Source organism: Zootoca vivipara, chromosome 3 (assembly GCF_965207765.1).
Source record: "Zootoca vivipara chromosome 3, rZooViv2.hap1.1, whole genome shotgun sequence".
Lineage (NCBI taxonomy): Eukaryota > Metazoa > Chordata > Lepidosauria > Squamata > Lacertidae > Zootoca > Zootoca vivipara.
The window spans coordinates 51,910,817-52,054,995 of record NC_142586.1 but is presented as its reverse complement, the minus strand read 5'-3'; the positions used below and the strand labels follow the sequence as shown (position 1 = coordinate 52,054,995).

The 144,179-nt window shown below is 41.8% G+C and overlaps 3 protein-coding genes across 9 annotated transcripts; 2 read left to right on the top strand and 1 right to left on the bottom strand.

Annotated features, from left to right (window-relative positions):
* Positions 1–35,395: 35,395 nt before the first annotated feature.
* On the top strand, positions 35,396–103,924 carry FAM184A (family with sequence similarity 184 member A). 6 transcript variants are annotated; one of them, XR_009557336.2, is made up of 19 exons: positions 35,396–36,385; positions 57,740–58,594; positions 66,168–66,303; positions 67,964–68,145; positions 68,642–68,839; positions 70,794–70,916; positions 74,903–75,064; positions 75,823–75,948; positions 76,099–76,245; positions 88,743–88,955; positions 89,462–89,615; positions 91,106–91,233; positions 91,934–92,118; positions 92,630–92,776; positions 96,290–96,407; positions 97,632–97,736; positions 100,489–100,688; positions 101,496–101,589; positions 102,215–103,924. XR_009557336.2 is itself a non-coding variant. In XM_060272652.2 (18 exons), the coding sequence occupies exons 1-18, from the start codon at positions 36,215–36,217 to the stop codon at positions 102,294–102,296; spliced, it is 3,432 nt and encodes a 1,143-aa protein (XP_060128635.1). In that variant the 5' UTR covers positions 35,396–36,214; the 3' UTR covers positions 102,297–103,924. The 6 variants fall into 6 exon arrangements, 4 of the variants coding, with proteins under 4 accessions (XP_060128635.1, XP_060128636.1, XP_060128637.1 ...); XR_015948949.1 differs by lacking the exon at positions 92,630–92,776; XM_060272652.2 differs by lacking the exon at positions 101,496–101,589.
* Positions 103,925–108,223: 4,299 nt separating this feature from the next.
* Positions 108,224–141,151, top strand: MCM9 (minichromosome maintenance 9 homologous recombination repair factor). Of its 2 annotated transcripts, none has more exons than XM_088666054.1 (13): positions 108,224–108,299; positions 110,760–111,076; positions 114,620–114,936; positions 116,182–116,263; positions 119,116–119,316; positions 121,924–122,049; positions 124,305–124,424; positions 134,327–134,501; positions 136,497–136,699; positions 136,903–137,106; positions 137,711–137,793; positions 138,298–138,443; positions 138,777–141,151. In XM_088666054.1, the coding sequence occupies exons 2-13, from the start codon at positions 110,767–110,769 to the stop codon at positions 140,152–140,154; spliced, it is 3,345 nt and encodes a 1,114-aa protein (XP_088522180.1). In that variant the 5' UTR covers positions 108,224–108,299; positions 110,760–110,766; the 3' UTR covers positions 140,155–141,151. The 2 variants fall into 2 exon arrangements, with proteins under 2 accessions (XP_088522180.1, XP_034965068.1); XM_035109177.3 differs by having other exon boundaries at positions 108,247–108,464.
* Positions 126,927–131,388, bottom strand: ASF1A (anti-silencing function 1A histone chaperone). The gene is made up of 4 exons (XM_060272651.2): positions 130,994–131,388; positions 129,555–129,674; positions 127,544–127,716; positions 126,927–127,356 (listed from the first exon to the last, which is right to left on the bottom strand). Exons 1-4 carry the CDS (start codon positions 131,100–131,102, stop codon positions 127,144–127,146), a joined length of 615 nt encoding a protein of 204 aa, XP_060128634.1. The 5' UTR covers positions 131,103–131,388; the 3' UTR covers positions 126,927–127,143.
* Positions 141,152–144,179: the final 3,028 nt, after the last annotated feature.

The following is a 144,179-nucleotide window of genomic DNA, read 5'->3' as shown; positions in this document are numbered from 1 at the left end:
TGGTTTTTAAGCAGAGATTGGATGGCATCTGTCATGGATGCTTTAGTTGAAATTCCTGCATTGCAGGGGGTTGGACTAGAAGGCCCTTGGCAGCCCTTTGAACTCTACAATTCTATTCAACCCCTTCTCCCCAAGGCACAGCACCATTCTTACAAGATTTGGTGACATGATTGGAAGGTCTTAGGCTTAGAAAATGGGAAGAAGCAATATGACATTATTCGTACTAGAATCCTAGGGAAAAAAGAGGTGCTGTTAGCTCAATCGGCCTCTAATGGAGCAATCTCAGCTCAGGTCATCCCAACATTCATGTGAGCTTGGGAATCTTGATGAACATGACAGTACCTCCATTTAATAATTTCGCAAAAAGAGTCTCCTACTTAGGATTCCTACAACAGCCATTCTACCTTTCAGGCATAAGAAACCAATGAGCTAAGGATATGGTTTTTAACAACAACAAAAAACTTGCATTTGTGACTTCTGGACAAAAGGTAAGATCAATAAATCCCCTGAAATCCTTTGAGATATTCTGTAGTGTGTAACTGAGCAGCACATGTTTACAAAAGAAGCTCCTTGTGTGATTCTTTCAGTTCAACCCAAGCATTCTAGTTAGTTGGCTCATCTCCCAATGAGTTACATATAAATCAGTGGGTCTACTCTAAGTATGGCTAACTGAATCAAATGGGATCAAGAAAGGGCTTATCTGTCACCAACCTCCTCCAAATCAAGATAGGCTGAGTCACAAGACTAAATGGATACATTAGTTTCACCAACAGGTACTGCAAGGGAGATCTTTAAAAACTTCCACCAGCCTCATGTAAAGGTCACATTTGCATCAGAGATGGGAATCAGTTGCCCTCCAAATGTTGTTGGGCTACAGCTCTCACCATCCAGGACAATTGGTAGTGCTGGCTGGAGCTGATGATACAAACTCATTCAAATTCAGATGTGGGCCATATGGACCTTAAAGTTGCAAAGCACACTTTCTGCTACTGCTTAAAGAAAATACTTTGCATAATAGTGAGGAACAGCGGTTGGAGAGATCAGGTAGTCTCTCTTGTGAGAGACGCCACCACACCACTGCCCTGCTGTTGAAAAGGCTGCTTAGGTGTTCCTACAGGAATGATGCAGAAAGCAAAGAAAGAGCAATGCCAGTGTGTGGGTCAATGTTGTTTTTGCTGTTCATGCTTGCCTAGAAAGATATGCTCCAGAATTTAAAAGCAAACACACTACAGAATCTCATCACTGTTTGTTGATTGCTTCTTTATATCAGTCTCAATAGATGTTTAGGGCTGTTGTGAAATGACAAGAATTGTTTTGAAGGAGCTTGACTCGCCTTGAAATGAGTTTACAATTGTATTAGAGGTCAACTGAAGTCACAGCCTTGTGTTAAATTTAAGTCTTGGATGAAAATACCCTTAAGCTACACACACATCCACCCCTAGAAGGAAACTGAGCACAGTCAACAATGACCTCTGAAATACCTTGCATAGGACTGAACTATGAAACTGGTAACATTCCTTTTTCTTGTTAGCATTTGCATTGTTATGTTTCCTCCAATTCTGATTCCGAAGTTGCTAAACCTCTGACTCACAGTGAGCAAAGAATTCTTCTTAAGACTCTGACTAATACCAGATTTATCTAGATTCATGAATTCTTTTTTGCTCTCAGATCTGAAAACACAGGGTTTCTTAAGAATCTCATGATTGTGTGACAAAGTTACCATCTCTTGTGCAAAGGTGTTCCACTAGGGATTTCACCAAAGTATACTGCTGAGTGACTTTAAGTTAGCACTATGTAGAATACATCCCACTCCCTTGTGCATTGTGGATTTTTAAGGGAAGGGCACTGCAACTTTAAATAGTTGCCTTAGAAGGTACTGGCCGACACACTAGTGAGCCCCTGACCTACAAGACGGGAAAGGCAAAACTCTGAAAAACCCAAGGGTGGAAATAACCTAGATGCATACCGCAAAGTACGCAACGACATGCCTTTTGAACATATGACATCCAGTGCAGAAGGTATAAACAATTTGTGCAAATGTGATTGTTCAAGAGCTGCAGGGATGCTTCACAATATTATGATGATTTCTGCACCTCTCTCCAATGGGCCCATTTCAAGAGTTCTCGGTGAGCGGAACCAAAGTCATCTCCACTATTAAGCTCAATACTGTGCTGGTTTCTCAAATGTTAGCACAGTGAAATGACACTGAGACTCACCCCCAAGCTACATCCAGACAAATGTTGCAACAAAGAAAACCAGCAAAGAAAAAAGAACAGAAAGTGAGAAGTAATGAATTAACATTTCAAAAACCAAACAGAACCTGAGTCTGCACATTTTACAGATCCAACAATGAAGGGAGATGAAAGAGATCTCAGTCCTCAAAAGCTAAATTCGGCGGGGGGGGGGGGGGCAAATGAAAGCCACAGTATGTAAGTTTCAGTCACGGCAAGGGCTACAACCCTGCAGCTGTTTAAAACCTTGCCCCACTGGAAGGAGCAGGAAAGGTGAAAAATCATTAATAACGGTTCAATGCCTGTATTTAGCCTGTGTATCAAAAAAAGACCTCCTGTTCCAAATACGGAGTGCCACATCCATCCATCCCACTAAACTTAGGGGAATGGAGCTTCTCAGAAGCAAACAGTGAAATTATGTGAAGCCTGCAGCACCTCAGGTTTTTTGGATTCCAGCCCTCATCATCCCTGAGCATTGTTGTTGTTCACCAACTTTCATTCTGGTCTACCTCACAGGGCTGTTGTGAGGATAAAGGGGGCAGAGAAGGACCTTTGGGTTTGTTAGCTGTTCTGAGAGCGCTTGTGCTGAAGGATGGGATGGGAAATGTTTAAATAAAGCAAGTAATTGCTTTATTGCAAGTAATTGCTCTGAACACTCTTGGACACTTTAGGAATCCTAATAATGATTATTATTATTAATTTTCCAAGCTGTAGCACACTCCTGGCATCTCCCGCTGTTTCCTAATCCTTGGACAGCTGTTATGGACATACACACACACACACACACACTGTATATTCCTGCCTATAAGACTACTTTTTAACCCAGGAAAATCTTCTCAAAAGTCGGGGGTCGTCTTATACGCTGGGTCGTATTTGTTATACGGCGAGTATATCCCAAACTATATTTTAAATGGAAAAGTTGAGGGTCATCTTATATGCCCAGTTGTCTTATACGCCGGAATATATGGTATATGGGGGGGGGGGGGAGAGAGAGGTTTTCTTACTACCGTACTTTCCTTTCATGGAGCAATTTCAAAATAAAATAAAAAGCTTGAGCTCTCTCTGGGGAACAAAAACTTCGTGGACTTTGATTTTTACACTTTCCCAGCCAAAAAGGAATTAAAGAAATTATTAAAGATGCCGTCCCTTTCAGCTGTTGACTAGAAAGGCTGAGTTTAATCAAGAATCTGGAGCAGCCCAGAGATGCTGTTAGTATTTCAAAAGAACATCGCTCAGGGGAGCCACATGGGAATCGGAGGACAGCTACAGGGCTCTCTCCTACCAGCTGGTCCGCAGAGCTGCTTTTATTTCTCAGGGTTTGGAATCAAGGAAGGTGTCATGGGGACAGATGCTGAAAGGACAGGAAAGAAGGCTGGGGCTCCATAAGAATAATGGAATTAATTTAAAAATGCAAATTGAACAAATAGAGGAGCAGATGTGAAGGGAGACAGAGCTCCTCGTTGGGTTATATCCCCCAACATTCTCACATTCACATTCGGTTGCAAATGCCACTTTATTTATATGGCTAAAATGTTTTTAATCAAGCAATAAAATACTGTAGGAGCTTTCAAAACATGCACATTTATTTGCACAGTGAGAGTGTTTGTGTAACTTAGGATGGTGTCACTTTAAGTCCCCTCCCCTGGAAGTACAGTATGATCTTAAGAAGTCATGCTTCATATTCAGCAATGTAGTGGTAATAATCTCTGAAGGGCAGAATCTTTTCATGACACACCATTCTAAGATTGTATTGCAAAAATAAGGTTTTGAACACTGCAGACCCCCTGGCTTCAATGCCAAACCGATTCCCCACCCCTTATACCTCCAACCCTTTTGCTTACCATCCAATCTGGATGAACTCAAATGCTTATTCACTATTTTGTGACTGTTCTGGTTGGTCATAATAAAAGAATTCCGGCACCATCCTAAGGTAGCAGTTTAATCCTTAGCCATGAATGTGAATGTAACCTCCCTCTTCCTCAGCTTACCTTTTTTTGGTGGATGGCTCTTTGAGAAAAGCTTAGCTATTTGGCATTCAGACGATTGGCAAATAGTGCCCAAAAGATGACACCATTGGCCCTGCTGTCAAATAAGTGGTTCGCCCCTGCTCCAGAACAAAACAGTTCACATTTCTATAAAACAAAACCATATAGGAGAGAAGGAAGCCGTGGGGGCTGGTGCCTATGGGACTGATGGGACAGAAATCGGGCAGCCAGAGCAAATGAGAAGGGGCTCCCAACCACTTCTAGTTGTATCTCCATCCTCCTCCTCACTGAGTTCCACAATGGCAGCACTGAGACCAAGGGCGGGGGGAACGTGGACACTCAGGAATAGCCCTGGACAAGTTGTAAGTATGGGGCCAGATGAGGACCGGCTGACTGTAGACTGAGGTTGGTGGGGCAGTCCTGATGGACCAGCCTCCACTGAAAGAAAGATGAACCTTACAGAACCTTGAGCAACCAAATGGCAAAGGAGAAACACTTTGTGCTGTGTTGCAGTTCGCAAATGTGACTATTCCTTGGTTCCAGCTACACCATGGCCAGTTTATTGGTTCTAAACACCAAGGGTTTAGTAATAACAGATAGCTGAGCAATTTTATGGTGTGCAAAATCAATCTCTTTCTCCTTGTTCATAATTACCAGATGATCCCTTTTGCTAATAAGGCTATTTTACCACATCAGTCCCTTCACTGCTGTCAGTAGGACATTCCCTATTAAACACAGGGGTCAATGGGGCCTAACCTTTTCCCCAACCCACAGAGGTTCCACTTGCTACTTTTCATGAAGTTTCATCTTAAAGCAGGCTATTCCTAAACATTTGTCTCCTTGACATCTTTAGAATTGGCCTGCATTGTAAAATAACTACCGCCACATTTCAACCTGGACTTCAGGATAAGCAATATATTTTCAGTATTAACATGATCTATCAGAGGAAGCTATGATAGCAGTAGTAATAGTAGTAGTATACTACTAGGGAAGCACTGTGGCCTATTGTAAGAGCAACTGCCTTGCATGCAGAAGGTCCCAGGTTCAATCCCAGGCATCTCCAGGTTGGGCTGGACTGAAAAGGCCTCCTGCCTAAGACCCTGAAGAGCCACTGCAAGTCAGAGCAGACAATACTAAGCAAGATGGACCAATGGTATGATTTGTTATATGGCAGCATCCTATGTTGCTATGGGTAATCCTTGGAAAACAGGGATAGAAACTCTCAAAAGAATAGTTTCACTGAATCTCTCCTTGCCTGAAGCAATTTTTTTTTGTGGCACAGCCTATCAGGATTACAACACAGGACTGGTTACAAATATTTAATTACAGAAGAAGAGGGGGACAGATGAAACACTGCAGAGGAAGAGAGAAAAACTGTGCTCATTTAGGAGTAAACAAAGCTGAACGATTACCAGACAGGAAAAGTAGAAATTTAAATTGAGGCAGACTTCCAAACACTTGCAGGAAAATATTGATCTGATCTAATTTCTGAGGACTCAGAAATCTGAAATTATAATCAGGCTTTGTTTTAAAACACCAAAAGGAATTGGAAGCATTTAGATTAATCTTGTTAGAGTGTTTGATTAGGAGAAAAATAATGTCATGGCATGAAATTTCTCTTCAGTCTCCTGAGGAATCAGACGGCACAGTCCTTCCTCCAACTTGGCCTGCCTCAGCAAGCATCTAGCTCACGTCTTCAATAGCAGCAACAGAGGCTCAAGCTACGACAAAAGCAGAAAGGCAAGCCTAGTTCTTGCGAACTAACAACAGATGGAGAGATAAACAGATTGTGGGAAGGTTGTGATATAGGAATCTGCAAAAAGTGATTGTTCATTTATTACCTTTAGATCTCCCCTTCTCCTTCCAGGAGCTAAGGGTAGTATACATGGCTCACCTCTCCATTTAATCCTCAAAACAATCCTGTGAGGTAGGCTAGGCTGAAAGACAGCGGCTGGGGCCAAGGCCATGCAGTGAGCCCTCAAGCACACAAACTGAAACATAGATCTCCTTTGGAAATGGAAAACATGGACTTTCCAGTTGCAAGACAAGGAGGATATATCCGGGAAAGTATGGAGTTCCTTCCCGGGCAATGCTGACAGGCACTCCTCCACATGAAAAAGAGCAGTCATCATTCAGACTTGTCAAAATTGGGAGTAGGGTGGCTACATGCAGATCATTATAATAGAAAGAATGCTTCAAAAAAGAGGGCAGAAGAAGGTTGATTTCACATAACATTTGAATATGCTAATGTATGTTAAAAAAATTTAAAAAACAAGATTTACTATAATTTAAACAAATAGTATATCCCACTACAGTGGGGAAGCCTGTAATCAGTCCTGGTGCTAACTGTTGATGGGCAACTTCAAGGTCCCTTCTGCTCTCCCTTCCTACGGTGCTTTATCTGTAAAGCAGACTTGGACTGGACAGTGCTTCAAGGAGAAGAGTCATGTTGTCCTCTATAACGCAGAACACATGGGTACCCTAACTTGGAAGGAGGTTTATAACTCTTCATGAAGAACAGATTATTGACCATTCTCCTGAATTAGAACTGTGAACATTAAAAGCAAGGAAGATGACACAATCTAGCCAAAGGGAAGACCCATTAAGTACAACTGGTGAGAGAGTGAAGCACGTGATAATGAAATCAATGGGACGTAAGCGCAGGCTTCGTTGGGGTTGGCTTGTCCTTCAAGTCGGGGAGGTGGGGGCCCCAGCATGTACAGTAACTTGATTATATAATTGTAATTGTTGTCATCGTTACTGATCTTTGGTGTTACGACTGGATCAGATTGCTCAGTTTAAATAAGTGCCATATATATGTTGGGATGTGAATTTGGCACTTCATAACGCAATTCAGCTCAAGCCAATACAGAGGCTGCTCAATTCGACCCAGGGGTCCAAGTCCACTTGATTCCCTTCCACTGCCATTCTCAATGGGGAAATCAAACAATGGCCATAACCTTTCCCAAGCTTTTGACAGAAGTTGATTAAATTTGCAAGCATCATAGACCCTCCAAAGTGGATATAATGTTTCGTGGGCAATTGGTCTGAAAATTGAAGGCACAAGAGAGGTCCCCGGAGCAAGAAACCTGCCAAATTGCTGACAAGTGGTCCAGAGGACTTTTGTACTAGACATCTTTAAAGTTGGATGTGGGATAGCAAGAATGAAAAGAAACTCCACCGGGGGTAAAAATCGTTCTCTCCAGTTACAAGCTGGACTTGTCAGTCATGAAAGAACCATCTCTCCTTGCTTCACATTATGATGTTGTCCCTAAGCTTAATGACAAAGGTTTTCCTCTTGCAAAACTGCTCCTTCCACTCAAAGCCCAGGGATTGGTGAATAGAAGTAAAGAATCTCCTTCCATTACAAGCTGGACCCATCAATCACAATGGACCTTTTCCTCTGTGCCCTGTCCTCACTGTGATGCTTATTCATCCTTCTCCCATCTTCCTATCCTGGGTGTTATGGTAAGCTTAGAGTTCCTGGGTGGTATTTCCTGGGTGGATTTCCACTTACACAACAGGATTTGTCCCACCTCTCCTCCTCTTTCCTACATGCCCCACACCCTTCCCTAATCTGCTCTCTAAAACAGATTTAGGGGGAAGTCCCATTGCACAAATGGAAATACTTGCACTGATGGGACCTTGACTTAGTGGTGCTTTGGATACAACCCAGTGCTGCATTTTTTTTAAAATGTATGGATCACCAAGGTGCCACAAAATGCTTCAGGAGTCATTGCTCCAGCTCATAACCACCTTGCAGAGATGCCACTTTGCTGTGGAAAAGTCCTAAATATCTCCAAGGTATCCCCCTTTACCTCAAGATTCAGGGTTTAGCTCAGGCATAGGCAAATTCGGCCTGACCACTGGTCCTGTTAGCTAGGGATGATGGGAGTTGTAGCTCCAAAACATCTGGAGAGCCGAGTTTGCCGAGTGAAAAAGCAATCAAATTTTTTTTTAAATTTGTTCTTTTGTTTTACTTAATAAAGCAAATTGCAAAAAAAAAAGAGGCCAAGGTAGTTTCAGACATGTACGCCAACTTGAAAATGCTAGAACTATCTTTGAGAATAAGAGAATGGCATGTTATTTAGGTAGCTAGAGGAAAGACAGCCATGGTCATTTGCATGACACAAAGTTCTTAAGAATTTTTATTCTAATCACCAAAAGTAAACTAGGTTATGATTAGGTATTTTATCCCATTGTGAAACAAGACTAAATATAGCTACACTAATCAGAACTACATACTGGGAAGGGAGGGGCTGACACCCACGTTTCCTGTTGTGAGTAATCTATTATTCGCTGAAGGCATTTGATGTGCGTATGTCCTGCGGTGCCTTTTTCCTGGACAGAAATTGTCGTTCATATTAACTTTGCTTGGGAGGGGGCGAATCTTGTGGATATTCGCAAACAATATATTGCTGTGATGTGGGAACTAGCACATGAATCCTGCAAGCTCTTATGGTTGCAAAGAGACTTAAACTTGAAGGCTGGAAGGATAAACACCCATCATCCATGACTCAGTGGTTTGAAGCTCTCACTGCCCTTTCTACATTTGAACAGATATTTTATCATCATAAATCTCATTTGGAGATCAAAACTGCTTATATTAATATATATGTTTCAGCCAGAATTGATGGCTTGTTTTTTTTATTGCTAATGTGAGCTGACAGTTTTTCTTCTATTTCCTTTTTCTTTTTGCTCTTTGCAATATGAACATTTTTTTAAAAAAATAAACTAGGCAAAGAGATAGAATTATGCTGCCACCTTCTGGTTTTCTTTCCAAAATACTCAAGGCTTTGGTTTTACATAATTCTGATTGTAAATTAACTCATGTCAGCATCTCTTAAGTTCTTAACATCTGTTAGGATACAAATCCATTTAATACAATGAATGAATTTCAAAATTTGTTCTTCCCCTAATTTTACTCGTATGGTAAAGGTACTGTATTATGGAAAACCAATTCCCAAAGAGTGATTCCCTTACCACCCCAATATGTTTTCACAGAATGCTTGGGAATTCAAACATAATATATGTGCTGCCAGTAGTCTGGCCAAATCCAATACCACCCTTCACTAGGTGAGTTTTCAATAAGCAAAACTTATGGTCAATCAAGAAAGCTGGAAAGAGTTATTGATGGAACAAATCTCCCCAACGCACTCGCATAGTACGATAGAAAAAGGAAGCAGGAATTCCTCCTACTCTTGGCACATGTACTTTATAAAGACACCCTACATAAATAACATCGAGGGGAAAGCTTTGTGGCAGGTGGAGTGGGAGACCAGAGGGGAATGAAAATAGGTACAGTGGTACCTCTACTTACGGATTTAATGCATTCCGAACACACATTTGTAAGTCGAAAAAAAATTGTAAGTCGAATCCCATAGGAATGCATTGGGAGAAAAAAATCGTAAGTCGAAGCAACCCTATCTAAAAATTCGTAAGTAGAAAAAATCCTATCTAAACCGCATCCAAGATGGCGGACGGAGCTCCATTTGTAAGTAGAAAAATTCGTAAGTAGAGTTATTTGTAAGTAGAGGTACCACTGTACAATGTTGAAGATTTATAATGGTAAAATGTCAACCAGCTACTCTTACAGATCTTTTGTGATCAGTGACTAGCACATGGGTGGCCAGGATTCAGGCTAGTGGAAACTACTTCATTATTATTATTATAATTATTATTATTATTATTATTATTTTACAGAATCCCAAGATCCACCAACAAGAGCCTGTTGCGAAAGACTGAGAATGAGCCCAGGTATTTGTTTTGAGTATCGGAATTGAACTGCGCTTCCACACAAAAAGCCACCTTGAGCTTTCTCCATATGGTCAATTGGGTACATGCAGGGTGAGATGATCTATCAGCCATTCTGATCCCAAGCTATATACGGTTCATACACCAAAACTGGCACCTTGAACATAGCCCGGTAGCAAACTGGAAGCCAGATTTTAAAAAGTGAGAGCCAACACTCCTTGCCAATCTACTGCAAATTAGCCAGAGAGCTACCAGTAGGTCAAGATCTACCTTCTAGGCCTTAATCCAAATACATACTGAGGACTTCTCAAGAGACTTTTTTCTAGCCAGTAGCAGCAAATGTATTTTTTGAAATGATTTCACGTTGCATGGGTCAAAGCAACAATGTGCTTCATTATGTCTCAGGCACATTACAAATACCTTAAGGCTTAAGAGTGCATTTAGAAATATCATTTAATTTTTATAAAAAAAATACCTTGCAGCTGTAAATGGAGTCCAGGAATCATTGTGAGCCATCCAGAATGTGTTTCTCTCTCTTTTTGTACATCTCACCACCATCACTTTTCTGCCTTGTGATCTGTCTATTTTTATTTGAGAGGGGGTTGGTTGGTTGGTTGGTTGGTTGGTTGGTTCTAATTTGCCTTGCTTCCACATAGCGCTTATTTTTGCCTTATGATGTTTGTAAGTCTAAAGTGCCCTTTTGCACTCATTAAGCTCTCAGCAGAAAATTGCTGTAAGTATAAAATGACTCATACTGTCAAAGAGTCTGGTGCAAGAGAAGAAAACATTGCAGAAGTGCTAAGTGCAAGGAAAACAGGGGAGGATGTGCTGGCCTTTCTGTGGCGGGGCTGAGAGAGTGTTAATAAGGGGACTAAAGGGCACCGCCAAATGCTAATGCATGATTGCCCTCAGCCAATTCTTTGGCTCGTCATCAGGGGAAATGAAAAGAGCACCAATTCTCCAAGCTTCTCTGCTCAAGCTATGTCAATTGTGTGGGTGGGGAATATTCCATTTTGAATTTTTGAAGGCCACTTGCACAAATGGATCTGGCTTGTCGGTAGTGCAACAATGTACTGCTGCATTCCAGTGCTTGCCTACTCAGAAGTAATCCACTGAGTACAGTGTAGCTTACTCCCAGGAAAGTGGGTAAATGATGGCATCCTTAGGCTGTTTCCGAGCAGTGTGCCTCCTAGTTAGCAATGGGGCAAATCTGTCCATTTCAGTTTCTCTCAGTTTCTCATTATTCAATTCCATTTCCACATCTATGTGTGATTTAAAAAAAACAAGACCTCATAAAAATTCAGCAGTGTTTTGGTGTGCATTTCTCCTTAGATGCACAGCTTTGTGCTTCATATACACATTTTTGCAAAGTGTTTTTTCTTTACATAATGCATTTCTGTGTGCTGTTTTCACCAAGCTGGATGGGTTGTTCTCCCTTGGAAGGGTCAGCTTGGGGGGTGTTTCTGGATTCAACACAGTCACTGGAGGCTCAGGTGGCCTCAGTGGCTACAAGTGCCTTTTTCCAGCTGCACCTGACAACTACAGCCCCCTTTGGACAGAGAGGACTGGGCTATTGCAATGCACTCTTTGTGGGGCTACCCATGGAGATGACGCAGAACCTTCCATCTATGCAAAATGCAATGGCTGAGGTTCCATGTGGGGGAATGCAGATGTTACAGAGAAAGGGAGCCTCAAAACTCTTAATGACTGCTCTCAGGGTTTTAATGACTGCTCTTTGGCTTTTTTAATGTGTTTGTGGTTTCTTTTTGTTTTATTATTATTATTTTTGTTTTTGTTTTTGCATTCTCTGATGTGAACCACCCTGGGATGAAGGGAATTATACAATTATTATTAATGTTAAACAGCACCAGAGACAGTATGCAACCATGTGACACCATACAACTACCATGCCCCTCCCAAGTAACCATCCAATGCTATTCTCTGAAAGGGACCTCAAAGATAGGAGTGGAGCAACTGTACAGTAGTACCCCCAAGACACATCTTGCCAAGGATACCTTCAGTGCTCTTTTTCTAGAAAAAGAGGTGCTGGAACTCACCATGAACACCTCCCTTGTTCTTTTATAATGGCAATGCCGCCTACCTGAGAGGTGCCAGAAATGCGTTCCGGCTGGGAAAAAAGCCCTTGGCCTTGACCTGGACAGAAATGGGTCAAGAAATAGAGAATGTTCCATGCCTGAAATCCTGGAGAACGGCTGTCAGCCAGTGTTGGATAGACCAACGGTCTGGCTCAGTATAAGGCAGCTTCCTGCGTCCCCAAGAAAACCAGTTTCATCAGAGAATGCTTGCAATTGTCCCAGCATGGCCCTCATGATCACCTTACCTAACAGGGTACCTGCGACCGAAAGTGAGGTACCGGTAGTTGTTGCCCAGTTATTTCTCCACCTGCTGCACCTTAAAAGGACTTTGGCATTATTAACAGGGCACACGTCAATGCTTTCAAGAAGTTAAAGAACAGATCACAGAAAGCAGAAGGAAATGATGATTGATGCAGGGCGATTTGATTTTGCATAGTCCAGCACATCATTGGCCACTAATAATCACCCCCTTGAATCAGATCCGGATTTCCCTGGCAATTGGATTAACGCAATCACTTGAGACTATGGGGGCTTGGGAGGAGCTGGGAGGGAGTCATTATATTTAAAGTATTTTCATCGGCCTGTTTGATTCCATTAGGGATTCAAGGGAAAATACATGATTGTCTTTGCCACTTTTTGGTACGTCGGGTCCTGTGGTTTTTATCTGCACTTCTTCGTTGTTCCAGCCTGTATACTTGGTTGGCTTTGGTCAATGCATTTTAAAACCATTTTAGTTGCTGAACAACTCAGTTCTGTCACAGTACACCAGTGACAAAGAAATAGAAGAGAGGGGATTTATTTTTATTATAATTGGTACAAAAATGCACAGCGTTATGAGAGGCAGAAGAGCCTGTGGTTAGCTGAAAGACCACAGAGTGAGCTACTAAGCACCATAGAGAAACCCTTCTGGATCAAACCAGAGAACCATCTAGTCCAGGACCCAATTTTCACAGTGGCCAACCAGATGCCTGCGAGCAGGACACGAGCACAATAGCTCACCTTGCTACAGACACAGAAGGCTGTAGTCCAACAACATCTGGGAATCTAAGGTTGAAGAACACTGACCTGGATTACAGCCCAACTACTTGGCATATAGCTCCCCAGGCCTTAAAGGCAGCAACTGAAAATAAAGCCTGGTCCTATTTGCATAGGCCCCACCCCTTCATCTACATAGTCCCATCCCAGGTTTCATTTATTGGCCTTGCTAAGAAACATGGACTTCAGTATACTGTAGCTATAGAATGACAATTTGATTGAATGGGACTTGCTTTTCAGATTGCTAACAGTTTCTTTTAGTGCTTTGTCAGACCAAAGCCAGAGCCATAAAAAGACAGCAGGGCAGTAGAAGGATTGGATGCTGTGTGTCTATGGCTTACACGCCACTTTGACTGTGCTGCGTGAGACCCTTTCAGGACATGAAGAAAGCTCTCGTGCCTTTGATGCCTTCTCATAAAAATGAAAAATAAAAATCCACAGCAACCACCTGCAATGTGTCACAAAGAAACCACCGTCTTTACACGAAGAAAGAGGCAAGGACAAATCTTGCACCCTAGTAACAAATAGCTTATTTCAGCACAGCCGTTTCCAGACGTTTTACAGAATCCGAATCACTTCATTTCAGCTTTAAGCTCATAGACATAATAAAACAAGAACAGAAACGCGCACAATTTGATCTACAATTGAAAGGTAAAATAGCTTAAAGGATATACAGAATTAGATAAGGATATAATAAAAGAATTTCAAGTTGTATATAACAATCCATTCCGTCTCTTATATGTCAAAACAGAAGTTAAAATTTTTGCCATTTGTAGAGTTACAAAGTTATGTTTTACAGATGGAATGCTGTCTTTGTTCAGAACTGCCACACACTGCTACAGACCTTCAAGGTGAGGGTTGTAACCTGGCTTCAATCCAAGTGTTTTGACTGGTTTACACATGTGCATTCCTCATGAGTTGCATTATGTGGCCATTTATGTGCGACATTTTCCCTCGGTTCACACACTCAGTCATCAAGGGCAGAGAAATAAGTGCTAGAAAATCAAATGATCTACCTGCTTGTGTGAACTAGTCCTTGATCTGTAAATCTGTTAGTGCCCCATCTCTTCCCTTCATCCATTCCCACACAAGCTCTACCTTTCTCTCCCAGCACCTAGGCAAATACTTATAAAGCCTCGGTAACTTTGTAGGACTGTTATACAAGTTCCATTTGTTTATCTCCGCAAACTTCTTCCACAGCCAAGGTGGCCAGGGAGGTGTCAGCATGACTTTGCCATCATCCCTGCCTCACCCCTGATTGGAGCAGCTATGCCATCTTATGGGTCTGGTGGATGTGGAACAGAATCCAGAAGGATAAACAACCAGCAGCAGTAGCGACACGCCATCCTAGCGGTGGTCAGTGTGGCCAGGGGAGCACTATGCTAGAACTTCTGTAGACCCAGAAGAAGAAGTCATTCTTCTGGCATTCCAGTACCACAAGGGGCAGAGTCTTGCAGCTTGGCTCACCTTCCAAGTATATACTAACTATCCTGCTTTAGCTTCAACGGGCACAAACCTCTACAATGGTTCAGGTAAAATAGATGAATGAATCCCCATGATTCTGTTAATGAGTCTGGCTAGTGGACGCCTGTACAAGGATTTCCACTAGCACTTCCTCCCCTCTCCTCCATCTGTGTGCTCCCTATGCCCGCCAAATTGGCTTGGGATATCCCCAGAACAGCACCATGGGGTGGGAGAAGAGGGCAATTGTTTCATCTGACAAGCTGAAATGCTTGCACAGTCAGAACATTCATAATAGTGGAACATTGTATTCCTCCCAGAGAATGTAAGAGTTGGCAGGACCTTGAAGATCACATATAGTCCAACATCCTACTCAATGAAGGATCTTAAGTGCAGGATGCAGCTATGGCAATAAGACATCCCCGACACACACCATCACAATGAGAGTCAACAATAAGTACCGGCATTATCAAACCAGGCTAGCCTAAGGGTGGTTTGGTTTGTTTGTTTTTTACAGTAACATTTGGCTTGGCACCTGATAGAAGGCAATGTTGAAGGCTTCCAAATCTCTCTGCAGAGGGTGTTTTATAAAGTCATTGCCACCAACAAAAAGGCCCTGCTCCTGGCAGCCATCCACTTTGCGTCATTTGGCAGCTGGACCTGGAGCAGGGCCCCTGACGATTTTTGCACTTCTCTCAAACAGCTTTTCCTAACCAGGTGTCAACCAGATATATTTAAACTCCACTTGGCTCCTCTGTCAAGGTCAAGGATGATGGGAATGATAGTCAGCACATCTGGGTGGCACCAGGTTGGGGAAGGCTGCTGTAAACATTTGGAGGGGGTGGATGTAAGAATGAAGCATAATTCCCATTTTAATTCATGAAATGTATTTTTTTTTCCTATCCAAAGTTTGGGAAACTCCAGCTTTACAAGTTTGACCTGTACTCATGAAACAAGGCCACCTAAGTGGATCACTAGTTCCATCCTTCACCTTACAAACCGAAGTAGTTCTTTAAAGTTTATGAAAATTATGTTCTCAATTGCTCTCACAACTTTTTTCTACCTCTTCTCCTTCTTCCCAGCTACGCCATTTCAGCTTGTTGCAGTCACTCACCCGTTGATCTGTCTACCACATCTCTGGAAAGGTCAAGTACCACATGGGATCTCTGTAGTGCTCTTTAAAAACACTCCATCCTTGGCAGAAAGGACGATAACTCTCTCAGGTGACAGGCTAATTAATTCAGCCTTTTCAGACAGGCTGATCTGTGTGGCATTTATAATTTATTCTCAAAAGGAAAATATAAACATGATTCAGCCCCTTCTTTAAAAAAAAAGAAAAGAACAAAAACCACTTCTCAAAACTGTACCTCACAACCGTCTATTCAGCTTGAACGTCAAATACCGTTGTTGGGTTATCACTGGAGGACTATTCATGTTCTACGTCTGCCAATCAAATGGTGAGCTTACTTGCTCACTCCAGAAATTCCCAGAGACAACAACCATAAATGATGTAGTTACCCCTCACCACCACCACCCATAGCTGCCAAGTACTCTGTTTTCCCCGGGAAACCCCTCTTTTTTCATACCGTTTCCTGGTGGTCCCCCGTATCACCTCGTCTGCCGTTATTCTCCCTTATATTCTCCTGCCAGCGGCCATTTTTTTCTGCTTTGCCCATCTATGGGCACCGAAAATGGCCGGCGCCGAAAGTCACGTCTACGCATGTCCGGAAGTGCATAGACGCGACTTCCGTTGCTGCCGCCGGCCATTTTTTGTGCCCATAGATGGGCAAAGCGACACCAGAAGTCTATGCAACTTCCGGTGTCACGCGGCTGCCGGTCCCGGATTCTGCAGTCCAGGACTTGGCAGGTATGCCACACACACACACCCCACATACGATAGGGATGGCTAAGGCAGCAAGTCACACTTTTATGTCACAAAGGAGCAGCGCAAGCCCCGAGAAACTCTGGTTAGTTTAAACTAGAGATGGGAAACCCGGATCAGTACAGCTCTTGCCATTCCTGATACTGAAACCAGGCAGAGGGCCTTCTTGGTAGTGGTACCCTCTCTGTGGAACACCCTCCCTTCAGATGTGAAGGAGATAAAGAACTACACAACTTTTAGAAGACATCTGAAGGCAGCCCTGTATCAGGAAGTTTTTAACGCTTGATGCTTTACTATGTTTTTATATATGCTATAAGCTGCCCAGAGTGGCTGGGGAAACCCAGTCAGATGGATGGGGTATAAATATTTATTATTATTATTATTATTATTATTATTATTATTATTATTATTATTCTGGCTGGTGCTGATGCCCTGGTTTAAAAGTGAAAGCTACACAAGAGGTGAGCACATTACTGCTAGTCACAGGATGGTGCCTGAAAATGATAGAAAAGCAGCTTTGAAAATCAGAAACCTTTAAAATCAAACATGAGAAAATGGCTTTCAGTCCACTGTATTTGGATTTCTAGAGACAAGGTGCATTCAGGATGACGGATTCAGAAGCCAGCTGCCCTGACACCAATAAGAAGTTGTTTTTGTTTGGATGGCAACCCAAGACAGGCTGTAATTTCAGATCCACCTGCAGGAAGACGGTTGTGTAATATTGTGTTTTAATTTGCATTGTAAGCTGCCTCGAGAATTTTATGCTAAGTGGAAAGGTGGGATAGAAATACTATTATGAGAATAACTAAATCCCTGCTATCTGCAGACCTAAAACTCTTACAGATATCTGAAACAGACACGAGTGGCTGAAATATTAACTATTAATAGGAAGTGTTGGAAGAGAAGAGAAATCTTCTACTTCAGATTCCATCTGTTCCTGCTAAGAAATTCTCTCTGCAGACAGACCTGTCTGTCCCTTGCCAGATATAAAAAAACAGAGCAATTCTTCAACTGAAGAATGACCCAGATGGATGGTTTTCCCTTAGGCTAAAACCGGATGTACCTTTCATCCATTTGCTATGTGACTTGTCACGCCAGAAGACCAGGCCAGCAATAACAATCCCAGTGCACAAAGCTAATGGCTCTGTACCTCTTTCAAGGACATTCCTGTTTCTTCTGTCCAATGCCTTTTTCGGTGCCCTCTGAAAAATCCGGGAACCTGGATATTATATCACTGAGCAGCAACTGCAAGGCACAAATGCCAAATCTCACCTTTCCCTCATAATTTGTTGCTCTGTGGGAACCCTCATTCTGGACTTACAGCTACCAAGTGGATTCGAACCTCCGTTCCAAATATTATTATGCTGTGAAATCTTTCTCCAGGTTTAAATTCAGAGCAGTTATTAATGGGTATTAAAGGGTAACTGATCAGTGTTGCAATCAGTGATGACAACACAGAACTAGCTGGACCCATGGTCTGATACAGTGCAAGTAGTGGTTTTTTTTAAAATGCAGGCTCTCACTGCTATGAAATACCTCCTCTGCTTTTTATTGCTGCCCATGGCAGCCATTTTGATTGTGCTGACACCCACACCACTTTTATCAAGAAATGTGTACTGGCAGCTCATAACATTGAGTATAAGGAAGCTTCCCATGTTACTTACTTCAGGTAAATAAATAAATAAATAAATAAATAAATAAATAAATAAATTTAAAATAGCAAAATGTACAGGGACCCCCCAAAGTAGGTATCCTGCTTTTAAAATCTGCTTTGTTCTTGACTCAAGTTTGCTGTCATCATTCACAATATCAGTAAAGAAGAAAAATCCTTTTATCTGACTCCACTATTCTTTCCAACTGCCAGCCTAAAATTTAACGGTCACTTTGTTATGTGTACCCATATAATCTGTTGTGAGGAATTTCCTTCCTTCAGCTGTATACCGACTTCTGTGAGCCTGCTTTTGGGCCACTGGGCATATATCACTTGATTGTAGTAAAACTTCTAAGCAGTTTTCTGGAAATATTAAAATTATCAATGAAAACTGTTAAAAACAATTAAAAACAGCTAAAGATCATTAAAAGGTAATTAAAAATGATTTAAACTTGCCAACATCACATTTCTGGATTGGCTTTCCTAAACAAACATGTTTTAAGCAAGCACCGAAAAGAGCACAGCAAAGGTGCTTCCCTGACGTCAGGCAGGAAGTTCCAAATTGTAGGTGCCATCACGCTAAAAAATCAATTTCTTACAACTACAGAATGAGTATTGTGTGCGACGTGTAAGAGTGCCAGTTCCACAGATTGAAGCAGTCGAGTGAGCACAATTAATGGTTGGGAGCCCTGTACAAACCTCATTTTTTTCCAGCAGGTTTTCTAACTTTTTCCTTGTAGGGAAGTTATCTCAACCGTTACAGCATTAAGACAAAAGGGCATGCTTTAAAGAGCTTGGAAAGTCATTGATGCAGGGTTGTATTTGAATGGCTGAGAAGCTAATAAACCATTTCAGCTGCAGAGGGCAGCAAATACTCAAGAATTAAAAATAGATTCATCAGCCCACACTGTCCAGCTTGATTCAGGTAGGCGTAAGATAGCATTGTTGAAACATCTACAATAAACAAACTCAAGTGATGGGGAAATGTCCCCCCCCCCAAAAAAAGATAAATATGTAGCATTGCAAAATTCCATTTTTCTAAAAAATTAAAACTGGACATCACAACTTCAGTTGATCTACAGTTGATCTACCTTTGATAATAGAAACCAACATGGCCCCCGTCTGCTCAACGGCTGAAGCTTTTAAGCCCTCTACCACTCTGCCCACGTGGATCTCTCACAAGTTCCTGCATCCTCCTTCAGAAGCTTGAAAGAGCTGGCTGCTTGGCCACACAAACGGGACCCCACTCAAGTGTATATGGCATGATGGCTTGTCTTCACGAAGCCCAAAGTCATAGCACAACTGACTGCAAAACTAGATCTTAAAAATTCTGGTTGTCAGCATGTCTCTCTTCCTAGAGCATTAATTCAGTGAAAGATCTCGCCTATCAAAGCTGACGGGCCATTAACACTATTTGAACAATCAGAAATGGAAATGAAGTGAAGAAACTCATGAAAGAAAATGTTCCTTGCGTATAAACAAATTCAAGTGACAAAGAACAGGGTGATGAAAATGCCAGGGTGTCATAAGAAACTGAAACTGAATGTTGTGCTAAGAATATCACCCACAAAAGAAAGAAACATAACACACTACTGTACCTTCCCAGGGCTACTTAACACACACGTTTTTTATATCCCAGGCAGGCAACAAAACAGCACAATCCTAACCATATCTACTCAGAAGTAAGTCCTACTAAACTCAGTGATGCTTATATCCCTGGTAAGATGGAAGCCCTTTTTAGAAAGCTTATTAAGCACCCAGTGAGTTGTCACAGACCCTCCAAGTGTCCCTATTTTCCAGAGAGGTCTCTGATTTGGAGAAGCTATCCCAGTTTCTGATTTGATCCCACTTTTCCTTAGGATGTCCCTATTTTCATTGAAGAGTAAGGCGTTATCAGATCCTCAAGCCATCTGAAGGCAATCCTGTGTAGGGAAGTTTTTTAAAAAATGTTTAATATTTTATTACGTTTTTATATATGTTGGAAGTTGCTTAAAGTGGCTGGGGCAACCCAGTAAGATGTGTGGGGTATAAATAGTAAAATTAGCAGTATGGAATGGGGTATCCCTATTTTCATCGAAGAAATGTTGGAGGGTATGTTGTCATAGATGGCTGGTGGACTTCGCTTCATGTGTCTTGTATGGATTGTACACCCTGGGCTAAGACATGCAGAAAGGAAAACCTATCTCAAAAGAGAGAGGAGCATGAGTACCGTAGAAGGCCACAGAGATGCCAACAAGAGTTCATGGCTCTAAAATGCTATACAGTGGTACCTTGACTTAGGAAGGCGATCCGTTCCATGGCGCTCTTCGGATGTCGAATCCTTCGTAAGTTGAAGTGTCCATTTTGCGCATGTGCAGGACACACACACGGCGAAAATACTTCCGGGTTTGCGGACTTCGTAAGTCGAAACCTTTGGAAGTAGAAGCATTCGTAAGTCGAGGTACCACTGTATATGGATTGGGGCCCCTGCACCATCAGTACCCATTGGCAAGAACTGCTGCTGCTTATGTATATATTTTTACTTACTTTACCCTATCTCACAGGGCTGTTGTAAAGATAAACAGGGGGAGTATAATTATACCACCAACAGGTACAAAAGCTAGGTACAAATATATAATGTCACTCACAGACCAAATAAAGAAATAAACATGCATAAATCCAGAAAATCACCACCACCTACCCCCCCCTCTCTCTCACACACACACACACAACTGCAATGTTTCATAGTCCTGGTATTTACAGAATGAAAAAAAGTTTGCTAGTCCTCATAAATAACAATGAGCAAAATATACTCTGAACTTTACTGCTGGATAAGTTTAGGAGGAAGAAAAGAAGCAGTAAGAGGGTTCATCGGCAGACTGTGTGATTTGCGGGATGCAAAGGCAATTGTGCTCCCTGTGACATCATGGAGAGCATGATGGGGTTCCCCACATTCAGAAATGGACTGTGGAAAAGAGCTTTTGGAAAAGAGCTGGGGGGTTGCCCCACCCCAAATTGGGAGGTTTGGAAATATTCAACATAAATGTCACCAGCATAGAAGCAGTTATTCCACACTGTGGATCATGCAGGACCTCAGCCAGCTACAAATACATTGCTGAAAATATGTTTCTGTAGGGCGCATAATCAAAATCATGCAAACTAATTGTGAGTGATATTACAGTAAGAAACTCAGCAGTTTTCTCACTGCGGCATAGTGGCGCCAACACAAGAATTTATTGGAGCAGAAGAGATTTGGGGAGGGAGAGCATTGCAAGTCACCTTATGAGTCAGAGAGAAAGGGAAATGTCCTTTGTGCTTGAGTGACACAATGGGACAGGTTCGCTCCTGGGGCAGAGATGGTAGGGATTGCTTAACACGGGTGCTTCTGACTGTATGCAGAAAGGCATTCGCCCTGCAATAGATCCTCACCTGAAAAAATAGATGGGGCTTGACATGACTGGCAGAGGCTAATAGAGGTAACTAGTCCAATGGCATTTCCTTTCTTCAGGCCTGGGAAGTTGCTAGGTGCCTTTTGCAGGTGAATGTGCTGCCTGCAGATGTTTCCCAAGCCACCTTGCCATTTTGAGAGAAGTAGTACATATGTGCAAACAGATGCCAAAGGAGCCATAAAGGGAGGGAGGGCCTTTTCAGCTGTGGCCCACCATCTGTCAAGTGCTCACCCCAGTGAGGTCTGCATGACACCTTCACAGACTTACCGGTAGTTTTGGTGTCAGGTAAATACTTGCTTCCCCCTAGCCCAGACCTTTGATGGACTAAGCTAACTTCCCCCCCTCTTGTTAGTGTGCTGCCAAAGCTTCCTGTAGCTGTTATTGGGGGGGGGGTTATGAATGTAATTATATAAGAATTGTATGGGCATGTTTTTCTATGATTTTTAAATGGAAATTTTTATTTATGTTTTCAAACATAAATCACTGGTAGACTTTAGTAAAAAGCAACTAATAATACCAGCAATACCCCTGAGATCATCAAATAAAAGTATATTCTTAAGTGTGATTGCTTTTGGACTGTTTTTAATTTAAATTGTTTTTTGAATGTTTTAACTGTTTCTAAATGTTTTCGCTTTGCTTTTGTTTTTTTAACTGTTTATCTGTTTGCTGCCCTGGACTCCTTGGGGAGGAAGAACAGGATGTAAATTTGACAAATAAATGCTACTAATGCAAGGAACAAGATAAAGAGTGGGTACCTTTTTTTCTAATTCAAACCATCGTAAGAGGACTTTGCATTCAAGGATTCCTGGTCCAAAATGATGACACGAGTCCATGAAAGCTTATGCTACGATATAAATGTCTTTAAGGTGTCACAAGACTCCGCTGCTTTCATCAGTGCAGGGTCGCAAAGCAAGTGTTTTGTTCCATTTCTCATCGCCCCCTTCACTTAGAAATATGTATATTGCTCTGCATTGTGAATAAGCTTACCACAAAAATCACCAAAACTCAGCAAGAAAACTGCAAATAAATTAAAATACCAGCATAACAGGTACAGTCAAGATCAATTTAACAGCACATGGAAACGCCGTTTACCTTCCCGCTTGGAGCGGTACGTACCTATTTATCTACTTGCACTTTGACGTGCTTTCGAACTGCTGGGTTGGCAGGAGCTGGGACTGAGCAACAGGAGCTCACCCCGTTGCAGGGATGCGAACCGCTGACCATCTGATAGGCAAGCCCTAGGCTTTAACCCACAGGATTGTGCTAAAAAGAGTGCAACTAGCATCCACTTGCGCAGATGTGCCGAGTGCAGCCAGATTTCATTCAATGGCAGATTTCTCACACAGGAGAAAATACAGGTGCAGAGGTATCAAAAAACCATCTTACTTATTAAGTACTGTATAGTGGAGATCCTTCAGTGCTTGTGCTCATATGCAGGGAATACTTGCTCATTTCAAAATCAGTGAATAGAAAACTTGCCCCCAACTACATTTTAGATTCTATGAAATAATTAAAAATACTACAACAAAAATCATCTAGTGCCCTGAACCCCTGGCCTACCTGGCAGCAAGTCAGTCCTGAAGCACAGTCCTGCAGAGATCCTGGGGCATCCAAGTTGAGGTTAATCACGATGGGCAGTTGAGCAAACACAGCACCTCAGCTCCACTTCTCTTGGTATGCTGAGTGCAGCATCGGTGCTTGATGAAGCATGTGACCCTCACCTGCTCCAGGCCTCCTCCAGCTGAAGAATCACACACTTCCTCCCAGAGTTGGTGAGCCCCACCTGGCCAGCTAATGAGCTGGGCTGTTGGTCTTTGTCTGCCTCTGCCTCCTAGAATAGAGCGCCACTCTGGCTGCTCCCTACACCTCAGTTTGCTGTGTTTGTGGAAATAGGGGCCCCTCTGGCTTTAGGTCCTGCTTGGGTTCCTATGCACTGTCCCCATTCCCTCACCCTGTGAGTACTTCCTACACCAACCTCTCCTTCCCCATCTCCAGCTTGCCCCAGTATGTCCCAGTCTCAGCTACATCCCTCACTGGATCCTCATCCTCCTCGTTGTCCTGCCAGTTCATGATATCTAGATATACTGGATAAGGTTGTTGTTGTTGTTTTAAAGATCATTTGGATAAGCATCTTTCTCAATGCATTAATGGCTTGGACATCTACTTATAATCCCCCCCACACACTGTTTCCTTGCAATGAAACATTTTTAAACTTGTGCTGCTGCATCTGTGAATGAAACCCATTCTGACTGCTTACAGTTGCTTCTAATACTCACAAATATCCAGCTACCTCATTGCCTAATCATAGCAATCTGTGTTCATCTTGCATGCCCAGACTCAACAAGAAGGAAGTGGGTGCACTGACTTAGAATGTATGTTCTAAAAACGTTGAATAAAGATATGAAATAATAATGCATTAAGGAAGTAAAGGACAGCAGTGTTTGAATAAATTTGTAACCTACATTTACCACAAGGTCAAACTTTGTGTTTTAGGCTACATATGTGCTAACTCATTTGTAGCACAAAAATGTAGTTTTTCCTCATTCCAGAATCATTTCTGCTCCTCCTCAACATGCTGGTTTCAATCTACAATTGGTCCTAGGCTATCTCCAGGCTGGGCATAGTTACTTGATATGCATTTTTTGAGAGGTGGGGGACCTTGATTAGACTATCCATGCCTTTTCTTCCCTGCTCATGCCCTAAGTGAATGAAGGAGGATGTGATTATTGCAGTCTTGGGATATGTCCATCTACATACAACATCATTGGACAGGCATGAATACATGCAGACACCTTGTTGGGTCCACCTACATCTTTCAAATGGATACACTACTGGATAATGCATAATCAATCTGCAATGAACTTTTTTCCTCGAATGAAAACCATTTCTCAAAAAGCACTTTTCAGAGGCAGAGAATAAGCAATAGATCTAGATTACATGTTGACTATGTAGGGGGGAAAAACAAGTCTCCATTGATTCTAGAATAAAATGTGTGTATGCAGCCTCAGTTAAAAAAAAATCTATTACAACAGAAACAGATTTGTTTGGCAATTTTTTCAGCTATGGAGCCATACATTTAAAACTAAACATCTAAAAATAAGATGAGTTAACATGTGGATCTCTACTGTGATACCTTGTAACCTCTATTTCACTCAGGTTTTTTTCTGACACCCTCTCTGAAGAAACAAAGATTCAGTCTGCAATCCTAGATACACTTACCTGGGAGTAGGCTTCATTGAATCAAATGAGGTTACTTCTGAGTAGACATGCACTCAGTGCACTGGGTCAGATATGAGTAGCCGCTATCCAACATCATCTGCAGTGAAAAAACTAACACTAATTCATTTAGCTTATTGGCAGTCTCCCCATCCTCATTTAGAAATCCCACCACATATATTTCAACTCTGTAAATTGGTATGTCTTCCATCTCCATAAAATCATCAGAATAATCCTAGGGCTCCCTTCATCAGTCATCTTTCCCTAGAAACAGAGGCTCCAAGCTAGTCATTATGGAGCCTGCTCACCAACCTCCCAAGGACTATTGGGTATAAAGGAGGGGTGAATTATAGCCCAAGGCACACCCAGTTCATCAGCTTTTGTTCAATGGGTTTGCTCATAATATTTAGTACCCCCCCATCATTATCTACTATGTCAGATGCAGAGTGTACCAGGCGAAACTAATGAAAGGGATTTATATTTAAAATCCACCATATTATTCATATTTCCAGGCAAATGTAGGTCACCTGAAACTGCAACTAAGACAGCTTCACAGTTCACTGCTTCTTCACCTGGACTTTCCCTCAGGGAGTCTGTGATGCTAATTCAAAAGAGTTATTATATACAAAATGCTCCACCGTTAAAGTCTTTGATCTATGTAGAAAGGAAAGCAGGGCCTGTTAAAAGAGAATTGAGCTTTAATGAAATATATTAAACCTTTGTAAAAGGTATTAAACATCTTATTCAGTTTCAAAATAAAACATAGTATTCAGTATTGTACAGTAATGTTGAAAAGTGATAGCCAACATGACACAAGTAGGCATCAGCTCAGTGAACAGGACTTCCACTTCCTCCTCTCCTGCAGCTGCCTCCCACATCTCCAGATCTGCTTGGCAGGTCCCCATACCCTCTGGAGCAGATCTGAGGATGTGAGGTGAACTGCAAGAAGGAGGAGAAGGCCCATTCCATGAAGAGAAGTCCATTCGGCCCACAGGCAGACTCAAGAGGCAGAGTTTGATCTTTCACATTTCAGCAGCAGCCTGTGAGAGGCCAAACTTTGGCACATACACACACCCATCACTTCTCACCTTCCATTCTGCTTAATTCACTACTTCACAGTTGCAATGCCCTGCAGCACCCCCTAGGCTCGGCTCCCAGTGCGGCAGAACTGGCCACACTGCCCTAAATCATGCCACTCAAAACATTTATTTCTTTGAGCAGAGGTAGCCCAAATGTTGCCCATTGGAGTGTCACTCCCATTACCCCTGCCTTTGGCCATGCTGGCTGGCTGGGGCTGTAGTCCAAGAATAACTGGAAGCTGCCCCTGGAACAGAATATGCCCTTGACCAGTGTTCCTTTGTGGATCAAGAAGACCCACCAATGGGCCTTGAGCCACTTCCAGGTGAGCATCAGCCTGCTCAGTGCCTCCTCACTTGCATACTCCTTCCCCCAGGCATGCCATAACTCGGTGCATACTGAGTAAATGAGGCTGGAAGACAGATAATTTTGGGGTGGGTCTAGGGTGCCGCTGCAGCGTTGTCTGGTCTTTATTTTGCGCTGGCTCCTCTCCGCAGCTCCACCATTCCAAAAGGTGCCGCTACGCAGTTCCGCCGTTTCGTGCTGCTTTTTCAATAGAATAGCGGGAGACCTGTACTCCCGCTTTTTTCGGGGGTGCTTTGGCGCCACTCCCCCCCCTCAAAGACAAACGCTGTTGAATTTAACGCTCCAAGTTGAGCGGAGCGTCTCAAACACAGCCTGCTTCTTGGCGCACTGTCACCGGAAGTCTATTTATTGTATTATTAATAACGTCAATAAAAATGCAAAGTGGGAATAGAAAGGAAAGTGGATAAAAGAGGAGGGCGGCGTGGATGTAGAACAGGGGTAGGCAACCTCAGGCCCGTGGGCCGGACGCGGCCCAATCGCCTTCTTAATCCGGCCCGTGGACAGTCTGGCAATCAGCGTGTTTTTATATGAGTAGAATGTGTCCTTTTATTTAAAATGCATCTCTGGGTTATTTGTGAAGCCTGCCTGGTGTTTTTACATGAGTAGAATGTATGTTTTTATTTAAAATGTATCTCTGGGTTATTTGTGGGGCATAGGAATTCGTTCTTTTTTTCTCCAGAGCCTCCAGAGCAAGTTGTCTGTATTTAGCTTAAGGAAAGCGGAACTATGGAACTCCTTGCTACAAAGAAAATTATGTGCTAAAGAATTTAGCAATTTGCCAAACATGTATTAGATATCCATTTTTAGAATGTCAGTAATTGCCAGCCGGTTATGCCCACATAATATTAATATAATTGAGTTGATTCAACCAAAAATACCCATAAACCTCAGCCACCTTGGGGGGGGGGGAAACATATCATCAAGATATCACCCATAATATCTGAAATATTTTCATAAAGGAGAGTTTAAGAGAATGATATTTGTTTGCTGAGTCATATATAAATTGGCCATGCTGGGAGCTACTGGGCTGACCACAGCTAACCTCTTTATCTGGAAGAAAAACTGGGTATCATATCAAATCTTCATACAGCTGCTGTATATGAATGTGTGATTATATATAACGGAAAAGGACTTAGCTGGAAAGTAAAGTGATCTATGATGCGGCTTAAAGGGTCAGTGGCTAAAGAGGATAAATGCTCGAGGAAAAACACAGCTTCCACTGTACTAGATTTCAAAACCACAAGGGAAATGCAGCCTACAGTTCTGACTGTGCAAATTGATATATATCAGTAACTACGTGCCCATTGACTTCAAAGGGTCGGGATTGCACGCCATGTGGATTAAATCACAAGTTAGCAAAATGCTCTCCCTAAGAAGCAAAACAAACCATAGATTCAAAAACAATAGCTAATAGGAGAGGACAAAACAATATTTTTAAGAGACATACCATTTGCATTCATGGCCTGTCCTACCATTAGGCAGTGTGAGGTGACCACCTCTGGTATCAAATGCTGGAGGCCAGCAGGGGCACCCTCCACAACTGTCTCTCCTATGCTCCCTGGTCATATGCTTTTGTTGGAGAACAGAGCTGTGTATTCCACACATAACTAGCCTGTCCTGTGGCCCCATAACTGGCTGACCTCAGGCGTAGTGGAGCACACTGTCCTATTGGCGGCACTAAGATTAAATTACCAGTCCAATTGGTTTCTGCACATGGAATGCACTGAGGGCACAATCTTGTTCTTCACCTCTGGTAGCAAAATGCCTTGGGCTGGGGCTGGCTCAATGTATCACCTTTTAAGCCCCACCAATTTATACGAGAGAGTGTGTACAGTAATTCCTCCAATTAAACAAAATGGAATTCAAGGTGCTAAACTTGAATTGGTTTGTGCCTGCAGTTGGACTGCATCCTCAAATGACTATAAGCTTGACCATACTTAATCTTTTCCAATTTGCAGTTTTCCAGTATGTAGCCATGACAGCTACAAACTGTGACCTTTAGATGAAGCTGGTTAACACTAAGAGACATTCAAGTTTCACAGTGGTTAATGTACACTAACTGCCTGAGCAAAAATAAAACGCTTTGTGCCATTGCAAGGTACGAAACACTGTTTTGCAACAGCTCAACATAAAGGTATTGATTAAATAGGACAATTCTTTGCACAAACTACAAACTGGAAAATGAAGCATAGTTCGTGCGAAAATACCAACACATCTTAGCATTAGCTGAGTTTATAGACCACAGTTTCAGAATGTTGTTTTATGATTTCAGTACCTATACAGACACAAATCTTAGCAGAAGGGATTAAGCATCAAACTGTGTAGTGCAGCATCAGCAATTAGATTTTTTTTAAAAAAACAAAAACAAAATAGGACATTGTGGGTTTATTCCAAAATACCATATTATTAAAAGATCAGGATATGCATTCAGAGTAGATGTCTTTAAATCCTACGGTTATTTTAAGGGTTCAGATTTTTCTCTTAAATAATGAAGCCCAACACAACCATACAAGCTATGGGAGACACTGTGGAAGCTTTTTTTTTTCATGGTCAGCAGAATTTTTTACTTTTATATGATTTTTATGTGGACTTCAAAAGCATTGCACAAAATAGACAAGTATGGAATTGTTACATGCCAATCAACTGAATGAAATGCCGGAAAGAGTAAGAGAAATTTCCCAAATGTTGCTAACAATACTTTCCATTATTTAGATTGCTCTAGTTTTAAAAGTCTCAGTTAAGCTATAATGTATTCCCCCACCCCCAATTTAAAAAGTTTGTTGTTGTTGTTGTTTAGTCGTTTAGTCGTGTCCGACTCTTCGTGACCCCATGGACCATAGCACGCCAGGCACTCCTGTCTTGCACTGCCTCCCGCAGTTTGGTCAAACTCATGTTCGTAGCTTCGAGAACACTGTCCAACCATCTTGTCCTCTGACGTCCCCTTCTCCTAGTGCCCTCAATCTTTCCCAACATCAGGGTCTTTTCCAAGGATTCTTCTCTTCTCATGAGGTGGCCAAAGTATTGGAGCCTCAACTTCACGATCTGTCCTTCCAGGGAGCACTCAGGGCTGATTTCCTTAAGAATGGATAGGTTTGATCTTCTAGCAGTCCATGGGACTCTCAAGAGTCTCCTCCAGCACCATAATTCAAAAGCATCAATTCTTCGGCGATCAGCCTTCTTTATGGTCCAGCTCTCACTTCCATACATCACTACTGGGAAAACCATAGCTTTAACTATACGGAACTTTGTCGGCAAGGTGATGTCTCTGCTTTTTAAGAATTTAAAAAGTAAAGCCCCACAAAGGACACATCTAGCAAAAGTTAGTCATGATTATGATTTTATGATTGTTAGATATCGGGGTGGTGGACATTGTTGCTTAGATCTTGCAAAAACTGTCTTAATCACATACAAAACTTATTTTTGCAAGGTCACCCATGATGAAACTCCCACATTCAAACAACACAATGAGTGGTATCAATCTGTGCAGGCCATTTCACACATCACCCAGAAGCAAACCCAGATTTGCTTCCAAATGTGCAGGTACGTGTTGTGGGTGGTGGTGAGAAAGCGCTACTGATTACAATGGATCCAAAGTTAAAACCAGCTCCTTTCCTTTGCAAAGCAGTCTAGGAGGAGGAGGTGCTGAAGAGAGAAATGTAGCAAAAGGACTGACTCTTAACAATAAATGCCAATCATGCAACCTCCAAATGCACTTCCCGTAAACGAGATGCTTTCAATCATGGCTCATAATGTCCTTCAAAAATTAATGAAGGAGATCCAGAAAACTGTATGCCTGGAGCTATAATTGCTGATGAACTATTAAAGAAGCCTCTAGCCAAATAAATAAATAAAAACGATTTCCCTTGTTTCTATATGATTCACATTGAGCTTGTACTAAGTACTAGAGGTCCATTTTGAAACATTTACAGCCACTCTCCAGTTTATAGAACAGTTCTACTATCTCTTGATACATACTTTCTTAAGGATGTTGTTATATTGATGTTTGTGTGGCTGCCAGCAGGTGGAACTGAGAACTACAGTGGAATGACAAATTCTGCTCTCAGAGCTGCTGGGCCATTGTGGCAGCATCCAGGAGAACAAGGAGGAGGAGGGGGAGGAGGGGGAGGAAATCATCCTGGTCATATCAACTACAGGCAATCCATAATTCATTGCTCTCTCCACAATCATGTTTGGGGCAATTAATTAGCCCCTGTGGTCTTGCAGACCACAATCACCTACCACAAATGCCCCAATGCAAAGTACAAAGTATAAAAACAACAGTACTGTATTTTGATTTGGTTGGGGGTGGTGCAGTTCAATGGAAGATTAATCTGACAACTAGGCAACAAGGCAAAGGTCTGAATGACTTTCAGAGGTGGTTAATCTAGCAAAAGTGTTTCTTCCTCTTTATCAGCGCCATTGTGGACTGACAATGTCAGATGCCAGGCAAGTGGGTACCCATTCGCATATAAAATGTATAAGGCAGTTTGGATCTTATCATTCCACTATACATATTGTACTTTTCGCATTAATCAAGCATTCTGCCAAATTGCTCTGCCAAATGGAATGCATTTAGTATAGCAATATTTTGGCGAATCTTAGACACTATTAATCACTGTAAATTCACTTTGGAACACACACACACACACACACACACACACAAACACAAAACACCTAGATCTTACTGGTTGTATTATCAGAAATATAATACAGAGGCCTCTGGCCATCCTGACAAGCAAAAAATAAAGCTGTGGGAGATGATAACCAGGAGGCATTATCACTGGGCAAGGACACATTCCATCCAGGCAGAAGCACTCAGAAGGGTACAGACCAGGCCCTGTGAGTAGTGTGGCCTAGGGAGAGTCCTGAGGGTTGGACAAGGAGGCCTGGAGGGCTGCATTTGACTCCTGGGTCTGAGGTACTCCACCTGCTGCAAAGTTTTCCATTTTAGCAGAACTACTTTTGCCGCAGTTTCCAGAGGGGTAGCTGTGTTGGTCTGTTGCAGTAAAAAGAGTCATGTGACATCTTATTTCCTTTTAAGACGTAAGCCGTTTATCATCTTATGTCAGAGTAGGGTAGACTTCAGGTTTAGGCCACCTGGTCTGGGTGTTTGGGTGTATATCCAGAGATCAGCCATTGAGAGTCAGATGCACAAGGCATACATTGGGATTGAAAAAATTCTTAACCCAGGAATTTGTTCTGGTTGAATGCCAGAAATGGACTGATCTCACAAGTCCCACCACACAAAAACCAAATTCCGGTTACTTTCTCAGGCCTCTGCCACAGCTTTATTTGTTTCAGTGATAACGTTTTGGAGGGAGAGTCATAGAATCATAGAGCTGGAAGGTACCCCCAAGGGTCATCTAGTCCAAACCCCTGCAATGCAGGAGTCATTTTATTTCACCGTACAACTAGAGTCAGAAATCCTTACCTCTTTCCTTCAGATCACCCAGAGTTCTTCCAAAACATCCTGACCTGCCTGCATTTCACTGCCTTGTGCAACCTTTTGCCACTGTTTCCCAATAAAATATCAGTGCTGATTTCTCACATTCCTTTGTTTTACTCACAAACCTTTCCTCACCTCATGTGCTCCCACTACTTTTTATTGGGTCTCAAACCAGTAGTGCTGCTTTCCTATTTCATAAATATATTCACTGTAATTTCCCAAGAAGGGCCTGCATTCATATTTAATGACCTCTTTCTTGCCAAAACTGAGGTCGCAATGAATGGCACATTTGTACATTTCCTATTATAGCAGCCCTGTTTTCTCCATTGTCTGCATCCTTTTACCACAGTATGTCTCCATTATTATGCTGGTGCTTCCTTAAGCAAAGGCACCGAAAGGGGATGCATGCTGCTCTAAAAATACAGAAGATAATCCTGCTGTATTTCTGAATTTTATTAGAAATACTAAGCTTATAGAAAGGGCTTTCGGAATCTGCAAAGTGCCAAAGCTCTGTAAGGCATAAACTTTATGTAAAAGCATTGCAGCTGAGCAAAAAACAATGAGGGGAAATGTTTCCACAACTTGCAGTTTAGTACACCAAACATCAAGTCTGACCAAACCATAGCATGTGTGTCACAAAGGCTGCAAGCAAAACAAATGGATTGCATTCATGGGAAAGCTATCTATGCACATGGGTCTGGTTGTTGTCTAGAGCAGCCTTCCCCCCAAACTTCCCCCATCTGTGTTGGCCTGGGGCTGATGGGATTTGCAGTCCAAAACATCTTGAGGGCACCAGGTTGTCTAAAGTTCATATAGAGTCAGATCTGCATTCCTGCCTTTCTCTCCTGTGCAATGCTTCTGCCTCCTTCCCAGCTGAGCAAACTGGAGTCAAAGTCCAACCAAGGCACTGAATGGTGGTGGTAGCAGCAGCAGCAGCTAGTTGCATATGCAGAACACACCAGAGCAGTGTTATAGTATTGATTACTGATCATGCGTTTATCATTATGGTTTTAACAAGAGTGCCACACGATAGGAGTCTGGAATTTAACAAAATAATATTCATATTCCTTAACAGATTGAGATTTCTCTTTAGTTTGAGAAGTTGGCAGGAGGAGCTCAGATAAAGAGTTTGGAGCCAGGGAAATAGAGATGAGTGCTGTAGCATCTTGAGATACAAGGGTTCTCTCTGGAAACATGTCAGATTAGCAGATTTGCTCTCTGCTATAGGAGTGTCAATTAACTTCTAGTAAGCTCTGCTTTTCAGTTGTAACTCAAACAAAGAATACCAAGATGCTGCAAGTTCCCTATGCACTGCCCCCAAAGGACATTAAATCCTGCAGCATTGTCCCTGAAACCTCTTCTTATCCCTTGGGATAGGAGGAACACTTAAAATGCTTTGGACTTGACTTGCTATTACTGCCATAAAGGCTATGTGTGCATTCGTAGCTTATAGTGCAGCGAGGTTATTTATCTGTTTATCTGTGGCATTTCAAGTCACATTTGCATGTTGCTGTGCACACTAGAGAAGCAGCAGGGATATTTTCAGATGGTGAGCATTACCTGTTTGGTTCCCCTGCCCCTGCAACCTCTGAACTCCTTGAAGCTGCTGTCTGTGCATGCCACACCACAGTCATAGCTGCCAAGTTCTCCCTTTTTTAAGGGAAATTCCCTTATGCTGAATAGGCTTCCTCGTGAGAAAGGGGAAAACTTGGCAGCTATGCACAGTTCCTTGGCTACTGATGAAATGAAGTTAAGGAAAGAGCAGCCAAATATCCTTGAAGCCAACCTGAAATATATGGCTTTATTTCAAAATCACACCAAGTTAAACTGTTTTAATTTATAAGGGAGTTTCATTGTTCATGTTGGTAGAATCCTGTCTCAGCTAAAACTGACAACAGATTTTATTGCAGATAAATCTTGAGGGATGTTCCTCCCTCTTGTATTGGCTTATTTAAACATAAATTAATTCCCTTTTTGCTCAGATAAATTAGCACATTATTTAGTGCCGTGTTCATTCCTGTATAATGCATACTAATCATGAATGGATTTTCATTCCTGTGCTGGTTTCCTAAGGTTAGAAAGTTGAAACTCTTACTTGAAAGGATTTTGTATTTTAGAGAACCATCATTACAATATTAGTTCAGTAGATATCATTTTTTAAAATGGTTGACGACCTTGTGGAAGGCCACATGTTCTGAAATAGACAATAAATTCTAGATATGTTCTCTGTGTGATATACAGTACATCTAAGAAGACCTAAGTATGACCTTTACTACCCTCTCCTCTTGCATATATGGAGGCTAAGTGGTTGGATTGTGTACATTTCTGATCGCCTCACCACAAAACAGATATTACAGAGTAATAAAAGTTTCAGAAAGGGGCAACCAATATGGTCAAGGGGATGGAGCAACTCCGCTATAAAGAAAGGCTGCAATGTTTGGGACTTTTTTAATTTATAAAAAAGGCAAGTAAGAGATGACATGAAAGAAGTTCATAAAATTATGCATAGAATGGAGAAAGTGGGTAGAGAATTTCCCCCCTCCCTCTCTCATAACACGAGAACTCATAGACATCCAATGAAGCTGAGTGTTAGGAGATTCAGGATGGATTTTTTTTTAAAAGTGCTTTTCCACACAACACATAATTAAACTATGGAACTCACTCCCACAGGAGGCAGTAATGGCTACTTGGGTGGCTTTAAAAGAGCATTAGACAAATTCATGGAGGAGATGGTTTCTAGCCATGATGGCTATGCTCTGCCGCCACAGATTTTCTGAATACCAGTTGCTGGAAACCACAGGAGGGGAGAGAGCTCTTGTGCTTAAACCCGGCTTACTTGCTTCCCACAGGAAGGGGCCAACTTGAATAAAATATTGGGGGAGCCCAGGTAAGCCCTGCCTCACATAACTGATTTCAAGACGTGGTGCACACATACCATTTGAATGGTGACTGATGCCCATTAACTGGGGGGGGGGGGCTCGTATATTTTATGGGGGGGCAAAGGGACTAGATGGGCCATGACTGGCCTGATCCAGCAGGCTCTCCTTATGTTCTTATTTCGTTCTTTCGCTATCATAAGTATATAAAAGGTAAAGGGACCCCTGACCATTAGCTCCAGTTGTGACCGACTCTGGGGTTGCGGCGCTCATCTTGCATTATTGGCCGAGGGAGCTGGCATACAGCTTCTAGGTCATGTGGCCAGCATGACAAAGCCGCTTCTGGAGCAGCACACGGAAACGCCGTTTACCTTCCCGCTGTAGCGGTACCTATTTATCTACCTGCACTTTGACATGCTTTCGAACTGCTAGGTTGGCAGGAGCACTATAATTTAAGAAGAATCTCTGGAGTTCTGAGCAGATGTTTCAGAGAGAGAGAAAGAAAGAAAGAGAGAGGGGGTGATTTGCAATCGCCACCCGACCTGCTCCTGGGGCCGCCCTGGCAGTTGCTGCAGCCCGCGCTCGTGACACCAGCGCGGGAGAGCAATGCTTATTATAGAGCCGTCTCCTCAGAGGCGCTTCTTGGGCGTCTTAACAACACACGGCGCTCTCTCGCGCCTCCCTCTTAGCGCGCCTGCGGCTTTTAACTCACCACCCTGGTGTGCGCATCTGCGCGTGCGCGACTTAAAATTAAGTCCCTTTCCGAGGTTCTGAAAGGGGCGGGAACTGACGGCGGGCGCGCGGGGGGGGGGAGGATGGACGCCGGAAATGACGCCACGCGCGCGGCGTAAACAGTTTTCCGAGACCCTGGTAACGGAGCGTTGGCCTCTTGTGGCCAAAGAGCGCCGAGCGGGCAGCGTCGGCTTCGGTAGCAACAGTCGGCGTCGCTCGCTTTCTCCGCTTGTCTTCGAGGCGAGCTCCGGGAGGGGAAGAGGAGCCCTCCGTGCGAGAGAAACGGCGGGGGGCGCTCCGCTCGGGCTCCCCCTTCCCTCGCGGGACCCGGGAAAGGGTCCCGCGGGGAGCGCGGCTCCCAGAACGGGAGGAGGAAAGGCGCCGCTGTGAGGGGGAGACGGGGACGGAGCGCACGAGACGCGCGATTCCCCCCCCCCGTCCTCTCGCTCGTTTATCCGTCGCCCCAGGGGGGAGGTTTTAAAAAGGAAACGGCAGCAGGAAACCTCCGAGGAGCCCGCAGGGGGCGGCTTGTGGTTACCTCAGGAGATCCTTCCCCGACAGCCCCATCCTTTCCTCCCTCACCTGGACTGAAGAGCAAGGACCGGGGAGTCTGGGGGTCCCTCACCCGCCTTCCCTCCCCACGAAGGAAAATGGTGCAGAAGGAGCCAGAGTGGCAAATAAGGCTGGGAGGGGGACGAGGGGAGACGTTGTGAGTGAGAGGAGGTAGCCGCGGGGACTGGAAGGGGGGAGGTGAAGAGGTAGTTTGACCTGCCCCCCTCTTCTTCTCTCCCCCTCACCCCCCCTCCGCCGTCCTCTTTGCCACCAGCATTAGCTGCTTTCCATCTCTATCCTTGTCTTTTTCCTCCGCCTGCAACCTCAACAACCCCCTCCTCCCCCGCCCTCTATTTTCGTGTCACCCTCGCCCTTCTCCTCCCGGCGCTTGGCAGAGCGGTTGGCAAGGTTTCTTTGCTGTGGAAGATGGCGACACCAGGGATGAGCTGGCAGCAGCACTACTACAGCGGCAGCTCCTCGGGGAGCGCTGGAAAATTCACCACCTCCACTTCCTCAGCCGCCTCCTCCCAGCTCGGCATGGAATATAATCAGGATCTCCATCTCAAAATGAGCAAGAAAATAGCGCAGCTCACCAAGGTAGGAGGGAGCCCTCCATCTAAGCATCTCTCCTCCCCTCCCAATTTGGTAGAGCGTTTGTTTGTTCTTTTCTTGCTCCCATTTTTTTAAAATAAAAAATTACAATTTTCTGAACCTTCAAAAGTGTGTGTTTAAAAGCCTTGCCTGCATTGGAGAGAGTAAAGTCTCAGTTGTGCTGTCCACTTAAATCTGACGAAATTTCTTATAAGAGAGGGCTGCATTAATTTTACAATAGCTGTTGTGTCTATTGCAGAGAGTACCTTGTATAGGTGATAAGGTTGTGTCTAGTGTTGCACTTATTTCTCTATATCCACTTAATAGAATAACCGTCCTAATAGCAATTATCATTGTCTCTCTTTAAGCATAAAAGTTACATCTGTTCATAGGGTAGCATTTGTGTGGAACAAAGGCTACAATCCTATGCACAGTCACTTGCTAGTCAACCCTATGGAACAGAATAGGATTTACTTATGAGTAAACATGCATAGGCTCAGGCTGCATGTTTTGTCTTATGTTTGGAATCCAGTTACATACCATCTTATGTGTTTAAATTGCTGTCTTGTTATAGCTCTCTGGCTTTAACATTGGTGCTTTCATTTATGCAAGTAGTAAGGTTTTTTTTAGCTCCTATTCTATAATTCTTTTTGCATAATAATTCCACAGAATGAATCACTCTAGAATAATTTTAATGGTGATTTAGATTGTTGACAACTTTCTTAAAGCCCACCTGTTTAATTTTAAGCTTTTCATTCCCCATAGCAGTTTACAAAAGGTAAAGCAATAAAATAACGTAATACAAAAGAAAGATCCAACAAAAAAGAAAAGCAGCAGTATTGTACAGCAAAAACAGTGAACACAGCAATTGTTAGATCTCAAGGGCAAACTGAAACAAAAAGTGTTTACCTCCCTTCAGAAAGCCAGCAGGGGGATGCTAATTAACTTTTCTTAGGAGAGTTCCATACTGTAGTATCAGGGCTGCTACAAAAAAGACAGGGCTCCTGGTGGAGGCTAAAATAGTCTGCATTTTAGATGGATTCCAGAGCAGGGCCTCTTTAGAAGATCCAAAGTAATGTACTAATAGCATTGGCATGTGAGATACAACTGGTGAGAGAACCAAAATTCCAGACTTCTTGTTCAAGTGCACTTTTCTGGCATATTTTAGTAAATATCTTACTAAAATCCACACCTTTCCTGCTCAAGTTGGCTGGCATAGAAGATGGGTCCACAGTCCCAATCTGGAGCTGGTGCTCCAGGCTGGAATCAGATCTGATGCTATAATATGATTCCGAGCTGATTCAGCCCCTCTACATCCCTGTAAATGCTCCGTTTGGGAGAGTTTCTGCATATTTCCACCAGCTTTTTCTGCTTGCTCATGTTTGATGTACTTGAGCTTGCTTCCTGAAATAATGTAATGTAAGGTCAGTGCCTATAAACCTTTAGCATGGAAGCATAGTAAGTTTGGGAAAGAAAAACAAAGATATAGATATTTCTTTATACATTACTCTAAAGCATAGCTGCCAAGTTTTCCCTTTTCTCGCGAGGAAGCCTATTCAGCATAAGGGAAAATCCCTTAAAAAAAGGGATAACTTGGCAGCTATGCTCTAAAGCCAGGAACAGTGTTCTTTAATCTTATTTAAGGATGGCTATTTAATGAAGTGCAAAACTTTATCTCAAGGAAAAAGAATGCTCAGGCTATCCAGCCTAAACTGGTAGATTTGGGGATGGGTTAAGGTGTATGTTTACCAGCATCTGTAAATGTATACAGTTGTAGTAATCTTTGTTCAAAACATTGTGGCAAGTTTGTTTTATGCTGATAAATCTGTGGGTGATTTGGTGGTTTTTGACAATTGTGTTTTGAAAACGTGGGAGATGGATGGTAATTTAGAGTAATAATAATATCTGTACAAAAAGGGATATGTTAAGTTTTATGTATATATGAAAGAAAGTATTTTATGCTAATGTAACAAATGCTTATATTAATTCCAATGACTGTTGGTCGCTTTGGAGTCTCTTTATATTTGTATGTGTTTTTTAAATGTATATCCTGCTTTTTACACATCTTGAATTGGCTTACAAAGACAAAAAATGCAGGAGAAATTCAATACCATACTTTTCCAGCCTTTCTGTCAACACAAACATTTTTGTTTGCCCAATGGAAAGATCTTTCCTCTCCTCCCTCTGTGTGCTATGCTGGGGGTTCTCCCAAAATTCCAGAGCCAGTTTGAAGTGCATGAGAGAGAGCAGAGGGAAGCCCCACTGCATTAGCAGAAGTCCTTGCATAGGCTTCCACTAGCGGGACCAGTTAGCTGAATCTGACCTACAATGTACATAATTTAAAACATCACAAAATAAGAACATTAGAACAGTCTCCTCATAAGAAGAAAAGGGGTCCCAGATGAGAGCAGAAAACGTACTCATTACAAAAATGCTTTGAAGAAAAGTTACTTGTTAACAGTCTGACTTTAACCTCCATTGATTTAGATTGGAGAAGTGTAATGGAGGATAGGTCTGTCAGTGACAATATTGAACATTCAAATTTGGAAGCAATATGCCTCTGAATAGCAGTTGCTATGGAACAACAGTAGGAGAGACCTATGCGTTCCAGACCTCTTTATGTATTTCCCTGAGATACGTGGTTGGCCACTGTGGGATGTTGGATATGATGAACCTTTGCATGATACAGCAGGCTCTTGTGTTAAAATACAATAAAGTGTATAGGAGGGCATTAACTTTGTAACTTCATCTCCATGCCATTTGAGGAAATTGGATGTTGTAAGTTATTAAAATGCACAATAGGGGAATTTGATGTGACCTGTGGGTATATGAAATAGTTATTTTGTATAGAGTTACAGCAAAAAGGTACTTGGGCTCTGTAGGCAGTGCCTTTCATCTTTGCTAAATGCAATGTAGTCAAGTTAGAGCTACCACAAAATGTTGTGTACTGCTGTTGTTCAGTATACGTTATTCAATTCCTCCCCCCCACCCCCCATTCAGCATTCTGTGTTTACTGAACACAGACCTCATTTGACTTTTTCTGGGGTTCTCCACCTTTTGTGGGTGTTAGTAACAATTTTTGTGTTACTAGGTCTGCTCATGCCTTTCTTTTGTATGGTTTTAGCTACAGATGTGATGGCATTCAGATGATTTAACTGAAAATAGAAGAACTGAGTGAGACTCCACAATAAAATGTTAATTATGTGTGGGATGTTGTGTCCTCTTGCTTCTTCCCCATTGAACATTTTACTACTTTGAGTTTTTGTTCCTTCAAAGATTCAACTTAGCTAGGTACCGTAGTTGCCCAGAGCAAAAACCCCTTTTGCCTGAGAATTGATGGCTAGAAGCCCTTGAAGATGCAGACTAGACTGACTGTCAGCTGATTGGATCTACACCCTTGGAAGTTCTTCCTGTCCAAGTGTGGAAGCTGCCCAGAGCAAGAAGAGCTTTCCAGCAAGCTACATTGATAGCAACATCACTTTCTAGCCTGCAGTTTGCCACCCCGCACATACAAGAACCTCCCTGCAGAGTCTGCAACTTCCTGCCTTGCAAGCCTTGGTTCCCCCTTGCTTCCCTATGCTTCCTCTGAGACAGAAGGCACAAGCACCCTGTAATATGACATCCGCGCCCCCACCCCTGAAATATTAAAACAAAGTCCTGCTTGTTTGAGGTAGCCATCAGCCACTGCTGAAACTTGCTTTTCCTCTTTGACAACCTTGTAGGCCTTCACCTTTCATTCACTCATCCCTCTCATCCATATAATTTTGAACTGATTGTATTACAAATAGTAATATTATAGTAAGAATAGCAGAGTGAACATGAATACAGTATATACACTATACAGTATATGAGGTTATTCACAAAAAATTTCAAACTGAATTGACGAAATCATAAGTGTATGACATATGCTTTCTCTCTGCTTCTTACCCCTACCTTTTGTGCAACTGCACACATAAACAGTTGTTGGTTTAAAAAAATAGGCAGCAAAAAGCATTTTGTACTTCTGCAGATCTCAGGATTCACCAGCCCTGCTGATATCTCATGTGTGGATGGTGCTGTTTTGGTTGCAGCACTCAGTATATAAGATGAAGATGTCACAAAGTCTACACTGGAATTCAGTTCCAGCAGATTTTAAGCCCGCTCACATACTAAACCTGCCCTGAATTTGGTGAGCAAAATCCTTCTTGCAAAGGTGTGGTCATTTCTTGTATGCAGTGACTCTTCACTATCAATGTGCATGTTTTAGGTCCAGTGCTTACACACTACTCTCCTAATGAGGAAACATTAGGAATGAATTCTTCTCTGGTAGCCTTTCCTCAGTCACCAGTTGTTGTAGGCAAACTATCCTGGAGGGTTTTGCAGAACTGACTTGTTTTGTTCTGCTCTGTACTCCTGGAGAGGAGAGGAATGAAAGCAGCAGTCCTCAGCTTTATTTATATATTTATTATTGTATCAAATTATAGACTGCATACTATTTGAAAGATCTCAAGGTGGGCTGAGCTTTATTCACAGTTGGTTGGATCCTACATATTGTGACTTGATTTTTACTTTTGGAATGGGCTTACCTGCTTGCTACAAAACCATACCCTCATGGATGCTCATGAGAATCAAGGAACAGCATGGGATGCTGTGGGTTGGGTGGGGAGCTGCAGTTGGATGGGCAATAAATGAGAATTAGGAACCTCCATGGGGAGAGCAGAATTACCTCTTGTTCTGCAAGCAGCCCAATCCAGTATGTTGTTGATGTTTAGTCGTTCAGTCGTGTCCGACTCTTTGTGACCCCATGGACCATAGCATGCCAAGCACTCCTGTCTTCCACTGCTTCCCGCAGTTTGGTCAAACTCATGTTCGTAGCTTTGAGAACACTGTCCAACTATCTCGTCCTCTGTCATCCCCTTCTCCTAGTGCCCTCCATCTTTCCCAACATCAGGGTCTTTTCCAGGGAGTCTTCTCTTTTCATGAGGTGGCCAAAGTATTGGAGCCTCAGCTTCAGGATCTGTCCTTCCAGTGAGCACTCAGGGCTGATTTCCTTCAGAATGGATAGGTTTGATCTTCATGCAGTCCATGGGACTCTCAAGGGTCTCCTCCAGCACCATAATTCAAAAGCATCAATTCTTCGGCGATCAGCCTTCTTTATGGTCCAGCTCTCACTTCCATACATCACTACTGGGAAAACCATAGCTTTAACTATACAGACCTTTGTAGGCAAGGTGATGTCTCTGCTTTTTAAGATGCTGTCTAGGTTTGTCATTGCTTTTCTCCCGAGAAGCAGGCGTCTTTTAATTTCGTGACTGCTGTCACCATCTGCAGTGATCAAGGAGCCCAAGAAAGTAAAATCTCTCACTGCCTCCATTTTGTCCCCTTCTATTTGCCAGGAGGTTATGGGACCAGTGGCCATGATCTTGGTTTTTTTGATGTTGAGCTTCAGACCACATTTTGTGCTCTCCTCTTTCACCCTCATTAAAAGGTTCTTTAATTCCTCCTCACTTTCTGCCATCAAGGTTGTGTCATCTGCATATCTGAGGTTGTTGATATTTCTTCCGGCAATCTTAATTCCGGCTTGGGATTCATCTAGTCCAGCCTTTCGCATGATGAATTCTGCATATAAGTTAAATAAGCAGGGAGACAATATACAGCCTTGTCGTACTCCTTTCCCAATTTTGAACCAATCAGTTGTTCCATATCCAGTTCTAACTGTAGCTTCTTGTCCCACATAGAGCTTTCTCAGGAGACAGATGAGGTAATCAGGCACTCCCACTTCTTTAAGAACTTGCCATAGTTAGCTGTGGTCGGCACAGTCAAAGACTTTTGCATAGTCAATGAAGCAGAAGTAGATGTTTTTCTGGAACTCTGCCCCTTCGAAATCCAGCTTGTACTTCTGGGAGTTCTCGGCCCACATACTGCCTAATCCTGCCTTGTAGAATTTTAAGCATAACCTTGCTAGCGTGTGAAATGAGAGCAATTGTGAGAGAGAATGAGAGTAATAGTTGGAGCATTCTTTGGTACTGCCCTTCTTTGGGATTGGGATGTAGACTGATCTTCTCCAATCCTCTGGCCATTGCTGAGTTTTCCAAACTTGCTGGCATATTGAGTGTAGCAAGTTTCCAGTATATGAACCTCATTTCTCCCACCACCTCTGTGACACATGAAATACCCATAAAAGTTTGAATAACTAATGTCAACTATTGCTGTACCAGGGCTACATGAATTAATGGTAACTTGTGCTTTAAACATAATGGATGTGTTCCCAAATATGTTAACTTCAAATACATGCATAAAGTTTATTCAGGTTTGTGTAATGTTTCTTTGTCTTTCTTGAGAGAAGAGGGGAAATAAATACTTCTTGTTGTAGAATGAATCTTTGTTCCTTTTACCAATTAATGTATTGGAGTGGAAATGATGGCAACTTGCCTGGACTGTAACAAACATTTCAGACTGACAGACTTGTCTATGTGAAAATGCTTATGATAGAGCTCCTTTCTTTTTTGTCTGTAGTAGTTAGGCTTCAATAAGTGTAGACAGTTCACCCAAATTTCAAAATAATAATTGCATTGGTCTGTAATAACAATGCAAAAAGTGTATGACATCTTGGAGACCCACTACCTCTGTATAATAGTAGGATCTTTTGTCAGGTCTGAGAAGATGGAAAGCATAGGTTTTATCCAACCAAGTCACACTCAGAGTAGAAGACACATTGAAGTGCATGGACCAAAGTTAGTGGAGTTTCTGTGGGTCTGCTGCTCTGCATATCACTAACAATGGATACATAAAATCCTACAGTTTGCTGCTGTTCATGCTCTAATACAGCATAGCATTGTTTAATTCTTTAATCTGCTGTTTGTACAAATTAGTTTTGAGGAGGAGTTCCAAAGTCAGCGAAACATTGCACTGCCGGAGTTGGGTGGACCATGTCACCTTTTCTTCTTCACTGCTTTGTCTCATCTGCTACTTGCTCACTCCTGTGGTTTAGGTTCTCAGTTTCTCACTCTGAGGAAAGTGCCCTTTCTCAGAGTGAGGTATTATGAGCAAGGTCACACAGCACCATGAGGTGCTGCTGTTTTGACACAACAGTGCCAGATTTACTTTTTAGAAGTAACTTTTTCTTCAGAGTGAGGAAAGGACTGTGCTGCCAAGTTAGTGCCAGGCAGGTAGGAGGAGGTGGCAACAATGGTGGATGGCTGGGTGTGAGCAGTGGCAGTGGTGGTCTGCTAGTCAGGGCAGACAGATGGTGAACAGGGGTGCAATCCACTGCCCCCATTCACTGTCTGAACCTCATGGCTCATAAGGCCAGGCCTGACAATCCATTGCAATTTCTGTCAATATATCTTTCACCATAAAGAGCTTGATTAAGTGTGTTTCATCAACCAGGAATACTGGCTTAAAATACACTCTGCTGTGTCAGCTTCAAACAATGGGTCATAAATTTGCCTTGTTAACTAACCATTGTTTTAAACCAGGATCACTGCTTTGTACATAATGCTAAGCCAAACTTCTTTAAAAGCAAAAACTTTTGTGGATGTTATTCTGCTGTCTGCATGGGATATGGGAGTGTGGAATGTGCAAGCTCAATGTTTCATTTGATTCATGGAGGCTCATCCACATAGTGCCAGACCAGGCATCCCCAAACTTCAGCCCTCCAGATGTTTTGGACTACAATTCCCATCTTCCCTGACCACTGGTCCTGTTAGCTAGGGATCATGGGAGTTGTAGGCCAAAACATCTGGAGGGCCACAGTTTGGGGATGCCTGTGCTAGACTGGTTTATGTGAACCATCTATGCATCCACAGTGTGTGTCCTCTGCTTGCACATTGCATATGGCATGCACACAGGTCCATCTGTCTAATTTTCATTTGTGAAAATCCATGTAGAATCCTTCATGTAATTTACAAAGGAATCCTGTGCATGTTGGCAGAACCATTGCTGCATTAGCAAGCTGGTGATCACAGTTCAATGGGTACAACAGCGATGAAGTGTGGGCAACTGGTCTCTATTCCCAAACTGGTTATTACCAACCTAATGCAAATGCAAGTACTTACAGTATGTACTGCCCACTTGTACAAGTTTCTCTGAGTCAAGCCAATTAGTATTCTGCACAGTTGTACAGTGGTGCCTCGACTTAACGAATTTAATCCATTCCAAAGGCACCTTCGTAAATCGAAAAATTCGTAAGTCGAAAAACACCATTGGAAACACAATTTCCCATAGGAATGCATTGGAAACAGAAAAATTCGTAAGTCGAAGCAACCCTATCTAAAAATTCATGAGTTGAAAAATCCCTATCTAAAACCACCGCGGTTTCCCCCCGGATGTCGAGACATTCGTAAGCGTGCGGTCATTACCCCCATTCGTAAGTCACAAAATTCGGTTGTCGAGTCATTCGAAAGTCGAGGTACCACTGTATATATGCAGAATTTTAATGAGCATGCATTTTCTTGGGTCAGCTTCTTTTAGTAATCAAGCATTCTGGAAGCCAAAACTTCTATGTTTCTATGCTAAGAAGATAAATACAAAACAAAGCAGTGTGAAAGAAGCTTCCTTGAATTTATCTACTTCTGTGCTGTGGTTGAATATCTATTGTAATCATATGGATGCTTATATCCTCAAACAATGGTAGGATTTGGGTCAGAGAGTTTCCCTAAGATATCTCTCCCCCCGCAAAAAAACCCCATCTTTACAGCATAGATTGCTTCAATGCACAAAAACCTTCCAGAAATATGTGAACAAATGTAACTTTTTATGTTCACTTTTAAGGTGTTTTGTCAGATATCATGCCATGGAGTCTCACAAGAGAACACTATCCTGGTTATAAGGCACTATTATTTGTAATGCCCCAAAACTTAGATTGAGGCACACACCTTTTGTTCCATATTCATTTATACATGTGGTGGCAAGGGGACAGTATGATTCACAGGGTTCCAGTGGCTTAGCGCAAATGAGCAAATGTGCCTGTTCCTTCAGGAAAGATTAGAGCTACAGTGCTCCTCCCACAGCCCTACTGTTTTACTAACTGTTGGGCTAAGCCATAGTAAGGCTTAGCATTTCAACCATACCCAGGTTTTTGTCTTTTCTGCCCCAGACAAACCACAAATGATAAATTAAGAACAAACCTTGGTTACAGCTAGGGGTGCATATTCTAGAGTGAAGTGTGCATAGAAATGCATATATAGTGGTACCTCTGGTTATGAACTTAATTCGTTCCAGAGGTCCGTTCTTAACCTGAGGTACCACTTTAGTTAATGGGGCCTCCCACTGCCGCTGCGCCGCCACCACACAATTTCTGTTCTCATCCTGAGGTAAAGTTCTTAACCTGAGGTACTACTTCCAGGTTAGCGGAGTCTGTAACCCAAAGTGTTTGTAACCCAAGGTACTACTGTATTTCCAAAAATAACAGGAACATGCATTATATCAGGAAAAAATGCTTTGCAAAAATAGTATATTAGGCAAAATCCTATACACAGATTTGTACATTAGGAAAAATCTAAACTAAAATGCTGATGAGTTTCCCTGAGAATGTTTTTTGAAAAATGAGAAACTGAAATTGACATATAAAAAGGAATAGAGGGGGGAATGGATTTGGGGAGTTAGCAAGGGAATAATTTATAAATTATGTTACATATGATGGGTGAGGAAGGGACTCACAACGTTGTGATGAGGGAGGCAGAATATTATTTACTGAGATGTATAAAAAATAAACCAATGCTGTCAGTCCTACACAGAGTAAACCAACTGATTGTAAGGGATATTGGCTAAGGGAGCAATCCCTATGCACAAGAAAGGGGCATAAAACAAATTGTTGTAAATTAAGATGGCGTAAATTTACACCAGATCCAAACCCCAATCACCAATGGGACAACAAAAGCTTTAGCTGTCACAAAATGCTATGGATCATCTTACTGAACTGGGCCAGAATTTACTGAGCTGTTGGAAAAACTTCAATATAGGTTTGGAGGTTTGAGATTCCCCTTCCTACCTTTTCACCTGCGTTACAGCTCAAATCTTTATACAGTATGTGCACCCAGAAGTAAGTCCCACTGAGTTAAATGGGGCTGATTCTCAGGTAGGATAGCAACCTCAGTCACTTTGCAAGTTTTACATTTACAGAAAACAGGTCTTTTGAAAGTCCTAACATGTTGGCATTATACCTCAACACTCTGGAAAGCATTTAAAAAGCAATTTGAGCCAAATATTCTGGATTGTCATCCTAGCAGATTGAGCATTCACAAAAATCATTTGAAAATTAATTATGGGAGTATATAATCTCTAAACATCCTTCATACAGTTTAGTTTTCTTTATACTGCTGCAAGTTTTACTTTTTGTTTATTATTAATGATGTTTTATATTCCATTTCACCCAACAGTTTTTCTAATATTCTATGTTGGAAAGTCTAAATAGTGTGTATTATCAAATAGTGTGAAACCCAAAGCAATCATGTTATCTTCTTGCTAAAATAAACGTTGGGAATGAAGTATCCTATATATTTAAATCTCCCCAAATATGTTTTCTTGCTACTTGGAACAATAAAAAGTATATTATTTGACATTTTTCCTACCATTTTGCAAGGGAAAAAAATCCAAACAAAAGAAGACTGTTGAGATTACATCATTAGTTTGGTAGGCATAGTGTAATTTAAGTCTCAGTTTTGTTGTTTGTCAGATTTTCTAACTCAGTGGATGAAAAAGTTATATCCTAATTGTTTAGGTACTGATGACATCAACAGTTTATTTAAAGAGAAAAATTCACTGCAGCCTTTGCCACTGTTTTATTTCCTACCATCTCTTAAAACAATAAGCATGAGCCCTGAACGTGGCATCATCTCCTTCAGTCATGTTCTACCTGTCTAGCTATGCTTTTATTTTGTGCCACAGAAGTGACAGATAACTGGAATTCAATATGATAATTTTAATATTATAATCTGATTTTTGTCATATCTCTCTTCTCACTCAAGGTAACATCTGGCTAACATTTGTTCTAGTAGCTGCTCCAATACTATTATAGCTTGAAGTTGAATGCGTGTTTATTTTTAGTTCCTGTCTTGAATGCTGCTCAGTAACATACTAATTAACAAAGTAATTGCATTTTATGATTATCTGCCAGCTACTTTTGTCTGCAATACCATGATAAGTTGCATTTTTTTCAATACAACTGAGTAGATAACCTTAGCATTCATTTATAAATATCACAAGGAAACACAAAATGTGACTTTGATGTGACAAGATCAGACATTAAGATGAGCTGTTTGCCAAATGTCTTTACAATCCATTTTTTTAAAACATAATTTTTATTGGTTTTACAAATTACAAAAAACACATTTTCCACCTTCTTCCCATCCCCCTCCATGGGTCCTCCCCTGCCACAGGAGTATCCCATGCAGGTGAACAGTCAGAGATGGTCCATTTTATAATTGGATTTCTGTCCTCCTCCCCCTCCCCTGCCCCAGAGCCCCCCCCCTGCCACCAGAGAGCTCCAGAAGATCAGGGCAGGGAGCAGGAGGGCATCCATCCAGCCATCCATTCTCATACCAAAAAGAAAAATTCTACACCCAAAAAAAGAAAAAGAAAAAAAAGACAAAGAATAAAAAAAGGAAAAAAAAGAACAAAAATAATCTTTTTCCACTCAACATTGATAAACCATTTTTTGTGGGCTTCCCCAACCTCCCCCCTTCCCCGGTTTTCATCCCTATTTTATCCTCTTTAACAGTTTCTTAATCTATAAAATAATTACCTTTATACCTCATACAATTTTAAAGCTTAACTTTTATCATTTTCACCAAATATCTTAATCACTAAAAATCGAACTCCAGTTTTTCTTCCCGTGCCTAATTTCACCCCCTCTATAGACCTCCTTAATTTAAGCTTTTTCCAAAATCAATTCTCATTTAAACTATACCCAATCTAACCTTTCTTCCCCAGTTTCCGGCTACGTCCCCCCAATCCAGCAAGTTCCGTGGTCAGCAGTCCAGTAGTAATCCTAATGATCCTGATTATCCATCCTATTAATCACAACCCCACTCTCCCTTCATCCCACCCCCTTTTTCCAGTGTTTTACCGTCCAGGCCTCCATACAACCCCCCTGAGTTTCTCCCCTTCTTTGGTTATTTTTTTCTTCTTCCCTGTGGGCATTCTGAAGTTCCTGTAAATCCAATCGTACCCTCCTCAAAAGAGGGGCACTCCACATGTCTTTTTGTAAAAAAAAAGTCATCTTTTCCTTCGTGGTGAGCTTCATTTTGTATTATATTGTCACAGTCGTCATCATCATCTTTACGTTCCAAATCACAGTCACCATCATTGTCAAAATCCTCCAAATCACTGTCACTATCGTTTTCACACTAGTCCTCCTCAGTTTCAGTAGCTTCATCCTCTAAGAAATCATATTTCGCAATCACCATCTGAAATTGTTGCCTTAACTCTTGCTGTTGTGTGTCATCTCGACATAGTCCTATTCTTACTTCCCACAGGGTTGTCAAAACAATCCGCTGGAACTCAGGCGAATACCTTTTTGTTGACATAGTTCAATCCTGTCAAGGTCAAAACTTGTCACATGGGGTGAAAGATGGTCACAGTTGTTTTCTCGACCCCATTTTAACGAACTGGCTGCATTCTCCAATTCTTAATACATAAAATCCAAACTAATATTTCAAAAACCAAAGATTCTAAAAAGTCCAAAAATGAAAATAAAATTTCGCTATAAATCCTAATCGGCTCACTGGGCTGTCTGGGCTGCCGGCTCCTGGGGGGAGGAAAGGTCTTTCTGAATCTTTACCTCTTTCTGCAGGGCGTTTATATCCACAGTCCTTCTCCCCCTTTACCCTGCATCTAGGGGAGATCTTTTTCAAACATGAGTTTGACCAAACTGCGGGAGGCAGTGCAAGACAGGAGTGCCTGGCGTGCTATGGTCCATGGGGTCACGAAGAGTCGGACACGACTAAACGACTAAACAACAACAACAAGGGAACCTTTTAAATTAAAATCTTCTGTTCGCGGCTTCGGGTTTTTGTTTACTGTTTCTTAGATTGCCGGTGGGGGGGTGGCTTCCGTTTTTTTCCCCTCTCTCCCAAATCCAAATTAATTTATAATCCAATCTTTTGGGGTTACTTACAGTCTTGTTTCCGAATCGTTTTTTCGAAAGAATCCAGCGCTCTTCGGCTCGGAGCTTCTCTCCGCCAGGTTAACGCTGTTGTTCAAAATGGCCCCCACGACTTCTACCCTCCTCGCTCCGGGGCTCTTATTAGAGCTTGCCAGAGAGTTGGGGAGTCCGGATTGGGGCTCTGCTGAACAAAATTCGCCCCCGGGACGCTCTTCCCGGGGTTCTAAGGGGCGCAGCGTCGCTCTCGCTGCCCTCCCCACTCCTAGCAGAGACGGGTCGCCTCGGAGACGAGACGAAACCCCGCCGATCGGCGCTGGCGCTGAACCGGAAGCCCGTCTTTACAATCCAAATGAAAGATACTTAGCCTTGGATCAAGAAATGTCTTGAGTGAGTGGAAAAGCCACTTGTATAAGGCAGTCCCCCACCCAACAAAATTCTTCCAATTTTCCCATTCTGCTGCAGCTCCTGGTATACCCACACCTTTCCTGCAGGGCCATTAACCTCCTCTGAGTAATTTGTAGAGGAGAGTGGAGCCAGGAAAACCTATTGTCAATCAAAATACTTTATTCGACCGATAGTCAGAAAGAAAAACATTTCTCAATACAAATATAAAAATATAAAACTGAAGGCATCAGTTCTCTTAGTCGGGAACTAAAGTGAGATAACTATGGGGTTATAAGATATTGCCTTAAATCATTATAAAAGGGACAACTCAGTAAAATGTGTTCTGTGGATTCTACCTCACCCAAGGCACAATGGCACGTTCTCTGACTGTATGGGACTCCTCCAAATCTTCCCCTCAAAACCGCCGAATCAAGAACATTCAGTCTGGCCGCAGTCAGTAATCTGTGGTATTCCACGTAGTGGATATCCGGCAGGTAACGGGCTGGTGCAGCCCGATACACCTGCTCCCCTAAAAGCATCCCAAATTTCACGCAGGCTATGTCCTCCTGTCTGGCGATATCCCCCAATCTCTGAGCGATCACCGCTATACGTCATGGACTCAATATAAAGGGAGGACAGACCGCATTTCTGCACTTCCTCTACCACTTCCCCTTCCCATGGAGATTTAAAATTATCCCTCAGAATCAGGGGGGCCAAACCCACCGGTCTGAAACATAGTTTGAGCCATAGCCATAATTTCGCTTTCAGGGCCACATACCTAAAGGCTTGGCAGCCAGTCTCCAATCTCCTGATTGCACCCGCAACAGAAGGGAGGATCCTGAGAATGGCCCTGAGGAATTGTGATTGGATAGATTCCAATTTTACAAAGTCCCGACGCGAACCCGAAAACCTATTGTGTGAGACTATAGAATCCAGTGCTCACTCAATCTTCCTTAAGTTTTGGTTCTGAGCATGCGTACTTGAACATAAGTGCTGTTTTAAAATACTAGGAATAACAGCACTCAAACAGCCAGAATCCCAAGATGTGTGATGCTTTCCATGCTCACTAGGGGGCTTTATTACATCCCCTTTCCAGTTGCAGCCCCCATCCCATAAAATTATCCCCTGAAGGTCAGCATCCTTTGGCGCAGCAGAAAGGCAATCATGAGTATAAGCCTGTTGCCTGAGTGTACGGGCTTCTCTACATTTCTCCACTCTGATTAGAGTCAGATTTTATTGAAAATATTCTATACATAATACTTAGCAATGAAAAAGACTTTAGAAGCAATGGGTATTCAACTAAGTGTTACTCAAGAGTAGACTGATTAAAATTAATGAACATTACTATATTATGTCCCTTTATTTCAGGGGGTCTATGGAAAACTTAGTTGAATGCTACCCAGTATCAAAATGTGATCTTGGTATATCAACATGCATACCATAGCTGCCAAGTTATCCCTTTTTTTAAGGGATTTTCCCTTATGCTGAATAGGCTTCCTCGTGAGAAAAGGGAAAACTTGGCAGCTATGATGCATACAGAATCTGTATATATTCAGTAACACAGTGGCAAATACCAGTTGTAAAGCTGGCACCACATAATTGGGTAAATGCCTCCAAGAACAAGCACAAATTCTTAGATTAAGTTATTTGCCATGAGACTTTCGCCCAAGCATATTGAAGCTACAGTTCTATAAGTTTGTTACATCATTTGCTTGCTAAAGATGTGTTCAGTTTTTAGACACTGACTTAATTTATAAAAACGATCTTTTAGCTTGCTATTTTAAAAGTTTGTTTAAAGAAGTGTTTTATATTGTCAATTCTTACAATATAACATGGGCGTACAGCAGTATATACAATAAAATATAGAACACCATTAAAAAAAAAGTACAAAACATATAAAAATGACTGGCTGACCAGTTAATTCAAACAGTTGTATAGGCCTGTCTGTATAAAAGTTCTTCAAGGGACACATGGTAATAAAAAATGAGAGTGCCTGCAAAATCTCTGATAGAACAATGTTCCATAGCCTGAGATCAGTAACACTAAATTCCCAATTTCTAGCGGAGGCCTATTAGGCCTCTGTAAATTGTAGGACAACTAGCAGTACTTCTCCACATGATCAAAGTTGTGATTTGCTTTTAACAAGGAATGCAAGACTAGGAAGTTCAGTATATTCAATGCCTTAACTCACAACATACATTTCTTTCCTTTTAATAGATTTCCACAGGAAAGTAATTGCAGCAATTTTACTTGCATGACATGGTTTGGAATGGAAAAAAGACTGAGCAGAAGTATATTTTCCAAAATGGCTGCTAGTCATCGTTCTGCAGGATCTATTTCATAAACTCACACCCATATACTGGAAAATTGTTTACACAGACTTGTGTCAACCTGGTCCTAATGTCTACTTTATTTTCCTTTGCAAACCTTGTCTTCCAAGTGGAAATTGCCTATGGCAATTATAAAGACAGGACTGATTGTGTTAATATATGATGCTTTGAAGCCATTGCTGAAAAAAGATTAAGAAATACCCAATAATGTGTTTTGTGGATAACAAATATGACATGACACACATGTTCATTGATACATACTATTTGTATGTACCTTGCATGACAGATACTTGTAAGCAGCTAAAAATTTTCCTTGTACACTCCCCCATCTTGTCTCGGTCTATAGCCTTCAAACTTAAAGCTGAGCCTGAGGTGAAGACTGGATTGGAAAGAAGTATGATATAAGCAGAACTGACTATGACACCTAAAGCGCTTTTACAGACCTCTTTTAAACTATCTGAGCAAGTACTGCATAAAAGTAACAGTTCAGAGACCTATTTTCTTTGACCAAAGGTTTTAAAACAAACAAAAAGCCATGCATATATGCAAAACATTCAGAATCCCTGACTGGAAGGCAAAAGTGCTGAAAATGGAGTACACAAATTTGTCATCTGCTGCCCCTACATTCCTCCCCCCCCCCAAATATCAGTACTGTATGTTGTATTTAACTCCAGAGCTTTGGAGCTTCCAGAATACCTTGAATGGAGAAAATAACACAGATCTTTGGCGTAACATATGCTATGGAATTGGACAAATTGCTACATTAATTTTGATGAAGAAATTGTACTTTTTAAAGAAGATGTGAAGAAGGGTGATATAGAAAGTATTGAGGGGACATTTTATGTCTCTTGTTAGAGGGAGATACCATATGGAAGATTGGCTGTAAGAGAAGGATAAAGTAACCTGTTCTGTACACTCCTGTATATTACTAGTTCCAGGATGTGTAAAGTTGATTATTTCTGTCTACACCCCCTTCATTATTTTGCAGAATATAGCAGTTTTGTTTGTAAATCTAAGATTCAAGGGTGGGGGAGTGATTAACATGAAAAATCAGGGATTATTCATTGGTTTTTAATGTAACTGAATCCACCTCTTGAAATTCTCCTTCAAGCAGAGTAGCTAGCATCTTGTATTTTGGATATCACTGTTAAAAATACCTAGTCTCTTTTAGATTTCATATTGAAGAGCTAGTGCATAGATTTATTTACTGTGTATGGTGACATTTAATTTTTCTAGTGCTGCACTATTTTGGTTTCTTAAAACTGAAAGGTATTTATTTTCAACTAACAGTTAAAACAATGGACTGACTTGCACAACATGCTAAGTAAACTTTGCTCCTTCCTAGGTTTTTTTCCTGTTGCACTCTAATTATGTCATCCTCTGTAGCTTGTGGTTAGTGAAGATATAGCTTAAGCATCGGTTCAGATTTGGATGACATTCTAAGCCAAACCCTGGCTTAGAGAAGTAGCAAAAGGTGGAGCAAAGAGACGGCAAACTCCTCTCTAGGAGCCACAGAGTCTCACTAAGCCAAAGTTTGTCTTAGTGTGATTTGCCAACCATGTCTATGACTGAGTGCTCTGAATGCTAAAAAAGAAAAGAAAAATGTCAAATGTGTAGGTTAAGATTTCTTCATGACTAATAGATTTAGAAAGGAAAGTTTTAATTTTAGTTGATTATGTGGGAAATATTTTATGAGTAGATATGAATAGGTATTACAGATAACACTTGTACATGCATTTCTGTGTGATAGAAAAGGAAGTATTTTAACAACTACACTAAAGCATTTGTAATGAAGTGTATAATTTTTGTAGTGCTAAGAGGAATGGATGGCATACCCTGCAGCTACAGAATATGTGTCATATGGCATTTTGAAAAAATAAGATCTAACACAATGCATACTTTGAAGAGGCACAGGGAATCAAAAAATTCTTTTGTTCAATAGCTTGTTGTATCAAAGGTTAAATAGATTGAACTCTGTGGTTGTCTGTCATTCCATTTATTATTTCAGTTGCTGCAGAAATTTTCATGTTGGGTTGTAATCTTTTTATCAAGAATGTAGCATTCTCTGTGGATTTGAATTGCAAATGACTGAAAATAGTGGAAATGAAAATACAACTTCATCTGTTTTATATCACAAGTTATGTAGATACCAGAGTGTATTGTAGGTCTCTCTCTCTCTCTCTCTCTCTCTCTCTCTCTCTCTCTCTCTCTCTCTCTCTCTGTGTGTGTGTGTGTGTGTGTGTGTTACACAAAGCCTCTGTACCACATAATGAAGTCATGTTCTAGCTGCTATTTTATTGCTCTCTGAGCACAAGAATCCTGCATTAATAGTATCCAGTATTACCAGTTATATATGCCTCAAATCTCTGTATAGAGGAGCCAGATTCTCAAGCGATTCTGTATTCAGGCTGTTGGGGCTTGAACCTACATGAAGGTCTATCCAAAGCTAGGCTGCAAGAGCTGTGGAATACCTTGGTACGTGGTGTGGTCTTGACAAGGCTATTGTACTCCAGTGCTACACAACACAATTTTAAAATTTTAAAGAAGATTTAGTTGTATTGTTAATAGTATTGACATATTTGACAACCCTGCACTTCTTTGGAGGAAAGGCAGGATTTGTTGTTGGCATCTGTCTGTGTTGAGAGACAATGGAGTGTGCCTCTGGGGGTAAAGTCAAATTGCTGGAGAATCACAGCACCTGCTGTGCCTGCAGAGACTGGTAACTTGTAACTGCTGCCTCCTGCATTGTTGTTGCTGTGTTTGCAGCACTGAAGTAACCTCTCCAGGGCACAAGCCTGGGCAGTATGTATGGAGGTCCTGGGCTTATCAGATGACAAAATCCTTCTCTTTGCCTCACTGATATGGACCAAAGGAAAGCAGAGCAAAACTTTGGCTTGGCTGCAGGAGTTGCTGGAAGGAGGTGTACAAGATACCATTCAACCATCTTAGGGACTCCATTCTGGATTGTCTCCTTAGTCTTTTCTTCCCCCAAAGATGTCATGCAAAGCAGCAGATAAAATGCCAGATAGAAATTTAATAAATAAAAAGTAGCACTATGGTAAATATTTTGGTGTGCTGTTGAGGCATAGCTGCGTTTACACTTCAGCATCTTACCTTATGGTTGGTATCAGTGCTATTTTTCTAGAAAAAGAGGTGCCAGAACTCTCAATGAACACCTCCCTCATTCTCTTAGAATGGCAATGGCGCCCGTCTGAGAGGTGCCTGAACTGAGTTCCAGTGAGTTCTGGCTGGAAAAAATCCCTGGTTGGTACTATCTAGCAGTTATAGGCAGGACAACACATAAGATTTAGTCAGGATGAAAAGAGCATAATGTTGATGAGATTGCTAGCAGCAGATAATGGCCCATCTACAGTTGATCATGCAAGAATATGCCATCTGCTCTGGAGTAAAAATTGTTTTTCTGCCAAACAAGGCGGGAGAGAGTCCTAAGGCTTTTGACTGCAATAAATGTTCAGACATCTAAACCAGTTTGTATAGACTCATCCCAAGGCATATGACAGTCTAAATCTAAAGTAGTGTGATTTGTAAATGTAAATTTATTTTATAGGTTGTGAACTCTTTGGGCAGAAGTAGTAGCATTTGGGGAAACTTAAGTTGCTTAGAGACATGGGTGGCGCTGTGATCTAAACCACAGAGCCTAGGGCTTGCCGATCGGAAGGTCGGTAGTTTGAATCCCTGCGACGGGGGTGAGCTCCCGTTGTTTGGTCCCAGTTCCTGCCCACCTAGCAGTTCAAAAGCACGTCAAGTGCAAGTAGATAAATAGGTACCGCTACGAAGGGAGGGTAAACGGTGTTTCCGTGCGCTGCTCTGGTTCGACAGAAGCGGCTTAGTCATGCTGGCCACATGACCCGAAAGCTGTCTGCAGACAAATGCCGGCTCCCTCGGCCTATAGAGCAAGATGAGCGCGCAACCCCAGAGTCGTCCACGACTGGACCTAACAGTATGGGGTACCTTTACCTTTACCTAAATTGGTCTGAGCCCCTGGGATAGAGTGGGATATGAATCCAGTAAAAGAGTAGATAACCTCTGCTAATAGTTTCTAATGTTGCACATAGTAATTCTACCTAAAGTCATGTGAGTTTATGTGCAAAATATGAATTTATACAAATAATGTTAAGCTACTGTGAAATGAACAGGACAGCTTAAAACCAATTAAAATATAGTACAAGTACTGTGCTATGTTTGTGTCTAGATTCATGCGTGGATTTTTAGCCTGCCTTTTATAGTACAACCCCTCCTAATGTTGTTCACAAAATTAAAACCTTTTAGAAGTTTTAAATACATTATAATTATATACACTAGCAACATTTCCCTCCTTTGTTTAAACTTTACATATTACTTTTCATCCTATACCTTAGCATTGAAATGTATATCTTCATGACATAATGGTCAGCCATGAATCTGACGATCATTGTACCGGTCAGCCATGGGAAATTGGAGGATTGCTACCTCTGATGTGTGTATTTGGTCACTCATTTCCCTTAAGTTTTAAGTCTCTAAGATTAATGCCTCAAAGGATGGGTAGCAAGGCAAAGCAGTGCCTGTTCAGGTTTCACACAGCTCAAAGTATATTGGTAAGAAGTTGGACTGTGGACTACTTCCAGGCCCAGTTCGGAAAGCTAGAAACTTGAAGCCACTGGCTCGTTCTGCAACCTTGGTGTTTGGTGGGAAGGCACAGTGTAGGCTTAGCAAGGAAAGGCTGTGAGGCAGGTTTTTCATAAATTAACAGTTGCATTATTTAAATAAATGTTCCAGTGCTTCTGAAATAAACCAGGGATTTCATGAAGAAAGGGCATTGAGGAGCACAGCCTCCGATAAGAAATGTCTTCCATTTTATTTCTTCTTCTTCTTCTTCTTCTTCTTCTTCTTCTTGGTAATGGCTAGACTACTCAAGGTTGTTAAATTATACAGTGCATGCTTTTATCGTTCCTTTTTGTTAGGGTTGAGGGGAAAAATACTTGGAGTATTTTCTTTCCTGCAGGCTAATGTGTAAGAACTGAAGTGAGGTGGAAAAAAGTTGCCTATCAGAAATGAAATTGTTCTTAATATCTCTTTGGGGGAGGCTTGCATCATGAGTGGCCCAGCTGTGTTTGTGTTTCTTACCATATCAAAGCAATCTTTGTCTATGTTAAAAGTCTGATATATATATAGAAAGGTCTCTCTGCTTGATATTAAGGGACAAGTAGGCTCAGAGGAAGAGAGATGTTCCATATGTGTATATTTTAGCTAAACAAAGACATATACAGTAATGAAATTTGTAAACATAATTGATAGGTATTGTTTAGTTTCAAAATGTTTTGCTAGCATTCCTGCTTACCTTTATCACAAAAAGTCAAGCCTTTTTTGCTTTTGCTAACGTAATGTACTTATTCTTTAATATTAATATATTCTTTGTACTTGCTGTCATTTGAATAGCATGTTAAAACATCACTTTTAATGACATGTGGCATTCGGTACCATGCCACAAAGTATCCTGTCAGATTATTTTGAAATTCTTTTTTCTGAGTAAGAAAGTAATCTTTTATATGTGTATTTGTGCAGGTAATATATGCTTTGAACACAAAGAATGATGAACATGAGGCTGCTATTCAAGCCCTCAAAGATGCTCATGAAGAAGAAATCCAACAAATTATTGCAGAAACCAGAGAAAAGATTCTGCAGTATAAGAGTAAAGTTTCTGAGGAAATGGATCTCAAAAGAAAAATCCAGGTTTTAGAAGAGTCATTGGAAGATCATAAAAAGATGAAGCATCAAGCTTTAACTGAGTTTGAAGCATATAAAGACAGAGTTGAGGATATGCAACTTTGTGCAGAAGCTCAGCATGTTCAGCGTGTAGTTACTATGTCACGGGAAGTAGAAGAAATTAGAAAGAAGTTTGAGGAGAGGTTGCGGAGTTTTATACAATTGCAAGTACAGTTGGAAAAGGATAAACGTTCATCTCTTGAAGAACTAAGAGCTGCGCATAGACTTGAGGTTCAGGAACTTATAAAGACCCATCAGAACCAGAATGCTACTTTAAATAAGGGACAGGAAAAGTTAGAAGAATTACACAGGCGGGATGTGGAAGAACTGAATGCCAAAGTTGAAGAGCTAAGAGTGGAAAGAAAAAAGCTAATTGAGGACTATGAAGGTAAACTCAGCAAAGCTCAATCTTTCTATGAGCATGAACTTGATACTATGAAAAGGTCGCAGCTGTTTACAGCTGAAAGCCTGAAAACCTGCAAAGAGAAGGAAATAGAACTAAGAAAGGAGTTTCAAAGCCAAGAATCTGTTTTACGAAAAAACCTGGGTAAGCTTAAGACTGAATTGCAGATGGTACAGGATGAAGCAGGTGGTCTACGAGAAAAATGTCAGAAACTTCAAGTAGCACTCAGCACAGCAGAAAACAATGTGCAGGTAAATTGAGAATTGTTACATTATTTGTTTAGAACAAAAGTAATGTAATCTGTAAGAAGTAATGATGGTTCACCATTTGTATGTTGATTATGACGTTTCAAGTCTTTGTCACTACCACTTGGCTGCTTCACATCTTTCCTATATTCATGATAAATGACTTCTTGCATACTGGATCTCAGAGACTCAGATGCTGAGCTTTTCCTCAACACAAAGTGGTTACACGTAGTGAAGAGCATTACAATGCTGCTGTGTATAGTTAAGGGATAGTGTGCTCTACTGGGTGTTCCATATATTGAATATGCAAGGAAATAATTTATGTGTGCATGAAGTTTAGCTAACAGTTTTTACTTCTTTCTACACAAAAGTATATACCGTAGATAGATAATTTGTTATGATGAGAGACCAGCATATAAAACACACTTGGGGGTACAATCCCAGAAGGAACGCAAACATTTAAAACATTGAACAACAGTTAATTTAAAATTTATAAATGCGATAAGCGTATAGACACTAAAAACTTTGAGATAAGTTACCACAGAGACATGACCCAATATCACCCGAGGGACCAAGTTTGTGGATTTTCTGGAAGAACTAGTTTGGTTCGGGGGGTGGTCTAAACCTACAGATCTGTACACAGAATCTGGCAACCATCCGGGTCATCTTTTGATCTTTGCCTAACAGGAGAAGATCGAATTTTTGCTTTTCCGGGAGGTCGGCAAGCCTCACCAGCAGGGGATCAATGGTCTCACTATGTACCTCTTCATAAAAGGGACATCTAAAAAATAAGTGCTCTGGACTTCCTATCTCCCCCAATGAACAGGCACAAATTCTCTGAGCATATGGGGCTTTTTAAAAGGATCCTTCCAGGACCGGCAAAGCCGAGCTTCTGGCGAGAGTAAAAGCCCTTCTTGCATTTTTGGATACTAGAAAGAAGAGATATGCTGCCGGTGTGGCTATATATCACCACATGCTGAGATGGGGACAGGTTGAAGCAAACAGCAGGATGACTCCTACTAAAGGAGCACCAGTTGGCCATTCCTGATATAAAGGATCCAGTCATTCTATTTTCTGCTTTGCCATATTGATGGTTTTTGAGGATGGATATTCCTTCCTCCTGCCTTTGGGACTTTAGATTGCTGAAGGGCCTGTTGCTGTGCTAGCTGCAGAGACACATTGCCTTCCTCATCTTACAGTAGATTTAGAGGGTGAAAAATTTAAAGATGGCATTTGTTCAAGTTTATATCCAAAGCTATGATACAGTTTTTCCAGGTGAAACTGCAGTAGATTTTCTTCTAACAGTGAAAGCAAATGACAACATGAAGTAATTAACAGTTAAAATTGGTGGCTTTGATCCAGGGACCCCTTGGGCAAGCAGATGGCACTTATATTGATGCAATAAATTTGGGGTTGTATCCAAAGCAGTGCCAGTGGAGTTGATGTTTCTCCTCCTCCTCCCCATGCTCCCCAAATCTTCTCTGGAGGGTCTCCTAATCCTCCAAAGCTTATTTTGAGGGTGGGGGAGTGCAGGGGAGAGGAGGAATAACAAGTTCTGTTCAACCAGCACACATCTCTTGCACTGCCGGAATGGGAGCACTGGATACCACCCCACCAATTTCCCAGCCTCAGCTTGAAGCCACCAGCTTCACTTTGGACACCATTTCAGGGGGTCCCCAGACCCAGGACTTTTTTTCAGCTTGAACTCACCAGAACTCAGTTCCAGCATCTCACAGGTGGGCGCCATTGCCATTATAAGAGAACAAAAGGGAGCAGTTGGCACTGTGGTCTAAACCACTGAGCCTCTTGGGCTTGCTGATTGGAAGGTCAGTGGTTCTAATCTGTGCGACAGAGTGAGCTCCCATTGCTCTGCCCCAGCTACTGGTAACCTAGCAGTTCAAAAGCACAACAGTGCAAGTGGATTAATAGGTACCACTGTGGCGGGAAGGTAAACGGTGTTTCTGTGCACTCTGGTTTCCAACACAGTGTTCCATTGTTTCAGAAGTGGTTTGGTCATGCTGGCCACATGACTCAGAAAGCTGTCTGTGGACCAACTCCGGCTCCCTTGGTCTGAAGGGAGATGAGCACCACAACCCCATAGTTGTCTTTGACTGGGCTTACCGTAACCATCCAGGGGTCCTTTACCTTTACCTTTTATATGAGAACAAGGGAGGTGTTCATGGATGCCAAAAGAGTTACTCTCCTGGGATGGTGTGGTTACAGTGGTACCTTGGTTTATGAACGTAATCTGTTCCAGAAGTCCGTTCTTAAACCAAAGCATTCTTAAACCAAGGCGTGCTTTCCCATAGCAGCGGGGGACTCAATTTACAAATGGAACAGACTCAACAGGAAGCGGATCATGTTCTGCTTCCAAGGCAAAGTTCACAAACCAAAACACTTACTTCTGGGTTTGCAGCGTTCTTAATCCAAGTTGTTCATAAACTAAGCTGTTCTTAAACCAAGATACCACTGTATTTTGAAGTGTAACTAAGAAGCGGATAGGGGGAGGAGAGTTATTGTTTTGTTTGAGTTTTGTTCTTGTTTTTATTATGAATATAGTGTTTTTATCTTGTGAACCAATCTATGCATGAAGGGTGGTATATAAATTTACCCTAGTGAGGAATATTAATATTAACTTTTTTGCAGTTTAACCAATTTGGTTCCAATGATGGATTATGGAACTTTGGTGGATTTTGCTGCTTGTGACTAAAAGTTACTAAAACCTCTTCTATCCTTACCTCAAAACTTAAATTTGTATTCTAGCTTTCTTATTTTCATTATATGTAGGCTGCCTCACTGAAATATCACTTCTGTGGTGTAGTCAGGAACTCTAATAGTTCTTGAACATCTTTTTCTAATTAGTTATCACTTGACAGTTCTTAGCCAATTGTCCTGCTTTTATTCTGCATTGGACTAAATACATGTGTCTTAAATGTTGATTTACTTACCTCCCCCAGCCCCGAAGACTAAGAAGTGGTTCTTCTTGCCATTCTTCCTGCAAATTTGATATATATTGTCCTAAATAATGCAGTCATTAATATTTAGTACAATGGCATTTTCAGTTTTCTGTCTCTGTGCACTTTAAGCACTTATCAATTTTCTTTGACTGTCATCTAACATAGCTTTAAGGCTTGAAAAAGGGATAAAAATTATATATTGAGTATGCATAATACATAACACTGATTTGCACTCAGTCACACATAGCTTAGTCATGCCTTTTTCCTTGTAAGCTGCTTTTTAAATTGGCATATTTTCTTTAATAAAGTTCATTTTTGTAATGAGAACTTAATATGTTACCGTGTTTCTCATATTTTAAGGCATCCCCAAAAAATAAGCCATGACAGGATTTCTAAGGGTTAGTGAAAAATAAGACATACCCCGAAAATAAGCCATGTCGTGTAGCCCCGACCGAGCGAGAGGCGAAGGCGCGGGACCCAGCAGGAGCTCCCTGCCTGCTTCCCCGAGCCGTCGCGCATCGGGGGACAGAGCCGAAGATCGGCGGGCGCTCCTTGCTGGGCTTGACAAGCCCGGGAAACAGCGCCCGCCGATCTTCGGACCTGTCCTGTGTGACAGGCGGGGGTGGGGGGGGAAGCGGAGATCATGCTCCGCTCTCCCCCCACCCCCGCCTGTCACCGAAGATCGGCGGGCGCTGTTTGCTGGGCTTGACAAGCCCGGCAAACAGCGCCCGCCGATCTTCGGACCTGTCCTGTGTGACAGGCGGGGGTGGGGGGAAGCGGAGATCGTTCTCCGCTCTCCCCCCACCCCCGCCTGTCACCAAAGATCGGCGGGCGCTGTTTGCTGGGCTTGACAAGCCCGGCAAACAGCGCCCGCCGATCTTCGGACCTGTCCTGTGTGACAGGCGGGGGGGGGAAGCGGAGATCGTTCTCCGCTCTCCCCCCACCCCCGCCTGTCACCAAAGATCGGCGGGCGCTCCTTGCTGGGCTTGACAAGCCCGGCAAACAGCGCCCGCCGATCTTCGGACCTGTCCTGTGTGACAGGCGGGGGTGGGTGGGGAAGCGGAGATCGTGCTCCGCTCTCCCCCCACCCCCGCCTGTCACCAAAGATCGGCGGGCGCTCCTTGCTGGGCTTGACAAGCCCGGCAAACAGCGCCCGCCGATCTTCGGCCCTGTGCTGTATGACGGGCGGGGGTGGGGGGAAGCGGAGATCGTGCTCCGCTCTCCCCCCACCCCCGCCTGTCACCAAAGATCGGCGGGCGCTCCTTGCTGGGCTTGACAAGCCCGGCAAACAGCGCCCGCCGATCTTCGGCCCTGTGCTGTATGACGGGCGGGGGTGGGGGGAAGCGGAGATCGTGCTCCGCTCTCCCCCCACCCCCGCCTGTCACCGAAGATCGGCGGGCGCTCCTTGCTGGGCTTGACAAGCCCGGCAAACAGCGCCCGCCGATCTTCGGACCTGTCCTGTGTGACAGGCGGGGGTGGGGGGGGAAGCGGAGATCGTGCTCCGCTCTCCCCCCACCCCCGCCTGTCACCAAAGATCGGCGGGCGCTCCTTGCTGGGCTTGACAAGCCCGGCAAACAGCGCCCGCCGATCTTCGGCCCTGTGCTGTATGACGGGCGGGGGTGGGGGGAAGCGGAGATCGTGCTCCGCTCTCCCCCCACCCCCGCCTGTCACCGAAGATCGGCGGGCGCTCCTTGCTGGGCTTGACAAGCCCGGCAAACAGCGCCCGCCGATCTTCGGACCTGTCCTGTGTGACAGGCGGGGGTGGGGGGGAAGCGGAGATCGTTCTCCGCTCTCCCCCCACCCCCGCCTGTCACCAAAGATCGGCGGGCGCTGTTTGCTGGGCTTGACAAGCCCGGCAAACAGCGCCCGCCGATCTTCGGCCCTGTGCTGTGTGACAGGCGGGGGTGGGGGAGAAGCGGAGATCGTTCTCCGCTCTCCCCCCACCCCCGCCTGTCACCGAAGATCGGCGGGCGCTCCTAGCTGGGCTTGACAAGCCCGGCAAACAGCGCCCGCCGACCTGTGCTGTGTGACAGGCGGGGGTGGGGGGGAAGCGGAGATCGTTCTCCGCTCTCCCCCCACCCCCGCCTGTCACCGAAGATCGGCGGGCGCTCCTTGCTGGGCTTGACAAGCCCGGCAAACAGCGCCCGCCGATCTTCCGACCTGTCCTGTGTGACAGGCGGGGGTGGGGGGGGGAAGCGGAGATCGTGCTCCGCTCTCCCCCCACCCCCGCCTGTCACCAAAGATCGGCGGGCGCTCCTTGCTGGGCTTGACAAGCCCGGCAAACAGCGCCCGCCGATCTTCGGCCCTGTGCTGTGTGACAGGCGGGGGTGGGGGAGAAGCGGAGATCGTTCTCCGCTCTCCCCCCATCCCCGCCTGTCACCGAAGATCGGCGGGCGCTCCTAGCTGGGCTTGACAAGCCCGGCAAACAGCGCCCGCCGACCTGTGCTGTGTGACAGGCGGGGGTGGGGGGGAAGCGGAGATCGTTCTCCGCTCTCCGCCCACCCCCGCCTGTCACCGAAGATCGGCGGGCGCTGTTTGCTGGGCTTGACAAGCCCGGCAAACAGCGCCCGCCGATCTTCGGCCCTGTGCTGTATGATGGGCGGGGTGGGGGGAAGTGGAGATCGTGCTCCGCTCTCCCCCCACCCCCGCCTGTCACCAAAGATCGGCGGGCGCTGTTTGCTGGGCTTGACAAGCCCGGCAAACAGCGCCCGCCGATCTTCGGCCCTGTGCTGTGTGACAGGCGGGGGTGGGGGAGAAGCGGAGATCGTTCTCCGCTCTCCCCCCACCCCCGCCTGTCACCAAAGATCGGCGGGCGCTCCTTGCTGGGCTTGACAAGCCCGGCAAACAGCGCCCGCCGATCTTCGGCCCTGTGCTGTGTGACAGGCGGGGGTGGGGGAGAAGCGGAGATCGTTCTCCGCTCTCCCCCCATCCCCGCCTGTCACCGAAGATCGGCGGGCGCTCCTAGCTGGGCTTGACAAGCCCGGCAAACAGCGCCCGCCGACCTTTGCTGTGTGACAGGCGGGGGTGGGGGGAAGCGGAGATCGTTCTCCGCTCTCCCCCCATCCCCGCCTGTCACCGAAGATCGGCGGGCGCTCCTAGCTGGGCTTGACAAGCCCGGCAAACAGCGCCCGCCGACCTGTGCTGTGTGACAGGCGGGGGTGGGGGGGAAGCGGAGATCGTTCTCCGCTCTCCGCCCACCCCCGCCTGTCACCGAAGATCGGCGGGCGCTGTTTGCTGGGCTTGACAAGCCCGGCAAACAGCGCCCGCGTGCACTTTATTAAAAAATAAGACATCCCTCAAAAATAAGCCATGTCGTGTTTTTTTGAAGAAAAAATTAATATAAGACATGACTTATAATATGAGAAACACGGTATTCTAATTAAGTTGCATTTTTTTCTGTCAGGGCAGAATGCCAACATGTCTATACTATTACTGGAACATTTATTCTGACTTATCTGAATGGCCATATAATTTAAAAATGCATCACCTGAGGTGTGCTTGATGGGTACTTAGAACACAGCCTTCCTGATGATGGAAGCCTGATTGGCTTCTTTCCATTCAGAAAAATATCTTCTATTTTTTATAATATCTTATTATCAACGTGATTGTCATGTTGCTGTTTTAGTATTTTTGTTTGCTTCCATATGTGTGTGTGTGCGTGTGTGTGCGCGTGTGTCTGCGTGTTGTTTTCATCATGGAGTGTGAGGCTTGTGGGCCTGTATACCCACCCAGCCACATCAAATGTAAAAGGAAAGGATTACATTTAACATTGCATTGTTTTCTGCGTTGATTGGGGTAGATCTAAATGTACCTTCTGCATAAGTCGGTAGTGGTCAGAATGTCAGACTAGGATCTGGGAGACCAGAGTTCAAAGACCCAGTCAACAATGAAGCTCACTTGGGCCAGTCACTAACGCTCAGCCTAACCCACATCACAGGGTCATTGTGAGTATAAAATGGGGAGGAGGAGAACTGTGTACACCACCTTGAGTTTGGAGGAAAGAAGGTGGGATATAAGTGCAATAAATAAATAAATAAATAAATAAATAAATAAATAAATAAATAACTTCCCATGGAGGGGCTGTTTTATACCTTGTTGTAAAGTGCTGTACAAGAAAAGTGAAACTACAGTAATATTCTTCCATTTGTGCAAGAGCTATTGCAATATTTTGGAGAAACAGAAGCATGAGAACTGCTGTAGAAAGTATCTGTTAGAGTACTTTGTGAACTCTTGAACAAGCTTTTGCAGAACAGTACTATTAGCTGTTTCTCCTTCTAGTCATGGTTCTTAGATCCAATCCGTTTTGTGGAAAGAATGCACTCACTGTTCACCAATTAATTTTCTGTTAACAGTGCTATTACTTTGAACAGTGTCCCATAAAATGTACACATTTAACTAGAACAGCTGCAAATGTTTGCCGGGGGGAATTAATTATTAGACACATTGGTACATCAATCTTGTATGCAAGAGGCTCACAGACTTATGTGACTAAAGCACTGCAAGAATGTCCAGGCAAGAAAGTTGCTAGCAGTCTTTGTTTTATAAATTGGTAAATTTCATTCATAGTTGTCCCATTTAAAAACATTACTTTGTCCTTTTAATATGATTTTCTCTTCTCTTAGGCTCTTCAAAAACAGTTGGATGATGTCAAAGATGAGGAAACGTCATTGTTAAGCAAACACAAAGAGGTTGAAAGTGAACTAGCAGCTGCTAGAGAACGCTTACAGCAACAGGCCACAGACCTAGTACTAAAAGCCAGTATGTGTGCCTATGTTTTTATGTGCTTTGTATGTCATCTACCTTAATGTTTTCAGAACGTTTTTGTTTAGTAGTTTAATGCAAAAAGCATGTTTTATACAAAGCCTTTATAACCTTTAAAGTGCAGGCTGATGAATTGAAAAGCTTATAGTATAACTCTTTTGTTGTTGCTAGACTTTTCTTAAATCAAGAGTGGTGGGAATGTAGCAGCCCAGGCCAGGCAGTTTCTCACTTCTCCCACCAACCCGCAAATCACTACAACAAGTAGGCAGGGCTGCCCAGCTATCAGTCCCCTGATATCATTATGACATTGGGTGACAACTTCAGATAAGTTATCCATCAGCACCAATCAGCTGATTGGCACTGTCAAGGAGTGCTGCTTACCAAGGAACAATTGGGAGCACACTTTAAGTTCCCAGTTGTTCTTTACAGCTTTTACCTGCCCCATACTTGATGTCACATATTATGTCAGGTGTACAGCAGATATGTGTGGTTTGGGGAAAATGGCCTCATGTGTCTAATTTGGCCTGCGGGCCAGAGCTTCCTTACCCTGCTGTCTTAAATTTTGAACTTTATAGCATATATGTGAAATACTGTGGAAAACATCAATGTTAAAGTCTTGACTATATAATGCAAACATACATACTGAGAGACTCCAAAACACTCAGTGTGAAGTCTTGTATTCTCTATTAATTATCTTATATAATTTCCAAAGGGGTACCTCTTGCAGCAAAAGCAACTGAACCTTGTGACAATTTGAAAACTTACACATTTATTATGGCATAATCTTTCATGCTACATTCAATTGGTCTTATATAGGAGTAAATGTATATAGCAGGGGTCAGCAAGGTTTATCTTGCCTGGGCTGGATCGATCCAGCGAAGATTCTTCCGTGGGCCGGATCACTCATGTGCATGAGCATGCACGTCCACAATTTTCAGCGTCTTCGCAGATGTTATTTCCAGCGTCTATGCATGTGCAGACGCGATTTCTGGAGCCACAGAAGTGAGTCCCCGTGCCACGCTGCGCCAGTTTAGCGCAGTGCACGAGCAGGCAACTCGGTTCGGGGGCGGTTTGTGGGCTGGTCAAACGGCCTCGACGGGCCACTTCTGGCCCATGGGCCTTAGGTTGGTGACCTCTGGTATATAGGATTGTGGTATAAATAACACTTAGCTGCATTTGGGCAATCATATCAGCTTAATAAAACTAGATAGGAACAAGCCTTGCACCCACACATGCAGCCCCTTCCTTCCGTCCTTCCATCCTTCTCAGTGTGTTGCAATTGATCCTTGGATGTCCATGGAAACCATAATTTGCAATTAACACCCAAACTGATAACCTGTGGTTTCCATCTTTGGTAAGGACATTCAGCCGACTCCAAACCTTGGTTTTAAGATCCTGGCTTATTCTGAACCTGGTAACCATATTTTCCCAGATGAGACATAATGGGAAACTATACTTAAAGATTTTATGAATTACCACAACATAATGAAAAAGGAACAGGGAAGCAGCAGTGCAGGTACAGAGCATGTGAACAAAAGACTCATGCTTTTTAAACCAAGATAGGATAATCTAAACCCAGCCTATGGTCAATGCCATTCTAACACAATTGTGGTTGGATGTGTGTCTGATTCTAAATTCATACTTTATTTTCTTATAGGTCATATTGGAATGCTTCAGGCTACACAAATGACCCAGGAAGTTACAATAAGGGATTTGGAATCAGAAAAATCTAGATTAAAGGAGAAACTGTCCCAGCTAGAAGATGAAAGAAATCTATTACAAAGCAAAACGCAAAGCCTAGATGAAAGACAAAGGCAACAAATTTTTGCACTGGAGAAGGTAAAAGAAGTAATGCTTTTTCAAAAAGAACAACTTCCGATTCAACAGTCCTAAAGTGGAGGGTGGGAGGGAGAAATACTGTGGTGGAGGAGCCACTTCTTAAGCTCTACTGCTCTACACTGGCCACAGAACACTGGGAATTTGAGGGAGGGGATCTTTTCTGTACCCTCTCCCTCAGTTTATCCTTTTAATAACATTTTCTATTGACACTAATGGGAGGGGAAAACATTTCTGCTCCAAGGCCAACTTACTTCTTTGGTCTTTATGAGAGGGGTGTCAAGGCCTGACCCAGAATGATTTATTTCTAGGCCCACTGTCCTTGAAACACTGCCAGTACTACAGCAAAGGTGGAGTTTTCAGCTGCCAAGAGAATATGGGTAGAATCTTGTATGGGACAGAATGGTGGTAGAGTTGCAGAATTGAAGGTCATGGGGACAAAGATTACAGTGGAAAAAAATGGATGATGTCATGATTTCAAGTTTGTTTGAATTAACAGAAAGTGAATGAAGCAAGGGAAACACAACGAGAATATTATGAGAAGGAGCTGATAAAACTGCAAGCCAGGCTGGAAGGGGAGGCTGCACAATTAAATGAGGCTCATTCTAAGACCTTGGAGGAGTTGGCATGGAAACATCATACTGCTCTTGAGGCAGCACATAGTACTGCTAACAAGGAGAAAAAGAAACTGCAAATGGTAAGAGAACTATAATATGAGGACTGTTCTTAGTTTTGCTGTATGAAAAAGATTTTGAGTTTAAAAATCCAAGTATATAGCATACCTTAGTTCCAGTTATTTTGCAGTAAGAGGCTTGTAAAAGCAAGAGGAAGAATGTAGCAAGTTTTTCAGCTACACAAATTATTTATAGCAGAAGAGACTGCATATTAATATCACTTATATAAAAATGGGCAGCCTTTCTCTCCAATTTCTCATTGGCTAATAATAGACAGGTAAGAAGATAAGAATTTGCTTTCTCAATCTTTTACAACATTGTTTAGAGACTTCTAGGTCTCTTTCTTTTGTATCTCTTTCATTGATTGAAGGTCAGGTAAATTAGCAGAAAACAATAGAAAGGGCATGTAGAGTTAAGGATTGGGAATATTCAAAAACTTCTGAACATTCCCTTCTGAACATTTTCTGCTAGTTGCAAATTATCATATTCTTGTTCATGTATAGTATATGTATCTGGTCTACCCATTAGGAATCAGTTACTTGATTCAGTTTTGTTACGTTATACAAACACTGGTGGGAGGGGAAGGGCCATAGCTTTGCATGCAGAAGATCCAGGTTCACCTCCCAGCATTTCTAGGTAAGGCTATGAGAGAACCCTGCCTGATAACCTGGAGAGTCACTGCCAGTCATTGTTGACATTGTGGACCAGCAGCCTGACTCAGTGCAGCTCCCTAGGTTACTTTGGGCTTACTTGTGTCTGTCCTCCCGACCATAGCTAAGTGTCAGTATGGTAGAGTGTGGGCGTCATATACATCCATTCATTTCTTTGAATTACCACTATGAGTTGGTTTAAATTGTGATGTTGATGTAAGCTGCTTTGAGTGTTTATACACTTAAAAAAAATAAGTGTATAAAATGCATTTTGAGGTACCGTAATAGGTGAGGACCTATTATGGGAAGTGTATACATGGAGGCAACTCCCATCATCCCTGACCACTGGTCCTGTTAGCTAGGGATGATGGGAGTTGTAGTCCCAAAACATCTGGAGGGCCGAATTTCCCTATGCCTGGTATATCTCCATACTAGACCTAGAATACCATACAGTAAAGAGAAATAGCCAGGATTAACCTAACAAATGTCATCAGCCGAAACCCTGTGCATGGAATTTTGCTTGAGCAACAGAACATGCAGCCAATGCAGGATTTAAAACCCTGTTCTCCAACCCAACCCATTAGTGATGTCAATGGGTGGATGTTGCTTTCAGGATATGGCCTCACAGGTCAAATTGTACCCTGTGGCGGGCCAAGTCTGACCTGTGGGCTAGAGGCTGTCCACCCCTTCTTTAAAGGTGGCAAGAATAGTCTCAAATTCCCCTGTAGCAACTTTGCTAGTTTTTTGAATTACTGTTTCCTAGCTAAAGATGTCCCATACTTTTTTTGAGAGAGAGATGGGGGCATGTACTGTGGGAAGTAATTGTTTTTGATTCATTGTTTTCAACAGGCCAAGTTAATATTAAACTGACAGTCCCAGTACTTTCATGAAAGTCCTCAGCTGACATCTTAAATTTTTACATTTTTTAATCCTTGTGTTTCAGTAGTTTCATTTCAGAATAACATTTTGAAATTAAATATTTTTATTAGACTAGAAGTTTCTAAAACTCTCATCAATGAAATGGCATATTTGGCTCAAACCTTTGATTGTTTAGAATTACCCTAATTTTGGACTTGTCCAGATGTTGTTACAAATTTACTAATATTCTGTCTCTTCTGCATGTTGGACTCATATTAAAATGGGAAAAATGAGAAACATTTCCAGCACTTTTATTAAATATTACTTTTGTCAACAACAGGTCTCTCTGTTTGTCTTATAAGTAATACATAGAATAACCATGAACACTAGAAAAACAGACTAATATGAGTCCTGCTTCAGTATGTAATGAACCTAAACAGGCATTTCTATTGTTTTTCATTTTCTTAAGGAGTTGGAGCAGCACTTTGAAAAAGAGAAGATACATTTTGAAGACGAGAAGAATCAGCTTCGACAGCAGTTGGAAAACCTGAGGGAAGAACTGACAACCAAGCTGACTTCATCCAATCAGGAGGCAAGAATCAGCTTAGTCATAACAGCTAACTGTCATGTGCATTAGACCACTTTTAACCAATACTGATATTTTCTTTAGTCAATGTTTTAGAGCTGTATGTTTAAGATTTGCTCTGTTCTATTTTGCTTTTTAAAGATATTTTTAAAATATATAGTTCTTATATTCATGACTTTCATGAATGGTGTAGAGAAAAGGAAGGTTGTTCTCTTCTCTGATAATGCTAGAATTTTCTGTCATGACCACTAGACTGCTTTAATCACATTTATTAAGGATAACTATATTAGTAGCAACAGCCATGGGTAGCTAAACATGAAATCTCCATATTCAAAGGCAGCAAACCTCTGAATATCAAATACTAGGGACAAACAGGGAGGAGACTGTCATCTCCATGCCCTACTTGTAAAAATCCAGAGGCATCTGGTGGCTACTGTTGAAAGCAGAATTTGCTACGTTGACCTTGCTCTAATCCAACATTTAAAAAAATGCAGATGCTTTGCTTAGTAGTTGCATATATACTCCAACCTTCTTCTAAAGAGCTCAGGTTAATTTACATAGATTCTCCTCATTTTACATTCAAAGTAATCCTACAATTTATTATAGATTAAGATAGTTAGTGTCCTGAATATCCTAAGACCACCACTAAGTAGCTGTGGGGATTTGAAACTGGATTTCCTGGCCCAAGTTCAATGGCAGCAGCTTTCCCCAATCTGGGGCCCTCCAGATGTTGGACTCACAACTCCCACAAACCCCAGCCAGCATGCCCAGCGGTAAGGGATGTTGGGAGTTGTAGTCAACAACAACTGAAGGTCAGCAGTTTGGGGATGTCTGCATTATAGCTTCTTTTTTTATATGAACAAAGGTATTCATACAGCAGAGAACCTGTTTCAGTCTGAGGACCATATTTCTTGTGAGCAACATTCTGTTAAGTATTTCTTATTTGTACTTGCATTTGTACATTCATTTTTAATATGCTATTTTACAGTCCTGAAGAGGGGTGGCTTTTTATTTTAAACAACTTGATACAGGTGGCATTACAGTATTGATTAGTAATAGGAAAATTGTATCCTGTTTATTGCATTCTTAAGTTGCTCTTTTAAAAATACTGTGATTGAACTATTGATCCTTTTCATAAAAACGTATTTATACGCTCAGCTTCAGAGTTGCAAACTAACATTTTTAAATTGTCAGCTTTACAGATAATAATGTTGCTTATAAGTTGTCACACAAATGGTTCAGTATCCAGAAAAAGCCAATTAAGCCAATTTCTCATTTAAAAACTATTTCATTAAATTATTCATTATTTCATGCAAACACTAATAAATAGCTTATAAATGGATTAGGGACTGCTGAGAATAAAAGCTGCTTACTTAATGCTGCAATCCTCTACACATCTACTGTAAGTCCTATTTATTTAACTTATGAGTAGACATTTATACGATTCTGCTCTTAGCGTCTAAACTGTTGTAGAACAAAGTGACCTCACATTTGCACTGAACAAGAAGGGAGTAGAATAGGATCCCATGGGTCACCAAAGGCAGGCTCCCCAGGAGATTTTATTTATTTATTTATTTATTTATATTTAACAACATTTACATACTGCTTTGCTGTAAATAAAACCTCTAAGGGAGAGGTGATGAATGTATGTCTAATTTTCTGTACCTTCATAAGTACAGTCACTTGGGAGCAATCTTCGAGATGCTCACAATGATGCCAAGATCAAGGTCCAAAGAGTTACTTCAGGCATGTAAATGCCTAGGGAGTTTTTGTATTCCTTTCATTTGAATTGTAAATATCCAGTCTCAAAAGCCATTTCTGATGCTGTGTGGTGTACTGCTGTGAAATACAAAATCGAAAGCCATGTCGATCATGTAAGACCAAGTGCTCAATTCTTGGTCCAAATTATACATTTTATCAAAAGTTGCCAAAGAATCAAAAGGATGCTATTTCCCTTTTCAACATCTAGGCAGAGATTCTCAGTCACAGCTGCAATTTCAGTCTTGCTGCATACCCAGGTAAAAAGCCAGGCAATTTATGTAGCTGACGGTATCTGTGTATGTCTGAGTCTGCAGACTGTCCACCTATTCAACAACTTTTCTTAGAAAATAGAATCTGAAGTTGGAGTGGTGACTGGTGGACAGTCTGGTGGTGAAGTGAATATGCAAATGTATATATACAGAGCGGAAGGCAAATAACAGTATATGAGTCATCTCTTTTCAAAGGGTGGTATTGATTACCTGTGTAACAAACAATAAGCTACCGGTAGCTTTACCAAGCTAGTTTTCAAAATACAGTGAGTAAAAGTTCAAGTTTAATTAAATTCCTTTTATGTTCAAGAACATTGATGGGTATATGAGGCCACTGGAAGAAGGGATACGGGTATGCAGAGCTTCCGTCAGGCAAAATATGAGTAGTTCTGCCTCGGAAAGTCGCATGTTAGTTACTCATTCTCTAGGTTCACTATTTGCTTTGAAGACTCTTAAGGGAGACATGTACTTCATGGCTTATTCATTTTCAAACTTGAAACTGAAGGAGAATTTTTCCTTTTTCACACAATTGATTTACATTTTCCTCACATTCAGCCTCATTGATACTGTCAGTAGTTCTGAATCGAAAGCTTAATTTTATGGTGATTTTTATGCATAAGCAAACAAATACAAAAAAAGAGAATATTAACCAAAAATATGTATACTATTCTATCTCATGCGGATATATTTGGAAGTAATCTGTATTGGATCTTCTTCATGCATTCCCAGTTGCAGGCAGCTGTTGAAGAAGGTTCACACTGCTAGCATATATAACAAAGGTCCACTATGTAGTGTTAAAAATGTATGTAGTTCTATTTGAGATAATCCTTGTAAAAGTAAAGTTATAAAAGAATTGCCTTCTACAAAATCCTGTTGCAGAAACCTTTAATATTAAGGTTGGCAACTCCTGACTGATATAATCCTTCAGCAAATGTTTCAAAATACAGGCATAGTCTCGTAAACTCAAGCTCGTCTCCTTACCAGATATTGATGGGGTGAAGGCCATGAGACTTCAAACAACAAATTGTATGTGCTTGGATGCAGTGCTGTCTACATTCTTGCAGAATACTGGTGTGCATAATGGATAAAGCATATAGGGGATATATCCTTGCAATTGCCAACAATGTTTGAAATTACAGTAGCTCTTGGCAGCCCTCTCTTATTTATAATATTGTATTTTATAACCTGTTTTTTAAAAAGACTAAATCTTAGGAAATTGTGATACTTGTGTTTGTTTGAAATGTTTGGTGTATGTTTGTTTTTTAATAGTAGTGAATAATACGAACATGAGTTTGACCAAACTGCGGGAGGCAGTGCAAGACAGGAGTGCCTGGCGTGCTATGGTCCATGGGGTCACGAAGAGTCGGACACGACTAAACGACTAAACAACAACAATAAAATTATGAGTGGGGTTGGCTTTGCCTGTATGAAGATTATACTTAAATAGGGGGAAATATGCACAAAAGTATGTCATGCTCAGTTAATCTGAAATTGTTAAACTATTGTGAGGGACAGGGGATATCGCGAAGTCCCTCCCCTCCTGAGTTCAAGCCCATCCCCGAGCACAGGGGAAAGCAGAGGGAGCTCCGATTCCAGTGAGGAAGCAGGAAGTCGTGTCCGAGGCTCAGGCAAGGTAGCGGAGCCAGGGTCCCAGGTGGGACAGGAAGGGGCAAATAAGGGGGGGAGACCCATCCCCCCAACTCCGGAATTACGGAGAAAGAGGAGGGGAAAGAGGATGGGTCTGCCAAGGCTTTTGTGTTGGGGAAAGACGCGCCAAAAGCCATTCGGAGGTTCTGCAACGTAATGACCCCATCGTTCCGTGTAAATAGCAATGACTTCAGCACTGTAAATACGCAGCACCAATAAAAGAATAAAATGCAGAGCTGCGTAGCGTCGTTACTCTGAAGTAGCCTGCTCCGGCCACTGTGACAACTATCAATACTTTTTTCTCTCCTTTTGTAGATGGGTCGATTACAAGATCTAGTAAGAAAAAGTGAACAGGGCCTTGGTACTGCAGAAGGACACATCTCCAATCTTCAGGAAACCCAGGAAATACTACAAAAAGAACTAGAGTTAACCAGGGCAAGACTGAGGGAGACCACTGATTCTCTGTATAATGTTCAGGTAACTGCAGGATACACCAGCTCCATCACTCTGATTCATGGCAACTGCTTTACACATCTGAAGCTCCCTCTCCTTACACACAGAGAGAAACTTTCCTATTTACTCTTGTGTCTACTGTAACCCCGTATATTTATCATCACTCAGATGTGCTACTGTAAACTAGATGGGTTTAGAAGGAAATTTGACAAATTCATGGAGAATGAGTCTGGTCATTATGGCTCTAACCTCAGATTCAGTGCTGGCATGTCATTGAATGCTGGCTGCTGGGAGCAACAAGAGAAGACTGTTTCCTTCATGTCCTACTTGTGAGCTTCTGAGAAGCATCCAGAGGACACCTGTGGAAAACAGGTTGCTGAACTAATAGACAATTGGTCTGATTCAGCAGGGCTCTTACGTTCTTATGCACATATCGAGCTTCCTTTGCATGTAGCTAAAAGTTATCATGGATCCTTGAGTCAGGATCTGTTTTATCTACATAACACTGATGCACTTGAAAATCCTTGTTTTTTTAATGAATAGTTAATGGGAACAAGCAACTCCATTCATACAATTAAAATATCAAAATACAAATTTTAAGGTGTCATTAAATTAATTGCATAAAAATATACAAACTAAAACATATTCTTGAGCAGCCAGTTTAAAAAATCACCAGTGCTGCTTGAGCATTCAGTAAAGGCATTAACATTGCTTCCAAGCAAAATATTGTCATGAAATCATTTTGTTGTTGCTTATCTATGTTTTGAATTTTGTGTTCCTAGGGGGAACTAGACCAGGAAAGACAGCAGCATGAAGTAATGATTGTAGCTATGAGGGAAGAGGAAAAATTCAAAGTTGACAGAATGGCCCGTGATCTAGAAATAAAATGGACAGAAAATCTTCGGCAAGTGCCCTTTTTTATTTTATGTTTTTTTCTCTTTTACAGCAAAGCATGTGTTAAATGCAGTTATGTAATACCAAACTGTGCATTTCAATAATATTTTTATAATGTTATTAAAGGCCAGAAAGTTTTAGTTCTACTTCTTTTTCTTAGGCAGGAATGTACCAAACTTCGAGAAGAGTTAAGGCTTCAGCATGAGGAAGATAAAAAGTCAGCAATGACTCAACTCCTGCAGCTAAAAGAGAGAGAAAAAAATGCTGCCAGAGATAGCTGGCAGAAGAAAGTTGAAGATCTTTTGGACCAGGTAACTGGAATGATTACTAGCATGTTTTATTACTGTTGTGAAATTACATCTGAAGAGGGATAAATTGTTGTAGAGCTAGTTGGATGATTAAGAAGGGAAATCATATGCTGAAGTCGGTGGCCATTGTGTCTGTTACAGAATTATATGAATATGCTTTGATTAGCAGTGAATTGGGGGGAATTCTGTAAGGGCTAAGCCATGGTATCTGTTCTCTCCAATGTACAACTGTGGACCTGAAGGACAGACTTTAACTGTATGATTCACATCTGAGAGGACTCTAGCTTAAAATATTGGAAAAAATGTTTTTATTCACCAGTCTGTTTATATCCCTCTCCCGCAAAAGCTCATGCTACTCAGAGCCTGGTGCATAACAATAAAATCCAAAATGAAAAACATAAACATATTAAGCATCCATGCCCAATGCAGCCCAACAGCACACAATATACAAATGAGAGGAGCTAAATCCACAACAGCCATCTGAAGTATGCACATTTTGCAAAAAGCAAAAATGTAGGTACTGTACTGAAGACTACCCAGTAATAAGTTTCTTGTTTGTTGCTGAAATATCTGTTCACATTGGAAGCCACCTGGTTTTATGTATGGAAATTCTTCATAGGAACTTCATATCTACAAATGTTACCTGAAGAAATCAAATAATTGTGATAGGCTGTATACAAAGACAAAGACTTATTTAAGGATAGAAAGTTTGAGACTTGTAAAAATTATGCAGCAGACAAAGCATAGGGATTGATGTCTGACAGGAAGAAAACAACAATTTCAGCATAGTTTCCACTGGAACGTAAATGTCTTCCATTAATGGATACTGGAAGATTTTTTGTTGCATCATATCTTCGATGGGTTTCAAATTAATGATTTCCCCTCCTGAAAGTAGTGCGTTAACTTTACTAAATATTCCTGTTCTGCAACAGAACTAAAAAGCATCATTGCAGCCATCAGCAGTGAACAGATAGAACATGGGTTTAAATCCCAAACAATGCATTCAGGAAAACACACACAAATTAAATACAATAAACTTTGGATTTTGATGTGTTCAGGAAAAAGTACATTTATAGGTTTATTTTAGAAATGTGGTAAACAGAATATGGTTCAATCCTTAAATCCTAGGACCAGCTTATCTGAGAGTAGGTCCCACTGAACTCATTGGGACTAACTTGTAAGTAGAGACCCATAAAATTTCACTGCTTGTTTATTAAAGTGTTTTTGTATCACCTTTTGGCTATAACATGGGCCACCAAGCAAGTTTGGAAGAAAAGAAAATACAGTTTAAAACAATAAGTAACACATTAAAACAAGTTACAGGTAGGTAGCTGTGTTGGTCTGACATAGTCAAAACAAAAAAAAAAATCCTTCCACAGCACCTTAGAGACCAACTAAGTTTGTCATTGGTATGAGCTTTCATGTGCATGCACACTTCTTCAGATATCTGAAGAAGTGTGCATGCACATGAAAGCTCATACCATACCAATGACAAACTTAGTTCGTCTCTAAGGTGGAAGGAATTTGTTTATTGGAAGGAATTTGTTTATTTTGTTTCAACATTAAAACAAAATACCAACTTAAAAAGCACTAAAAGCCAAACAAAATAAAAATGTTTAAAATTCAACAGGGATGAGGCCAGTCTAATGTATCTAGGAAGGGAGTTTCATAAACTGAGGTGCTGGTACAGAAAATACCCTATCTAGCATTCTCACCAATTGGATCTCTCTTGGTGGGCCATACTAAAGGGTTTAAGAAAATGATTTCTGCCTCTGGATTGGTTCATATTGGAGGAGGCAGTCTTTCAGATACCCTGCCCATAAGCTGTTTAGGGCTTTATACACCAGGAGCTTAAGTTGGGCCTGGAAACACCAAACAAGGTTGGTGTCATATGGTCTTAGAAACATACACAAGAAAGCAATCTGATTGCTGCATTGTGCACCAGCTACAGTTTCTGAGCACACTTCAAAGGCAACAGCCCCATATAGCGTATGTTGCAAAAAATCTGCTGGTAGCTTGAAGGTGACATACCGGAGCTGCCTTCTCCAGAAAAGGGTTGTAGCTGACACACCAGCCAAAACTGGGCAAAAGCATTCCTGAGATAAAGCACCTGCTTTGGCATCAAGAAGCTATGCTGGATCCAGAAGCACTGCCAAAGAGCAAAGCCTATCCTTCAAATTGAGTGCAATCCCCTCTAGAACAGACTGTACTCAGTCCTAAATTAGCTTGTCTGCTGACCAACAGCACCTCTCTCTTATCCATAGCTGCCAAGTTATCCCTTTTTTTAAGGGATTTTCCCTTATGCTGAATAGGCTTCCTCGCGAGAAAAGGGAAAACTTGGCAGCTATGCTCTTATCTGAAATTAATTTGTTGGTCCCTGTTCTGTCCTGTGTGTCCAGTTGCAGGGATTCCAAAGAAAGATGCACAAATTTCCAGAATGATCATTTGTGGTATTTTATTATAGAGATGCTGTATAGCAAGGTACTCACGTACTGCAATGCAGTGCAGGATTCCTTGCAGCTGAAGTGGCAATCACCACTTTGGCTTTGTCCATTAATTGCTAATCATATATGGTTTACTTCTACAAAAAGCAAGCTATTAAGCAGGCAACAATGGTCCAATTAACTCACCCCTGGCTTAGAGGCCCCTTCCCAGCTCTCATCCATCTCTTAGATAAGCAAGCAGCTGACAAGTAGGCAGCATGAGAAGCCTCCTCTATCCCAAAGAAGGCTTCAAACAAGCAGATAAGCATGTGTGATCTCATGTTACAGCTCACACAAATTAGTCCTGGGGTTATCTTGACTACCAAGATAGCAATCACAGGCCTTCCAGGACATTTGCACCTTTTGGTTCTACACAGTCCCCAACCAGGTTTTCACTGTATTGAGATAATGGTTCAGAATTTGGAAATTAGAGATAGAACTAAGTATCACTGACTTGAGGACACAACAGTGTATTGAGCAAAAAACCCTAGCCCTTCTGAGATTTTTCAGCTGACAAGACTGGAATCATAGTAAAACAGCACGCTAAGGCCCATATCTCAGATGTTCCAGGAAGATACCATGATGGATGGTGAATGCCTCTGAGAGGTACAGCAGAACCAACAGGGATGCACTCGTCCTGTCTAGTTCCCAGAGTAGATCATCCACCGTCTGTTTCTGCACCAAAACCAGATCTGAAACCAGATTGAAAAGGATATAGATATTAGATAATTAAAGGTAAAGGGGGCCCTGACCATCAGGTCCAGTCGTGTCCGACTCTGGGGTTGCGACGCTCATCTCGCTCTATAGGCCGAGGGAGCCAGCGTTTGTCCGCAGACAGCTTCCGGGTCATGTGGCCAGCATGTCAAAGCTGCTTCTGGCGAACCAGAGCAGCCCACGGAAACGCCGTTTACCTTCCCGCCGGAGCGGTCCCTATTTATCTACTTGCACTTTGATGTGCTTTCGAACTAGGTGGGCAGGAGCTGGGACCGAGCAACGGGAGCTCACCCCGTTGCAGGGATTTGAACCGCCGACCTCCTGATCAGCAAGCCCTAGACTCTGTGGTTTAACCCACAGCACCACCTGGGTCCCTTTTGAATTAAATACCATTAAATAATAAAATAATATATTTGCTTTCCCCATCAAGGGAAAAGAAATAGGACTGAAAAGTATTTTAGACCATGAGGTAGCTCTGATAGAGAATGTAGGTGACCCTGACTTTGTTAGTGTGTGTGTACACACACACACACACACACACACAAGCAAACAACAATTCAGGATCACATCCAGGACTTTCTCTCACACACAATTAAGTGATACTCAAAGTAGACACATTAAAGTTAATGGGCATTGCTAACTTAAGTGCATTAATTTCAGTTGGTCTACTCTATGTGGATAACAATTTCCTAGCATTAAATCAAATGAAATCCAAATAAACAAGCATAATGTCCCAAATTTCAGGTTTAAAAGATGTATTTGACATCCAATCTAAGCAAGCAAATAGTGTAGGAGCCGCTTTTCAGTGGAGTAGTTCAGAGTTTGGAATCTTAATACAGTACATCAAGCTTAGCCATGAATGTTGCCTTGCAGTTTCCTAGATCTGGGAATTAGTTTAGCTTAGGGTTTTTTGTTTTTTGCTTCACCACTAATCTGAAATAACTGGTGTCAGAATCATAAATCATGTATCCAGAAATGAAATTACTCATCATTCAATTTTTGAAATTGTATTGATCATATATGTGTTGCATCTGATGTATATGGTGATATACCACTTATACATGCTGACAGTACATCTTCAGCTTGTTAGTAAATGGTAGGGGTGTGCATGGGCTCTGTGTACCCTAAATGTGAAACAAGGAAGGCTACAGTTTGTACTGTAAACAAGGCATCTTGAGGTGGATCACAGACTCCCAAAGCTTCTGAGTTACTCTGTGGCATCTACTTTCTACCCCCACCCCGCCCTCAAAAAACAAAACAGACTGACTGGGGAAATGCCAAGAGCTTGAGAGGGGAGTGGATGGAGAAGTGAGGGAGATGTTTCATTTTGATGGAAAGGTCTTCCATGAATCAGTGTGAATTATTTTCCCAGGGTACTCAAATCACAAGTCAATGAAGAGGTCTCTTTTGTAGCCCCAAAAATCCATGGGGGGAGGCGGAAGCCCACCCTATCAATGACCCTTCGAGTAACAAGGGTCATTTCTTGGGAATCTACGCTATTTTTACATCAATGTTGCTGCTTCCCGAGAGTCTCATATTACTCACTCCGAAATAGTAGCATCTGCACTTGTAGGAGAACTATTACATGTATCATTCTGAAATTTTGCAGCCTTCGTCCTCTCTGAAGGTATGACCTATTCTGCAAACTGAATCTAATTAAGTCATAACATGAAAAAATTCTTGTTTTTAAGAAAATCAATTTGTAAAGGTGCCGCACACAAAGTTCCCTAGTTGTATCTGCTTACAATTAGGAAGGCTTAATCCACTAAGGAGGGATTCCTATGCCTGCACATTTCATCCACTTTTGTGAAAAAAGTCATAGCTGTTTTAGTTTCCCGATTATAGTGGATGGGGGGGAAAGAAAGCTTAATTTTCAATAGGTTTAATTCGATCACCAATAACGTCAAATTGGAAAGACACAGAATGGTTCTGAAGCAAATTGGACTGCTTCCCAAAGACAGATACAAATTGTGTCAATTGTGACCAGTGCACACCCCTATTAAATGTCATTATAGTATTATATGTAGAATGTAATTTTGCTATGGACTGACAATTTAAAATATATATTTTAAGGAACATCCATATCTAAATCTTTATAAAAAAGTTTCAGTTGTGTTCCAAATTATTTACAGATTGGTTTGAGGTTGGCAAAAAAATAGATGTTGATGTTTAATCATGTTGCCACCTTGCTTAAAACGATGGCAAAATGTATTTCTAAATATACCTGAACATTTGTTTAAAATGTTTGAAGGGCTTTTATTAACAAATATTAATAGTGAAATGCAACAAATACTTGGCCGTTCTTCCAGAGTATATTTACTGAAGTAGATGTGTCAATTTGGGTCAAAGGAAAAAAATATTTAATATAGGAGCATGATAAAATCCTTGAGCATACACAAATTTGCTCCCAATATTTAACTCTTATAAAAATGGGACCACAAATTGTATTTATGTGATTTTCATGTGTTCAGTGGATTTCCATAGCAAGCCATAGCAAAAATGTTCTGTGTCAATTTCGCCCAATCAATTTTCAACATATTTTTCCTTCTTAAATTAATATAATGTTCTGTGTTTTACTGTCCCTTCTTTATTCCATCTTCTTAGTTATTTCTGAATATTTCCCTTTATTCCTGTGATCTTTCCTTCATAGCGGCACTGTCTCGGTGAAGCTTTGCATAAATCTATCAGCAATGTAAGTGAGTTGCACTTACAATATGTACATGAGGGCATGCTTGCACTTCTCAGCTTGCATACTAGCCAGTGCTGCTTCAGAGCATTAGCCTTTGAAATCAATAAAGAAATGTTGTTCAAGGGAAGAGTTTACACATTAATTTCATAAAAAGCTCTGCGCTGCATTCATACATTCATTCGTATGTGTATGTGTTAATATCATTTGACATTAAACATCACACAGTCATTTTATGTGATGTAAAAGCAAGCTTGCAGGCAGTACATTTGCACTTTATAAAGCTTTTTATAAAGCATGGAAATGTGTGGTACCGTGTTACAATTTAATATAAATAATGCAACTCAGTTATGGTTTGGCTATTATATTTCATTCTGTTATTTCTACAAAGATTTAAAAAATCAATGAGTGGTATCTAAATGGTCACCAGAAGGTCATACGCTATTAAGTTTATGCACTACATACACACATGATGTAGCTTCTCTATCTTTCACTTACTGTACTTTGTCACATACATACATGGCTGAAAAGCCACTTGTGGTGGTCAGGAGACCTTCCAGAGTGGTGTGTGATGCAGTGGGCTGTGATGCAGGTAGGAATAAATCAGTTGTTCCCCTTTTTGCATATGGAAGTGCCCCTTTTCTCTCTCCATGCTGTCCCTTGCAATTGGTCGAGAAGGTGAGCTGATACACATTAGGATGTGTTGTATCCATGACATGACCATTTTTTACTCTTGCCCCATTTTTTCGCGTTGCACCAGAGGATCTTTGCTGGCAAAGCCCTTCCACTAGCAGAAACTTCCACACTAATCCAGGGGAGTTCTGTCAACAGAAGCATCATCCCATTGGCATAGAGTCATCTCTGTCAGTGGAAAAGCACTTCTGCTGGATAACATTACTGAGCTGGGAGATCTCTGCACCACTAATGGCCCAATGGTTGTGAGCTTGGATAAGATTCAGGATAAGAGTCATCACTGGATAAGATTCCAATCATGGCAAACTCCAGTTAGGCAAACTGAGGCAATTGCCTCAGGCAACAGGCACAAGCAGACCCCAAATTGGCACCACCACCACCACCCCGGTCCTGCCATTTGCTTCCACTGACTGGCTCTGCTGCTAGTGCCACTGCCTGCCAGGCAAGGCTTTCTATTTCTTCCTGTCTCACCCTTCCTGCCTCACTTATGGAAAGGGTTAGGTTAAAAAAAGTTACAGTAATGATAGTCACACAGTTGGAGAATCAGCTGCAATAGAAACTTTAAGAAAACAGACTGTATGCATGTTTCTCCACTGTCTACTCTTCGCACTGATTGGATTGCAGCAGTGGTTAATAATAAAAATAATATTTATTTAACATTATTTCTTAAGAAATAAACTGTTTAACTCAAATACATTTTGACAAAAACTTAAAATTTGTTCTTGTCCAAATGGGAAGATAAAAGAAGAGCAAAAAAGGATATTTATACTGATTAACATAATTGGATTATTTCTATTACTGTATGTTAACTTGGAGATCTACCTCATTACTAAATGTTTATATGAGTGTAAAAGATCAATGCTGGGGAAACATTAACATTCTGTGCAATTTTAATAGGGCTCTTTATATGAAGAAATATATTATGAATCATTAAAACTGCACAGTTCAAGGCTTTTTTCATAATTTCTTATCTGATTCTAGTAGGTTGGTTGTCATTGTGTCAACAATATAATGCAAGGATAGGAAATGAGACATTACAATAGATAACTAACAGAAGCAAAAGAAAAAGATTTTAAAATGTAGAAGCTTAAAATAGAATCTTTATGTACAATATTTTCATATTAAGATCTAGGAACATAGTAATCCAGTCCACTTATTTAAGGTGACCAAACTGATTTTTATCATCCTCTTCTTCTACCTCAAAATGGGATAGCAAGTTTTAAAAATTGATTTATATGCATAAAAGAAAATATTTCACGCATGCATGTATTACACATAAAAGTTTGTCCTTAATTTTGCCACCTTTAATGGAACTTCCAATAGAATATATTATTTACATACCCAATATCTGCCTTGATACGTTAAAATTGGTAATGATTAATTTAATTCATATAAGAAATACATTGCTTCCAGGTTTTATTTAGAGAATTGGACTAATGTTCAGTGATGTGGGAGCAGAAGCTGAATATACTAGGTATCGCAACCAAGAGAAATGATTAAGGAGGAACTTTAAGGAAGAACTTGCACTGCAGGAACATACAAGTCAAGGGTAGAACTCTTGCTTAAGTCCTGTATAATGTGTAGCAAGTAGAGTGGAACACAGCAACAGGAAGGGGTAGGACTACTGTAGATAGAAGTAGTGTTTAAGGGTGGACAAGAATTTTGGAAGGTTGGGGAGTGTTTGAACCTCTCTCAGTTCAGAAAACCTTAAGCCAATTCCCTTTCAGATTTTGCCTTGGCAGCTTGTAATGGCTCCTCACCAGTTCTCTGATCTGCCAGTTTCCATCTTCCCCACTTAGCATGCATCAGGAGAGGGATGTGATACATCAACTAAGGCTGCTTCTAAGCTTTATTTGCCAATGTGTAATCTGGGAAGTGCAGGCTTTTCTCCCTCTTGACTCATTCATTAATCAGGAAGGAAAACTGCAGTTTCTAGAATTAAACATTATTCTGAAATGAAGATATCTGAGCATGCTCATAGTCTGCATTGCTGACACTGGCAAGTGTAGGGTTTTTGTTTTTGTTTTTTACTCCTGAGTCCTGTTCCCACTGATAATGGAGGGTTTGTGTAATATCTGGCCCACAGGTGTCTCTATTTGACCCACTGCATGGTTTGGCCCAAACCATGCCCACCCACCATCATATAATGACAGTTGCAAGATAAGTAGAGTCCCACAGTACCAAATACAAAAGGAAGAATTGGGAGCTTCTGAAGGAGATGGGGTGGTCATGTGTCCTACTTTACAGAGGGCAGGTCATCTATCTTGTCCAAGTCTAGTTTAAAGATAGAGAACAAGAGCTGGGGTTTGAAGTTGTCCATCAACTGTTAGCATCTAGACAACAGACTGAGCAGACAGAAGCATTCTCTCTTTTTTTTGGCAGTGCATAAGTGACCACCCTAGGAGGGGACATTCTGTCCCAGAACGAGTCTTTCCATGATTTGTAAGGTTGTCAGTGAAAACTGAAGATTTTTCCTAAGAATTCCCGCAGAAGATTCAGAAAGACCCATCAAATCCTGGTGAAATAACAAAACCTTCCACTTTAATACAGGAAAAATTATCTCTCTCCACACTTATCACTTTCTCTTTGTTTAGTACATAATGTTGGAGATGTCAGCCATTTGTGATATGGAAATATGGTGCAGTTACAGTGGTACCTCAGGTTACAAACACCTCGGATTACCAACACTACTGGTTACAGACTCTGCTAACCCGGAAGTAGTACCTCGAGTTAAGAACTTTGCCCCAGGATGAGAACAGAAATCACGCGGCAGCAGGAGGCCCCATTAGCTAAAGTGGTACCTCAGGTTAAGAACGGTTTCAGGTTAAGAACGGAACTCCGGAATGAATTAAGTTCGTAACCAGAGGTACCACTGTACTTGAATAATTTGTAGTAGCAAAGTTAAGAGGCTACTCAAGTCCCTTTTGTTGTCAGGGCTCCTGCCCTAAATCTTTTGTTCAAGGTTGCTTGTTCCCACAGATACATAAAGAAAACCAAGAATGGGGGAAGGGAAATTCTGAATTAAAAATTTATCATGACTGCAAGTTAATTTTAGTGCAGGCACTAGAATTTGTTGCAGCAGTCTTTCAGCTTGCTCGTTTATATATGTAGTGTTTGTATTAGCTTTTACATAATCTTATATATATCAGCTTTTACAAAATCTGATCGGTAATTAGAATAATTGCTTTATTGTTTTACCTGTATCACACTGCAAATGTGTCTTCATTTAAAATCCTGCTATAACTTGCGAGTTCAACCTTTATATTAAATATTGCTGCATACATACCATACCACTATCCTTACTATACTGACTTTTTTTGTACTGTTTTTGGGCGACAGGGGCGGGCAGGTGTGGGGGACTCCCTGGTCCTGAATGGGGTAACTGTGCCTCTGAAGGACCAGCTGCGCAGTCTGGGAGTCATTTTGGACTCACAGCTGTCCATGGAGGCGCAGGTCAATTCTGTGTCCAGGGCAGCTGTCTACCAGCTCCATCTGGTACGCGAGATGAGACCCTACCTGCCCATGGGCTGTCTCACCAGAGTGGTGCATGCTCTAGTTATCTCCCGCTTCGACTACTGCAACACGCTCTACGTGGGGCTACCTTTGAAGGTGACCCGGAAACTGCAACTAATCCAGAATGCGGCAGCTAGACTGGTGACTGGGAGTGGCCGCCGAGACTACATAACACCAGTCTTGAAACACCTACATTGGCTCCCAGTACGTTTCTGGGCACAATTCAAAGTGTTGGTGCTGACCTTTAGAGCCCTAAATGGCCTCTGCCCAGTATACCTGAAGGAGCGTCTTCACCCCCATCGTTCAGCCTGGACACTGAGGTCCAGCACCAAGGGCCTTCTGACAGTTTCCTCACTGCAAGAAGCAAAATTATAGGGAACCAGGCAGAGGTCCTTCTCGGTAGTGGCACCTGCCCTGTGGCAACTATCTGACATTTAGAAGACATCTGAAGGCAGCCCTGACTGATGTTTTAATGTATTTTTAGTCTCTTGTTGGAAGCCGCCCAGATTGGCTGGGGAAACCCAGCCAGATGGGCGGGGTATACGTAATAAATTATTTTTGTTTTGTTTTGTTTTGTGCTATGAGCCACTTCAGACTAGTGCAGAGCACTATCAGTTAACTTGATCAATCTGGAAAACCATATGCCCTACTACTAATCTAAAAGGGCCTTCAGTCCATGATGTTGTTTCATGTGAGTTCAGTCTTGGAATGGTGTTTCTCAAATCAAAATGACCTGGTAGCACCTTTGCAGAGTGATGTCATACCCATTACCTCAGAAGCCTCTGCAGCGTAGCTTCATTTTTTGCTCGTAAGAGTGCCAGCTGGATTTGAAGTTGCACTCTCTTTTATTGCCCGATGAACTTGGCCTGGGTGGTGCTACATAACTCACTTTGTGAGAAGCATTGCCAAGACCAGGAGTAGCCTGTGTGGTTTGTACATTGCTTTCTACCCTGCTAGTACCCATGTTGCCTATTACTGGGTGTGTAGGAAATCATCCACTGAATTGAAGGCTGCCAGTGGGCCTTTAGATTGATTTCTGAAGGCATGAGCTATGCCACAAATTCATAATAATGGCATAATGTATTACAGCTGAGTTAAAGGATATGAATTTTCTTTAGAAAGTGCTGTAGAATTATTAGCATTGATTTTGGTAGTGCATATTAGGCAAAAAATAACTGATACTTAGTCTCTTGACTGCAGTGATGGAATATAACTTTTTTTAATTGATAAGTAATTTCTCAACACAATGTTATGCATGTCTACATGGAAGTAAGTTCAATTGAGATGAATGGGGCTTACTCCCACGTGTGTGTAGGATTGCAGTTACATATCTATACCCATTTTGGCTCACTTCAACCAGGCCAAGAAATGGGATGGTGACAGATTTTTCATTCCCCACCTCTGCTGTTTATTCCAATGGAAGGGACATTACTCCACCATAACCCCTCAGGGCTGATGAAGTTTCATGCCATTTTTGAAGGTGTGTTGGAGAAACAAGGGGGCTTAAAATCCCATGGATCTTTGACTGCTCTTGATACGCACACCCAAATGCCCCACTTTGGGCCCTACTACCAGTGGGACACCTTGAACTTTTCAGTGGGTGTATTGAGGTCATCCAGTGGCTTAAGCGCCATCCCACCATTAATACACTCTCTTTGCCAGTGGTGCAGCACTTGAATTAACTTTCTGTGGCCACTGAACTGGCTTTCAGCTGGCTGTAGGATTGCAATCCACTAAAAGTGTATTGCACTTGACATTCAAACAGCTGGTGACGACACATTGCTAATTTGCATGCCATAAACTATGTGGCATTTATTTGCTCATTAGTTATAGTTCATAGTAATACTTGATTAGGCATATACTGTAGGGGACATCCAGTGATGTCTGGCCAACTGCCCAACAAAATGCTCACACAATGGGACTTTCCCTTCCTTTCCTCCCCCCTGTAGTCCATTGTGCATGCACCCAGGTTCTGCTCTATAGGATCCCCCATCTTTCTAGAGCAGATTTTGAGGACACTAGGAGCTGGATGGGAAAGGAAGAGAAAGTCCTGTTGTGCAAACAGAAGTCCACTTGCATGCAGTCGGATATTCAAATTTCTATTAACCAGAATGTGTTACTAAGCAAAATAGGCCCCAATACAGAGAGGAAATGTTTAAAAAATGCAACAACATTTGTGAACACAGTACACCTGTAGTATTTCCACTGCCTATCAGCTTTCCTATACAATATAAGAAACTGCTTGATGCAATGTGGGAGGGCTGCTATTTGGTGAGGCAGGACATCACACTTGTGGATCGCTGTACTTCTCTGTATTGTGACCACAATAAAAAATCTCAAATATCTATCAGTAAATATAAACACAGTTTATAGTTTGAATTTCTAGTTAACTTTGCTTTTCTGTGGATTAGATCTCCCTGTTGAAGCAGAATCTAGAAATGCAGCTTTCCCAGTCTCAGACTTCAATGCAGCAACTTCAGGCACAATTTAGCCAGGAGCGACAGAGGCTGGCCCAAGAGATTGAAGAGCTAGAAGAAGAGCATCAACAGAGACACAAGTCGTTGAAAGAAGCACATATCCTTGCATTTCAGAACATGGAGGAAACAAAAGAAGAAGAGCAAAAGGCATGTTCATTTGTATTTTGTAGCATCTTAAGATTTTCAGATTGCAGACCATATGTTAACATGAACTATGAGATATTACTCCAAAGAACTTCTTTATATTCATTTGAGAACTCAGAACGGACCCAAATAAATGCTATAGTGGGAGAATGGCAGGGGTGGCTAAGCATAGAGGAAACTACACATGTGTGTTCTAACTTCTCTTGAACTGTAATGAGAGGGATGTGTAGAGGGGTGAGTTATTCTTGAGGCCTTACCCCTAGTCCCAACCAAAGCCCTAATAACACAAATTTTGTCCAGAAAGTGGGAAAATGGAAAGGTGAGGGGGTTACACTCTAGGTGGTGGAATTGGAGTTACACAAAAAATAAAGGTAGCTGGTTAATAACAGTGGGGTTTATTATTATTATTATTATTATTATTATTATTATTATTATTAAGCAATCATTTTGCCTCATTGATAAGAATATTTTTCTATACACATAGAGCAATTCTCCTTTAAATTTGCTAGGAACTTGAGGAACGTTTAAAACAGAAGCACTTAGAAGAACTTCATGCGCTGAAAGAAGCACACAGGCAAGCTATGGATGCTTTCAAACTAGAAATGGAACAGGAACTGCAGACTCTTCGCTTTGAACTGGAAGATGAAGGGAAAGCTATGCTTGGTACAGTATTTTCATGCGACTATTTAAACATAAGCTATTACTTCTGGTGCAGAAGGCAGATGGCATGTGCTGCCTAATATACAGAGAAATGAAAATGGGTGGTTTCCCGTGTGTTGGGCTACATTTAGACTTTTTCAGAGGAAAAGTTGACTATTCTCTTAAGTAGTTGATACCCAGAGTTTTATAGCACAATTTACCCATTTTATTGATGCAGTATTGTGATTTATCACCCCCTGTTTAGAATAATGCTGTTGTTGTTTTTTTTAAATGGAAACTTGTGCCAAATTTGAGAAATACACATCTTCCTATGATAGTTTCAGAGAGATGTCTTGTGCTATCCCTCATCTTGCCTGTTTTCTCCCAGTCTTTCATTACCTAGGCCCTTTTCTTCAACGTTAAATTTGTGCATATCACCTATTCATATCACTATCAATCATTAATAATTCCTTTTAAAGAGCAAACTCAATGTCCCCATGCTCACAAAAATAGAGCCAAAACTGGGTCACTGAGAAACGGCAGGAAAGTAGAAGCGTGCATGTGGGAATTCTGAGATTTCCAGAAGTACAGAAAATATTTGAAAAAGAACACCAAAAAAAGAGCAACCTGTACACACAAAAAAGCCACTGAGCATGCTCGGTGGACACAGGGAATCACAACATGGTGTGTATCTGTGAAAAAAGAAAAACAGCCTTTAAAAAAGTACATAAATAATTGAAAACTGAAATAAAACTTTAAAGGGTCACAAAATGAGGAAGAAACTGAGTTGCTCTCTCTGAATGTTATAGGCAACACTTATGTAACCGCATTCCATGCAACTCACAATGGCTAACTTTTTCAAACATCAAAATACTGCAGTTTGAGTGCCAGGAATGCAATAAGTATTTAGATTACTTTTGGCTAGAGTAAGCCACATGGTGCCCTACAGATGAAGTGGACTGCAGCTCTCATCATCCCTGATCATTGGCAATGCTGGCTGAGGCTGATGGGAGTTGTAATATAAAATATCTAGAGTTGTAATATGAAATATCACATTGCTTACCCTAGGTCAGGCACCCCCAAACTGCGGCCCTCCAGATGTTTTGGCCTACAACTCCCATGATCCCTAGCTAACAGGACCAGTAGTCAGGGATGATGGGAATTGTAGTCCAAAACATCTGGAGGGCCGAAGTTTGGGGATGCCTGCCCTAGGTCTACCGCAGAGTAATAAAATTCTGCAAGGTTTCTAATGCTTAATTCGGCATTCAGCACCATTTTAATAAAAAATAGTAATTACTGTTATCTTGATAAACATTTCTATTTATTCACTCATTTATTTATTTATTGTATGACAAAAATTAACAGCTAAAGGAGGCACTATAGTTGGAAAATAAATTTTTAAAAAACTAAGAGTCTAGTCATTCCCCTAAAGCAATAAATGCATGGTTATACATATGTGTGGTGTGGGTTACTATTTGTAGAACTATACAAAAAATCTGTTTATTATCTCCTAGCATCTTTGCGCTCAGAACTAAACCATCAGCATGCTGCAGCAATTGATCAACTAAGACATAATCATCAACAAGAACTAGCAGCTGCTAAAATGGAACTTGAAAGAAGCATAGAGCTTAGCAGGCACCAGGTATATATCTTCCACATAGCCAAAAGAGAGTAAATATCTTTTAATTATAGAGCATTTGTTTGACGTTAAGAAAAATTGCAACTCCTTTATTATCCCTTTAGTATACTGGCTCCTTTCAGTCCATATAATTTCTTATATTCCAACTTCATAGACTAAGTGCTGATGCTTATGTAGCCAAAATGGCACAACTATGGACAAGAGGAAGGTATCAGCTTGCCCAAGTGAACCTAGAGGTCTGCAGAAATACAAAAATGGGGGGGGGGGAACCGACCAAAGGAGGTAGTTTCCCTCCAAAACAGCTAAAACAGAATTGTGCATGTATGAAAAACTGAGCCTACAGGAGTCTGAAATTTGTGTGTCTGTGTAGAGAAGCACTGTCTCTAAGTCCATAAGTACAATTACATGTTTATAATGATGGTTCAGCCCTTCCTTCAGCTCTAACATGATCACCATATTTTGCAGAGGAGAGGAAATAGGGCAAAGTAGGGGCGGGAGGTACAAATGCCTATCTATAGTTTGTTATATGTTGCCATTTGTGGCCTTTCTAAATTTAATCTGAATCTTTACTCTTATCTAGTAACTAGAAATATAAAAGTGGGAAAGTAAGTTATGTTTATTCAGCCAGAAGCAAGTGTGCCATATAAAGTGCAGTATATGTTATATAAAGTATTCTTATCTTATTGATACTTGTGCTTGATAGGAAAAAGAGTTTGTTTGCCGGATAGCAGATCTACAGGATGAATTGAGGCATCGAGACCACCATATATCTGAACTAGATAAGGAGATTCTTGCTCTGCATGAGAACATAAGTGCACTAACCAAGGAACTGGAGTTTAAAGGGAAGGAAGTTCTCAGAATACGTAGTGAATCCAACCAACAAATTAGGTATGAATATTTGCAATGTCAGGTAATATGTTCTGATTGATTTGGCAACCTAAAATTAATGAAGGGCTGTACTTGATTTTTTTGAGACTTAACTAGAATATTTTAGGAAGTCAGATTCAAATTGCTGGACTCATTCATATATGCCCATTTGATGTCAGATGAAGTAACAGTGAAATTTAAGTTTTGGACTGCCCACAATATTTGCAAGTTGCAAAGTTTAGAGGACATTAGCTATTGGTAAGGTACAATCATAAGCTACTATTAAATATTTATTAAAGTGCCCTTAAGTATATTTTTGTTTACATTTCACCATGCTTATTTACAAAGCATTAAAGGAGATGACTTTTTAGTGAAATAAGCTAGACGATTAGAGAAACAAAAATAGCAGAATTAGATTTTGTAGCTCTTTTCAGTGATGCTATGCACAAATCCTTTGCAAACATGGCAGGAAGTCAAGATGAACAAAGCTGGTGTAAGAATAACCTTTTTTAACATAAAACAAATTAAACAGGCTGCATGAACAAGATTTAAACAAGAAACATGAGAAAGAGCTGGATGTCATGACAGCAGACCACATCAGAGAAAGACAAAGCATGCTGGCAGATTTTAATAAGACCCAAGAGCTGCTCAAGGAAATTAATTCAGCTTTGCAAATTTCGTAAGTTTTATTACATTAAACCATTTCGTATGTGGGCAGAGTTTGAATGAAATGATTACAGTATTACAGTATGATGGACATTGGAGAGACATACACAAGTGGAGGCATTTCTCAAAAAGAAGCCGAAACTTGTCTTTTTTTGGTGTACCCACTAACTTTGGTGGAATAATTTAGACCAGGCACCCCCAAACTTTGGCCCTCCAGATGTTTTGGACTACAGTTCCCATCATCCCTGACCACTGGTCCTGTTAGCTAGGGATCATGGAAGTTGTAGGCCAAAACATCTGGAGGGCCGCAGTTTGGGGGTGCCTGGTCTAAATTATTCCACCAAAGTTAGTGGGTACACCAACTTTGGGGATGCCTGACCTAGGCAAGGCTTTCATGGCCCTTTGGAAAACAAGATAAAATATAGTATGTTAGAGAATAGTGCAATCCTATGCATATCTGCTTAGAAGAAAGCCTCATTGACATCAGTGGGTCTTAGGTAAGTATGGATAGGACTGCAACTCAAAATACATTTAAAAGCCTGAGAGAACAAGGATAATGGTGTTGGCAACAGGCAAACTTCCCTGAGGAGGGAATTCCACAAATGTGTCGCTTTTGATAAGGCTCCCTTAGCCTGTCATTAGTGAAAGAACAGTTAGGCAAAATATGGACATATATGAAAAGCATTGAAAAGTTTAATTCTGAAAACTGTGTCTGATTTAATCTCTGTGGCAGATTCATCCTTGACTGTCCCTTTTAAGTCAGTTATCCTTGTCTCTGTCCCTGTCTCGTTGTTTCCTTTTGTCCTGCAATAGCAGTAAAATGTAGTAGAGGAAAAAGAAAGTTTTTGTAGTTTTCTTTCAATTCTGCTGGGGTTTGTAGGAAGTGGAGTTTTGTTATTTTAAACATAAAAATACCTTCCAACTTTCAATCCAAACTTAACAGCAGTGTTTCAGCTTTAGGTAGATTGCTTCAAACACTTGAATATGCCTCTAGATTAAAAAAGAAACCTTAACTTAAAAATTCAACATGGCTTGAAAGCTAGGCTTACAGTCCTTTTCTCTGACATTCGTTTTTCTGTGTGCAGGAGAGTATTCAGTCACATAAGAAGAGCCCTGCTGAATCAGACCAAGACCCATGTATTCCAGCATCCTGTTCTCATAGGGGCCAGCCAAATGTTTTTGGGAAGCCCACAAGCAGGACATGAACACAACAGTACTCTAACCACTTGTAGTCCTCATCAGCTAGCTTTCAGAAGTATGCCACTTCCAATATTGGAGGGAGTTTACAGTCATCATGGCTAGTAACCACTGATAGTGTTATCCTCCAAGAATTTTCTAATCCCCTTTTAAAGCCACCCAAGTTGGTGGTCGTCACTGCATTTTATGGTAGCGAATTCCATTGTTTAACTATATGCTGTATGAAGAAGTACTTCCTTGTGTCTGGCCTAAATCATCCAGCATTCTGCTTCATTGGGTGACCACGGATTCTAGTATTATATGAGAGGGGGGAGCTTATCTCTGCTTTCTCCACACCGTGCATAATTGTATACAGTTCTATCATGTCCATCACTTATTCACCATTTTTTCTAACCAAAAAAGACCTAAATGATGTAACCTTTTCAGAACCTTTTTCCAGCTTTACAGTACAGTCGTCCCTTGGAAGCTTAGTTCCCGAATGTTTTGGCTCCCAAACGTCACAAACCCAGAAGTGACTGTTCCGGTTTGCGAACTATTTTTGGAACGGGGCTTCCGTGGCTTCCAATTGGCTGCAGAAGCTTCCTGCATTGCAGGGGGTTGGACTAGATGACTCTTGGGTCCCTTCCAACTATATGATTCTATGATTCTAGGGAATGTGGAGCAGGTGAACACAACCTCAGTCCCTCGCTGTGCTTAAGCTCCAACCATGCCTGTATTTACTATTTTAATACATTGGCTAACAAATGCATTTTTATATATCTTTGAAGTGAGAATTTAATCTTTAGGAGAAGTACCTCATCATATTACTGCTACATTGGCCTTGGTTTTGATTTTCTTCCATTTTCATTCCCTTTTTATGTGATACTGTTCCTCTTTACACACTCCATCTCCCTTTCTACTTAATAGTTTATTATACGCAAAAGTGTTTGTAAGCATCTCTTGCACTATTTTTGTGCACATGGTTATGGTCAGATTAACAAAAATTGTCCTTGAAAAAACTGCCATATAAGGAAATCTGAGCTACTTGACTCTCTTAAACTTTCCACACAACCAGACTAACAGCAATTAGCCAGGGGCTATAATCTTAGTGCTAGGATATGAGGTGGACTGAATAAACTCTTGTTCATCATCTGTCATTCATCTGAGCCTGAAGCTTAGATAGTAATGTATGATCAAAATCAAGTGTCTACTTCTATATACATACTCTTTTGAAACTGCTGCATTAGATCTAGTCTGAGAGTCAAATTTGGGCTGACTAACTGACTGATAGAAGGTATTTTCTAAGGTATTTTCCCTACTTGTAATTCCAGTACCTCTTCTGAAAGTAATTTTAGAAAAAAGTGCTTTCCATGCAGACATAATTGATAGATAGCTCAGGACAGGTTCACAGCCCAATCATATAAGCCCCAGTTCACACCTGTGCTCCCCACACCCCACAACATGGCCTACCTACACAGATATAACTTATTTGTGAATTAACCCTTTCATTTATTGTCATATGGAAATTAATATTCTGAACCCATTTGTTAGTAGGGTTGCCAGACTCAATAGAGGACAGGACTTCCGTGCCTTTAATTGCCCTGCTCTCTTTTGAGTCTGGAAACCTTAAAGAGAAACCAGCAGACCCTTTGCTTGGAAATTAAATAAAGGGTATGCTCTGGTTTCTCTTTAAGGTTTCCAGACTCAAAAGAGAGCAGGGCAATTAAAGGCACAGAAGTCCTGTCCTCTATTGAGTCTGGCAACCCTATTTGTTAGTGTTAAAGAATATGAATAATGATTCAATACCAAATAGCAATCTACAGTTGTATTCAAAAGTTACTAAACTCTACGAATGCTAGGCTTCATTTTATTAGGCTTTCCTTACAGCTTCTATGTAAATTGGTGTGCTTATTTCCATTCTCTCCTTTAATGCTTCTTCATTCCCTGTTTAAAGCCATCTCACGATTTTCTTGATGTAATTGCTATTTGTCGTTTGTGGCACTTACACTGTTCTTGCTAAATTATTCCTCTGCAGTTAGTCTAATACTGTCTTACACATTTGTGGGTTCGTTTTAGTTGTTTTAGCTTTAATATCTTTTGTGGGGAAGAAGTAAACATTGGTTATGTGGATTCTACTCTGATTATGGCAGATGGTGGCCCACAAGCTCAAAATGTCATTTCCTTTATTGTAGCCAACCATTAAAGAAATCAGTTAGTATGTAGATAGAAGATCGCGTAATAGCTCTGGTGGTTTATTCCTTGAGTTAGTTTGATAGCATGATTTTTATGGCATTATATCTGAACTTCGGACTATTATTAACCCATGGGTGATGTTTTGTCTCCTATAAAGTTTAGAAGAAATGGAAGAAAAATATCAAAACAGGGAATCAAGACCAGAAGATGTACAGCTTATTGCAGAGTTGAAAGACCTGATTGCTGAGAGGGATCAGCTAATAAAGAAACTGATTGTAAGACAGTTTGGTGCTCTTTTGGTATGAGCATGCCAAAGGCTAATAACTCTTGTCAAATCTCCTGAGAATACAGTCCTATTAAAGTAGATTTAAAAGTTAATGTCAATACAGTACATTAATTTTAAAAACTGGATGTGGCTGAAGAAGAAACCTGAGTGTTACTTTCAGTTGTTTATATCTCAGTTACTTTAATTCCAGACCTAGACTCTCCAATTAACCTTGAAGTGATTCTAGATTTTTTTATTAAAAAATCATTTTTTGCTCTCTATGCAGCCCATAAACTACTTAAGATAAAACACTTGCATTGGATACCCCTTAAATTACTTGTTTTTACCGGTATGTAGTAGAGCAGCCATAATCCTGAATGGATTTAGAGCAGGCAGAAGACCCTGTTCTTTTACCACTCTGTAAAGACCTAAATTAAAAATACAAAGTAAGTTCAAAAACATGTTGAAATGAAGTAAGGAATTGCTTCCTTAATTTTAAAGTAATTTTAATGTCTTCTCTCAAAATAATGTTTAGTTTTCCCTGTGCTGTCTTCAGGATTTGGGGGAGCCTTCAACAGGGAACCCTAAGTGAGCTCTCATAAACTGGAGGTGGGGAGTGCAAAATGATAATTCTCTTATCTTCTGAACTTCTTGGATGTTGTGTACAAAGTTAAAAAAACAGTGTTTTAGGGTGGTGGAATAGTGTTCCTGAGTGGCCAATTTCTGTGAGCCACTGCAATTGTTCCTTGCATGCTAGCACAAGGACACATGCCCAACAGGAACTCAGAATCCCATTGTTGCATCCCAGCTATGAGGGATTCTACTGTGGTGGCTTTCCTTGCTGTGATATGGAAGTAACTTGCAATTATGGTTTGGGACATAGATGAAACCAGTGGCATGATCCCAGCCTCCAAAGAACTTTTAAGAAGTTATGAATGCCAATGCAATTCTTTGTACAGCTGTCCATGAAAAAAAGGAACTAGGTAAAAATCCCCATATAGAGGATGAACTTGGATTGCTCTGGCACACTCATTTGAAAATGTAAGAATTATGCTGAGTATGAAAATGATCATCTTTCAGATAATGAGTTACAGATTTGAGTTTTAAGTTCTAAACCTTCAGATTTGGGTAATTAATGAACTCTTGAGTGAGTGAATGTCAATCTGGCCACAGTAACTTAATATCCAAGGTGACTGATAAAGAATTTTATTTTAATCTTTTTGTTATTTATTAGGATGACAAGAAATTCTATCAACTGGAACTAGTCAATAGGGAGACTAACTTCAACAAGGTGTTTAATGCAAGTCCTAATGTTGGTGTTATTAACCCTCTGGTGAAGGTATGTCACACATTTTACAATGTCGAAACTGGGAAAATGTGAATTACTAATATCACACAAATAGAAAGGACCAATAATGCTGTGAAAGACACACAAAAGACAGTCAGCTGCATGTGGTTTTCAACAGCATCAGTAACAATAAGCCATGGTCAGTAATAATGGCTTCTTATCAATGAGCAGTGTAATATTGCATGCTGCTGAATAGTGCCCACTCCTGCACGCCTACCTGCCAGAAAAACAAACTACAAGGGCTGACTTAGCACTGTGTGTAACCTATGCTGTGGTTTTATTTCCCACTAAGCAAAGCACAAGCAGAAAACAAGGGTTGTTCTCCCAAGGCTTGAAGTTTGGTTCTTGGGGAGACAGGATGGGCAGAGTGGAGTGTGCATGATGCAGCAATATGCTCCTGTACTGTATTATGTTTTGGAGTGTGCAGTTTTGTTTTTACAGAATTTTTTCTCTCTTTCCACACCCACCACCGAAAGAAGGCTGCCCTCAGAGACTTCTTTCTATCAGTGGCAAGATGCTGCCAGCAGGGGGGCAGGGCATGAAGGGACAAAAGTCTTTCTCCCCTTTGTGCCTCATACAGGCTTCCTTCTCTCAGTAGTGTCCAAGAGAAGGAAGCCTGCAGGTTCATGTCATATTCTGCCACTGTAGTTTCTCAACTTCCTCTTCCTGGGGTGGGCAAGGAGGCAGAGCTTCCTATGGTCACCCATGTCTTCTAATAAGCAGGTGGGCCATAGCCAGCCATACCTCCTCATCCTCAGGCCCTGACTCCTCCTTTACATTCCTGCTGGTCCTGACAGTGACATGGCATGAGAGAGAAGGGTACAGCACATGCTCGGTGACTCCTTACATTGCAGCCAGGCTCCACTTACTTCAGAGGTTGGTGGTATGCCTCTCCCCTCTGACATGCAGCAACGTCAGATGCTTTTTCCCTGTCCTCCACAACCTGCTGCCTGGGACAACAAACCCAAGCCTTTTCAAGAATTATTGTGGACACGCACGGAGGTTTCCTTTTTCCAAATCTCCACATTGTTAGTCCTTTCTGCAGTTTGATCTCTTAGGCCCCTTCTAGATAACTATTCAATTGTGCAGGGGATGTGCAGTCATTATGAAGTTGTTTCTTGAGATCCAAATCCCATTCCCATAGTGAGCATGCATACTGTGGAGAAAAAGCAAGGGAAGCAGTGTTGGTCTAGAAAAAAAAGTAAAACCCAGTTTGACAATACCTTTTATATCAGGACCAACCAAAACATCACAAATGTTATGGCGAAATTGCAGTTTTGACTTGATTTTTAAAAAGCAAATAACTGTTCGGTTTTTGCAAATTGATAAATGGTTGATACTAAAATCTTATTAGTGGTATCACCAGTTCATCTGTCTGTTGGGAGTCTTGCAGTAAGGATACTTCACTCTGAAGAATAGATCCATGTGTGCCATCTAGTGGAAACAGCCTGGCATGCGGCTGGAAAAACTCACTAAGGTTGCTTTCACACAAGCCTTTTTCCTCTGGAATTGCCATTCTTTGTTCACCCACATTTTACAAAGAATTGGGACAATGTCAGTGTCAAAGTGTAGCTATCAAATGCTTTTAGTATGAAACTCCTGTCATACCTGATTTGTGGCTCTCTTTTTTGTGACAATAAAACACAATTGACCAGCCTGTCCAGCGTAGACAGGAAAGTACTATTGAGGCTTCTTGGGGCTTGTATATGATTAGATAAAAGTTTCCTATTTGCAGTTCCTTCCCATTTCATTGCTTACTGATGATTTGAAACTACTGTATGGTAGTTGTCCCAATTTTATTTTATTTTTCTGTTCTCACCAGGGAGGCTTTAATTACTGGTTTCCTTTCATTATTTTTATTCCTTATAGCTTTATTTTGACATAAAATATGAAAAGAATAATAAACTGAATAGACCTGTAATAAATGTTGCCCCCACCACCACCACAATGAGAACATAAACTGACACTAGAGCAATTAAGAGAGATTGGTTATTCAAGGAGCAATTAAGGAGCTATCCATCAATTCTCCAGTTGGAACCAAGAGGGAAGCAGTTAAACAAGCAAACTTTGTGAACAGGAAAGTTTTAATTGATATTTTAAAAGTCCCTTGTTAAACAAGTTTTATTTGTGAGTAAACATTTTAGAAAGATCATGGCCACAGAAAGAGTGTTGGTGGATAATATAGCCCTATACAAAGTCGTGTGTGGAACCAGGGTGGTGCCATGTTTGACTGGGCCCTCAGCAGCCCCCCATGTGTGGGTCCCTCATTGTGATCTTGATCTAGCCCATTATATACTTTCATAGAGAGGTTTCTTTTCTATCTGTCAGAGTTCCTTTAGGAGTGAAGTTTACTAGTTTTAATTTGCATGGGGATCGGGAAGAGGCTGTAATTAGACTAGAAATTAACAGATTCTCCTACTACATTTCTGTAGTTAGACCTCATGTTAGTGTAAGCAAGAAAGTTAACATTGTTCTTTAAGAAGAGGAATCTGCATACAGACTAAAACTGTCAAAATTATTTAAAGCTAAGCCAAGCTCTTCAATATTGCAGTAAACTGGCTGGAGCATTTAGCTTTCGTATCCCTCTGGAGAATGCTTTAAATGCAGCTGTACTAAAACTGTAATAAATAAATAATATCCAAACCCTCACTTTCAGGTGAAACAAAGAAATGAGAATTTTAAAAGCCCAAGTAATTTCCTTATCTGTACAGGCCCTTCCTTACATTTGTTATTTTCAATGCAGCAAAAGAAGAAGAATGATAAATCAGCAAACAGGTTTGTGAGTGTCCCCAATCTAAGTGCTCTGGAATCTAGTGGAGTGGGCAATGGACATGCTAACCGCCTGGATCCTATTCCAAATTCACCCATCCATGATATTGAGTTCAACAGCAGCAGACCACTTCCACATCCTATACCACCCAAAGAGCCCAAGACGGTTTTGAGGTGAGCACTGCCTCACCAGTTTTTGTTTTTCCTAACTTGGAGAATTTTTTTATTTCTTTTTAGCTGAACCCACATGTCTTTAAGAACAACACAGGAGTACAAATCTTACTTTGGAATCTTAATTTTCACACTATATTTTAAGCCTCTTTACAGTATTCCTTTTTTATTGTAAAACTTGTTGAAATGTAATTCCTCACCCCTTTTCTAATAAGTCTGGAACCCTTCTTTCATTTTTCTAATGAACTACACAGTCAGTATGGTTCATGTGCTTTCAATTGTTTACATTTATGAACAATTGTGTTAAATGTTTGTGTTATTACTAGCTGTCCTTTCAGAATGTTACAATCCCCATATTAAAAGTCTTTATTGTGTAACAGTGGATCTTACCTGACAAAACTGTTTTCTGTGTTAGATGAATGTGTGCTGATTTATTCCCTTTCCTTACCTCAGATAAAATCTTTATTGGAAGCAAGCTTAGAATATGTGTAAATATCTGCATGTATTTAATGCTGGGTTTCAGCATTAAAATACCCAAGTTTAGCTTTGCTTTAGGAAGTGATGGAATGTGTCTTACTATCAGATTAAGTAAAATATATAGTGCTTGATAGTCTGGTGAGTAAAAGCCCTTTCCATCCTGCATCTTAATTCTACTTCAGTGCTACCTGCAAAATATAGTCTGGGGGCAGAAGAGAGAATGATAAAATTTTAAAGTAATTTTTATTATTATTACTAAAGGCAAAGTAGAGTTCCTGTAATATTAAATGTTCCTTATTTTTCCCTGTGCATGTGGTATGCATGTTTGCTCAGGCGTCACTAACATGCATGTGCATGAATTCATGGATTACGATGCTGGAGTTTCCATTGCAAATTATTTCGTGCTTTGTATTACCCCCCAAAAACGGTAGGGATTATTTTATTAATTTTTCTAACAATTACATTTTACTAGCGCGTTAAAGTAATATAAGGATTACATCATGCAGGTATATTTGGGAATTATATTTGTGGGTGGCAAGTGTGTTTGTTTTGCACTGAATTCCTTGTTATAACGTATCTAACCCCATGTGCATGAACCTACAATTCAGTTTGGGCTATGAAACAGTTAAAATACATAGTTTAGTTTTCATTCTGCACGTATTTAAGAATATGATGCTTGCATCATACTTCTGACAACTAATTTGAGCAGAAGAAAAGGATGCTAAAAGAGGATCTTCAAAAAATCGCTTTTCCCCACAGTACTTTTTTTTTAAAAGGCAGCCATCCCATTCATTTCCCCGCCTCCCCAAAAATACTATTTTCCCCCACCCTCTTATGTGGCTTAGTGACCATGTGCTGCTGATGCTCTCCAATGGAGTGGATGATCGGAAATAGTAAAAATGGGCATTAAACTAAATCAGGTTATCCTATGACGTGATACTTGATTTGCAAACATCGTGTGCTATGTATTGGCTTCTTTGTGCTTTTTCCAGGCCTTCTGCATTTTACTGTTGGTTGTAGGTTAAATCTGTCTTTTCTTTTTATGAATTTAGCCCTCCTCAGACTGAAGCTTCTCCAATGGCTTCACCCGATCCACAACGTCAGGAATGGTTTGCCCGTTACTTCACATTCTGAGAGATTATTTTTGTGTGTGGCACAGTGTGGTGTGGACTGTTCATAAGAGCATGACCTTAAAATAAACCCTTATGTGAAAAAGCTTACCTGTAATATGTCAAACACTGTGAATGAGAAAGTATTTTGTCTCTCTGATTTGAAAATGCACTGTATTTTATGTGATATTTGTTGGAATCACTTGACATGGTAATATAAATGTGCTTAATGACACTTTTATTTTTATTTAAAATGGAAGAGTATTTAAACTTTGTAATTACTGCATAACAAATTTTCGTAGAAGAAACTTAAAGCTTCCTACCCATTTTCCTATAAATATGTATTTTCTTTGGTTTCAGGAAAGGCTTTCTCCCTCCTGTCTCCCATCCCAAATGCAATCAGTTGCATGGTTATTGTATATCAAAATAAACTGTCAACAGTTTAAAAATCAGACTGTGGGAAGATATGTTTAAATCCTTCTATTTTTATTTAGTTATCTTGTAGAACTTGACTTTAAAAATTGTGTTTACTCTAAAAGTGGTGAAGAATGCAAAATAAATAACAGTAGTATAGCTGATGGCCTTTAGAGTGATTTTAAGAACATAGTAAGAACATGGCATCCTTATTTCTTATCTACAACTGATCTGCCCTTTAGTAATTATAATTACTATATTTTAATGTTGAATTTCATCAAACTTTTGTCAAATATTTTATAAATACCTACAAAGACAGTGCTCTTTAGAACATGTGGGGTACTACACTATGTAATGCTGTATTAATGAATAATCATTTATGGAAATCTGCATTTTGAGGACATTATAATTTGGGGGCAAAACTCAGGCTTTACAAAAAAAATAGTGCTAAATCAATTATGCATAATAAAGCATGCCAATCTTTCATTAGAGCTCCAGCATACTTAACTTACAAAGAAAGATGTTCCATCGTCCATTATAAAATTAAGCCAGGGACCACATGACCTTTTTCATATGGCAAATGAGCCTGATTTTCCACTCTATTACACTTGTCTTACAGATGTGCAATCTCTCTGGCAGCAAATATGTAATACCATGGCAAATCTGGTTTATATACTTTTGTTGATGATGTCGTCAATTCCAAGATTACCACAATGCAGCTGACACTGGTAATCTCAGGGAGAATTTTTTTTTTCTTTTATGAATGTACTTTCAGATCTGATATTTGTATCTTTAAAAAGGGGGGGTTGCTTGGTTATTTTAAATAAGATTTTTATCCTTAGATACAGAATTATAGCTCTTCATTATTTCTGCTGAAGCCCTGACCATGTCTTCCCATTATGCAAAAACATAATCAAAGGTACCATCAATAGTTACAAAAAGTTTTATATGTAGCATATGTATAAAAGAATAATTTGTATGTTTTCATATAAAATATAAAATATTCTAAATCAGAATTTTAAAAATGTATCTCTTGCAAACTCAGCCTGAAAGCTTCACTGGAAGCAGTGTTCTAATGTTTTGCTGCTAATCTAAAGCAGTGTTTGGCAGATACTCTATGGTTGATGGATTTAACTGTAGGTATATGCAGCCTTTACATTAGAAGAAAGCCATATTGAGTCAAAGTCAGATTTCTTGGCTGTTGTGTGAAATAAAACACACTGGATGATTTTGCTATGATGTTCTGAAGTATTTATTGTGTTGTGTTTTTTCTTCTTTGAGGTCACTACATTATTTTATCAAAAGAGCTCTAAAAGTGAGAAAGATTTGCACCTGGTATGGATAGGTATAGCAATCTTTAAAGTTTACTTTCCTTCTATTTTCTTGTTTACAAAATGCTCTTCATGGGGGAAGATGAGTATTGCTAGCCATGCTGCCTTACAGAAAACCTTATTCATTTCAGAGAAACTACTAACTGAGCAACCCTAATAAGTGTTAAAGAGCGCTTAGGTGTCCTGAAACAGTTTTAAAACTTGCCTTAAAAGGCCTGTAATGAGCTAGATGCGTAAATCATCTTCCAAAAATCATCCTCTCATATCAGCAACTCATGTATCCTTCACATATAAAGTCTCCTTCATCTGTACTTTGGGGCTGGCTGCACTGCACAATCTTGAGGACAGGTCCCCACAGCTTTTTCCTTTATGTGGTGTACACATAAAAGTGACTTGATTAAGTCAAGCTGTCCACTATCTCCAATGGGAAATTTGCATTATTTAAGCTTATTCTTACATTCCACATACAGGAATTAGAAAGTTTGTGGACATAACGTTTAAAAATATTGCTTTACTTATCAATTCTAGATGGGAAAACCCCTCACCATTCATACTATCCTTATCCATTTTTTAAAACACAAACTCCCTTTCTCCTCCCACCTCCCACAAGCAAAATACAAGCCCCCGCCCCAGTTAGACTATTTTAGGTTGATGATTTCTGTGGTCCAAACCTGTGTGTGTGTGTTGTGGGAAATGCTGTGCTCTACTCCTTTAAATGTGTTTTCAAAGATGCCTACATAGTATGTCACTATATCATATAGCATGGGCAAGGCTTGATGGCAAAAGTGGATGAAGTTACACCATAAGACAAAGAAACATAAGAAAGTTTAGGCAGGACTACACCATAATAATAATAATAATAATAATAATAATAATAATAATAATAATAATATATTATTTATACACCGCCCATCTGCCTGGGTTTCCCCAGCCACACTGGGCAGCTTCCAACAGAATATTAAAATACAATAACCTATTAAACATTAAAAGATGGAAAAATAATTCCACAGCTTTTTAAACATCCTGATCAAATGGGTTTTGTTTTACTGTTTTTGTTTTTAACCTGTCCTTCGCTTCAGAGTAATTCAGACGCTTGCTCCACCTTGCCCTTCTGCTCTAATATTTTTGTATGTGTCTATCTGTGGCCTCTATGCCTTCAGCTCTCTCAACAGCCTGTTCCAATCCCCAAATGCCTATGCCAGTTTAATCTTATTTGCACCACAAGGTTGGAACTCCCTGTGATGCCACTTCTCTCTGCTAGTCAGTTGCAGCAAGAACAGTCTTAGGGCATCTTAAAGACTTAACAGATTTATTGTGGCATAAACTTTCATGGACTAAAATCATCATCTGCTGGATCTGATGCATCTAATGAAATGAATTCTATTGCACAGAAGCTTATGCCACAACAAATAAAACTGTTACTCTTTAAGATACTGCCCTGACTCTTTGCTGTGCTTTTTTTCTGAAGCAGTTCTTTAAACCTCAAATCCTCATTCCTAGCTGTAATAACCAAGTGAGAGATACATTGTTTGTATTTGTTCCTTGCAATTGTCATTTCTTGCTCCCCTACCCTCTTGCTCTTCCCACTATCAAAATTTAGATTCTTAAGTCCATTGGTTGTTTATGAACCTAGGCAAAACACTAAGCTTATTGATGGCACTTAAGATAATAATAAAAATGCTGTAAAAATCATCACAAGGTCCTTTGAGGAATCCTGGGAGAATGCAAACTGGGCATAAGGAGATAATAATTTTCAGCAATATAAGTATGCTGAGAACGAATCATTATGTCAGTTGTCATTTTCTAAGTTGCTCTCCCCACCAACACACACAACTTTTAAAATAATAGGTTCTAACTTGTGGGAATGCACATTGATAAGATATTTACACATACATTGCTCCTCAGAAATGGATGAATAAAGGAAACTCTCGTCACTCTCTGTTTGTTAACATTTGTAATGGAACCCAAAAAGCATGCTGTGAGCAAAAGGCAATTCTTGTATAAACACAGTTGCTTATGATTTATGCTGATTCTGCTCTGTATGATGTAACCATGGGTCTTAAGGAAAGTCCATATCCTGTTCTGTACCTTGTCACCAATTTGGTGGTGTCCAAAAAGAAGGTCAGCTAAACTGAGCATCTGCATGCTCCACCTTTATCACTGGAATTAAGACCACAATAGATTAGCTAAGCTGTTAGCTGTTACCACCTACTGAACATAGAACAGTACAACTCTACAGTAGCTTGGGTACAAAGCCCAAGACGACAATACTATAGGTTGCCTGTGAAACCGACTATTTTGTAGTTGCAGTGGCATCATTGGCACCAGTGTATTGGCAGGAGAGAAACAAAGGTCAGCCCTCAGGGAAGAATGAAGGCAGAAAGGAGCACTGGGTAAGGTCATACTTTATTTTATTAAGGCATTTTCTACAATTTAAAACAGGTGGCTAACTTGCAGAGCTTCTGATGTAGTTTTTTTTTTTACCACAATTCCCTTTAATCCCAGCTATGCTGGCTGGGACTGGTAGCTGTAGTTCAGTGGCAGCTGGAGGGCCACAGATTAGCCACCTCTGTTGTAAAGACTTCAGTCATGAGGGTTCATGGGGGGAAATAGAAACATGTGCCACCCCACCCCAGGAAATTCCACTTCATAGAAGTCAGCATATGACCCATTTTATGGCCTCTCCTACTACAGTCCTGACTATTATCAGACACACAGAGAAAGGTATTAGATGAATCAGCAGCAATGCAGCACATAAACAAAGAAACAACTCACAATGCAGCTAAGAAAAAGTGCCACAGCAGTCATTGTACCCAGTTGCTTCTGGATGGAGGACTGCGGGCAAGTTCTCAAACTTTGTTTTTTTTTTAAGTGTTCAAAGGACTTCCTATACAGTATCTCAGTAATGCTTCCAGCAGTTTGATGAGGTAGGCCAGTATTATCATCCCCATGTCGGACATAGAGGCAGAGACTGAGAATGCCTGTGGTGGGATTGAGTAATTTGTAGCTCTCCAGATGTTGGATTCTAACTTTCATCTGCTCCTGCCAGCATGGCAAGCCACCAGTGAGTATGGGATTTGTAGTCCAGCAGTACCTGGGAGTCCACAGTTCAGTCCTTGTCCCCACAAGTTTAAGGTTTTTTAAAAGCAGATTTTCCTACTGTATGGAAACTGAATGCATTCTACCTTTATATATTGTTGCACACCACCCTAATCTCCAAGCAGTGTGACATTCCAGGGGTTTCAGGAGCTTAACCAGGGATCCGCTTCCTTGAAATGAGAGACAGCAGAGACTGTGTTGTCTTTATGATACATGGGTTTATTTACACATCTATACAACCTGAGCCTACAATGGAGGGATTCACAGCATTAACACGCTAGGTCTTGCTTCTCCCATAGTCACAGCCTTGGATTCCAGTAGAAATCAGGCATGGCTCTCACTCTCTGGCTTCTGCCTGCTCCTTGCTCTCAGCTCTCTCGCACACCATTGTCCTCACTGTAAGCCAGGTGAGGGAGGAGGACCCACCAATTTGCTCTCTGGCACAAAACCACTTTATAGGCTACTAATGACCATGCTTAGGCCCATTAACACAAAAAGAAGCTGGCCTGGCTGTTTCAACTATGGAATCCTACATAGTTTTAACCCCCGCTGGATCCAGAACCCCAGAATTTAAAAGGGATTTAGCACCGTGCAGACTAACCCCCCCCTCTCAATATTTTGCATATATGTTGTTCCTGACAATGCCTGCCACTTATGTGCTTAATAAACACATATGCCTACCATTATATTTATTCACAAGCCGTACCAAGCTCAACGGGCAATACCTTCCAGGTAATCCCGTTAAGAGTCTTGGGCTAGGACGCAACACGATGCCCAAGCGAGGCTCACATCAAAAGGGCAAGTTACCTGGGCGTGAGCCCCCATAACACGCCTAAGCTCGCGCGCTGTTAAGCTTTGCACCCTGGCCTGACCTCTAGTTAGGGGCGAGACGAGAGGGGAGTAACAACTCACTTTCTCCCCTCCGCTGCTAACCGATTCCTTGGGTTTATTTCTGAGAAGAGAGGCATCGCTTTCCTTATCCTCCTCCTCTCTCCGGCGTCTCGCATCAACTCTCCCAAGCTCCTCCTAATAACCAGCAGCCAGCTCAGCTGAACGGGCCGGAGAAGGCGGGGACCGAGAGGCGCCTCGTCGCTCCCGCCAACTGCACGTCCCACCCACCGCAGCTACGGTACTACCGCCGGCGGCAGCGAAGACTGCGAGGAGTGGCCGGCCGACCCGCCTGGGTAAGTCTTAACGGAACCCCCGGAGGAAAGGCGGCGGAGCTCTTTCTTTCTCTTTCCCCCCTATAACGCGCTCCTCCGGGGTTCCGTCCTCCTTCACACGCTTCCCGGCGAATACGAAGAAGCCGCTCCGCCTGAAAGGCTGCGTCTCCCACAGCGGCGGAATTGGTTTGTACATAGGCGGCTATTACATTTTAGCCTTGCTTTACTTTGCAGCCGGCTTCTCGCGCCGCCCCTTTACGACTTCTGCTCTTTGCAACAAGTCACAAAACGACCCACCCCCGGGGGCTCCCGGCGCCCTGAGCGCGGCAGCGGGGCGGGGCTTTGCTTCCCACGAGCGCCGTGCAGCTGCGCTCCGGGCGCGGGAAATGCCGCTTCCTTCTGGGGCTGCAGCCGGCTCGGTGCTCGGTGCTCCCTCCACCGTCCACACACGGCGCTTGTCTGAGAGGGTTCAGCCTGAGGCGCGCGATTTTCTCGAGCAGTGCTCAGCACGACTGAGCGTGTGGAGAAGAGAACATGCGCAAAGTGCCTCTCCCTCTGCTCTGGAGACATAGGCGGCAGCAGCGTGTTAGGTTTTTGTGGGGACCGCTTTGCCGGCCGGGTGAGCTGCAAAAACACCTGTGATTAAAAATGAATACGGAGGCCAGAAGTTCAGGGCGACATGATGGTGGAGGAGAAGGGATTTGGCCTCCACTCTACCCTTCAGTCCTGGTGTCTTCCTTCCTGTTCAGTCCTGAAGCACCAAAAAGAGGGTTTTCAAGGCTTCCTGGTCAGAAGGCAAAAGTTCTTCTGTGAGCTCCTGTACCTGTCTTCAGAACAGGAGTAGCCAAGGTGACACCCTCCAATCAGTGTTGGACTACATCATTCCTGACCCTTGCAGGCTGGGGCTGAGTGGAGCTGGATCCTAACATCTGGAGGGAGCCACCTTGGCTGGCCCAGTGTGTTAGGTACTGTACATGGAAATTAACCAGTGAGCATTGCTCAGGTTGATAACTGAACCAAACTGCAGCTGATACATACCCTGAGTATGAGGAGGTATTAAAAATACTGATTTTTAATTAAATAATAAAATTCCTTCCCAGTAGCACCTTAGAGACCAACTAAGTTTGTTATTGGTATGAGCTTTCATGTGCATGCACACTTCTTCAGATACTTGATTTTTAATTAATTCAATTTAAAATCAAACATTCATTTATTTATTTGCTCAGCCGATTTACAATATGTATAACACCACCCTTTAATTTTCAGAGCAGCTAACATATTGCAATAAAAGAACGGAGCTTCTGAAATTCTTACCTGCGTGCTAAAACTTAGAAGCCTGCCTTTTCAGAGCTGTGTGCGTGAAAGAGAAGTTTTAAATTTGTCAGTTTAAATAAATAGGCATGGTGGGATAAGAAATTATTTGCTATATCAGTAATCATGTTTATCATTTGTTAAACACCAGATAGGTATAATGGGTACATTATTGTCCCTGTGTGGTCTTTTTTGAGTTTGGTCCCAAAGTGTCATTAGTACTGTACACAGACGACACACAGCTCTACTACTCCATAATACAGTATCTGAATCAGGAGAGGCTGTGTGTGATGTCAAGCGTTATCTGGGCACAGTGGACTAGATGAGGGCCAATAAAATGAACCTGAACCCTGGGAAGACAGAGGCTCTGTGGGTTTGTGGTTCCTGTGTCGGAGAGACTAGAAAATTTCCAGTTCTGGTTGGGGTTGCACTAACTCTGAAAGGACAAATTTGGGGTGCCCCTTAGAAGGTACCTGCACATTTTGCCCCATAATTTTCTTTCTAGGAGGGCTTGAGACTTACATTTTTAAAAAATGAAAGCTCAGCTTCTGGGACATTTTCATGGACACACCATGGTTCCCACAGGCATCTAGTTGGTGATTTCTGGCCTATACCTGCCCAATTACTGAGGTATTAGAGGAAACGTTGGTGGTCCCCCATGGTTCAGAGGCATGGCTCGTATCCACCCAAAACCATGCATTTTGTATTGTTGGCCCAGTTTTATGGAACTCCCTTCCGGTTGAGGTCATGCAAGCCAGGCATTTTAACTTATCTCTGATTTTATAGTTTTAACTGATGTTTCCCTTTCCTGTATTGTATTTTCTGTGCATCACTTAGAGACTACTGTAGTTAAGCAGTATGTAAATTGTTTAAATAAGAATATAAATAAAAGTTGGTGGGGAACACACCACGAACTGTAAAAATAAACATTGTTACTGAAATTTGTAGAAGTACAGTACAGGAGATGTGGGAGAGAATTTCCACTAGAAACTATGGTAGGCAGAAAACGTGATAAAAGTTCAAAGTCAATTGTCCAGAATGTGTTTTTAAAATTATTTTATTCATTTATTCAATTTATAGCCTTGCCTTCCTCCCAATGGAACCCAAAAGAAAAAGAAAGGTTGTCCGCAAATAATTTAAAAATGTGCATTTTTCATCTTCTAATTATAGGTTCACTATGCTTCTCAGTACTGAACAGATAAACCTAATTGGACAAGTGTTTGAGTCGTATGTTCTGGAGCACCACAAAAACGATCTCTTGCTGATTTTAAGAGAAAAAGATGATGATACGCATTACCCAGTTATTGTTGATGCTATGACGCTCTTTGAGACCAACATGGAAGTTGGTGAATATTTTAATGCTTTTCCCAATGAAGTGCTTCCCATTTTTGACAATGCGTTGCGCAGGGCAGCCGTGAGCCTTTCTCAGTCTGTTCCTCAGACGGATGACTTTGTTGTTAAACAAAACCTTCATGCCAGGATATCGGGTAAGACACGTCATCAGATTGCAATCAGGTACTGAATTGCATTGAAGAGAACCCCTCCAGGCATCAGTGTAATTTATTTATTAAAAAGAATCTTAATGATTATAGAATGTAAAAAAAGGGGGGGAGAGTCTGCTGTTTTGTTCAGTTTTCTTTTCTCCCTGCCTGTCTCCAGACAGTTCAAAGTGGCATGGAGGATTGCCATGCGCTTTGGGCGGTTCTCCATCTTTCCCTCCCTCTGAAATGGTTCTTACTCAGTCTCACCAGCTCCTAGATTTTACTGCTGTTATTAAATATCATTTCTTTTTTCCATTGTAATATTCATTCTCTGACCAATTATCTCTTCTCCTACCCCCACCCCCACCCTGCCCCAAGATGATTGCACCCCTTTGCTTGCTGGCCTCCTTATCTCTTATCTTATAAAGGGCAAAACAAGGTGGCTCCTATTATTCTTCAGATGCTTTCCTTTTGGATCTCAGTTGTCTGCTTGTCTGATGCTTTGCCTGACAACCATGCCAAAAAGATGTGCAGTTGCTTACTGAAGTGCTGTAGCTCTCTCTGGCTTGAGGTGCATAAGCTGTGCTTTAAGAAGGTCGTTGAGTTTAGGCCTATTAATAGAAAAAAGGATGCTGCAGGCAAAATGGTGGGAAGACATGAAGCTCTTCTTAATTTATGTAGAGAGTATAATATCTCCAATATTACAATAACACACACACACACACACACACACACACACACACACACACACAAACAAACACACCCCAGGACTTATTTTGTGTTCTGACTGAATGATGGGGTGTTTTTGTTTTTAAAAGTACAGTGTGTTTCATGATCTATTTTTATGTTAATCACTCCCCTCAAAGGTTTCCTCCCTGTATACACCTGTAGTGTCACACTGAGGAAGAGTACCGGTATTGTTTTCAGAAGGAGATAGCGTGATGCTGTCAATTTTCCTTCCATAAGGCCTTGCATATCTTTATAATATTACCTATGCTAGTATCAGTTAATATGAATTCTATGAACCTGCAGATTTAGCATTTATTGCAAAGGAGTTAATGAAATGCGTACAAATGGGGGGGGGCGCAGTTGAGGCAGGGGTGATCTGTCTTATAGAGATGAAGCAGAATATGGTCTCACAGTGATCACAGAATGCTTCCCAAGCCCTTGAGAACATTATAGGTTGCCATGGGAGTTTCCCACTAGCTATCTCCCTTTGTAGAATTTCTGTAAAACATAAATAGTTTCCAAGGCCACGAGAATATGGGGAAATAAAATTATTATTTTATATTTTATTATTTATTAAATTTGTATACCTGCTTCATCAGCTATTTATGGTTTATAATACAGTATAAAAATACACAGTGAGAGTCAATATTGACAAGATGGAATGTGTGCATAGGAGGGTGACCAAGTTGATACAGAGAACTGCCCACTAACAGTGTGTCTGTCTTATCTGGAGCGAGCTTCCATGTACAGTGGTACCTCGACTTACGAATGTTTCTACTTACGAACGGAGCTCTGTCCGCCATCTTGGATGCGGTTTAGATAGGATTTTTTTGACTTACGAATTTTTAGATAGGGTTGCTTCGACTTATGAATTTTTTCTCCCAATGCATTCCTATGGGATTCGACTTACAATTTTTTTCTACTTAGGAATGTGCGTTCGGAACGCATTAAATCCGTAAGTAGAGGTACCACTGTATTGGTTCTCATCCAGTCCATTAGCGAGACAAGACAATGGTCTGGCACATACACTGCCCCACCTGCAGATGTAAAGGAGAAGTAAGGCTGTGTGTCATCCGCGTATTGCTGAAAACTACTCCACAATTCGGGATGACTTCACTCAGTGGTTTCATGTAGATCAGTGGTTCCCAACAGGTGGTCCGGGGACCCCCAGGGGTCTGCGAGCTATGCCAGAGGGGTCCGCAAGATGCTATTAGAATAAAAAATATATTAAATTTATTTCGTATGATAACAGATTTTTTGTTTTGGCCGCTTCCTGCATGAGCAGAGTCTAGAGCAAAACTAGAATTAGAGGCAGTAGTTCTGCTGTATGCCGTTAGGTGGCGCTTTACAAACACTACTGTTTTGCAAAGAGGCAGCGCGCGCATTCTAAACGCTCACCTCCCCAAGATGCTTTGCGCGCGTCGGCTTCATTTGTGCGCTACTGCGCAGGTACCCTGTCTTCTCCATTCCTCTCCCTCCTCCCTGGCGCGCGCTGTTTCTTTGCAAAACAGTAGTGTTTGTAAACAAAGCGTTGTTTTTCGCGGAAGCTACAGTTCGCGTAGTTAAAAATGGACCGTTGGTTAAAAAGTGGTTCGTTAAAACGACGAAGGCCTACAGATGAAGAGGAAGATAATGCATTTGATGTTCAAGCAAGTAAGTCAATTAATGGGGGTCCTTGTCACAATAGCAGCTCGATGAGGGGTCCCTCGAGAAAATTTTGTTGGGAACCCCTGATGTAGATACTAAAATGTGATAAGGCTGTGTCAACAAAACAGGATAGCATAGAAGAGCCTAGGGTTCTCATCCAGTAAGAATCCTGCCACAGATCTTGCTGTCAGCACAGGGCCTGCACCATTTGCTTGTAAGGAGCTTGAAACCACTGCTGCATGGAAAGGAGGGGATTCTTGGCAGTCTGCAAAGGGTAATCTCATCCCATGAATAAAAGCTGTAAAAGAGCAACCTAAGTGTTTTTTATTGCCTATATGAATCCAAAATAACTTTAGGCTTTCGCGAAACATCACCCAAGAATTCTGGGGGTTGTGGGTGGCCAGCATATCATAAGCCTGACATTCACATATGCTTTAAAACCTCTTGAGTATTAGTTATGTGTTTTAAGCTTATTACCCTCATGATATATGTACTTATGTTTTATCTGCTGTAGCCAGTTGTATCTGCATTTGCTTTAGAAGTTTTGTGCAAAGTCATTCAAGTGGAAAACACTCCAGCATGTAATTAATTGAAAATTGCACATGGTAGGTTAATGGATAGATAAGTTCGAAAGCACGTTAAAGTGCAAGTAGATAAATAGGTACCGCTCCGGCGGGAAGGTAAACGGGGTTTCCGTGCACTGCTCTGGTTTCTCCAGAAGCGGCTTAGTCATGCTGGCCACATGACCCGGAAAAACTGTTTGCGGACAAACGTCGGCCCCCTCAGCCACTAAAGCGAGATGAGCGCTGCAACCTCAGAGTTGTTCATGACTGGACTTAACTGCCAGGGGTCCTTTACCTTTACCTTTATGCTAAGGGCCAAGGGTAGCTGACATAGTACGCCCTAAAAATTGCTGAACTACAGTTCCCATAATCCCTGACCATTGGCCATGTTCACTGGGGCTGTTGAGAGTTGGCGTGCCACCAGTTCCCAAGTTACTGGTAATGAAATACCGTGATGGCAGCTCTACATCAAGATGTATCTGAGAATGCCTTGCAAACTTGTGCTGCTGGGGAATTGAAAATGCAGCCTTGATGGGATTTATCAGTGACATAAGAAAACAGCTTTAATTAACCTTTGTGGAGTAATATTTTCTATGTGCTGATTTACCAGGTTTGCCTGTTTGCCCAGAGCTAACCAGAGAACACATCCCAAAGACCAAAGATGTGGGACACTTCCTCTCAGTCACTGGCACTGTTATTCGTACCAGCCTTGTGAAAGTCCTGGAGTTTGAACGGGATTACATGTGCAACAAGTGCAAGCATGTGTTTGTGGTCAAGGCTGACTTTGAACAATACTATGCTTTCTGCCGTCCGCCAGCCTGTCCTAACGAAGAAGGCTGCAACTCATCTAAGTTTACTTGCCTCTCTGGAACATCCTGTGGACCCAACAGTTGCAGAGACTATCAAGAAATCAAGATTCAGGAGCAGGTTTCAAATATATTTAAACTAATACCATGAATTTTCTGGGGTCCTAATTTTGCTATGGAAATTAATAGATAAATGTTAGCTTTAGTGATATGTCTCCTCCGTCCCTTTTAATATTGGTTATACCTTCTGCCATGGTTATGTGTCCAAGCCATGGCACATTAGTGCCTACCATTCATCTCTGCAGAATTAGGATCTCACAATAGGGTTAACACAAATTGGCAAAATGCTTAACAGATGATATGCCCTGATGACTGCTGTAGCCATTATAGTAACATGGATGCAAGCATAGAAATTATTATGCATTATTTTACCATTCTGCCTGCATTCTATCTGTATCTTATTAATAATTATGGCAAACTTCAAATATACTGTGTTGAGATTGTACTGAATTTTCCCTGGAGGACAAAAACAATACAGTTACCAGCATACATATAGATTAAATCCCTGTGTTGCAGCAAAATCACATTTTTGCATCTTCTTATAAGGAACATCTTAATTTTTAAGCAGACAGTCCTGGAGAATCACATTAGGTGTGCTTAAATAAACCATCAGGTAACAGTACCATTCCACATTGCTGTTTAGTTATTTTTCCCCCTTGATATTTTTCCAGCAGACGTTGAGAGATGTGAATTAAAATGATCAGCACCTAAAATGGTTTAAGACCGAATACTAGTTTCATCGTCACTGGTGGCTAACTTCCCACTCAATTTAATCTGAGCAGCATGCCCATTCAAATGCACTCTATAAGAGAAAGTGCTTTTGTTTCAATTCAGGAAAAGTTTAGTGTTTTGGAAACTTTGTATGCAGCATATGGAAATCCCAAAAAGTGCATGAAATTGATGTACAAGAGCAAGGTGGCAATTGAGCTCCTTCCTAATCCCCTCCCCACTCCCATATAATTGTAACAACCCAGCTGGTATCTCATCATTGCCTTGCATGTATTGGTTTGACATGTCAAGTGTCCCCATGCTGTAAAAGTATTTCAAGGCCACAATCCTATGCAGATTGATTTGGAAATAAGCCCCACTGAACATAATGGATTAAATTATGACTCAACTTGCATAGGGTCAGGCTGCAAATTATTTGGAAAGGGGTCACCATAGTATTCATAACCTGATTGAAATATAGACCAAATGAAAGCAGATAGCTTGGTCATCTCTAGGTAGCTATTTTAAGATTCTAGATCAGGATTATTTTGAACATTGTTTATCTTGAAATAAAATACATGCACCTCTTCCAATCCAGGTTCAAAGGCTCTCTGTTGGAAGTATTCCCCGTTCTATGATAGTTGTCCTTGAAGATGACTTAGTTGACAGCTGCAAATCTGGTGAGTTCTGTGTCACTGCCTTTTGAAAACATCTTCTTTAGGACTGTCCATATTTGAAAAGGTGAAACAGAGTTGTTACTGTCTAATAGTAAAATGTTATGTGCCATGTTGTTTTGCTGGCATTGTGGTTATACAATATGAAATCTTGATACTTTAGGACAATTGTGGCTTATCAGATGAAGCTTCCATTTCAAGGGGTACATTTTTCTTTTTAGCCTGCTGATCTTTTTAATGGAAGAAAAAGAAAACATACCTAAGTGGGTTTTTAAATGCACTTTTCATTAGAAATTTATTCCATACCTTTATTTAATCTAATGGTTATGTAATTAACATTTCTTTTACCATGTTGCAGTTGTTGTTGTTTAGTCGTTTAGTCGTGTCCGACTCTTCGTGACCCCATGGACCATAGCACCCCAGGCACTCCTATCTTCCACTGCCTCCCGCAGTTTGGTCAAACTCATGTTCGTAGCTTCGAGAACACTGTCCAACCATCTCGTCCTCTGTCGTCCCCTTCTCCTTGTGCCCTCAATCTTTCCCAACATCAGGGTCTTTTCCAGGGAGTCTTCTCTTCTCATGAGGTGGCCAAAGTATTGGAGCCTCAGCTTCACGATCTGTCCTTCCAGTGAGCACTCAGGGCTGATTTCCTTCAGAATGGATAGGTTTGATCTTCTTGCAGTCCATGGGACTCTCAAGAGTCTCCTCCAGCACCATAATTCAAAAGCATCAATTCTTCGGCGATCAGCCTTCTTTATGGTCCAGCTCTCACTTCCATACATCACTACTGGGAAAACCATAGCTTTAACTATACGGACCTTTGTAGGCAAGGTGATGTCTCTGCTTTTTAAGATGCTGTCTAGGTTTGTCATTGCTTTTCTCCCAAGAAGCAGGCGTCTTTTAATTTCGTGACTGCTGCCACCATCTGCAGTGATCAAGGAGCCCAAGAAAGTAAAATCTCTCACTGCCTCCATTTCTTCCCCTTCTATTTGCCAGGAGGTGATGGGACCAGTGGCCATGATCTTGGTTTTTTTGATGTTGAGCTTCAGACCACATTTTGTGCTCTCCTCTTTCACCCTCATTAAAAGGTTCTTTAATTCCTCCTCACTTTCTGCCATCAAGGTTGTGTCATCTGCATATCTGAGGTTGTTATTTTTTCCGGCAATCTTAATTCCGGCTTGGGATTCATCTAGTCCAGCCTTTCACATGATGAATTCTGCCATAGTTTACTGTGGTTGACACACTCAAAGGCTTTTGCATAGTCAATGAAGCAGAAGTAGACGTTTTTCTGGAACTCTCTAGCTTTCTTCATAATCCAGCACATGTTGGGTATTTGGTCTCTGCCTAAGCCTGCCTTGTAGAATTTTAAGCATAACCTTGCTAGCGTGTGAAATGAGTGCAATTGTGCGGTAGTTGGAGCATTATTTGGCACTGCCCTTCTTTGGAATTGGGATGTAGACTGATCTTCTCCAATCCTCTGGCCATTGCTGAGTTTTCCAAACTTGCTGGCATATTGGGTGTAGCACCTTAACAGCATCATCTTTTAAAATTTTAAATAGTTCAGCTGGAATATCATCACTTCCACTGGCCTTGTTATTAGCAGTGCTTTCTAAGGCCCATTTGACTTCACTCTCCAAGATGTCTGGCTCAAGGTCAGCAACCACACTACCTGGGGTGTACGAGACCTCCATATCTTTCTGGTATAATTCCTCTGTGTATTCCTGCCACCTCTTCTTGATGTCTTCTGCTTCTGTTAGGTCCTTACCACTTTTGTCCTTTATTATGGTAATCTTTGTACAAAATGTTCCTTTCGTATCTCCAATTTTCTTGAACAGATCTCTGGTTTTCCCCATTCTATTGTTTTCCTCTATTTCTTTGCATTGCTCGTTTAAGAAGGCCCTCTTGTCTCTCCTTGCTATTTTTTGGAAATCTGCATTCAGTTTCCTGTATCTTTCCCTCTCTCCCTTGCATTTTGCTTGCCTCCTCTCCCCCGCTATTTGTAAAGCCTCATTGGACAGCCATTTTGCTTTCTTGCATTTCCTTTTCCTTGGGATGGTTTTCGTTGCTGCCTCCTGTATAATGTTACGAGCCTCCATCCATAGTACTTCAGGCACTCTGTCCACCAAATCTAGATGAAGGGTTGGGTCAAAGTTTTTTAAACCCTAAACATAAATTTGATCTGTTTCCAAATATATTATTCTTTATATGCACAATTTAAAAATCATAATGTTTACCACTTGGTTGTTCCCTGCTTATAGTTTGGTTAATTAGTGGTTGTTAACATTAAACTTTGTTTTTAGCAGGTATTGTCTTGTTTATTTATTTTTATTTGAGCTGCATTGCCTCTAAAACTTTACAAATAAAGGTTTTTAAAAGTTGCTACATAGAAGATAATGTCATTGACATTAGGGGACAGCTCAGTCAGTAGAGCATGAGACTCTTAATCCCAGGGTTGTGGGGTTTGAGCCCCATGTTGGGCAACAGATTCCTGCATGGACTACAACTACATTATGCTTGTTGCCGCTTACAGCTCTATGATTCTCTGATTCCAATCCATCAGAGTGCTAGCATCTAAAGTATTTAGCTGTTAAACAGATGTCTACAGGTATTAACCAAAGTTAACTGGGAGAGAGTCAAATCATGTGCTCTGTATGCAAATGCTAAGTTTTATTCCTGACTTTCCCATTTATAAGGGTTGGGAAAGGCTCCTGCACAAATCCTTAGAAAGCCATTTCCAGTCAGAGTAGATGATGCTGAGCTAGATGGACCAAAAGTCTGAGTCAACAAAAGGAAGCTTCGTGTGTTCAGAATGTGATATGTGTGATAATTGTTTTGACTATTCATGTTTCTTTCCTCAGGTGATGACATAACAGTTTATGGAGTAGTAATGCAGAGGTGGAAACCTTTTCACCAGGATGCGCGTTGTGATGTAGAGATTGTCTTAAAGGCCAATTACATCCAAGTAAACAACGAGCAGATGTTAGGTGTTATAATTGATGAGGAGGTCCGCAAGGAATTTGAAGATTTTTGGAGAAAACATAGGAGCGATCCCTTAGCAGGTTTGTAAAAGAGAATATAACAGATTAGTGGAATGAATAAATGCTAACACACCATTTTTTTGTGGGGGGGGGCATACCGTATTCACAATTAGGCCTGTTTTGTTAGGTCTTATTTCTAAGCTGCCTGCTTTTATGGAGGGCAGTTGGACTTTTCTATCAGTTGGGCCATGCCTAAATATGCAAAACCCACCTGCGCTGTCAGTTGTTTACTCAATAAGTGCACATTTGATTCCTGTTTGTTTCATGCTCACAGCATTTTTCCTCATCAAGATACTTTGGCATCAGGAATTTTATTGTTTCTGAGCATTAAAAGCACTAAAACACATAGTTTCAAAGCTTTCTCCCAGATAATAAATTCATAGCAAATTTATTGCAAGTTCTATTATGAACTTAGTTGTACAGTGGTACCTCGGTTTACGAACTTAATCCATTCCTGAAGTCCATTCTTAAACCAAATCCGTTCTTAAACTGAAGTGCACTTTCCCTAATGAGGCCTCCCGCTGCCGGTGCCCTTCCGCCATTCTGCTTCCTTTTGCAGACCGAGGTAAAGTTCGCAAAACGGAACACTACTTCTGGTTTTGTGGAGTTCGTAAACTGAATAGTTTGTTAACAGGGCTATTCATAAACCGAGGTACCACTGTATGCACTTTTTATATCAATAGGTTAAAATGACATCAGAACGTACAGTATTGGTCTGTTGTTTTGTCTTATTAGATGATGTGTTGAACAGCATTGTACATTGTACTGTCCAAAAAGTTGTACAACACTTTAAGTGAGAATAACAAGAATACAAGAAGAAGTTAGAGTAAGACCATAATAAACTAGTAGTGGTGCTAGTAAAATCATTGGGACATTTATTTATTTATTTATTCATTCAGGGGGTCTATATTAGCATGACTTTATATGCCTGTTAGCTGCCTCATAAATAAAGTAGGATGTGGATCTATGAGGCATACACTACTTATTCCTTCTGATGTCTTGGTGTGCTGTGTGAACAACCTCTCTGTTCACAGACAATGCTATGTTTTTAATTAGAAAATTAATTAGAAAAAGTTAACCTGCCCTATCATTGTCTTGTGTTACTTTTCTGTAATGGGAACACCATGGATTTGTAGTTCCTTGGCCTTTGCTCTAGGGTAGAACTCTAGAGATAACCCCCCCCTTTTTTTTTCTTCTTCTTCAAAATTGGTACTGGTGGTTGAGCTTTCTATGCTAAAACTGACGGGGGGGATGTACAAGTTGAAAATGTGTAATTTGGTGCACTGCAATAATATGTACATCAGAAAGCAGAATTCTTTCTGTCACATCTCTCTACCAGTGAAATCATCATGAAGTGAGTTTTGCAGCTCGTCAGAGAAAAAAAAGGATTTCAGAGAAAACTGGAAAGAATACGACATTTTTAACAGAAAAAGGGACGCAAGCTAGTTTTCTGCTTAGTGTGTAATAAATGGTGCCTAATTGAATTTCCTAGTAACTTTCATTTTAAATGATGGAGCAGTGCTGTGACTATTCAGGTTGATGGATGGGGAAGAGACATCCAAGAGCAGGCATCCCCAAACTTGGCCCTCCAGATGTTTTGGGACTACAATTCCCATCATCCCTGACCACTGATCCTGTTAGCTAGGAATTATGGGAGTTGTAGTCCCAAAATATCTGGAGGGCCAAATTTGGGGGTGCTTGTCCTAGAGTCTGTGCAAGGGAGAAGTGGCCCTAGGGACAGACAGCCACACTACTTTATTTATTGGTTCTGTTTGTGTGACCCAGAGGCAGAAGCCAGGAGCTGGCTTTTATGCGGGTAATAAATATTTACTCGAAACTAAGAGTTCTGTGTGCAGTCAAATATGCACATTGTACCACTGCCTGTGCAAAGGTCCCCATTCATTTAAGTGGAGAGACTTGATCTGCTCAAAACTTCCTTTGCTTGAAATTAAGGATGTTCTTGCTGATGGGAGACTTCTGTACATCTGTCAGAGCTCTCACAGTCAGAACCAGTCTGTGTTACTTCTATGGCCCTTTGAGTATGCCCGTGAGGAATAATAATAAAGGTGTTTCACTAAAGCTATACATCTCATTTATTCCAGTAGCACAAGGCATGGTAGAGTGCTTCCGGTCACCTGACCTCTGGTCAGTTGTATCACTGCTGCTTATGGGAAGGTAAAGGAGGAGGGGTGAGGCAGCATGGAGGTTGGCATGGTGCAAATGCACTGGCAGGAGCATTGAATTAGCTCCACACCGTGCCAACCTTGCTGCCACCATTCCCTTCCACCTCCCAGTAAGCAGCAGCAACATGAATGAGCAGCACTTCTCCACTACACCATCTGCTACTGATCCAATTTCTACGTGCTCTCTAAGTATCACTGCCGACTGGAAAACACTGAATCTGGGCTTTTTTCTATTCAGCGTCTTGTGAGGCCATTCTCACAACAAACCAGTATTTACAAAAGTGCCACCTGATCATCATTATTTTTTAATTCACCTGTCATAGTTTATTACTATAAAGCAAGGAGTTCAAATGAGTAGTATCTTAGACATTTGTTTGGGAAATGTGTGTGATCAGATACAGTTTGTTATCAGCTGAACTAATTATTTTCCCTCCCCTCTTTTCAGGGAGAAATGACATTTTAGCAAGCTTGTGCCCTCAGATTTTTGGGTTGTATCTTGTGAAGTTGGCAGTAGCCATGGTGCTTGCAGGGGGTGTACAGAGAACAGATGCTGCAGGCACTCGGGTTAGAGGTTAGTATGTATAAAACCTATCCCCTCTTTTAAATACACGCAGCCCCCTATAGACCTGTCTCCTTTATCACTACACTGGGCTAAATTACTATACCACTTGCAGTATAAAAGAGCTGCCATCGTATGATTTTTTTAATCCCTTAGTGCTTTCTTGATAAAGTAGTCCGGTGAAAGACACTCACGTAAGTTATCATATCCCTAAAAACTCTAGAAAGCAACTGTATGTTGTACATTTTGAGGAACAATACCAACAGTCACAAAGACAGCTTTAAATTTGCTGTACAGTGGTACCTCTGGTTGCGAACGGGATCCGTTCCAGAGGCCCGTTCGCAACCTGAAAAGGCCGCATCCTGAAGCGCCGTGTCTGCGCAGGCGCGTTACGTAATTTGGCACTTCTGCGCATGTGTGCATGCTGAACCCAGAAGTAACCCGTTCTGGGACTTCCAGGTTTGGCGCATCCGTATCCCAAAAAGACGCATTCTGAAGCGGACGTAACATGAGGTATGACTACTACTTCACAGGATTGTGTCACTTTGTCATAACATTGTTGTGATGCTTATCGTAGTAGTTTAAAAATATTTTTTTATGACTTCTTTAAATTTAATTAATCCAACAGCAAGTTAATAACATTAAAAGAAATATTTGACCAGATTTTGGAGGGGAAAGAGCAAAATCTCACAAAAGCCTTGTTCACACATCATGCTAAACCAGGGGTTGGCAACATTTTTTGAGACTGGGCCGGTCCACTCCCCGGCAGACCTCTCGGTGGGCCGGAGCATGCGTGCCTGCATGTGCGCACACACTATTTCCAGCACACTTCTGGGACGAAGGAGCGCCCGTGCGCATGGCACATGCTATTTCTGGCGCTCTTTCAACCTGGAAATCGGTCCCTACAGTGAGGGGGGAAATGGCGCCACGGGGGGAAAAAAGAGCACAGAATCCCCACGCTGATCCACAGAACAGCTGTGGGCCGATTCCAGGAAGCTCATGGACTGGAAATGGCCCATGGGCCTTCGGTTGCCGACCTCTGTGGTAAACCATAGTTAACTATGATTAAAGGTGAATGTGCTGGGTGCATTAGGCTACAATTGCGAGTACCTTGCTCTTCTACCCCTTCTGTTGTTGCGTGTTGCATCTAAACTCAGACTCATTTTGTTGCTCTCGAAATAAACCCTGAGCTACAACCAAGGTTTGTTTGTGGCTTACCACTCATGGTTGTGTGGGGAGAAACAAAAGATGAGTCTAGGTTTGGACATGATGCTTAGTGAAACCATGGCTTTGCTGCCGACAACACAGAAGTAGCAGCAAAGCAGCTGCAATTTTAGCCCTATGCACCAGCATGCTTTGTGTTCATCTTTAAACAATAGTTAACCATGGTTTGAAGTGACATGGGAGCAAGGCCAGTATGTTTTGACAGCCTGAAACTTCAAATAATTTGATTCCAGTCTTTTCTTTCCATACTTGCCTGTCATTTTTTCTTAGATCTGTTACTGTAGAATTTTCAGCCAACTGCTTTTCCTTGTGTGGAGGGGCAGAAGTGCTGTGTGCTGGGCAGTAAATGTCACCACTTGCGTAGTTGGATATAATCCTAAGAGGTTTTTGAATGTGAGCGAAAATAAGCGAAAATAAAATAAAAGCATAATTGTAATGAGAACAAACAAAAAAAGGCAATTAGTCTCTAGGACGTTTCCATAAACCTTTCAGCACATGATCCTTCCTTAGCAAATTTTGGGGTTACATTTTTTAAAAAATAATATATTCCTATAAGAAGCTCAGGGTGGTGCACTTTCATTTTATTTTGCCAATACCTGTGAGGTTGGTTAGGCTGAGATCCTGCAACTGGCCCAAGGTAACCCAGTGATCTTCATGGGTGAATGGTAATCTGAATCCTGGTATCCAGGGTTCAGTATCAGGGTTGCAGTATGCAGGTAGCATTCAACACATGTTGTATTCAATACATGTGGGCATTTCTGGTTCAGGGGTCAGAGCAGATGGAGCACACAGGGCAGGTGGGTGAGATCCTTCTGTTTTTGTGAGTGTACATGCATTCAAGCACATATGATAAAACTGCCACTTTGTGACTATCTTTTCATGGAAAGCAGGATTAAAAATAAGGCTTTTCATTTAAAATACTGGAAATTGGCAGGCATGATGACATCATATTTCTAGTGTTCCATTATTTCATTGGCCTTGCACCGAATAATTAATCTAAAATGCTGCTTTAGCAAACACTTGTGCATTTGTTTCCCTGCAAGGTGAATCACATCTTTTACTGGTTGGTGATCCTGGAACAGGGAAATCTCAGTTTCTGAAATACGCAGTAAAGATTACTCCACGTTCTGTACTTACAGCAGGAATTGGATCCACAAGTGCAGGTAAAAGGAGACATCCAAATGCACATTCAACTGCAGTTGGAATTTTTGTTTATATTGGGGGAGGAGGCAGTTGACAATTACCTTCTGAAAATATCTACATCTTTAGGTTGTAATGAAGGAGTGGATTTTTTTAGTATTACCGGTATTCACATGCAATATAACTCTTGGTAATAGTTCATTGAGGGAAAAGCACTCTGTAGGAAACAGGACTTGAGTTTTGAGTCCTACCTCAAGATGCTGATGTGTCTATACATGACAAAACATGTCTTTTTATTCCCAGAAGGCTCGATGTGCTTTGCACACAGGATGCCCTAACTTTAATCTGCAAGCTCTTAATTTTAAAGGACTCTTCAGAACATGAGAGTAGTTCTGCTAGTTCAGACTGAGGGTCCATTTAGTCTAGCATTCTGTTCCCACAGTGGGCAAATAGCTATGGTTAAGCTCACAAGCAGGACATGAGGTCAGTAGGTTTCTTCCAGTTTCCCATCTGCTGGTACTCAACCTTATTGCCACATAGCCTTTATCCTCAATTTTTAATCCAGTCCCTTTTAAGCCATCTAGCTTGGGGACCATATTTTCACACCCTGTTGTAGCAAACCCCCAAGTTTATATTTTACAATACTTCCTTTTGTCTGTCCCGTATCTCCTGAAGTTCAACTGCATTGGATGAACCCAGGGCGTCTATCTCTAGTTTTGTGTCATGGAGCAGGGCTGTGTAGGGACCCTAGGAGGCCATTGCCAGTTGGGCAGAACCGGAATAAACGGACTAGTCATCTGTCACAGTGAACCTTTTCCAATATTTCGGCCCAGTTGTGTTTTCTCTTTGCGAGGACCTAAGAAGAATACGGGACGTGGGTGGCGCTGTGGGTTAAACCGCAGAGCTTAGGGCTTGCCGATCAGAAGGTCGGCGGTTCGAATCCCCGCGACGGGGTGAACTCCCGTTGCTTGGTCCCTGCTCCTGCCAACCTAGCAGTTCGAAAGCACGTCAAAGTGCAAGTAGATAAATACTGGTAGGTACCACTCTGGCGGGAAGGTAAACGTTTCCATGCGCTGCTCTGCATTTGCCAGAAGCGGCTTAGTCATGCTGGCCACATGACCCCGAAGCTGTACGCCGGCTCCCTCGGCCAGTACAGTGGTGCCTCGCTAGACGAATTTAATTCGTTCCACGGGGCTTTTCTTATAACGAAAAAATTCGTCTAGCGAATCTCATAGGAATGCATTGAAATGCAATTTTTTTTGCCCACAGGAACGCATTAATTAAATTTCAATGCATTCCTATGGGAAACCGCAATTCGCTAGACGAAAACGAATTCGTCTAGCGAGGTAACCTCCGCTAGAAAAAAACCTTTCGTTAAGCGAAAATTTTGTTAAGCAGGGCATTCGTTAAGCGAGGCACCACTGTAAAGCAAGATGAGCGCCGCGACCCCAGAGTCGTCCGCAACTAGACCTAATTGTCAGGGGTCCCTTTACCTTTTTAAGAATACACTTTTATCTCCCAGCGAGACATTTAGGATCTTGTTTGGCCCAGGAGTTCAGTTCCCCTTTCTTCCCACACTATATAGCATCAAATATAAAATAATCACACTTGTGCGCATATAGAGCAGGCATCCCCAAACTGCGGCCCTCCAGATGTTTTGGCCTACAACTCCCACGATCCCTAGCTAACAGGACCAGTGGTCAGGGATGATGGGAATTGTAGTTTGGGGGGTTCCTGATGCTGTCCCAGGCGCCTTCAGCTTCTGTTGCTTTAAATTCTATTCATCATGTTTCATGCAATGGGCCAGTGTGTGGGAGGTCTCAGACCAAGTATGTGGCTGGCAGGCTGATAAATATTTTAAGCCACAACTTACACATAAGCGTTTGTAAGCCTTACTGCTTGATGAGGACTACTGTAATGTGCATGACTTATTATTTTGGTGCAGTGGAGGATTTGAGTTTAGTGTCTATGATCCAAGAGCACATGCATCTAGGCCAGCACAAACCTTTTAGCCCAGTATTTCTTTCTGTGGTAACACTGCATGGCATGCCACGAACAGCGCGTGTGAGAAGGGTGGGGGGGAAACCTCATAGTACACGCACAGTAGTATTCCACACAAACGTTTTGATGCTGGACTAAATCGTGTTGTTAAAGTCGTATGTGCCTTGAAAAGGCAGCTGTGGTTTATGCTACGCTTCCTGCTTTCCAAACAGAGGCTGTTTAGAATAGTCTTGCATATGTATTAAACAAGTAGTAGATTTAACTTCTTCAGCTCAGTTGGTTAGAGTGTGGTGCTGATAACCCCAAGGTTGCAGGTTCGATCCCCATAAGGGACAGCTGCATATTCCTGCACTGCAGGGCGTTGGACTAGAATAGATGATCCTCAGGGTACCTTCCAACTATTCTATGAGATATCTAACTTCCTATATTTCCCTCAACCCCCACCCAGCCTGCAGGGGAGGAAAAAATACGGTAAATAAATGTTTTAATAATATACTTAGTATGGACTAAGCAAACCCTCAGAATTACTTAAAAATAATTTTTATTTATACATCCACTCAAATACTTTTTCCTTATAAACTTTCTACAGAATGTGGGGTTTTTTAAAATGAATTCTTCACATGTTGAATATGTAATTCCCGGGAAATGGTTTCTGGTGATGGTGTGTGTGTATCTGTGTGTATGTGTGTCTCTGTGCTGTCTACATCCTAACACATACATAGCACTGAAAGGTAAGTCGGGTCACATGCAGTCCATATGAGATTCTAACATAACATTTAGTGAATTTTCTGATGTTGACCATCCTTTTGAAGCAGAAGGCAGTGCATCTGTAGAAAGGAGTGACTGAAGGTTTGGGTTGCTGCTCTCTGCATCTGTCAGTTTTTCAGTGTTGTCCTCCCAGTTAATGTGGAATCTTGTGACCCTGGGGTTAGATGCCAAAATATTCCTCTGGAGCTGCAAAACAAGGACATTCACATCAACATTTTGGAGTTGCATCAGATACTCTTGACTTCTGAAGCAGTCTTAGAACAAATTCAGGACAACTTCTTTTTAAAATTTGACTTGCCGATTTATTTCTTAGCATTTTAATTCTAGGTAACAATAGGATTTTAATAGATAAGCAAAGCGTAATAACTCCTACCTTAGAAAAATCTGGCTTTACTGGAGGGTTTTCTCTCAATTCTGTTTCAGTATATTCATTGTTCACATAATAGCCAACTCTAATAAATTCTTGACCTCTGTAGGTGCAGGTGATTAACACAACTGTGACTCCTACAGCATCTGCATCAGGAATTAGTCCTGGATTAGGAGCATCTGCCTGCAGCAAAAAACAAAACAAAACACAAGATTGACCAAAGCTCTCCCACTTTTTTTGTTTGGAAACCACTATGCTCACAAGATAAGAGATTTGACACAGTACTTACTGATGCCAATTGAACTAAGAAGCAGAAAAGTTCTAATCTTCAGGTTTTCAGTCAAGGACCATCCTGTAATTGTTTCAGCTCCTTGGTATAGATTAGTTATATTCCAAGCTCATTTTATTTTTGTGAGGTCTTTTAACTTGTTACTAGTGGGGTTTTTTGTGGACTTCCTTTAGTAAAACAAACCAGGTTGTACCCAAACTTCCTTAATTTTTTACCCAAAAGAGCAAACACCACAGCTTTTAGCTGTGTGGATTCACACCCACCCACCCATCTGCACATAATGTTAAGCCATGGTTCATTTAAATATCTGAACCCTGCCCAGCAGACTAATCATTTTTTTCCTGACAACAAACCATTATGTGAAGCCAGTTTGTTGTTGGCGTACAAACCACAGCTAGTTTTAACTATGGTTTGTCTTGTCTGAGCCTAGCAGCCTTACCTAACCATGGTCTGCTTAGTAGCTCCAAACTAGACACACACCAAGCTACAGAGGCACAAGGCAAGAGCCACTGGGTAACAAATCAAACTTTGGGGAAACAAAATATTGGCTTGTTGAACACACCATGGTTAAAACCAGCTACATACAAATGCAACTACATAACACTGTAATAATCCCCTTGCGGAGAGATGCACAGAACTAAAGTGTATTAGGAAGTGCATTCTGTGCTGCAATTGCAAGTCACAAAGTGTTCAGTGGCCTCTAAATGCATTGTTTTCTCCTTTCCTAAAGAACACTCCACCCAAAAAGCATTGTGTGCTCTTAATATTTTTGGGCAGATTTTTGGCCCCACGGAGGTCCCAATGAGGCTCACAAATTTTATGTATGCATCTATATTGCCGCCAATTAAGGAGGTGACCAGAAGCAACATAACAATTAACTCATGGGTTCAGATAATGTTAAAAGCCGTCTACAAAAATGACAATCCTTTACAGCCCTCTTGATGATTTGGAGACTGGGCTAGATGGCCCCCCTAGGGTTGTAAATTCCAGAGCCCAGGCACATTTACAAAGAAGTCAATATCCTGCACATCCACCAGTTGCACGTCAGAAAGCAGGAGGACACACAGCCTCCCCTGAAAAGTTTGGTGATATCTAACTCATTCATACTCAGTGTGAGCAGTTGCAAGTCTGATGACCAAAATATTACCTACGATTGCATGCACATAGCTTATGTTACTGTATTCATGAAAAATGCATGAAAACCATTCCTCTAAAACACTAAAAAAAATCCTACTGAAATTAAATTTATTACCCCATATACAGTATTTCCCTCCCTTCTATTCCCAGAAGAGATTTTTTTGTAGCAACTCTCTCTCTTCTAGAGCAGAGCCAACTTACTGTTTATGATGAATAGCTAACATGCTTGGGTATGTATGTCCCCATGTTCTTGGTTAAAAATCAGCACCCAGAGGAAGAGTTGTCCAGCCTTGGGTTAAACATTACTGAACATTTTCTATCCTTTTAAAGCAGGCATCCCCAGACTTCGGCCCTCCAGATGTTTTGGACTACAATTCCCATCATCCCTGGCCACTGGTCCTGTTAGCTAGGGATCATGAGAGTTGTAGGCCAAAACATCTGGAGGGCCACAGTTTGGGGGTGCCTGTTTTAAAGCAAAGAGCAGTACTGATCTTCAGTCACATGTAATTTGTGACTGCTTGTGGCAAAAGTAGCCATCTGAACATAAACACACACAATGTTTTAGAATTTCCTAAATGTTTAAAAGCAGACTTGCCTGAAATACAAACATATGTCTTCCTGCAGGAACAGGGCCCACCAAAACTGAATCTAGAACTTGATCGTACTCCTCGCTTTCTGCGGAGCCCACGTAGATAATTTTCCATTCCAAATCTACATTAGAAAAAGAAAAGCCTTTTAGTACTTTTGCTTTACCTAAAATAAAACACAAAAAATCATTGTAGTCTCTTAACATTAGTAAAGCCAGTTGACATTAACTCAATGATGTTTACATTTATTTGAAAGCAAATATTGAAAACTAGCAGGGCTGACTGAAAATAATTAGTATTTACCTCCAAGGAAATGTTTTACAATACTGAAAAATTGTTTTGAAGAGGTTTGTCAATACTGTACATTACTAGCACTTTTAAGTGTTAATCTAGACAACTGTAGCCTTCTGCTCAATTACTGCATGACTTCGTAATATTTAGTGGTTGAGGCTGTGGTCCTAACCTGTTACCTGGGAGTAAACCCTGCTGAATTCAACAGGACTTCTCACTAGACAGTAGGTTAGGATAGCAAGTTCTGGAAGAGGCTTTAAGTATTTGTTCTTCCTGCCTGCCTAGGGCAGAGACGTTTCTGAAGGGTGAGGGCAGAAGTTGCCAGCTAACTCTCGTAGGGAAAGGGTTGCTGACCTCACTACCCCGAGAGGGGCAAGAGTGGAGGTCCGAAGAGAGGCTTGTTAGGCTATCCAGACGAAAAACAACACACACACTACAAACCTCCAGGGCGTTCCCCAAAGGAAACTTCCGTCTGAAAGGGGTGTCACAATTAAAAAGTTATGCAAACGTAAAGTAGTACCAGAAGTACTTTTAAGGCCTTTTTTAAAAAGGCATCGTTAAAATTCTGTTGTTGTTTTTCTAAAGCGTTTTAAACATGTCACACACACCCCTTCATGCGAGCACTAAAAGCGGATGAGTGGAAACCACTTAACTTGCAGGTGTTCTCAGCCCCCCCCCCAAACCTATAGCACCCCTTTGGTTCCTTTGCACTGGGTAGTTGTGCCTCTCCCGGCTCGCCTCCCCCCACACCAACCCGAAGCGTGCGAGGTGTTTCCGTTGAGCCCTCCTCCTCTCGCGTACGCGCCCCGCCACCCCCTCCAACACACAGCAGCAGCAGTACAATGCTGGCAACATGGCTGCTCCCAGCGCTCAAACAAGTTCCTTGCAACTTAAAGGTTTCCCTTCCTCGTGAGCGGAAGACCGGAGAAGCTGGGCGCACGGTGCGGGCGCTGCCGGGTTGGGTGGGAGAGGAGGAGGCGACGGCTGCAAAGCCCACCGTCCTTCCGTCATGCCAGATGCAGAGGTGGCGGTGGAGGAGAGGGAACAGCAGCAAGCAGCAGCAGCGAGGCCTTTGCAAACTTTAAGCCTGGGAAGGGGAAAAGCCCGAAAGGGCTTGGCCAGCGCCGGGGGGGGGGGAGGAAATCCACTCACCTTCGGACAGGTCCTCGATGCACTCGAACGTGATCTCGAATTGGAAAGGGTTGTAGAAAGGAGAAGGGTTGTCCAGCACCACGACGTTGTTCACCTGAACCTTTGCCATATTTCGGGGAGGGGGGAGGGGAGACCCGCAAACAATAGTCGCGGCGTGTTACCGCAGCCCAAGAAAAGTCCAGGGGGCTCCCCTTTTGCAGGACGCAAACCCCAGCGCCGGCAAGCGAGCACGTTGAGAGTTAGGAAACTTTGAGGTTTGGGCTGCTAAAAAAAACCCAAAAAACCCACCACCAAAAAACTCTCCCTTCTCTGTCTTCCCCTTTCTTATTTTTCTCTCTCTCTTTTTTAATGTTGCACCGAGAGCACTCCACACTGTTTTGCAGCTTTCCTGTTACACTAAACTACAGCCCATTCTGCTCTGTTAACTGGCAGGGCTGGCGCGGATTGGCTGCACGCTGAGCTATGGCCCTCCTCCTGCAGCCGAGGCTTCCCCGAAAGAGCAAGATGGGCTTCCGTAGCCCGAGTCGAGTGGGAAGCTTTAGCTGGCGCTCCACCTGCTGGACCAGAGGAGGGTGAAAGGGCTGGAGAGCGAAGCGAGCGACGCTAGAGAGAAGTGAACTTGTCTTAGCGTAATTGAAGCGATGAGAAAAAAGGAAAGAAAAAACACTGCTTATAAGTGGTGCTTCCCATGTTGATTCCCCCCCCCCAAAAATAAATAAATGGTGGGCTGAGGCTCCTCCTCAGAGGGCTTGTCCACACTGAATTCTAATGTGCACTTGAAGCTGTTTGTGTCTCTGATTTTTTGGTGGTGTCTACATGATGTTTTCAAGTGGCAGCCATTCCCTCCCCACCTCCACTGTGTCCAAAACACACAGACTGAATTCGGATTTTGGATGTGAAACATCAGGATAGATTTGGGAGGCATACAATTGTACTTATGTACATACACACACAAACAAACATACACACACATGGAAACAGCAGTCCACATATGCATTAATGCCCTATTGTGGACACCTCTAGAGCAGCGTTTCTCAACCGCTGTTCCGCGGCACACTAGTGTGCTGCGAGACGCTGGCTGGTGTGCCGCGACGTGCGGCGACGAGAAGGGCGATTTGCATTGTCACGTGCCTGGCGGCTGCCAATAGCCAACGCTGACCCGCCGGAAAGCAATATTTCTCCTCCTCTTTCCCAAAGCTCAGTGCAAACGAGCCTGGCGGGCGCCAATACACAGCACTGACCCGCCGGAAAGCAATATTTGGCAAGTGTTTCTTACAGTCATAATTATAGTATAGGGTGGCACAGAGTTAATTTTTTTAACTTTTTTAATGGTGGTGTGCCTCGTGATTTTTTTCACGGAACAAGTGTGCCGTGGCCCAAAAAAGGTTGAGAAACACTGCTCTAGAGGCCCTGCTTTGGTGTGTTCTCCCCTTCCGAAACACAGTGGGTGGCAACATGAGCCAGGGCCTTCTCTGCAAGGGCATCAAAACTGTAGGACTTTCTAGTTTGCCTTTGTTTTCTTGCTAACTTGCAGATGCCAGACCATGGTAGCTCTCTTCTGGAGGTCTTTTTTGGATTGCCTTGATTATCCCTTTGTCTTGTTTCTGCTGCTCAGCTTATTGTTACTGCTAATTACCTTTTCACTGGGTGTTTTAAACATTTGGTATGTTTTTTGTGGTGTTGTGGAAAGATAGGATTCAGGCAGTTGGTAACAGGAGCAGTCTTTCTTTTCTAGTGATAGGTGGCGTTTTCTTGTGTTTGCTTGTTGCCTCGCACAGGAAGCCTCTATGGAACCCCCAGAGGGACAAACTAGGGATGACGATTACAGGAACCACCTAGTGGTTTTTTTCTTGCACTACAACATTTCTTTCTAATCATGTCATTGTGTTGCTTATGGACATGTGACTTATAAGGCACTGTCACTCACAGGCCAGCTCTTTTTTAAATTACAATGTGAGGAGGAAGTCCCGGGTTTCATTTCTTGCTGCACACATGTGAGACATAAAAAGCTTTAATGGCGCAATTGCACCTCTTTAACTTACTACCCTGGTTCAGCATCCTAGGTGTTTACTTGCACAAGTGCAATCCACAGCTGTTGATAAGTGCAACGGTCATTGCACCAGAACTTGCCCACCCTTTGCGTAGCTCAGCGGACAGCAACATACTCAAAAAGAAACCACCAGAGCAGCAGAGAGAAGGATGCACTGCTACTGTGCTCTCTTTCATAAATGCAACTGAATTTCAAGTTTCCTTTAACAGATGAATGTGAATTGATTTTCCATTAGTCTATTTATACTATAGAATATCATGAATGATAAGATACCAGATTTAGGGTGCAACCAGGTGTAATGTAAAGAGAGAACTTGCAGGAGGTCCCTTAGCCAAAGTATGAGTCTGGCTTCCATCCTTGGTTTGCATTTTGAATGACAGGTATACATTATCAGTGTTACTGTTGCACGCCACCCCAGTCTCGTGAGCAGTGCGAGATTACGGGGGTTCCAGGCACTTATTCAGGGCTTGTGTTTCTTTTGGAATGAGAGACAGTGGAGACTGGTGTCTCTATGATATATGGTTTACTTACACATATATTCAACCTGAGCCTACATGTAGAGGTTCACAGCATTAACACCCCCAAATGGTCTTGCTCCTCTCATAGCCACAGCCTTGTATTCCAACAGAAATCAGGCATGGTTCTGTCTCCCAGCTGCCCAGCTTGCAGCCTTGCTTCTACTTGCTAGTTCACATAACTCAACACTCAACTCTGGCCTTTGTCTGGATCCAGAAATTAGAAGGAGGCTCAAGCATACAGCCTACTGTTCCCCCCCCCCCAAAAAAAAACTCATAACACTAGTTTCTCCATCAGTTTTCCCCCTCACACATGCTCCAAGCAGGCTGCCCACCTCTTTAAAAATAAATAAAAATAAATCTGCATGTACTTGGGTAAGTAAGTTGTTGTTTTGCCTTGTTAATTAAGAAAATGATTTTTTTTATAAAAACAAACAAACACTAAACTTCCATAGGGAATTCTGAGGAGGTTTCATGGTAACAAAAGGCACTAGCTGCATCAGGTCTGTCTTCACTGGAAATTGTACTACTGTCACCTTTACTTATTTTAGGCCAGGCATCCCCAAACTTCGGCCCTCCAGATGTTTTGGACTACAATTCCCATCATCCCTGACTACTGGTCCTCTTAGCTAGGGATCATGGGAGTTGTAGGCCAAAACATCTGGAGGGCCGCAGTTTGGGGATGCCTGTTTTAGGCTGACCTTTGTTAAGCCTTGTTCAAATGAGATTGAGCCAGGGTTGCTCAAACAACACTTTTCTGTTCCAAAGGTTTAACAGTGACTGCTGTGAAAGACTCTGGAGAGTGGAACTTGGAGGCTGGAGCCCTCGTGCTGGCTGATGGGGGACTTTGCTGTATTGATGAGTTTAACAGCATCAAGGAACACGACAGAACCAGCATTCACGAGGCAATGGAACAACAGACCATCAGTGTGGCCAAGGCTGGGTAAATCTTTTTTTTTTAAGGGCCATGGATGCTAATTTATTTCACCACTCTTGTATTGTTGTTGCATGAGGGTCTGCTCAAACAAACTTTGCAGGTTTTCAAAGAAACCAGAAACCTGCAGTCTGTTTTCCAGAAGGGAAAGCAGAAAGAGCAATGGACCTTCTTTCAAACTCTCTGGGGAATTTATTTTTTAATCTGCTTCCAGCCTAACTGGCGTATACCCAGGAATATACATGAAACCAGAAAGCTAAGCGAGTATAAAATTCCATCCCAGCAAATCCCAAAATTTCAGCTGTTCTCACTATATGACAAGGTATTAGCCATTGCAGTGAGTGCTAAGTACTTCCATCAATTTTCAGACCTCTACCAGGTAGGGAAAAACCCAGCTTCTGTTGACTGGCTGTTCGTTCCCTCTTTGCCTCACCACCTTCTCAACTTCCCGCAGTGAAGAGGTGAAACATATCCCTACAACTGATGAGCGCCGCAACCCCATAGTCGCCTTTGACTGGACTTATCCATCCAGGGATCCTTTACCTTTTACCTTACTAGGGAGCATTCCCCATTGAACATAGTGGGGCTTGGCTTCTGAGTAAACATGCAAGAGCTAAGTGTACTTGTTCAGCTTTTACAAGCCACAAAAATGGGAGTGAATAATGTTCTTTGGCACTATGTTTGCATCTTATTGTACCAGTACTAGACTGGACATATACACAACTTTTAAATGACCATTATCGGATACTATTTTCAGTGTTGTTTTTTTAAAAAAGGAAAACCATTTTTAGTCAGGAGAGCAATGAAACAGTTGTTTTGTGCTGCAGATGGAATTTTAGACCTTTCCTCCATTCCAAGTATGTGTTCTGGGGCTGCAACCTTTCACTTCCATATTTAGACATCCTTAAGGCATTACAGGGGGGGGGGGTCAACTCTTGATTTCTTTTTTGAATCTCTGTTGTTACTGGCTAAGAGTCAAAATATTTTTTCCCATGTTATGTACTACAAATATGAAAGCTAAGATTGTTGGTGCTGTACTTTCTTCCTCTCGGTACAATGAGGTAAGAGCAAAGATGGCACCAACTAGAAATAGATCTCTTCGAAGTCAGATTTAGAACAGCTGTCTAAATGTCTGCACTGAAAGAGTTATGCTTACTTGGACAAAACACCCTTCTGTAGCTCTGAAAACAAACCTTGGGTCAAGGTCAAATGAATTAAGGGATGGGGGAGGAATTGCACCATACTAAATGTTGTTATAGACACCGTTCTTATGATCGTGGTTGTTTGTATAGAGAAATTGTGTATATTTGCAAACATCTGTGTATTTATGAGTGTGCGTGCAAGTGGAAGAACACAGACATGCCTGTGCATCAAACAGGCGTGTGTGTGTGTGTGTGTGCATGCATGCATGCAAGTGGCAGAGACAACAGTGTAAGAGAGTTTTCATGGAATTTCCCCCCAGTGTTAAGATTGTCAACTTTTGATCTAAAAAATCATTCCCCTCCCTACCTCGGTTATGCTACGTAGTGAGAGCTTCTGGTAGATTGTAGAAGAGGCAGGAGGATGGAGCTGGGTGGGTTATGAGCAGAATCTGGAGTATTCAGATTTTTAAAACTGGCTTTTCAGACTTTAGTTTTAGCTACCTGACAAAACAAGTTTACTGATCTAATTTTGGCTGATTAGCAACTCTAGTCTACTGCCAATTTAAAATTATAGATGTGGCCTCCAGTCCAGACAGGGTTCCTTGCTGGCTCCTGATCTTATCTGTTACCTATATTTGCAGTTCATCACATTCATCCCAAACCACACTTTATTTGCATTAGGTTCCGCAAACCTTTCAAGCTAGTTCGTCACCTCATCTTTTCTCTCATCCGTTCAGCCTATGTGAAATTTCTGAAGGGACGGTTCAAAATGGAAAGGACCCAAAAGTGTTTCTTTGGGCAGGGGGGTTGTGGTGGTGGTATAACGTAGTTCTGTGTCAGTATCAATCACGTTTCTCTTCAGTTTAGTGTGCAAGCTGAACACAAGGACCACTATCTTGGCAGCAACCAATCCAAAGGGGCAGTATGACCCTAACGAATCTGTCTCTGTGAACATCGCCCTTGGGAGCCCTCTCCTTAGCAGGTTCGACCTTGTCCTGGTATTGCTGGATACAAGAAATGAAGAATGGGATCGCATAATTTCCTCATTCATACTGGAAAACAAAGGTAGCAGTGGCTTTTGCAATCAGTTATAGAGAATATATCTAAATCTGTATACTACCTAGACTATATCTCCATTTGTGCTCATGCAGAATAAGTGCACCAGGGGGTTGGAGCCAACAGCGGTGTAGTCATTGTGAAGTCTATTGATTTCTACTCTGTGTCTTATTTTGCTAATGCAATTCTTTCTGCAAACTCTTCTCATGCAGCTTGCCCAAGTGTGTCTGAAAAGCTGTGGACTATGGAGAAAATGAAAACATATTTCTGCCTTATAAAGAACCTGCAGCCGGTATTGACTGATGAAAGCAACTTGATTCTTGTCCGCTATTATCAGATGCAGAGGCAGAGCGATTGCAGGAACGCTGCGCGAACCACCATCCGCTTATTAGAGAGTTTGATACGATTAGCTGAAGGTGAGAGCTTGGGTTTCCTCTTCCTTTTCTAGCACTTGCATCATACGAAATAAATTGGGAAACGTTTGTGGCAGTGCTGGAGCCAGGTTATGCAGCTGGTTAGACTAAACTCCTAAATGTGTGTTTGAATGCTCCAGGGGCTACAACAAATGCTTGTTTCTGTTTTGCACTCAGTATGGTGAATCTCTAAAAGGGTTTTATCCAGTGCAGCAGCACGTGCATATATAGGGTTTCCTTGCCCTATATATTGTATGCTGTAGCTAGGCTATGGCCACTCTGGCTTGCAAATGTGTGAGTTGTAACATGGATTAAGAGGCTTTTAAATACTACACCCACCACCGGGAGCCCTAATATGGGTAAGTAGTGCTTCAGTTGATGGGTGCAAGTAAGCGCCTGGAACCCCTGGAATCTCGCAGCGCTCAGAGGTTGGGGTGGTGTGCAACAGTACTTTTTAAAGATTAAAATCAAAAACCGTTGCTACTGTAATTCCATTATCGCTTTCTATCTAGAGCTTTCTAAATGGGTGGCATATGCATTTAATAAATTTAACCCAACCATCTGCTCATCAGTTTCAGCAACATTTGTTGTTGTTGTTTGTTTTTAGCACATGCTCGGTTGATGTTTAGAGATACTGTGACTGTGGAAGATGCAGTAACCGTGGTTTCAGTGATGGAGTCTTCAATGCAGGTGAGTTTCCATGTAGAGTTTGGCAGCTGAAACAGTTCTTTGTAGTACACGTGACCGGAAGCAAGCTTCACAACACAACGAGGAGACCACGCTCTTCCACATCTCAGAACTAATCTTCAACAATTCCTAACATTAGGCCTCAGTTTTGTACATTTGAGCCTGTAAATAAAATATCTCCTGCTTCTACTGCTCTACCACCAGCACTACTGAAACCATGATGGTGAGCAAGGCATCAGGGAAGGAGGAGAGCCTTGTGCAGGCAGAATGGAAGGCCCCCATGAGTGTTGTGGTGCCCACACATGCTGCACTGAATAAGGGTGCAAATGCCTGTTTTTATAAGCTAAAGATACAGGGTTAGTTTGAAAGCAGTTTTATTCAGTGCTGGAAAACCTCCCAATCTGTGTGCTGTGTTATATAACCCCTTTAACGGCATATAAGTTTACACACAGACATATCTAATTAAAGTTCATTTGCATTGTATTTCTCCCTTCTTCTTTCCTGCAGGGAGGTGCACTCCTTGGAGGTGCCAATGCCCTGCACACATCATTTCCCGAAAATCCCTTGGAGCAGTATCGAATGCAGTGTAAACTGATCCTCGAGAAGCTGGAACTCCAGGACATTCTGCGTGAAGAATTCCAAAGACTTGACAGGTGATAAACATTTATACAGGAGGCAAAAAAAAAGCCCTTGTAAATCACAGTGGATTCAGGCAACACGTGTGCTATTGCAATAGACAGTAGCATAGGATGGCCACTAAGAAACTTACTGTCCAGGGTATCAAAGTGAAGATGCATGGTGCCGAATAATAACTCTGTAATTAGACAGTTGCTTTCATTTACTTATATGCTTACCAAAATCAGAATAAATAATTAGGGCTGTAAACCCAAACATAGGTGGAGCAGATCCTGCATTTCATAGGATCAGGGAAGGGGGAAATGTAGTTTATTTTTGTAAAAAAATAATAATTTGTTTTTGTTTTGCAGATTGCAGAATGAAAATTCATCTCAGTCTCTGCAGTCCAAAGAGGCATCCTCAAACAATCGCACACTTGAGAAATCGGAACAGATGTCTCATCCGCAACATTCAGACCAAGAGGGCAATAATATACAATTGCAACCTGATAAGCATCCAATATTTCCAAGCAGCCAGACATCTGATGATAACAGAGTAACAAAAGAATGGGACAAACCCAGTGAAGGCAGCAAGGACAGTAGCTTGAGCTGGTTTGACAGTATGACGGACAGCAACACTGAAGCTGAATGGAGCATTTATGAGTCTCCAGTTGCAAGAATGTCTCCAACTGCAAGAACGTCTTTGAAAGACCCACACTACAAACCCTGCTCTAAAGAAAGAAATGACTTAAGTGAAGCCAAGCAAACCACAAGCTTCCCTCCAGGAGCAAGTGCCAAAGGCCCAAATGCAGCGGATTGTACCTCACCTGATTTAGTGATTACTCAAAGGGCCTCTAAGAAATGGCGCAGGGCAAATGTTGAAGGAGTTAATGTGTTTTGTGCAAGTACCCCAGATCCTAAGGTTGATTGCTCTCCAACTTTATTTTCTCCTGGTCCAGCCGTTGTTCCACAACACCCCAGAACAGACTCGGGTGCTTCCTCACCTCACAGTGCGTCTTTAAGGCAACAGAAGTCTGCTACTTCAACCAGAAAGCGAAACAGAGGCCAAACAAATAAAGGTGCAGCAGGAAGTTCTAAACTTGAAATCCTGGAAGATTTGGGACCTGCGGCTGCTAAACTAGCTAAGTTTCAGTGTAAGCAGAAGCCAAAGCTTCCTTGGCCTTCCGAAAATGAAAATCATGCCCAGTTGCCTGATACTGTCTGCAGCCCTCACACTTCTACCAAAACTGTGTCAAAAGTGGGGAAGCCAAGGGGAGAAGACTGTCCTGAGGAACACCGCAAGGAACAGAATACTAAGGTGGGAAATAATAGAATGGAGAAACTCCCTTGTGATAACCAAAGAGAGGAGGAGGAGGAGGAGCAAAACGATCATTCACTCCCTTCCTCCACAAAAAAGGCAAGAATGAGAGAGGAAGTAGCAGATGGTGCGAACACAAAAAAAGTGTGCTCCAGTATACTGGCAAAATTAGCCAGCTTTGCCTTCAAGCCATCAGCTGAATCAAAGCCAAAGTCTCCAGGTTTGTTGCATGTCACCAATAACGACAGGGACAGACAGAGGGAGCCATTGGAGGCCCAAACCTCCAATAGCATGGGGCACTCACGGAAGTGCTTTGAACTGGGAAGAGCCAGCACTGGCACAGGAAAAACTTTGTTCTCAATAGCCGATTTTGATGATTCCACCCTAGACTTCGACTGGGATGAAGAAAGCAAGAGGGAACTCAAATCTTAAAACAGAACTTCTGCTTCCTCCTCAAAATGGCACTGCAAAATGCTGGAAATGAAATCTGCCTTAATCTTGCCTAAATGAATCCACCAAATGGTCTCTTTACAAAGGTTGGGTTCCTGAGCTTACTCCTGCTGTTGGAAGCATCCTCTGAGCAAAGTTCCACTCATGTGATACTTCTGTCAGCAGAACAGGGGAAGTGGCATTCAGTAATTTTCTCCTTCCTCTTGTAGTCCCGTTCCCCCCCCTCTTTGTCCTGAAAACCTTGTTTGGACGGTTCTCCAAAGCAGCATGAGACATGGGAATGAAGAACTGGAGAAAATGCCTTGCCCCTTTCTGCCAGCAGAATCATGCACTAGATCCGGGTCCCATCAGTGAATGGATCCTCTCCATTCACAAAAACCTAGTTAGGATTCAAAGAACAAAGAACATTTCTAAATCCTGGCGTCCTTAAATGTGGTACTTTTAGGACACCCAGACTGCTGTCCTCAAACAAGTTAGTAGACTGCTATGGAGTTAGTAGACTACTGTACTGCGTCAAAGTTAGTAGACTACTATGGAGGATTGCCTTGAGGCAAGTATCAGGTCAGGTGCCATTGCAACTAATTCCTCTTTTCCTCCCAAGATGTCTGATTCCACTGACTGTTTTGTTGGCATATTTTAGATATCACTTGGTTAAACCGAGGGAGGAATAACCCCTGACATATGAATATATGCCTATATATGAATACACAACACTTTCCTTATGGCTTACTTGGGCACAGTCCACTTCAAGAAAGTCCTTCCTTCCTTCCTTCCTTCCTTCCTTCCTTCCTTCCTTCCTTCCCGTGATGCGTCTGTTAGGATCCCATCCATGTCCTATTGAAATTGTTCTTTTGCAGCCATAATTGGTAGTTTATGTACTGCTAGCCAACTGGTCCATATTTGAAGGAATTGAAGTATTGCTTAACAGTACCATGGATCTATAGCTAAATGCCAATTGCATAAATCATGTTACTTCTCAGATGTGATTTGCTTCTCATTTATCGTGCATGTGCTTCAACCAGTAGCACAAGGTGCGGAGAAAGTGTGTCCTCATTTAGGCTGGAATCCTACCAGTGGAGTTTCTTCCTGTCTTTAAAATACGGTGGTGATTTAATGTGACTGGCATAGCTATGTTGTACTGCTTCCACCCGCTAGATGGGAGTTGTAGTTCAAAGCATCTGCAGAGCACCAGGTTGGGAAGGCTGCTTTAAGGGGATAAATTTGTTTCCTAAGGTACCCTATGCATTGGATATTGATTGGCTGGTTGGTTGGTTGAAAACCCAGCTTCTGTGTTCCATTTTACAAGCTTGGGATAGATTATTTTTTGAACTTTAGGGGCTGATCCACATTCAGGGCTGGTGTTTTTTAAGACTGGTATTGCTCCTTGCCTCCTTTTGATTCACTCTGTGCTTGCTGCTGCCTTGAATGGATGGATACACACCGAATGGCTCGCCCTGCCAGGGTATGGCATGGGAAAGAGAATTAGGCATATGGAAAGAAACAGTCCATGTAATCAGTGATGAGGGGGGATATATTTTGGTAACCTACTTAGAAGTTGCTGTTGCTTTTACAATCAAGCAGTCTATAAACCCTGAGTACATCATTTTTAAAAAAGACATCTCAAATGCCACATAGATCCTCCCACTTTTTATTGTGCTTCCCAGTGGCAGGTAGTATGGACTCGAATTATGAATGTGCTCCATGGCGAGCAGCAATTGCATTTTCAAAAATCCCCAAGGCAACCCTGCCTTGCAAATGCAGGGGCTGCAATGTGGATCTGGCCTAGGAGATAATTTGGTACTTTACCTCCTTTAGGGTAACAGAAACCAGGTGTGATGAGGTTCACAGCCCACACTTGGTTGATGTCCTGAATTTGGAGGTTACTGAACTTCACAGCGTGTCTTCAAGTCGCTGTATGTGTTGGTATTGATTTCTGACAATCTGTGCCCTGGTTTTGGTGCCCAGTGACGGCAGCACCAGCAGTTCTCCAGTCTCTGCAGGGCACTGACATAAGCAGAACATTTCTCCCGTCTCTGCACAATGAATGCACTAGACTAGAGCACATTCCACACAAGAGGGTCTTTGTATTCCTCCTGTATCCAAAGCTATGTAGAGTTCATGCTGAGAACCAGGGACAATGTGCTTGTAACAGAAGTGCATTAATGGAAAAGACTGGTGTGACCTTTAGTAAAAGACAATCTCGTTCTAGATCATTTCAGTATTTCTCTTAGTTGTACTTGCCATAAAAGACAAAATCACGACTCCAGAATGGAACTGAAAGTTATGCTCTTAACAGCTTTCCTTATATCAGAGGGCTTTTGCTGTTAGAAATACAGATGTTATTTTGCTATGCTGTTTCAAACAAAGGAGATTTCACAGCTTTCTTAAGCATCATGTGTCCTTTAATCCAGTTGCTTGGATGTGTGTGTGTGTGGAACAGCTCAAGAGTGAAGTCACAGTCAAGGCAGTCAAGAGACTTAATGAATAACAGTTTTTGCCTGTGCTTTCTTTTTATCCCCTAGACTTTGGTCTTTTTCCCCTTGTGGTTTTGTACCATTCTGGCTGAAATCCTATACAGTACATGTTTACCTATGAGTAAGTCTCATTGAATTAAAGGGGGGCTGCTTCTGAACAGAGAGATGTAAGACTGTACTGCACTTATCAAAGACTGTTCTCGTTGATTGAGAAATAAATTCATATATTACACTAGTCTGATCCTTGAAGCACTGCATCAGCAGAAGCTCCATTAATGTGCATGGGTTGTCTGTGAGTAGAGAATGCAGTAGGTCACACTGAAAAGCAAAGCTGGAATTCTTACTGAATAAATAAAGCATCAGTCGGGTCTCCCAAGTGATGGCAAGTAGTATTGCATTCCATAGGAGATGCATTTATTGACGGAAAACTTGGTATTAAATGCTCAGTATTTGTTGCAATTGAACCACAAATTTCATTAATAATAAATGATATGCTCTTTATCCACTAGAAACTGATATTTCCTGTTTTATCCATTTTGAGAACAGATTGCTTTCTGTTATTCTTGAGAATGCGGGGGGGGGAATCTCATTGGAATCATAATTATTCTTCCTTGACCGAACCTTGTCATTTGCATTTATTTTATCAATGAAAGCCTCGCCCTACAGCAGTTTCCCCACTGACCTTTCTTGTGCACCCCCCTCTGTACACTGGTTTTGCATTTGTACCTGTGAGTGCTTATCACTTCAATGAATGAATAATTTTAAAACAAATGAATCGGATGCAGTGAACTAGGCCAGAGTTTACAAGGGTAGTTATCCTGCTTTCAGGCTCTGTTGGTAAGGACATCTTTTGATCTTACAAAGTCCCTCCCCCCCCCTTCCAAGAAAAAATGTTTCTATATAAGCTCATTTATTTGTTCACTGAAATAACAGTATATGAATGTGGTTTAGTGAAAAGTATACCTGGTCAGATGTTGCTAGATGCAAATATTCTCTCAATTTGGGGCTGTGGTGGTGGAAATGGCATACCTTTGCATTACCCATGCTTTTTTCATCCCTTGAGAACTGCGACATCAAAAGGATGACTTTAATGTATGAAATTAGAATCAGAGCTCAAACACTACAGAGAGGCCTTTCAGAGCACCTGGTAAGCATAATACTGCCTTGGGGAAGGGCTTTGCTCTCACTCGCCCTCCCCCACATTTACAGTTGCTTATTTGGGGTGTGGTTGGGGTTTGGAAAAAATATTGTTTTACAAAGTATTGTTTCTGGTGCTGGCCACCAGAGGGAACTCTCCAACGTTTAAAGTCTTCCTCTGCATTTTTGCAGCTGGTTTCTGCAGCCTTTGAGGGTATCCTATACAGTAGAAAGGTTGTTTCTCTGTTAGTATTCAAGCTGTAATGTTTGTGTTGCTGTTGTTGTTGTTGTTTTAAAAAAACCTTTTATTTCTTTTTTCTCTCATGGATCGGTTCACTTGCTCGGAATGATTTCTAGGCGGAACTTTAAAAACAATTGCTGATTTACTTTTGCTTA

Coding starts and splice junctions, on each gene's coding strand:
- MCM9 (XM_088666054.1), top strand. CDS start 110,767: ATGCTTCTCAGTACTGAACAGATAAACCTAATTGGACAAGTGTTTGAG. Junction 111,077..114,619: donor CCTTCATGCCAGGATATCGG/GTAAGACACGTC, acceptor CTGATTTACCAG/GTTTGCCTGTTTGCCCAGAG. Junction 119,317..121,923: donor TAGGAGCGATCCCTTAGCAG/GTTTGTAAAAGA, acceptor CCCTCTTTTCAG/GGAGAAATGACATTTTAGCA.
- ASF1A (XM_060272651.2), bottom strand. CDS start 131,102: ATGGCAAAGGTTCAGGTGAACAACGTCGTGGTGCTGGACAACCCTTCT. Junction 129,675..130,993: donor CATCGAGGACCTGTCCGAAG/GTGAGTGGATTT, acceptor TTTCTAATGTAG/ATTTGGAATGGAAAATTATC. Junction 127,357..127,543: donor TAAAGCCAGATTTTTCTAAG/GTAGGAGTTATT, acceptor CTTGTTTTGCAG/CTCCAGAGGAATATTTTGGC.
- FAM184A (XM_060272652.2), top strand. CDS start 36,215: ATGGCGACACCAGGGATGAGCTGGCAGCAGCACTACTACAGCGGCAGC. Junction 58,595..66,167: donor CAGCAGAAAACAATGTGCAG/GTAAATTGAGAA, acceptor CTCTTCTCTTAG/GCTCTTCAAAAACAGTTGGA. Junction 89,616..91,105: donor TGAAGGGAAAGCTATGCTTG/GTACAGTATTTT, acceptor ATTATCTCCTAG/CATCTTTGCGCTCAGAACTA.